Genomic DNA, 144,179 nt, shown 5'->3' on the forward strand with positions numbered 1-144,179 from the left:
GAAGAACTAGAAGGAGCAAGAAGGTTCTATAAGCTTGGAGAAAATTTTGGAAGAATCTAGAAGTTTCTAGAAAGTTGAAGAAGGTTCTAGAAGAACTAGAAGGAACAGGAAGGTTCTAGAAGATTCTAACCTCCTCAAGAAGAACCTAGAAAATTCTAACCTCCTCGAGTAACCTCCTCAAGCACTAGTATAATCAGGGGTCTTGGGCCACAAGCCCCTCTATCTTGCCAACACCAGTTGTGAGGCTCCTATGAGGAAAGCCCTCTTATAGTTCTTGTCTTATGTTCAAGACTTGTCCTTGCAATCAAACCTTGTCTTGTAATCAAAGTCTTGTATCTAGCTCTCTTAATAAAGTATTAAGTCTTGTAATCAAGACTAAGCTTATCATCAAGTCCCAAGTTCTTGTACATTGTGAGCACCTCCTCTTGCTCTCTTCGAGCTCTATACGTCCTCATAACACCTTTAGTAGTGGATCCTAGACCCTAAGTTCAATGAGCTGGATTTGATCGCAATTGGCATGCACTGCATGATCACTGAAAACATCCACTTGAAAATCGGTGTGGAAAATGGTGCAATGATGCGATAACACAAAACACAAAAGGTGAAAATACATGTATCACTTTTCTCATTCATTGTACCGGGAATAGCTACAAAAGAAGAAAGGTAAAACTTTAATAAATACAAAAGAAGAAAGACAAAACACTGGCACTCGATATCCACCTTCAAAAATGTGAGCCAATGTTCTACGCTACCAATCATTCAATTAAAAATTTCTTTTTAAAATACTTTCCGTTTGCGAGAATTTATACTAGACCAAACATTCATCATTAGACATAGTGGTGCAACCTCGCTTGGATATAATCTCAATTGTAACCATCCCTATAATCTCTAATAGTTGATGCACTAAACTTTGTCTCCTCCCATAAACATTATAGAATTTTTCAAATGTATAGCCCTTTCACGCAGTGCTGCCCTTTCCAAAATTAGTCATTCTCTTGTTCCCTTCACTGCTAGATGCTAAATGTCAATTTTAATGTCTTGTTATATTCTATAGATACTATATAGAAACACTCACAAAGCAAGACTAGTTTTTTCGACCGGTAGACTATTCGCTACAAAAATGTCTAAAATTTGAGCTACTACTTTTCCATTGTTTGTGAGATATGAAGGGCATATTCATAATTTTTTGTTGTCCATGAGTTTGTGCAAATATGGCATCCATTTCTCAAAACAAATAGTGTTCTTTTCTTAAACACTAGACATGAGAACACTTTTACCGCCTAGGTTAGTGGCTACCTAGACTATCTCGTTGAGCTACATGTGCTTAATATACTTTCTCATTGTCATCAGAAGGCTCCCATACTTGGCATGTTGGTTCCCTTTTAGGCTTAGATCTCTCTTTTGCATGGAGAGATCATTAATGTTGTTGTGTTGGGTGATGGAAATGAAAGAGAATGCAGAGTATTGTGCTACTTCAAAGGGTGCTTGTCCCACATTGAGCACAATGCTGCATAGCATGGGTCCCATACATTGCTACCATATTGATTCTCTAGCTCAAACATCCACACACTTCTAATAGGCACTTATGAAATGGAAAAAACATGCAAAACAAAAAACCTAGTGTTAAAAAAAAGTCGTTTCTAAAGTGGTTATTGGGTCCACCTTAAAATATGTAGCTATAGCACCTGGACTCATCAAGAGGGTTTTAAAAAAAAGTAATAGGTTTACATCAACATAAGAGGTTTTAAAAATAACCTTTCATTGGAAAATAATCTACAGGTTTTAAAAGAATAAGGTCATTTATTTCATAAAATATGCATGTGAAGAGGGATCACTTAAATGCTCGTTGAATGCATGTGCAATAGAGGGTTTTCTAATAGTGGAGGCCACGAGATCAAGTAAATGCAATTTCTACCTCTGTTTTTGGTAAAGAAAAATTTCAAATACTACTCCACTTTTCTCTATTCTTGTGGTCACTATCTACTATCAAGAACATTGCTTTGCCTTTTTGTGTGTTCTTAACTAGTGTATGTGGAAGTAAGAAACCGTCCTGATCTTAAAACGATAAAAGTTTTATAGCTAAGGAAAACACATATTCTCAACATGTTAACTGGTTTTAATGATATATCCAAATTACCTCTTTCTTGGTTGTGTAAAACTCAATGGCATTCCTTTAGTCTTCAACCTAAACTTGAGCCACATTTGCAGGTTCTTAAGTCCCTTGCAATATACATTGAGATTTCACCAGATGTGTAAGATTGTCAATTCCAAAGTTTGACACACTTTTGAGAGTGTTTAACACACTTTTACTGGTCCAAACTCAATTTTCAAAGTGCAAATGAGTTTCTTATCATTAGCGCAATCTATGGTATGGACCTTGAGCTAATTGGACGTAAAGCATGGATCTCACGATGTAGCTTTGGTCGCTAATGATGCATATAACCTTCATTATTGGGTTGATAAAAATATTTTGCATCATGCCTGAATTTGTGATATTTGTATCATTTTTTGGTCTTCTTCCCTTGTTGATGAGGATTCCAAGGTTGTTGAGGATTATGTGTCTTCTTTTCAAAGTTTTTTTGATGCTTTCTAGTTGCAAAATAAGACCCATGGACTCTTGAGAATCAATGGTGTATTCTCTAGTTTCCTATTGCTTAATCTTAGCCACGAGATTTTGCAGCTTCAAATTTTCAACTATTTCTCGAGTAGTTATAAATGTTCTCCAAGGTGCAAGGAGAGATGCTAATAAAAGAATAGGTTGCATCTGCTTTGAGCTAGTTAGTCCAAATATAAGAACTTCATCAAGTAAGTTTCCTAGAACTTGAAGGATGACTGACCTTCTGACATACTAGTGCTAACTAGCCTCTCAATAAGGGTAATGTGGCAAACAAGGTCAATATTCTTATAGCATTTCTCAAAGAATATCCAAATAGCATGAGCAGTAGGAAGGGTTCTTACCATTTGAACCTCTCAATCTCACTTTTCTAATATACAAGTGTGTTGAAATGGAGGGAGAGAGAGAGAGATGACTCCATAATCTGCAAGCCCCAAAGTGTGTGTAGAGCACACACTAAGTACACATATATAGTGGGGACACCTAGCTATATATAGAATAGGGGTTGGTATATATAGCTCCAACACCCCCACTCAAATAGGAGTCCCTAACTATGGATGAAAAAACCCTTGGGGGTAACAAGGGAAGAGCCCACAACACCATATACATGCACTGTTATATTAACAATTCAATGTTTTCAAAATTTATTTTTCAGGAGCTACATCACTCCATAATATACAATGTGTGCTTTCAAGAATCTTTGGAAGTTCAATAACCCTATATATACAATTGATTTGAAGCAAATTCTTCAAGATCTTTGAGCCGCTACAATATCTTTGAGCCCATATACACACTTCTTGACGTGCCTTTCATCCTGTAAACAACATCAACTCAAGAAACATATCAAGACGTGAAGGTTAGAAATAACTACATCACATTGTCCTTAGAGATGCTTAACGACACCGCTCTAGAGACGACATAGAAACAAACATAATACCAATGCAATCACATATGAAGATGACATAAAAACAAACGTAACATCAATGTAATGACATGTGCACACATATATACAAATCTAGCATGTAATAAAAACATTGGGGCCCCCAAGATGTCAACTGACAATTTTCATCATCACGGCTTTACATGCCATGAAATTAGAGACCGCTCATAAAAAATTTTGAAATAGGAATGATCATCATGGGTTTACGTAGCAATGCATCAGAGACACTTTCAACAAATAAAACATTTGAATAACAATAATTATCATGGATTTACGTACCATGGAATCATGGTTCTCACCATGGCATTTAAGACATTTTCAACAAATCAAAGAAAGGCAATCATCATCATAGATTTACGTCCCACAGCATCGTGGTACTCACCATGGTAGTCACAAAGTCATTCTACCATTTGCTAGACATCTTCGACCACTACGAGAATTAGAAGCCTGTCACATAATAATCAATTATAAATAGATGACTCCATGGAACAATTGATTCATAAGGAAAACCTCTTAGACAAATAAACAATCATCTTCACTTGGCTAATATAGACATTCACAACCTCTTACAAGATAAATATACGGTCACTTACGATTGGCTCCTATCCATAGCTGGTGAAAATAAGAAAAACTTGAGATTCTCTCGGTTTTTAGGTCAAAATTTGAAGCTTTTGCACTAAAACTTGTGAAAAACTATTGAAGCGAAGAGCAAAGTGTGAACGACTGCACAATATGTGCTAATCAAAAATTTGGGGTATTATTTTTGGGCTATGATTTATCGTAGTGCTTATAGAACATCCGAGATAATAATATCTAGATAGCACTTCTCTATTTTGTGCTCAGGCAAATCTTTCAACTTTGTGCAAACCCCAACCTTCTGTGTAACTTCCTCCACCCACATGCGCCCAAGGTCAATCTATCTTCCACCCATAGTACTACTAGCCACTCAAATTTATAGGTAAACATATAAAGTACACACTCATAGGTTGATGTTGTCTCATCGACACACACAGTTCTTGTAACTCTATCACAAATTAGTTGAAGGGATAGGTTCTCTCCACAGCCTCCTGGTGCGACCCATAAGGGTATTCCTATGATATGGCTACTCTCTAGAACCCAAAAATACCTGCGATATGGCTATGCTATCCAAAACCAAAAGCCACTAGCCTCTTTGCTTAACCATAAACAAGTTTCCATGGATTGTGTGTGCATGTGAGTCGTGTGGTTTCCAAAACACTGATTGTGTTTCTTTCATGTTGATACTAACACAACAAGAAATAAACACAAAAACAAAGCTTCTTTGATCAACTTAACAAAAGAAAATCACAAGAAAACTTATCTTTCATGTCTATGCTCTCCATAGCTCTAATACCATGTTGAAACGGAGGGAGAGAGTGCAAGTAGACAAAAAGAGAGAGAGAGAAGACTCCACAATCTACAAGCCCAAAGTCTCTGTAGGGACACACTGAGTACACATATATAATGGGGACTCCTAGCTATATATAGCATAGGGGTTGGTATATATAGCTCCAACAGAGTGAACCCATCCTCCATTATTTTGGCGATGGGTAGACTATTGACATCATTGGTCCAACAATACTAAACTACACAAACGTCTAAAAATTGAGCTACTACTTTCCCATTGTTTGTGTGATATCGAGGGCGTACTCATATTTTTTGTTAGACACGACTTTGTGCAAATACGGCATGGATTTTCTAAAACGAATAATTTCTTTTGCTAAAACACTAGACATGAGAACACTTCTACCGCCTGGGTTAGTGGCTACCTAGACCATCTCATTGAGCTACATGTGCTTGGTGTGCTTCTCAATGTCATTATAAGGCTCCCATACTTGGCATGTTGGTTCCCTTTTAGGCTTAGATCTCTCTTGTGCATGGAGATCATTAACATTGTTGTGTTGGGCGATGGCAATGAAAGAGAATGCAAAGTATTGTGCTACTTAAAAGGGTGCTTGTCCCATAATCAACACATTGCTGCATAGCATGGGTCCCATACATTGCTACCATATTGATTTGCTAGTTCAAACATCCACAAACTTCTAGTAGGAACCTATGAAATGGAAAAAACATGCAAAATCAAATACCTAGTGTTGAAAAAAACTCAATTTCTAAAGTTCTCATTGGGTGCACCTTTGCTAGAAAAAACTCGGTTTGTAATGTACTCATTGGATAAGTCTTAAAATATATAACTATAGCACCTCGTTTCATCAACATGAATTTTTAATTTTAGGAAAGTAAGAGGTTTACATCGACATAAGATGTTTTAAGAATCACCGTTGGTAACAAGTATACAAGTTTTGAAGGAATAAGGTCATTTATTTGATAAAAATAGAAGGTTTTCTAATCTAAGTGAATTCCATAAGCTTAAGTAAATGCATTTTCTACCTATGTGTTTTGCAAATAAAATTTTCCAATACTACTCTACATTTCTCTATTTTCATGGTCATTGTCTACTATCAAGAACATTGCTTTGCCTTTTTGTGTGTTCTTAACCAATGTCTGTAGAAGGAACTGTCTTGACCTTAAAATGATGAAAGTTCTACAATTAAAGACATCACATAAACTCAACATGTTAACTAGTTTTGGTGATTCAATTTTCCTCCTTCATGGTTGTGTAAAATTCAATGGCACTCCTTGAGTCTTTAACTTGAAACTCAACCACACTTGCATGCTCAAGTCCCTTGCTATTTTCATTGAAATTTCACCAGAGTGTAAGTTTATCGATTCCAAAATTTGACACACTTTTGAGACTATTTAAATACTGAAGTGGCTAAGAAGAAGCTAATTCTAGAATCTAATCAAAAGGGTGTGAAAAACACCATGGATTTAGAGACTAAGGCACAAAGTAAACCAAGAAAATCAAGTATCAGCAATTTCAAGAAGAAAAAAAGCTTCATGAGGTGTACCTATCACACGTTGGTACAACTAAATTATGTCGGTCCAGAATAATGGCTATAGCCTCGCTATGGAATCATGGAGATACAAGTCGAAGCGGTGGAGTTGGTGCCAGATGCCGATAGCGGCAAGCTTGATCATGATGTGTATGCCAACCATGGTAGTTAGCAGGTCAAAGATTGGGTTTTAATCTCTAATGATTGGTATGTTTGCAGATGCATAAAACATGCTATCCGATTGCTCTATGGTCCAATTGTTTGGCCACAGGGTTCTTTTTGGAGGACTGTTTCAAGGATTAAAGATTGAACGAGGCTATTTGTCATGATTGCGGCAAGTTTGGGGTGGTCCACAATCGGAGTGACCGCCACTATCAGCAAATGACAAAGTAATTGAAGTGAGACTCAAAAGGGGTAGCTAGGGCTACTTGAAGCCGGGAGTATTTGAACGCGGCTACTACGACCTTGAGTTATACCCGTTTGGCGGTGCTTTGGATTGCGGTCGTCCTCGGGTGGGAATAGCATGCTAAGTAAGTAAAAAGCTTGAATGCTAAAATAACTCCATGCTTAAAACAAAAAAACCAAAACGGGCTGCAGTTCAAGCTGGCGGGCTGCATGACAGAGAAAAGAAGCACGAGCGCCATCTGTCTGGAAAGCATGGCGGCCAGGAGGAAAGTGGTGCCAATGGGGGGTTGCCAAGGGCGTGGACACAGGAAGAGAAAAACGGCCATGCAAGGGCAATTCCAGGGGGAAGAGAGGATTGGGAGGAGCCTGTGAAGCAAGGACTGAGGGGCCGCCAAGGTCGATCAACAACAAGGACCAGGAGGGGCCATATGCAGTGCTGAACAGAGGAGCTGCTATCAAAGTCCTGGTTTCTTGCAGAAGGAGGCGACTTGAGGCCTTGTGCAGCTGACGAGGGAAGCCAGGGATCAAGTTGGCGGGTTGCAAAAGCCGCAAAGGGCTGCCATAGAGGAGATGGGCCGCCAGAGGGGGGCCAACAATAGTGGTGTCGAACTCAGCCCGAGAGTGCTCGATTGTTTGCAGATGGTCGTATGATCTTGAGGGCCATCAGCTCTACAAGAAGGAAAACAATCCTTATCATAAAGCCTTGAGGTTCATGACATCACTGCAAAAGGACAAGCCAAGGCTATTGAGAGCATCCCATGTTTATAGCTTATTCTCAAAATTGCTTTGTAAGTTTGAAGAAAATTGGCATCGACTGAGTTTGTATATGTTGCTTTGAAAGCAATCATAGCCCTATCTAAAGCTCATTGCTCTGCTTGCCTCATCTATTTTGTATTGGTGTCTTCTCTTGTGCTCAAATCCTGATTCCGTGTGTGTTTTCCGAGGAGTAGGTAGAGCAAAGAGAGAGAGAGAGAGAGAGAGAGAGAGAGAGAGAGAGAGAGAGAGAGAGAGATAGATTGTGTGTGTACAAGAGGGAGCAAGAGAAGAGTTGAATGATTGTGGCTATGTCATCTTTCTTGGAAAGTGTGCTATGTGTTGAGCTATTGACGAGTTTGTGTTGCTAAGATGTATATGGCTAGGCGGGTGTAGTCGTGAATTGTGCAAATTAGGAGCTTACTAATAAAGCCATACAGAAAATACAGGGTGTGTGAGTCTATCCGAGTGGCTTGGGGTGTTGGATATCTGATGGGCTATAGAGAGGCATCTAGTTTGTGTACTATGTGTGTTCCCATTTCCCCCATTCCAAGGTTCTCAGTAGAAGGATATTATGTGACTTCAAGAATTGTCACAGTTTTATCTATACAGGGTTATCATTTAAGGAATGTCAATAGAATATGTACAAACTAAAAGAAAAAATTTCTCTATCATTGCAAAAAACTCACGAGGTAGGGATTTAAATACCCCTAGAATGCATGGAGTATAGCAATTTAAGATATTTAAGTTTTCATCGTATGGCATATTAAAATGTGGGTGTTCCCAAACAAAATTGAATGATTAAGACCGGAGTGGGAATCTATGGAGGATTCCTACAACTTCTTAGATAGGCTCTTTGTCTATAAACAAGAGTGAAGTGTGGTGCAACCACACTTTTGTGGCTTATGCGTGTCTTTGTTTTAAGCTACATCACAAGCATGTAGACCACTTGTAGGCTAAAGAAGTTATCTAATGTCATGTATATAGAATTTCACATTGCACATGCCAAAACCGCACCTACTCCAAAGCAAAACCAAATTAGCAGAAAGGATTTCACATAGAGGACTAATTTCATGACAGACTTTCTCAAATGTGACATGGTCAAATGTGCATCAAATCACCCCACCAGTAGCATTGCACTATGTTGGAATGCCACTAAACAATAGAATAGAAGACCTCGTAGTTGGCATGCATTTTTTAAAATTTTATTTATATTCCATTTTTTACCCACATAGTATAAAGCTAAATCACTCCGCAAATGGGATTTAATTCATCAAGGCATAAATGAAGTTGTCCATGACTACACTAATCGTTTTTGTTGATGTCTCATCCATCTTACAAGAAATTGACCATGTTAGCCGCAAGAAACAAAATCGTAAGTACATATCTATGCTTTAGAATAGTTTTCCTTTCACTTGTGCAATGTGATTTTGTGAATTCAAGGTGATTTGTATCTTCAAGTTGTGTGAATTAAGATTGTTTGTGAAAGCGGTTTAATATGTCTTTCATTGCCAAGTTCTTGTTCATTGTAAGAGGGTATGGTGGTGAGAGGTGCCCCGCCACAACCCTTAGATAACATGTGTGATATGGAAATGGTTAGAATTCACTAAATATTGCTTTAGTTTTGAGAAATCTTTGTAATAGCGTTGTATCAAACAACCTCCATTTGCAAGTTTCAAACTAGGTATTGCATAAACTTCGTTCCTTTCTCCCTCCCTTTTCTCTGCCATTCTTGGTCCACTTGTTGTGCATCTTTGTGTGAATCACTTGTTTGTGATTTTTTGTGCCTTCCTTAGGCATGGAAAAACTCTCTTGCGTCCTAATTCACGTCCATAACCTGGTGGTGCCCCTTTTCTTGTCTGGGTTTTGTTGTTGTTTTGTTATTTTCTTGTGTGCTTATGGTTGCTCCGGCCCCAATTGAACATCATGGGAGCCTTAAGGAGTGCTTAGTGCTTCTCTTGTTGCCCGCTCCAAACCGCCTCAATTTTGGTGCCCCCACTAAGAAGGGCTTTGTGTAAGTTATTGTTTCATGTTGCATGAATACTTATCCTTTAGCGTTCAAGTAGCTTTTAGCGTAATCAAGTAGGTTGCATGAATCACAAATGATGCATTCATTCCTATTGCAAGGCAAAAGGTACACTTAATTGTTAGCACAAAGCTACAATTCCAACATGTAATTCATAGAATTTTAGGTCCTCATAGGCTAGCTGAAATAACGTGTCAGTGAATCCTTTTATCTAGGTGAAATATCAATTTAATGTGTATATCTTTGTTCTATTTTAAGGATTAGGTCATGCATAGATCTGGATAATGGGCCAAAAATAGAGATTTACCCTTTTCATTTTACACCACAGATTAGTATAAACATTGTAATTAATAGGAAGATCCATTTTCAACAATGTAAAGATTTTCAAAACTAGAAAATGCATGTAGATCCTTATCGTTCATATCATGCCTCTAAAGTAGTACAACATCCACTTCCTATTACCCTAAACATCCTCTGGTGTGTGCAAACTTCAACAAATTTTCAAGCATAAATTTGTAAACACATAATCACTGTCCCACTATAACCATACCATCTACAATCTCCCAATCTGCATTTGAAGATAGAAAACTCACAAAGAGTTTTAAAATATCAAAGTCAGTAATGGAAAAAAGGGTATTTGAAGAGTAAAAAGGCTAAAAGAGAGAGATGTTCAGCAATTACCTCTTGAAAATGCCAAATGCTCAGTGTTTTATAACCCGAGTATTTTTTATGGCCACGATATTTGGAGTGCTACAAAGAGGATCTAGAGCTACATGGAGTACCAAAAGAGAAAAAGGTTATCAAGTTTGATAGGTTCGATCCCAGATTTTTTGAGAAAGTTCAAGAGCTTCAATAAGACAAAATCCATAGCTGTAGCAAGTTTCAAGCTAATGTTATTTCAGAAGGATGGGATCCAAGTATTTACAAAGATGATCTGGATTGCGTTGATGTGCCTAACTATAAAGAGGGTTGCAAGAAAATTCAGGGTAAGCTTGAAACCTTTGTAGATGTGTGCTGCCTTGAGAATGACAGGCTATTATAGCTTAAAGACGATGAAGAACTTGTCAGAGCTATCTATGAAAATGTTGGAATTGTGGATCATTTGCCAATGGATAACGCTAAAGACTTACATGGTCTAAAAATGCATGACATTTTAAAGAGTTTGGACACACATGAGGACTTATAGGGTTGGAAAAGGCACGAATAGTTTTAGGGTATGTACACACATGAGGATTTAGAGGGTGTGGATCTACATGAGAATTTACAACGCTTGATTATATTAGATTTAAAAGGCTTGTACATGCAACAGTATGGGTATGAAGATCTGCAATGTGATGAATTAGAGGGGGTGCAAACTCCTTCTTTAGCTAGGTTTTGTGATGCAAGGGTCACAATGTAGAAAACTGTTGGAATTAGGGTTGTAGAGACACATACACAGCTTGGAGAAGATGAGGGAAGCTCAAGGCACACAATAGAGAGTGTGTTACTTAGTGTGCAATGGAAAGATAGATAGCCCTAGAGTGATGGGCGTCTATACAATACACGAGGGAAAAAACCTCCTAAAGAGGAAAAAATGCCCCAACAGTCCTAGTGTGTTCACACACATCACTACCACATGTATATGGTAGAAAATCCCCCCTGGCATGATGCAGTGAACGAGAGCTGGCACATGAGTAAAGCGAAGTGCCATGCCTGAGGACATGATGAGTCGACAAAGGGGAGTAAGCCCAAAGCTTTGCGGAAAGCTTCAAGCTTCTCACGAGACAATGCCTTTGTGGAAAGATCTGCAAGGTTGTCCTGTGTTGGCACATAAGCCAAGCTGATCTCTCCTCCTGAGAGCCTGTCCCTGACATAGTGGTAATGCACCCCAATGTCCTACCAATGCACCTCCCTGGGTTTCTCGCAATTGCCAATGCGCTCTGACTGTTAGTGTAGATAGTGTTGGCAGTGTCCTGTCCAACACCCAAATCAGCCATAAGGCGTCTAAGCCATACACACCTAACCGTAGCTGTGAAGACAGCCCTATACTCAGCCTCACAACTCGAAGTGGCCATAGTAGGTTGCTTCTTGCTCAACCATGATATACATGAACTGCCAAACATGAAACAAAAACCGCTTGTGGACACTCGCGTGTCAAAACAACCAGCCCAATCTGAGTCCAAAAAAGCATGTAAGCCTGGCAGCAATGATCCCCCCTTGGGATAAAACAAGCCAAGATTTAAAATGCCACTAAGGTAGTGGAAAATCCTCTTGACAGCTTGACAATGCTTAGACACTGGGCTATGCATAAATCTGCTGACCTCTGAAACTGCAAACTGAATATCTGATCTTGTGTTGCATACATAAATAAGGCATCCAACAGTAGTTTGGTAAAGAGTGACATCATCAGGATCACCAACATCATGTAGACTCAACTTCAAACCAGTTTCCATGGAGGTGGCAATAGGTTTTTAATCCTCAAGTCCAAAATTACATAGCAATACCACCATCACACTGCTTAAACTGTATACTCAAGTAATGATGCAACAGCCCCAAATCTTTCATCTTGAAAGTAGCATTCAAATCAGCCTTAAATTCAGCAATATGTCTCTCATTTGGTCCAATGATCAGCAAATCATCTACATAAAGAACCACAATGAGAAGTACATCACCCTCACTTTTTACATACAATGTGCTTTCTGTTGGACTGTTACGAAAGACTTGTTTGACCAAATGAGTGTCAGCTTTCTCATACCAAGCACGATGAGATTGCTTCAACCGATACAAAGCCTTCTTACATCTGCACACTTTGTCCTCTTGTCCTTTCTCGACAAAACCACGAGGCTGCGTTACATAAACTTCCTCAAATATGTCACCATTCAAGAAAGCAGTAACAATGTCTGATTGGTGTACATCCCAACCAATGAGCTACCAATGCACATAGAAAATGCACAGTAGTCATACAACAAGTGGGAGAAAAAGTCTCTTCATAATCTATGCCTTTTTGTTGTGCATAACCCTTTGCAACAATTCGAGCCTTGTGGCGATTAATCTCACCATCCGGCTTGTGTTTCAACTTGTAAACCCACTTCATACCAATGGCCTTTTTGCCAGGAGGCAAATCACATAAAGTCCATGTGTCATTTTCTATAAGTGTATCATATTTTGATTGCATGGCAGCCATCCAATTTTTTGAATTTTGTGCTTCATCAAAAGACAGAGGTTCCTCAACATCATGTAAGCTAGACACATCCAAAGCATAACAATCTGATGCATAAGATGCATGGCAAGAGCCTAAACGAGTACGACTAGACAAAGGTGCATCCAATTTATTGTCACGCAAAGTGCGCACCATCCAATTTATTGTCACGCAAAGTGCGCACCATCCAATTTATTGTCACGCAAAGTGCGCACCATCCATTTTGGCATACCTCTAGCCTACTCATTTTTATCCCTTTCCTCATCAAGTACATCATGTATATCTCCATCAATAATAGGCTGATCTATAACATTTTCAAAAAACCCCATAGGATATATATTTGCCTCATTGGAATTTACATTCGTATTTCCACCATTGAAAAGAGGCAACAAAGTGTCATAAATGTCTTGTGAGCTTACATTACTGTCTCTAGTACATGAGAACAAGGGCTGAACACAATCTTCCACAAACACTACATCTCATGAAACCAGAATACGCTTTGTTTGCGGATGATACAACCTGTAACCTTTTCTTTCAACACTATAACCAACAAAAATACATTTGACAGCCTTATCATCCAATTTTATACGCTTTGTTTGTGGCACCAAAGCATATTCCAAACAGCCAAAAACATGCATGTGCTCAATAGAAAGCTTTCTGTCATGCCATGCTTCATATGGAGTAATAGACTGCAAAGCTTTCGTAGGACACCTGCTAAGTACATAAGTGGCACACATGATGGCCTCAAGCCAAAAAGAATGTGGTAAAGATTGAATTTTGACCATACATCATGCCATTTCTGTAAGTGACCTCTTTTTCCTCTCAGCAACACCATTTTTTCGAGGCATATAAGGCATTGTACATTGGTGTTTTATCCCACGACTTGCCAAAAATGCATTAGATTCATGAGACATATACTCCCCCCCTTGATCGGAACGGAGGCTGCCCATAGTACATTTCGAGACATTTTCAGCCATAGCCAAAAATTGTTTGAAGCACATAAAAACTTCTGACTTAGCTTTAAGCAAAAATACTCATGCATGCCTAGAGTAATCATCAATGAAAATCACAAAGTACACGTAATTGCCCAAGGACAGAGTTTGCATGGGCCCACAAACATCACTATGCACAAGCTGCAACTTGCATGTGGCCCTAACTGAACCATCCTTTGGAAACTTAGAACACTGCATCTTACCCAAAATACAGCCTTCCAAAACATGTTTGACAGGTGCTTCAAGAGGCACCAAAGAAGCAACCATATCAGATTTCTACAAACGCAGCAAACTGACAAAATTCAGATGACCAAAACGTGCATGCCAAAGTTTTTCATTTGAAATAGCCCTTGAATTTGCAACTGCAGTTGCAAAATTTTGTCCACACTTGTCATACAAAGTGAGCTTATACAGGCCATGGCACAACAGCCCAAATGCAACAATTTCATCACCAAAATTGAGATCATGAACTGTACATCTGTCATCCACAAATTTGACTACAAGTCCAAGTCTAACAAGTGCAGATACAGACAAAAGATTCTTCTTGATCCCAGGTACATAAAGTGCATCAACAAATGTGAAAGAACTGCCATTTGCAGCAGTAAGCACAATCTTTCCAACTCCCTGAACCAGATAAGAGGCATTGTTGGCACAAGTGACTGAATTCTCATTAGGGACAGACTCAAGAGAGGTGAAGAATTCATGATGTGAGGTGATGTGCTTTGTAGCACCACTATCGAAATACCACACATGTGAATTTTCATCAATTGACAAGCATGCATCATGGACAACAGGATTGTAAGTGCACTCTGCGCTAAAAGCCCATTCAGCATCAACATCAGCAACATAGTCTCCTTTCATAGAAGACTCGACAATGACTGCATTTTTAGTGGAACCAGCATTTGCAGTGGAACCACCCTCTTTCTTCTTAGCCTCTTTGGCCTTCAACTTGAGACACTGCTTGATCAAGTGATCATTAGCTTTACAATAATGGCAACTTATCTTCTTTTTTTCCTTATCACCAAAATTGCCAGACGAAGTGCTATCAGCAGAAGCATTGGGAACAAAAGTTTTGCCACTCGTAGCAGAACCATAAGAGGTGGTTTGATTGCTATTACCACACATGTGAATTTGGAGCAGGTAACAAGCATGCATCATGGACAGAAAGATTGTAAATACACTCTGCGCTAAAATCCCATTCAGCATCAACATCAGCAACACAGTCTCCTTTCATAGAAGACTCGACAATGGCTGCATTTGTAGTGGAACCATCATTTGGAGTGGAACCACCCTCTTTCTTCTTAGCCTCTTTGGCCTTCAACTTAGGACACTGCTTGATCAAGGGATCATTAGCTTTACAATAATGGCAACACATCTTCTTTTTTCCCTTATCACCAGAATTACCAGAGGAAGTGCTGCCAGCAGAAGCATTGGGAACATAAGTTTTGCCACTCGCAACAGAACCATAAGAGGTGGCTGCATTGGTGTTACCACCCTTTCTTTGAGAAGCAATAAAAGCCTATTCAACTGCATGCTGTCTAGTCCTATTTTTTTTGGAAAGTGACTCTTGCAACAGCAATGTGCATAATGCATCAAACTTGACAACTTCAGGATTTCCTTGGGTCATAAGTCTCCAAGTACTAGAAAAAGTCTGGTAAGAATCCGATAAGGCATTAAGAACAGCCTGCACAAGGGAACTGTCTGAAATGACTTCACTTGCAGAAATAAGTTGCTCATTGATATCCTTTACACCAGCAAGGAAAGTGTCCATATCATCTTCCTCATGCATAATCTTTGAATTCCAGCTCTTTACGCAGCAAAACAATTTTAGCCTCATTGCGGAATGCATAAAGACTAGCCAAAATATCCCAAACCTATTTTGCAGATTTTGTTGAATGAATGTGAGAAACAATGGTGTGCTTCACAGACAACACAATCAATGCATGAGCCTGCACATCCTTTACATCCCAACGAGATTGTTCTGTCATAGGAAAAACAACTCTAATAGCAGCAATCCTTGTAGCAAGACCTGCAACATCCTCAGCATCGCCTGCATTCTTAGAACCATGATGTACATCAATGCCCTGCACAATATTCCAGATGCCTTTTGACACAAGAACATGTTGCATCATGTTAGCCCACATAGGGCAATTGTCCCCATCCAACCTGTCCTCAGTAGCAAACATGTTGAACACATCTGTGTTGTTGTCAATCATGGTAAATGTTGCACCTGATGTGAAAATTGTCCGAAAAGAGGAGAAACTAAGCGGGAACAACCGGTGCTATATAGCACAAACCGTAGAGGACTGTAAGGAACCTATTATGCAAAAAGAGACACTTACAAAAATTCTGCACAAAATGACGGAATAGTTTGTGCAGTACCGTCTGTAGTGGAAACAGAGGCGACCTGCGACGAACGCTCACCAAAGCTCACTACAATTGGAGAAAGTGAGCAGGCGTATGCTGGAGCAGCTAGCGACTAAGCCCGAGAGGATGCAACCTGCTCTAATACCAATGGTTGGAATTAGGGTTGCAAAGAAATGTACACAGCTTGGAGAAGACAACATGGCTAGTATGCATGTCGTATGTGGAAAGCCTAGTTTGCATCTTGAGATGTGCAAGATAGAAGAATATTTTAAGGCAATAGACCCAGAGCTCATGTGATTATTGCCCAAAGATTTGGAAGGATTCTCAATTACAGATGCTAAGGGTACCAAGCAATATGGTTTCATGCATGAGGTAGTTTATCCGGATGCGGATGATGTTGAGCTTATGCAATTGCTCGATCATATGCAAAATAGACAATTTGGTTTTTATTATTCTTGGGAGTCAAATGAGGAGGGTTTTTCCAGACAACTGATGTATTCAGATATGCATGACCACAATTCCAATGCTTGAGGGGGTGAAGTTGCATTACCAATGTTGTTACGTGTAATAGAATTCTACAAATTGAGCAAGTTGCATAGGGAATATGGCAATATCCAATGTTACTTGATGTTGTAACATTTAATGGTCTAGTAACTTGTGTGTAGTAGAAAATAGCATGATCATAGTGAGCATTTCATTAGAATAGATTCCTAATGATAATAACAAGAGTGCTTGTGTGGAGAGAGAGCAACAAAAGTATAACACCCAGTTAGATAGCATGAACAATACTTCAAAAGAGAGAGAAATTAAGCAATTGACAACAATTGAGGACCAGAATTTCATGGAGCCGGTCCCCCCTCCAAAAGGCTTTGTATTATGGTTTCTCCCATGAACAGAGACATTTTACAATACAATTCTTTGTGTTCCAGATGGAAGCTTCAAGCACTAAGCAAAACACTTATAAAATACAACATCAATTCCTCACGATCTTAGACCCAATACCTCACACACCTTCGAAGATGGTGAGAGCTAGCGGGGTATGAGAGTAGATCGAGAGGAAGAAGGAGTAGTCTTACGAGAAAGATGTACATCTCGTCACATAATCACTCATATTAGCATAGCTTAGCTTAGTAATTATCATGGTAGAGGAGATGAGCATGAATTGAAGCTTGGCTCTTGGTTGGATTTGCATCACAAAGCCAAGAGTTATTGGTGTAGGCCTCCCTTTCACAAGCTTGGAGTAGGTGGTAAGATTTCCATTAAAGCTTGAGAAGGAGAGAGAGAGTCATCTTGCTTCACACATTGATTTTGTGAGTGTGTAAGTGAATAATGCCTTGAGAAAATCAGCCCCCTCTCTCTCTTGGTCGACCCCCCTTCCTAACGCTCATGCTACAGCCCTATTGGACCTCCCTAGGCCTAGCCAATGGAAATTAAGTAGCATAAGTGATAGCCTTCTGACATGTGTCCACCTTTCCCCTTTTGTGAGAGCTTTAGGTAATTAATTAATTCAACTAAACTCTCATTGGACACCTTTGCCTCTTGGCCAATCGGAATCATGCAAGCCATTGGGTTGTTGAATGCTCATTGGACCCCTTGGGAGACTATCCAATAGTCTTCAAGAGAGCTCAATTCTCATTGGCTCTTTTATTAGGTGTTTTTAAATTAATTAAACTAGATTTACTCTAGCCTAATTCTCATTGGTCCACCTCCAAGGACATCCAATAGGATTTGAGTTTACCTTGTGGGCATCTAGGCTAGAGAGCTGACATGTGGCCCTCTTTCCCCTTGTGTACAAAGAGAGCTTGTGTGTGTGTGTGTGTGTGTGATTTTCTCTCTCATCCCCTACTTCTTGGGCTTTCCCCCTCCTTTGTAGGCCTTGAGAAAGACTTTTGGGACACACACAAAGCATCCAATTTCCCTAGGCTTTTGACCTTTGGACACAACCTTTGAATTTTGGAACCTTAGCATTTTGGAGGTCTTAATGGGTTGAACCTTAGGGTCTTTTAAGCCCATTGTTTCACATTTCTCTTTTGCAGATGGCCCCCCCTTTGGATCCCTACTATGGCCAGTCTGCTAGCTTAACCAATATTCTAGCTTTTTCTCCCATAGCACTTCCCCATATTAAATGATCAGTTTAACATGAGAAAATAATTTAGTAGAATTAGATATTGATTATAATGACATGATGCTATAGGGGATTTGATGATTTTGATGCTATATGGAATTTGATGTTACTTGATATTATAGGGGAACTAGTGCTATTGCTTGATCTGAGAGGATATGGTGGTGCTTATGATTTATGCCATTTGTTTTGGGAGGAGATAGATATGAACATGGTCTGGGGTGGTTGATTTATATGCCATATGATCTAGGTGGTGTTCATGATGGTTTATGGTTTAATGGATGCTTATGTTGTACTAATGGAATTTTTTGGTGTTTTTCCTATGATCCTAGAGGAGGGTATGCTCACATGAAGTTGCAGATGGGAGATTGTAGATGGTATGCTTATAGTAGGGCAGTGATTATGTGTTTACAAATTCATGCTTTAAAATTTGTTGAAGTTTTCACATACTAGAGGGTGTGCAGGTTTAGAGGGACTGGATATCGTACCTCTTTACAGGCACAAGATGAACGATAAGAATCTATGTGTATTTTTGGGTTTTGAAAATCTTAACGTTGTTGAAAATGGATCTTTCTATTAATTACAATGTTTATACTAATATGTGGTGTAAAATAAAAAGTATTAATCTCTATTTTTGGCCCAGTAACCATGGTCTATGCATGACATAATGCTTTAAATAGAACAAAGATATACACATCCAAATTGATATTGTACCTAGATAAAAGGACTCATTCACGCGCTATTTCAATTAACCTATGAGGACCTAAAATTTTATGAATAACACGTTGGAATTGTAGCTTTGTGCTAATAATTAAGTGCACCTTTTGCCTTGCAATTAGAATGAGGGGATGATTTGTGATTCATGCAACCTACTTGATTACGCTAAAGTCTACTTGAACGCTAAAGGATATGTATTCATGCAATAAGAAACAATAACTTACAAAAAGCCCTTCATAGTGGGGGCACCAAAATTGAGGCAATCCGGGGTGGGCAACAAGAGAAGCACTAAGCACTCCTCGAGGCTCCCATGATGCTCAATTAGGGATGGAGAAATCATAAAAACAACAAACCCAAACAAGAAAAGAGGCACCACCTAGTTATGGGTGCGAAGTAGGACGCAAGAGAGTTTTTTCATGACCAAGAAACAAAAAATCACACACAAGTGATTTTCACAAAGATGCACAAAAAGTGGACCAAGAATGACGTAGAGCAAAAGTAGGGAGAAAGGAATGAAGTTTATGCAATACCTAGTTTGCAACTTGCAAATGGAGGTTGTTTGATACAATGCTATCACAAAGATTGCTCAAAACTAAATCAATATTTAGTGAATTCTAACCATTTCCATATCACACATATTATGTTAGGGTTGTAGCAGGCACCTCTCAACACCATACTGTCAGATGCTGGACACACCCTACGGAAAATGACTGCTCGACGGATTATTATTTTTTGTAATTATTCATTGATTGAGAAAACCCGACATTTCCCCTTTGTAAAAATTGGGGTTTACAAAAGTTTCCAGATTGTATCCCAGTTTTGATATTTAGATTGTGTAGATGGTTAAATTGGAACATTAGGGTTTGAGATTGTAAGGTATTTATACCACTTTTGGACCTTAATGAAAAACCTTTGTCAATCTAAAAAAGAGTAATGTCTGTGAGTGAGCGTACTGTGTACGAGAGAGAGTGAGAGCTTCATCTGGTGATTCGATGAGCATACGTTGTCCGTTTTCGCATTTTAGCATATCCACGCGTTCGCATTGAGTAGAGCTACACATTAGGAACTTTAGTTTTTGAAAACGACGACCTGTAAATTTCGGCCCGACACCCTAAGTGATTTTGCACCAGGTATTTAGGGTTGGGATTTTGGTTCATGGACCTTAGGGAGAGCGACCTATTGGTATTAGTAGGGTCTCCTTCAAGTTCTATGGCGTTTCGAGACCGTTTGATGGGTATTTGGCTCTAGAAAGCGTTGTAGAAAATCTCCTCTTATGCATTCCTGAAGGTTGTAGCTTGGACATTGGGTAGAGACCTCTGTAGGAATTAGTCAAGAGCCGGTCGAGTGTAGATTGACACCTTATGCTTGCTTCCACGCTCCTGGGGGTCAAGCTTCGTCCTTAGCTGACAAATCTTGTTAGGTGAGTTCTCGCTGTGCTGACGTCTGCCGTGGCGTATCCGCCAACATTGGCGCCGCTGCCGGGGACGAAAACCCTAGGTAGGTGAACGAGACTAGTCCTTGAGGATAGGGATTCTCTGGCTTGCCAGAGTCTCGTTTTACATTTAGATAGGATTAGAGGGTGGAGGACTCTCTAGGTCTTAGAGGGAGTCTAAGGAGCGTGTGTCTGGCCTAGATCCTTCGACTTAGGTAGACTTAGATAGTTTTAGGTATTAGTTGAGTGTAGAGAGTAGGAGTTTGAGTGGTAGAAGCGGTGAAAGGAGAGCTTGAGAGTACGAAGAGGCCAAGAAGCAACCAAGACACCATTATCACCATTTCACATGATGAGTAGGAGTAGGGTAAGTAGAACATCATGATTCATGATCTAGAGCACTTCATGCATGTTATACTTGCTGTTAGGTTCATCACAAGGTTGTAAAAGATGCAAAAGAGTGTTTGAAAGCTGAAGTGAAGTTCAAAAGTTGTTGTGAGTGTTTTTGATAGAGCTGCAGAGCATCAGGAGCATTTCTGTCAGGAAAAAAATTAAATTTTAAGCCAGGAGACATCCTACGCGTAGGATGTCTACAGACTGATCTGGTGGGAATTTTGAAATTTTGAGTTGACTAGTGTGTTCAGAAGGTAGGTTTTACCCTATTCTCACCTAGAAAGTGGAAATTTGACCATATCTTGACAGGATAAGGCCAGATAGACAGATTGCCAAACATCCTACCCAAATTGTGCAAAGGTATTATTTTAAGACCAAAACCATAGGATGGTTGCATGAGCATGATCTGCATGATATATTGAGTGACTGAGAAAGGTTTCATCTCAATTGGGTGAGAAAATTGAGTTCTAAGCAGACTTTAGCATCTTTAACTGAAAAAGGCTAGAATAGCTAAAATTGGGGTCTTTTGAAATCCAAACAAAAATCTAAGCATAGCACTGAGTTGCTGACATCAAGGGGAAGCTGTGGCACAAGTCTGGGGTCAAACAGGCCAAATATACATCCTACGCGTAGGATGTGTTTTGGGTGATCTGGCACTCCAAACTCTGATTTGAGCATACCAAAGTGATCAGCACCCTAAGGGGAGTCTATTCTTTGAAATTGAAGTCATTTTGATCAGTTAGGCATGCTACGCGTAGAATGTCTAATGCATGAAATTGAAGCCAGAAGCTGAGTGTAGGCATAGCAGGGTGTTGTATAGCCAAAGGCAAGCCTCGTAGTCACTTTTCATCCAAATTGGAGTTGATTTGACTGGTCAGACCAACATCAGGCTGTTGGAACAGATGTCTGATCCATTGACCAGCTTATAGGTGTCCAAACAAAAAAGTAAAAACAACTGTGGACTTAGCACATCAAGGGGAGTTTATAGTGCAAAAATCCAGGCAAAACAGAGCAGGAGACATCCTACGTGTAGGATGTCTACTGGGGCTTAGGGAAGTGAAAAACTGACTGAGGACATACAATGATGTTCCATTTGACTTGGGGGTTCCAAAACTTCTTTTAGAAGTGAATTTGGACCTTGTTTGGCCTTCTGACGGAGCAAAGGCTGTTAAGTATGGAGCCTGATTTACCCTTGTAATTTTCTGTGGTAAAAGCGCACATTTGTAAGGCCCCCATTATGAGGAGAAGCCATCGTGCGTGAAGGAAAATCACTCACTAGAAACCAAAATTTTCACGGAAAACAACCGGTCAGTTGGCTAGTGGCCGGTAGTCAATGGCCGATGGTCCGAAGTCAGGTCGGAAGTCAATGGCCGGTGGCCGGTGACCGAATTCAAAAGCAGACTTGTCTTCTCAAGGGCGGCCACACCTGGGCGGATTGGAGGGTCCGATTTGGACTTATTCGCACAAGGGCGGCTACACATGGCTGTCTCTCATAAGAGAGGGCATCCCTTTTGGCCTATAAAAGGAGGCCATTTCTACACACATTTCATAGTGTGAAGTTGATGCAACAAGGTGAGTGTGAAGCAAGGCGGGAGCTCCATTAAGGGTATAATCTCTTTGTAAACTACTTCTTGTTTTGAAGTACTAAAGCCATTGAGTGGCTTCTTTCCCGTGGACGTAGCCCACATTGGGTGAACCACGTATATCGTGTGTACTCTCTCTCTCTCTCTCTCTCTCTCTCTCTCTCTCTACTCTATAATCTCGTGTATATAAATCTGTCTCTCTCCATTAAGTAATCTACTCAATTATCTATTTAGCTACGTCTTATTTCCTAACAACTGGTATCAGAGCAAGGTTTGCTCGTAGATAAATTATCTCAAGGAAAGGATTCCTTGAATTGAGTGGGAGTTATGGCGGAGGAAGGGAAGCTCAAGATTGAGAAGTTCAACGGCAAAAACTACCAACATTGGAAGATGCAGATTGAAGACTATCTCTACAAGAAGGACCTCTATTTGCCAATAGGCGGTCTTGCAAAGAAGCCCGCAACAATGGCAGATGAAGCATGGATTGTCCTTGATCGAAAGGCACTGGGAACAATCTGGTTAAGCTTGGCGTCAATGGTGGCCTTCAATGTTTCGGAGATGAAGACCACGGAGGACTTGATGAAGTCACTTGACGACTTCTACGAGAAACCATCGGCATCCAATAAGGTATTTCTTATGAAGCGCTTGTTCAATCTAAAGATGGCAGAGAATGGTTCATTTGAAGAACACCTAAATGAATTTAACACAAACATAAGTCAATTTCGATTAGTGAAAATCAATTTCGATGACGAAGTGAGAGCTCTCCTTATACTATCATCTCTACCGGATAGTTGGGACAGCCTTGTGATGGTTGTAAGTAATTCTATCTCTGGCACAAATACTCTTAAGTTTGATGATGTTGTGGGTGTTCTCCTAAGCGAGGAAATGCGAAGGAGAAGCACAGGAGAATCATCAAGTGCTGCACTATCAGTGGAAACAAGAGGAAGGCTTAAGGAGAGGTTCAAAAACCAAAAGGGTCGTGATCGCTCAAGGCGGACCAAGTCACACACAAAGTCAGTTCTTGAATAATGGAACTGCGGCAAGAAGGGCCACTTCAAGAAGGATTGCTGGTCCAAGAAGAAGAAGGAGACAGAGTCTCAAGACAACAAGCCAACATCGGAGGCCAATGTGGCAGGTAAAGTAGAGCAAGATGCTCTAATTCTCTCATTAGACAATGTGTCTAATTCCTGGATAGTAGATTCCGGGGCTTCATTCCATGCGACACCACACAAGCAACATTTCCAAGACTACACCAAAGGTAATTTTGGGTATGTATACTTGGGAGATGATGAAGCTTGTGAGATTGTCGGCAAAGGTACAGTTTCTGTCAAAACTGCTAACGGTAATGAATGGAAGCTTAAAGATGTTAGGCATGTTCCTTCTCTTCGCAAAAATTTGATCTCTACAGGACAATTGGACGATGAAGGTCACAACATTGCATTCGGAAACAAATGGTGGAAGATCTCAAAGGGATCTTTGGTGGTTGCCAAGGGTGAAAAAGTCGGTACACTTTACTTGTGTACTGTTAGCACGCAACCTTCAGCTTGTGCAGCAACTACAGAAGTTGACAGTGCAGTGTGGCACTACCGACTTGGGCATATGAGTGCCAAAGGAATGCAAATCCTTCAAACAAAGAAGCTTCTACCAGGTTTGAAAGAAGTGGACTTAGAGTTCTGTGAAGATTGTGTTTATGGTAAACAAAAGAGGGTAAAATTTCAAAAATCAGGAAATGAAAGAAAAAATAAAAAACTTGAGTTGGTTCATTCTGATGTTTGGGGTCCTGCAAGTACACCATCACTTGGTGGCTCATTGTACTATGAAACATTCATAGACGATGCGACTAGAAAAACATGGGTTTATGTCATGAAGAATAAATCCGATGTATTTTCCATATTTCAAAGGTGGAAAGACTTTGTGGAAAATGAAACAGGTAGCAAGGTTAAATGCCTCAGATCCTACAATGGAGGCGAATATTGCAGCCAAGCTTTTGAAAGCTTTTGTGCTAGCAATGGCATTCGGAGGCAAAGGACAACCCCAAGGACACCTCAACAAAATGGGATTTCGGAAAGGATGAATAGGGCAATCATGGAACGAGCACGAAGCATGCGGCTACATGCAGGCCTACCACTTGAGCTTTGGGCGGAAGCTGTAAGTACATTTGTGTACTTAATCAATCGGTCACCCTCAACGGCATTGGATGGGGGAATTCCAGAAGAGGCATGGACAGGTAAACCGGTGAATTATGCATTTCTCAAAGTGTTTGGGTGTGAGGCTTTCATGCACATAGATAGAAGCCTAAGATCAAAGTTAGATGCAAAGTCGAAAAAGTGTTTCTTCATTGGCTATGGAGAAGGAGACTTTGGGTATCGCCTATGGAATCCTGAAGATGGTAAAATCTTAAGGAGTAGGGATGTAATTTTTAACGAACAAAATATGTACAAAGATTACTTAGAAAGAAAACAGACAAAAGAAACAGGTGATGAGTACATGGAGCTTGAGGATGGTGAAGACTCAAGGACTGCAAACGGTGACAATGTGCAACAACGTCAACCAAATGAGGAGCCTCAACCTATTCCCCGAAGATCTACAAGAGCAAGTAGACCTCCAAAAAGGTTTGTTCCTTCCTTCAACCATCTCTTGATCTCAGATTCTGGAGAGCCGGAATCATATGAAGAAGCTATGCAACATGAATCCAAAGAAGAATGGACGAAGAGCATGCAAGTGGAGATGGACTCACTACATCACAACCAAACATGGGAGTTGGTTGAGTTGCCTAAAGGTAAGCGGGCACTTCAAAACAAATGGGTGTACAAGCTAAAGGAAGAAGAAGGTGGGAAGAAAAGGTACAAGTCTAGGCTTGTGGTAAAAGGTTTTTCTCAAAAGAAAGGTATTGACTTCAATGAAATATTTTCTCTTGTTGTAAAAATGAACTCAATTAGGCTTGTCTTAAGCCTTGTGGCTGCTCATGATCTAAATCTCGAGCAAATAGATGTAAATACGGCATTTCCTCACGGTGACTTAGAGGAAGAAATCTACATGCTTCAACCAAAGGGGTATGAAGTAAAAGGTAAGGAGAAAATGGTTTGCAGATTAAAGAAGAGCTTGTATGGTTTAAAGCAAGCATCAAGACAATGGTACTTGAAGTTTTATCGATGGATGTTGGATCATGGATTCACAAGATGTAACTCGGATCACTGCGTCTACACGGAGAATTTGGGAGATGGGAAATTCATCATCCTAATGTTGTATGTTGATGACATGTTGATTGCAAGTGCTAACATGCAGGACATCAAAGACCTAAAAGAGGAGCTGTCCAAATCTTTTTCAATGAAAGATTTAGGTGCTGCAAAGAGGATACGTGGTATGAAAATATCAAGGGACGGGACGAAGATTACATCAAGAAGGTACTAGAAAGGTTTGCAATGCAAAATGCAAAACCAGTTTCTACACCTTTGGCTGGTCATTTTAAACCAACGAAAGATATGTGCCCAAAGACACAAGAGGAGATAGCCTATATATCTAAAGTTCCATATGTTGCAGCGGTAGGTTCTCTAATGTATGCTATGGTCTGGACAAGGCCAGACATTGCACATGCAGTGGGAGTTGTGAGTAGGTTCATGGACAACTCAGGTAAAGAGCATTGGCAAACTGTGAAGTGGATACTTAGTTATCTAAAAGGGACAACAACAAATGCTTTGTATTTTGGAGGAACTGATATTTTTCTAGAAGGGTATGCTGATGCAGATATGGCAGGTGACAAAGATACTCGAAGGAGCACTACTGGCTATGTGTTCACGGTTGGAGGCACAGCAATAAGCTGGGCTTCAAAGCTGCAGAAAGTGGTTTCACTTTCTACCACGGAAGCAGAGTATGTAGCAATGACGGAGGCAAGCAAAGAAATTTTGTGGCTTCACAGATTCTTAGAAGAGCTTGGACTCAAACAAGACAATTGTGTCTTGTACAGTGATAGCCAAAGCGCTATCCATCTTGCAAAGAACTCAGCCTTTCATTCAAGGACAAAGCACATTGAGGTGAGATATAACTTCATACGCACTCTTTTGGAAGAGGGAAAGCTCAAGCTAGGAAAGGTGCATACAAGTGAAAATCCTGCAGACATGTTTACAAAGGTGGTCAACAAGGAGAAGTTGAGCTTTTGCTCATCTTCAATCGGCATTCAAGGATAAGAAGCCAGAATGGAAAGTAGTCACAGGTTTGGTTTGGAGATCAGTCTCCAAGTGGGAGATTGTTAAGTATGGAGCCTGATTTACCCTTGTAATTTTCTGTGGTAAAAGCGCACATTTGCAAGGCCCCCATTATGAGGAGAAGCCATCGTGCGTGAAGGAAAATCACTCACCGGAAACCAAAATTTTCACGGAAAACAACCGGTCGATTGGCAGGTAGCCGGTAGTCAATGGCCGATGGCCGGTGGTCGGAAGTCAATGGCCGGTGGCCAGTGGCCGGAAGTCAATGGACGGTGGCCGGTGGCCGAATTCAAAAGCGGACTTGTCTTCTTAAGGGCGGCCACACATGGGCGGATTGGAGGGTCCAATTTGGACTTATTCGCACAAGGGCGGCTACACATGGCTGTCTCTCATAAGAGAGGGCATCCCTTTTGGCCTATAAAAGGAGGCCATTTCTACACACATTTCATAGTGTGAAGTTGATGCAACAAAGTGAGTGTGAGGTGGTGAGAGTGAAGCAAGGCCGGAGCTCCATTAAGGGTATAATCCCTTTGTAAACTACTTGTTTTGAAGTACTAAATCCATTGAGTGGCTGCTTTCCCGTGGACGTAGCCCACATTGGGTGAACCACGTATATCGTGTGTACTCTCTCTCTCTCTCTACTCTATAATCTCGTGTATATAAATCTGTCTCTCTCCATTAAGTAATATACTCAATTATCTATTTAGCTACGTCATATTTCCTAACAAAGGCTGAATTAAGACTTTTCAGGTAAATTGACCAACATCCGAGGGAAGTACAGTTCCAGATTAGCAGACCTAATCCAAAACATCAGAAGTGTATAAAATACAGTAGTGGTTGAGGTTAACTCTTCAGTTATACCAATCATTACTAAGACCACCTCTAGCGGTTAAATGCTTTGATTCAATTGCCAAAATTAAACGCTTGTCTACAGATATATTCAGCGGGGCAAAGCAAGAAGTTGAGCGGAAACTGATCCTTTACCAGGTGAGTGGTTGGATTTGTGTTAAGTTGCATTGATAAGTTTAATGAATTTAAGATCAGGAAGATACATTTTTAGAGACCAAAAGGTGGCAGGTGATCAGGGTAGCTTAGTATCCACCGAGGAGAGTGTAACTCAGGCAAGGATAGATCCACTAGCACCGATTATTGAGGAGGGTAGTGATACTGATACTTCATCAAATAAGTCCTTCTTCATGATGGGTAGTCAACAGCTAGGAGGTTTCACCTATGAAGGACCAATGCCAGGAGAAAGCACCTCCCTAAATCCTTTGAATGATTCCAAGTTCACTATAATCTTCTTAGAAGGAACAAAATCGAGGGGAGCTCTAGTTTATTCTGACAATCGAGGACACAAGTGTATTTGTATTGAAGAAAGACTGGCTCAGAGACTGGAAATAATTCAAGTCTACGATGATGGAGATAGATTCCGAGACGAAAAGGGAAACCACTATCTGATAGTTAGTAACCCTGAGGATTACAAAAGTATGGAGATAACGTGGCAAAAGAAAAACTGGTTTCAGAAACTCAAGAACCACCTCCGAACATTGATAGACCTGGAGCGCTTTTTATGTATGAAAAGAAAACAACCAGGGTCTCAACTTATAATGAGAATGTGGGGATTTACAAGCATGAGAGTGAGGGAATAGTCTCTTACTTTCAGTGCAAAGAACCCTACCCAAACGAATTAAGCAAAGACAAGGTTCTTTACTTATTCTCTTATGAAATTGCTATGGGGAAGGATATTGTTTTTGTTGATAGGTACGGGCGAGAATACAAACGTATTCTTCCAGAGGAGGTAGGGAAGGCAACAATTCCAGAAGCATCAACATATGCCCCCGAAGAAGTGCCAAGAGCCACCTACACCCCTAGCAAGTCGACAAATCCCTTTTCAAAAGATTATGATGCAACCTTACATTCTACTTGACAGCAGACATTCAGCTACGCAAACCAACCAGCAACCCAACCATCATTGCAGGCATGGCTTCGGTAGAGTGCAACATTAGAACAAGACCAAAACCGAGATGGGTATCAAGTTGCACGAGGGCTAAGGGATTTACAAGAACCACCACTCTATTCATGGTATCAGGGTGAGGGTAAGACAAAAACTCAAGGGTCAACAGAGCCTGGAAGACCACCCATAGAGCGAGTTCGGAGAGATGAACCATCTCTTGCAAGAACTGTTAGAAATTTTGACTTAGGAGCACCACTGGGAGAGGAACGCGCCCACTACCAGAGGCCAGAGGAGGTATATAGATTGGGACGAGGAGATCCAATGATGAGATTTGTAGACCATCGTAGAATTAGACCTTCTCAAGTGCAAAAATGGGTAAACAAGAAATACACGGGAAACAGAGATCCTAGAGATCATGTAGCAGCCTTGTGCGTGTAATTAGACCTGAAGAGGTGTTAGACTTCCCTACCTAATTTACAGGGTTTGGACTAACCCTAGAGGAGGATGCTGCTACTTGGTTTGACTCTGTGGAGCGTAGAGACTTTGAGTCTATGGAGGAGGTGTTTGACGAGTTTATTGAGGAATTCTCACAAAGGGAGATAGCTCATAATACAATCTCACAAATCCATAAATTCAAACAGAAAGACGCGGAGTGTGTTCGAGACAACCCTAAGGCTAAGAAGATATGTTAAGTTTTTCCCTGTGGAAGAACTGTCAATTTAGTCCAGACTCATGCTTATATTTATTCAAGGACTAAGAATGCAGATCTCTAGAAGGACTTACATATGAAGAGGAGAACGACGTTAAATGAGTTAACTAAGGAGGCTCTTTATCTTGTAGACAATTGTGCGGTCTACAAGGAGGGTGAGTTCAAGGATCTTGATGATGATTCATCCTCACAACAAAGTGGAAGCAAGTCCGCTAAGACAACACCGAAAGGAGAATTAGCTTTAAGCCAGGAGTAGCTTGTAGAGGAAGTGCTAAAAAAGATTAACTTGTACGCCAAACCTCAGGGTAAACACCCAAAATGGTGTCCTATTGAGAAAAAATGGACAAACCATGGGACGGAGGAATGTTATTATAACAAGGGGTATGTGAGAGAACGACCTTATGCTCCCCAGGCTCAGGTAGCATCTCCTCAACTTCCACCGATGCCTAGATATCAAGCAGGCAACCTACAAGGACCTGTAGGTGTAGAAAGACCACAACCAGTGTTGGGGCAACAACCACCCCTACCAGGATTACGACCAATCTCGGCATAAGATACACACCAACAATAACCGAACCAGAAGAGAAGTCTTTGGTGCCTATGCATGCATATTATGAAGATCCCAATGGATATGCTACAAATCCTGACTATTATCCATCGGAAGAACCCTCGATGCCAGAACCATGGAGCATGATGGGAGGTATAGGACCACCAACAGCTGCAAAGGCAGCAGGAGAAGGAAGATATAGCTTGGATGAACGAACATTGTTGTTCATAGCCAACGGAGGAATGGGCGGACAGAGACATGCATACCAACAAAGAGGATCTCAAGGAGCACCTCAACAGCCTAACGGACACTGCTACAAGTGTGGTGGAGACCATTGGCTAAGAGATTGTCCTCATGATGAAATCATTAGAGTCAACGCATATTGCACCGAGTGTGGAGTTACTCATTTGATTCCTGATTGCCCTAAGAGCCTGAGCAAAGGTGCAAAAACTACCTTGAACATGCTGGAAGCAGTGCCTTCCACTGGAGGGTCAGAAAACGAGACAATAATACTTATTCAAGCAGTGACACGAGCCCAAGCTCAAAGAATGATGAACAAACCCATAATTGAAGAGCCAAAAACCGATGCTCCAAGTTTAGAAATGAAAAATCAGAGAAGCACTTGGAAAGCTAGAAAGGCACGTATGAAAGCCTGAAGAGAACGAGAGCAAACGGCTCTATCCGAGGAGTTAAAACACACCAAGGATAGATTAGAGCGGTTAGAGGATGTAGCTAGCCTAAGCGCACACACTGCGGCAACCATAGCACCCAAGGTAATAGCACAACCCAAAAGTGCAGGATCAGAAGGGTCAATGCTGGCAGAAAAGGTAAATGAGCAGTTAGATGTACTTTTAAAAGCTTACGAAGCCAGACTCAAGAACAACCAAACCCAAGAGCAAAGATGGATGAATTATCCATATGTTGAGATAGAAAAATAGAGGCTGGAAATGTGTCGAAAGATGATTGAAACAGATCAAGCCTTGATAGAAAATCCGATTGGTAAACCTGCAAGTTGGCATGAAGTACCAGCTCCAACCCCTATCAAACCAACTTTAGAGAAACAAGTAGAAATGAAGGAAAGACTCACGAATGCCTCTGAGTCTAGGGGAGAGCCTATCATAGTTCCAAATACAACAAATGAGACAAGTGAAGGGTTCCAACCTAAAACAGTGATAGAAATGGGTAAGGATTGTAACGGTCTAGATGACCTATGGAAGCAAATCCATAATGCCAACGAAGCTAACCGGGTGAGCTACCAAATGAATAGCACGAGAAATGAGAAAAATGATATCTTACCTCCTATTGAAGAATTTGAGGCAAGATCACAAATGAACTTTGATATATATTCGCAAGGGGGAGACCAGGGATCAATTAGTTCGGGGCACAGCCAACCAGACTCACTAAAAACTCTACCCTCTTACCTAGGAGAGTATGAATCCAAGTCTCAGGTGAGAGCAATCCCATCTCAAATACTTTCTTCTAGCAGAGTGATGGATTCAGAAGGGTTAATTGAGTTGTTGTCCACCCCTGTGGCATGTACAATCACATTAGCCAAACTTCTGAGGTTACGACCAAACATGTAGACCACAGTAGGCAAATGCTTAGAAAAATTTGGAGTGAAAGACCCCACCTCGAAGCTTCAAGAAGGGATCAAAGAATTGGACAAGCCTCAACTAAACACTAGGCCAGTACCTTTAAACGAGGTTGGAAAATATTGCGAGGGAGAAGATGGAAACACCACGCTACCAGTAGAATTCCAAGGAGTAGTTTCCAAAGCTATTCTTGACAGTGGAGCAGGAGTCGCTATTGCCACTAAGGAAATCTAGAAAAAATGGGGAAAACCGGCTTTGAGAGCTACCAGAATGAAATTGCAATTTGCAGATGGGTTCATGGAAAAGCCTCTAGGACTCTTAGAAAAAGTAATTGTCACCTCGTGCGGAATCGAGTATGAGCATACATTTGCAATAGTCGATTCGACAAAAAGAACAATTACGAGATCATCTTGGGAATAACATTCATGAGACAATTAAAGATGGTCCAGGATTGGGGTTACGACCACATATACCTCAGACATGGTGAGACTACAACTAAAATACACTTAAAAGACCATAGTTACAAAGATGTGAACCAGACACCAGTGGTAGAGTTTGTTTCAGCTACATTGGCGGGGTCAGAACTCCCAGCATGGTTAGGGAAAAAAAGAGAGCTATGGATGTGCAGAGCTTCACATTGTGGGAGCTTAAAAAGAGAGGAATGCGTCTTAGAAAGAGCTATTGAGGACAAGGATTATATTCCAAAACCTTTTCCTGAAGATGCCTTGGAACCTTTGGAATGGGAACACATACTAGCAACATTGGATGTCAGTACCATTACAGACAGCCCAACGACAAAATTTTGCGATAAGGATGGCTATGATGTGCTACCCTATTACATGGTAAGCCTTATACGAGGAGGAGATGAGATTGTAGAACCATCGGAACAAGAAGAGTTTTATAACTCCTCTGAGCATCTGGAGGTAAATAACGATGCAAATAACGAGTGTTAGGACAGCTCAAGCGAGCGTGGGGAGAAAACAGACAATATCAAGTTTTATGATTTTTCCTATCAGCACCCTAGACGCCAGGAATGCTATAGGAGAAAACGAACAGAAAACAAAATGAGAGAGAACCTGATGCCCAGGATAAAATATAAAACTCACTATCTAATGCTTGTCAAAGCAGAGGATTGTATAAAAGACCGGATATCAGGGAGATTCTCGAGAGTGCGAAGGGAAAGAACGCAAGAGGAAACAAAACAAGTACGGAAAGCTAAAACAAAAACAAAATCACAAAAATCAAAACAAGAAACAACAAAAGACCTAGAGTGGACCAAATTGGAGCGTAAAAAGAAATACCAAGAACTAAAACGGTCTTGACGAGAGGTATGGACTACTGAGGGAGAAAGTGATGGTAAGGAGGGGTCAGATAAAGGAAACATGAATGTACCATCACACTATCGGAAATTCACCATCCACGACAAAAAATCATAATGACACCACCAGTCAGGGAAAGAATAAACTAGGAATCTTACGATGGGCTAGAAAATGCAAAACAAATAGACCTCGCTGAACCAGGTGAAAAGCCTCAGCCGGTCTATATTGCAGCCGATTTAGAGCCTGAAGAAGAAGAACAGCTAACACAACTTCTCAAGAAGTATAAAGATGTGTTTGCATGTTCCTTCAAGACCTCAAAGGAGTCAATCCATCGATATGCTAACATACAGTTCCTTTGAAATCAGATGCCAAACCTAGCAAACAGCGTCCTTATACATATAATGACACATTTGCTAAATGAATCAAAGAGGAGATTGACAAGCTGATGGATGTTGAATTCATCTATGAAATCGAGCATACAGATTGGGTGTCACCCATTTTGGTTGTCCCCAAAAAGAACCGAAAGCTTCAAGTGTGTGTGAACCTCAAAAAGGTAAATGCAGCCACCATAAGGGATCATTATCCCTTGCCGATCATAAAACATGTACTTGAGAGGGTGGCCGAGAAACGGGATTATTCCTTTCTAGATGGGTTTTCAGGATATAACCAACTGGCAATTGCAATAGAGGATCAACACAAAACAATGTTTGCCACAGAATGGGAAATCTATGCGTATAGAGTTATGCCTTTCGGCTTAACTAATGTCCCAATTACCTTTCAAAGGTTAATGACGCATGCGTTCAAAGAATACATGAGAATATTCTTAGAAATATACATGGATGATCTTTGTGTACACTCTCTTTTACGTGAGGAACATATTGACCATTTACAAAAGGTACAGAAGTCTTCTTTTTGCAATGCGTTCTTTTGCTTCTGCTTGAGCTTCTTCCCGTATCCTCTGTTTCTCCTTCATTCGTTGTTTCTCTTGATGGATTTGTTGAAGCATATCCCGTGTTAGTGGTAAATGATATTTCTTCAATCGACACCCACTAATCCAATTTGGCATTTCTTCACCTGCTAATGTAGCAAGCTTGACAGATCCGTTTTGTGATAGATCACTAATCACAAAGGGTCCCATCCCTCACTTTTTAAGTTTCTTGGCATGTTGCTTCAAGGTATAAAAAAGTACATAATCACCTGTTTTGTACTCTTTCTTGCGCACATGCTTGTCAAAAAACTCCTTTTGTCGTCTCTTTTTAGCATAGATCAAAGCTATAGCTCTTAAGCTAAGTTCGTCTAGCTTTTCAAGATGATCTATTCTTGAAGAGATCTCATGCCCTGTCCATTCTAAGTGTTTCTCTACTCATAGACTTGGGATTAAAAACTCTATGCGTAATATAGCATTTAGGCCAAACACCATGTTGTACGGTGTCGTTCCTATCGATGTTTTGTAAGCTACCCTATATGCCCATAGTGTTGAGTGTAGTTGTTGATCCCAGCCTGTTCTTGACTCTGAAACAGTTTTAGTGAGAACCGTCCATTGTGTTTTATGTGTGGCCTTAGCTTGTCCATTTTCCTGTGGATGGTATGGAGTAGATTTTCTATGTATGACCATGAATTCCTCTAGCAGATATTCAATGACTTCATTAAGAAAATGCGTTCCTTGATCACTGACTAATTCTATTGGTAGCCCGTATCGTACAAAGACATTCTCATGCAAAAATTGTGCAGTGGTTCATGCATCTACTTTTTGTGTTGCCTTGGCTTCTGCCCATTTTGTGAGATATTTCGTATTAGCCACAATGATATATTGGGTATGGGTGTGATATGTAGGGGGTGAAATAGGCCCCACAAAATCAATGCCCCATTTTGCAAATGCCCTTGGTCCCATCATTGGCTGTAGTGGCATCTCATCTCTCTTTATCGGCACCTTGGTGCGCTGACAAGAGTCACAACGCTTTACAAACTCTTCAGCATCCATATGCAATGTAGGCCACCATATTCCTGTGGTTAAGATAATTTTTTTCATCTTATCGCCTAAAAAATGGCCTCCACTTATTCCGCTATGTGTGTGTTCTAGAATCAGTAGGTATTCACTTTCACTTGCACAAATTCTAAGTTGATTGTCCTTTCCTCGCTTATAGAGTTGGTTCCCAATTAGCTGAAACTCACGAGCGTCCAACTGTATAGCCCTTTCCGTGCTCTTGTTATGTTTTCAGGAAATGTCCTTGTGGTTAAGAAATCAATGATATATTGACTCCATGCAAGTGCAATGCTTACCTGAAACAACGTCACGTGATCCACTGTTCGTTTTCCACTACATATAGTACAATGGGCAACATAAGCATGTATGTCTCCATACATAGTTGGCCAATAAACCCCTAACTATTTTAGTCTCTGGTGTGTTTTCATTGTTGAACAAGAAAATGCACAATCCTGGACATGCGCTTCTTCTAGGTAACACTCGAATTCCTCCGGATTCATACATAGTCGTAGAATTTGGTCTAATCCTAGATGATAGAGCCGTCCTGCAACAATCAACTGGAAGTTTTCTGTTTGTCGAATTGTTTGTTGTTTGGATCTGTCTTCCGTGTTATCAAACCTAACTCCAAAGGAAAGAATGCTAAAAAAATTTTGAGACCATTTGGGTATCATTCACATATTGAAAAGATAAGCATCCGGTATGTCATCATCTACTCCTTCAAGAGCTTCCCCGTTGTGTAGCCTTGAAAGATGATCAGCCTGCAAATGAGTTTTACCCTTTTTGACCACCACTGTGAAATCAAACTCTAGCAATATAATAACCAGCGTACAATCCTCCCTGTATTGCATGGTTTATTCACTAGATACAAAAGAGCTTGATGATCTGTGAAGAACACAAATTTGTTTGCGATCAAATAATGCCGAAATTTCTTTATAGCATAAATCATTCCTAACCCCTCTCTTTCGGTGGTTGTGTAGTTTTTTTCCACACTATTTAACTGTCGGCTTGCGTAACAAACTGGAAAATCCATTGTTCCGTCTCCAGGTTGAGCTAGAATACTCCCAATTGCATATTCAGATGCATCAATGTGGACATGGAATATCTTTTCCCAATCTGGTGCTTTAAGTACAGGTGCTGATACAAGGTTTTCCTTTAGCTTTTGGAATGAAGTTTCACACTCCTTAGTCCAATCGAAATTGACTAGCAAACGATACAGAGGTTGTGTGATGATTGCATACATATATGTGAATCTCCGATAATACCCGTAGTGTCCCATGAAGGATTGCACTTGTTTCGCATTAGTAGGCCTGGGCAGGTCTACTATGAGCTTGAATTTGTCTAGGTCAGTGGTTATGCCATTTCTTCAAACAATGTGTCCTAAGATGCGGCCTTGCCTAACCATAAAAATGCACTTTTCCAGGTTAAGACATATTCGATATGTTCTGCACTTCTCAAATACCTTTTGCAAATGGTAAATATGTTCCTCTCATAGAAGAGAGTGTACACAAAGATCATCCATGCATATTTCTAAGAATATTCTTAGGTATTCTTTGAAGGCGTGCGTCATTAACCTTTGAAAGGTAGCTAGGGCATTAGTTAAGCCAAAAGGCATAACACGATACGCATATATTCCCGATTATGTGGCAAACACTGTTTTGTGTTGATCCTCTATTGCAATTGTCAGTTGGTTATATCCTAAAAACCCATCTAAAAAAGAATAAGCCCATTTCGTGGCCACCCTCTCTAGTACATGTTCTGTGATTGGCAAGGGATAATTATCCCTTATGGTGGCTGCATTTACCTTTTTGAGGTTTATACACACTCGCAATTTTCTGTTCTTTTTGGGGACAACCACAATGGGTGACACCCAATCTGTATGTTCGATTTCATATATGAATTCAACATCCATCATCTTGTCAATCTCTTCTTTGATTCGTTTAACAAACGTGTGATTATATGTATAAGGACGCTATTTGCTAGGTTTTCCATCTGATTTCAAAGGAATTGTATGTTGGCATATCGATGGATCAACTGCTTTGAGGTCTTTGTAGGACCATGTGAACACATCTTTATACTTCTTGAGAAGTTGTGTTAGCCATTCTTCTTTTTCACGCTCTAAATCAGTTGCTATATAGACCGGTTGAGGCTTCTCACCTGGTTCCGCAAGGTCTATCCTTTTTGCATTTTCTGGCCCATCATAAGATTCTTGGTTTGTTTTTTCCTTGACTGGTGGTGTCATTATGATTTTTTTGTCTTGGATGGTAAATTTCCGATAGTGTGATGGTACATTCATGTTTCCTTTTTCTGACTTCCCCTTACCATCACTATCTTCCTGAGTAGTCCATTCCTCTCGTAAAGACCGTTTCAATTCAGTTCTTGGTATTTCTGTTTACGCTCCAGTTTGGTCCACTCTTGGTCTTTCGTTGTTTTTGTTTTTTATTTTTGAGATTTTTATGATTTTGTTTCTATTTTAGCTTTCCGTACTTGTCTTATTTCCTCTCGCGTTCTTTCCCTTCGAACTTTTGAGAATCTTCCTGATATTTGATCTTTTACACAATCCTCTGCTTTTATAAGCATCAGATAGTGAGTTTTACCTTTTATCATGGGCATCAGGTTCTCTCTCACTTTGTTTACTACTCATTTTCTCCTATAGCGTTTTTGGCATCTAGGGTGTTGATTAGCAAAATCATAAAACGTGATATTCTCTGTTTTCTCCCCGCGCTCACTTGAGTTTTCTGAACACTCATTATCTACATCGTTATTGATCTCCAGATGCTCAGAGGAGTTATAAGACTCTTCTTGTTCTGGTGGTTCTACCATCTTATCTTCTCCTGGTATAAGGCTTACCATGTAATAGGGTAGCACATCATAGCCATCCTTATCGCAAAATTTTGTTGTTGGACTATCTGTAATGGTACAGACATCCAATGTTGCTAATATGTGTTCCCATTCCAGAGGTTCCAAGGCATCTTCAAGAAAAGGTTCCGGAATATAGTCCTTGTCCTCAATCGCTCTTTCTAAGACGCGTTCCTCTCTTTTTAAGCTCCCACAATGTGGAGCTCCACACATCCATAGCTCTTTTTGTTTCCCTAATCATGCTGGGATTTCCGACCCCGCTAATGTAGCTGAATCAAACTCTTCCACTGGTGTTTGGTTCACATCCTTGTAACTATGGTCTTTCAAATGTATTTTGGTTGTTGTCTCACCATGTCTGAGGTATATGTGGTCATAACACCAATCCTGGACCATCTTCAATTGTTGCATGAATGGTCTTCCCAAGATGATCTCGTAATTGTTCTTTTTATCAAAATCGACTATTGCAAATGTATGCTCATACTCGATTCCACATGAAGTGACAATCACTTTTTCTAAGATTCCTAGAGGCTTCTCCATTGCAATTTCATTCTCATAGCTCTTAAAGCTGGTTTTCCCCATTTTTTCTAGATTTCCTTGGTGGCAATAGCAACTCCCGCTCCACTATCAAGAATAGCTTTGGGAACTACTCCTTGGAATTCTACTGGTAGCGTGGTGTTTCCATCTTCTCCCTCGCAGTACTCTCTAACCTTGTTTAAAGGTATTGGCCTAGTGTTTAGTTGAGGCCTATCTAATTCTATGATCCCTTCCTGAAGCTTCGATGTGGGGTCTTTCACTCCAAATTTTTCTAGGCATTTTCCTATTGTGGTCCACATGTTTGGTCGTAACCTCAGGAGTTCAGCTAATGTGATTGTGCATGCCACCGGGGTGGACAAAAACTCAATCAACCCTTGTAAATCCATCACTTTGTTGGAAGAAAGTCTTTGAGATAGGATTGCTCTCACCTTAGACTTGGCTTCATACTCTCTTAGGTAAGAGGGTAGAGTTTTTAGCGAGTCTGGGTGGCTGTGCTCCGAACTAATTGATCCTTGGTCTCCCCCTTGTGAATGTATATCAAAGTTCATTTGTGATCTTGCCTCAAATTCTTCAATAGGAGGTAAGATCTCCTTTTTCTCTTCTCATGCTGTTCATGTGAAAACTCTCCCTGTTAGCTTCGTTGGCTTCATGGATTTGCTTCCACAGATCATCTAGACCGTTACAATCCTTACCCCTTTCTGCCAATGTTTTAGGCTGGAACCCGTCACTTGCTCTATTTGTAGTATTTGGCAATATAATAGGTTCTCCCCTAGACTCATAGACATTCGTGATTCTTTCCTTCGTTTCTACTTGTTCCTCTAAAGCTGGTTGGATAGGGGTTGGAGTTGGTACTTCATGCCAATTTGCAGGTTTACCAAGCGGATTTTCTATCAAGGATTGAGTTGTTTCAATCATCTTTCTACACATTTCCAACCTCTGTTTTTCTATTTCAGCATATGGATAAGTCATCCATCTTTGCTCTTGGGTTTGGTTCTTTTTGAGTCTGGCTTCATAAGCTTTTAGAAGTGCATCTAATTGCTCATTTACCTTGTCTGCCAGAACTGATCCTCCTGATCCTGCACTTTTGGGTTCTACTATTTCCTTGGGTGCTATGGTTGCCATAGTGTGTGATCTTAGGCTAGCTAGATCCTCTAACCGCTCTAATCTATCCTTTGTGTGTTTTTAACTCCTTGGATAGAGCAGTTTGCTCTCGTACTTTCTTGGATTTCATACGCGCCTTTCTAGCCTTCCATGTGCTTCTCTGATTTTTCATTTCTGAACTTGGGGCATTGGTTTTTGGCTCTTCAATTATGGGTTCGTTCGTCATTTTTTGAGCTTGGGCTCGTGTCATTGCCTGAATAAGTATGATCATCTCGTTCTCTCACCCTCCACTAGAAGGCACTGCTTCCAGCATGTTCAAGGTAGTTTTTGCTCATTTGCTCCGGTTCTTAGGGCAATCAGGAATCAAATGAGTAAATCCACACTCGGTGCAATATGCGTTGACTCTAATGATTTCATCATGAGGATAGTCTCCTAGCCAATGGTCTCCACCACACTTGTAGCAGGGTCCTTTAGGTTGTTGAGGTGCTCCTTGAGCTCCTCTTTGTTGGTATGCATGTCTCTGTCCGCCCATGCCTCCGTTGGATATGAACAAGAATGTTCGTTCATCCAAGTTATATCTTCCTTCTCCTGCTGCCTGTGCAGCTGTTGGTGGTCCTACACCTCCCATCATGCTTCATGGTTCTAGTGTTGAGGGTTCTTCTGGTGGATAGTAGATAGGATTTGCCACATATCCACTGGGATCTTCATAATATGCATGCATAGGCACCAAAGCCTTCTCTTCTGATTCGGTTACTGTTGGTGTGTATCTTATGCCAACTAGTCGTAATCTTGGTAAGGGTGGTTGTTGCCCCAACACTGATTGTGGTCTTTCTACACCTACAGGTCCTGGTAGGTTGCCTGCTTGATACCTAGGCATCAGTGAAACTTGAGGAGAAGCTACCTGAGCTTGGGGAGCGTAAGGTCTCTCTCTCACATATCCCTTGTTATAATAACATTCCTTCGTCCCATGGTTTGTCCATTTTTGTTCAATAGCACACCACTTGGGTTGTTTGGCCTGGGGTTTGGCCTGGGGTTTTGGCATACAAGTTAATCTTTTTTAGCACTTCCTCTACAAGCTGCTCTTGGTTTACATCTACTTCCCCTTTCGGTGTTGTCTTAGAAGACTTAATTCCACTTTGTTCTGAGGATGAATCGTAGTCAAGATCCTTGAACTCACCCTCTTTGTAGACCGCACAATTGTCTACAAGTTAAAGAGCCTCCTTGGTTAACTCATTCAACGTTGTGCTCCTCTTCATATGTAAGTCCTTCTGGAGATCTGCATTCCTTAGTCCTTGGATAAATATAAGCATAAGTATGGACTGAATTCGCAGTTCTTCCACCGAGCAGAACTTAACATATGTTTTCAGTCGTAGGGCTGCCTTTCGCACATATTCCCCATCTTTCTATTTAAATTTATGGATTTGTGAGACCGTATTATGAGCTATTCCCCTTTGTGAGAATTCCTCGATAAACTTGTCAAACACTTCCTCCATAGACTCAAAGTCTCTACGCTCCACACAGTCAAACCAAGTAGCAGCGTCAACCTCTAAGGTTAGTCCAAATCCTGCAAATTGGGTAGTGAAGTCTAACACCTCTTCCGCTCTAATTACACGCACAAAGGCAGCTACATGATCTCTTGGATCTCTGTTTCCCATGTATTTCTTGTTTACCCATTTTTGCACTTGAGAAGGTCTAATTCTACAATGGTCTACAAATCTCATCATTGGATCTCCTCGTCCCAGCCGATATACCTCCTCTGGTCTTCTGTAGTAGGTTGGTTCCTCTCTTAGTGGTGCTCCTAAGCCATAATTTCTAACAGTTCTTTTTAGAGATGGTTCATTTCTCCGAACTCGTTGTATGGGTGGTCTTCCAGGCTCTGTTGACCCTTGAGTTTTTGTCTTACTCTCTCCTTGATACCTTCAATAGAGTGGTGGTTCTTGTAAATCTCTTAGCCCTACGACGGGCTTGATAACCATCTTGGTTTTGGTCTTGTTCCAATGTTGCACTCTGTTGAAGCCATGCATGTAATGATGACTGAGTTGCTGGTTGGTTTTGGTTGTGGAATTTCTACGATCGGGTAGAATGTGAGGTCGCTTCATACTCCTCTGAGAAGGGATTTGTCTACTTGCTAGGGGTGTAGGTGGCTCTTGGCACTTCATCAGGGGCATATGTTGATGCTCCTGGAACTGTTACCTTTTCTACCTCCTCTGGGAGAATAGTTAGTATTCTCGCCCGTACCTATCAACAAAAACAATATCCTTCCCCATAGCAGTTTCATAAGAGAATAAGTAAAGAACCTTATCTTTGCTTAACTCGGTTGGGTATGGTTCTTTGCAGCGAAAGTAAGAGACTATTCCCTCACTCTCATGCTTGTAAATTCCCACGTTCTCATTATAAGTTGAAACCTTGGTTGTTTTCTTATCATGCATAAAAATTGCTCTAGGTCGATCAATGTCTGGAGGCGGTTCTTGAGTTTCTGAAACCATTTTCCCCTTTGACACGTTGTCTCCAAACTTGTTGTAATCTTCATGGTTACTAACTATCAGATAGTGGTTCCCCTTTTCACCTTGGAATCTATCTCCATCATCATAGACTCAAATTATCTCCAGTCTCTGAGCCGGCCTTTCCTCAATACAAATACATTTGCGTCCTCGATAGTTAGAACAAACTAAGGCTCCCCTTGAGTTTGTTCCTTCTAAGAAGATCACAGTGAACTTCGAATCATTCAAAGGATTTAGGGAGGGGCTACCTCCTGGCATTGGTCCGTCATAGGTGAAACCTACTGGCTGTTGACTACCCATCATGAAGAAGGATTTGTCTGATGAAGTGTCAGTATCACTACCCTCCTCAACCTCCTCAATAATCGGTGCTAGTGGATCTAGCCTTGCCTGAGTTACACTGTCCTCGGTGGACACTAAGCTACCTTGGTCACCTGCCACCTTTTGGTCTCTAAAAATGTATCTTCCTGACCTTAAATTCATCAAACTTATCAATGCAATTTATTACAAATCTAACCACTCACCTGGCAAAGGATCAGTCTCCGCACAACTTCTTGCTTTGCTACTGAATATACCTGTAAACAAGCGTTTAATTTCGGCAATCGAATCAAAACATTTAACCGATAGAGGTGATCTTAGTAATGATTGGTATAACTGGAGAGTTAACCTCAACCACTAGTGTATTTCATACACTATTGATGTTCTAGATTAGGTATGATAATCTCGAATTGTACTTCCCTCTGATGTTGGTCAATTTACGTGAAAAAGTTTGAATTCAGTCTTTCATCCGTCAAATGGCCAAACAAGGTCCAAATTCACTTCTGAAAGAAGTTCTGGAACCCTTAAGCCAAATGGAACCTCACTGTCTAAGCTCTATCAAATTTTCTCTTCACTAAGCCCCAGTAGACATCCTATGCATAGGATGTCTCCTGCTCTGTTTTGCCTGGATTCTTGCACTATGGATTCCCCTTGATGTGTGGAGTCCACAGTTGTTTCTAGTTTTTGATTTGGACACCTATAAGTTGGTCAATGGATCAGAAATCTGTTTCGACAGCCTGCTGCTAGTCTTGATCAATCTAGTCAACTCCAATTTGGACCAAAATTGACTAGGAGCCTTGCCTCAGGCTATACAACACCCTGCTAGGCCCACAATCAGTATTTGTCTTCAATTTCTTGCTTTAGACATCCTACGTGTAGGATGTCTTTTTGCTCAGAATGGCTTCAAATGAAAAGCACAGGCTCCCCTTGATGTGCTGATCACTTTGGTATGCTCAAAATTAGGTTTGGAGTGCAAAATCACACAGATAACATCCTACGCGTAAGATGTCTTTTTGGCCTGTTTGACCCCAGACTTGACCCACAGCTTCCCCTTGATGTCAGCAACCCATTGGTATTCTTAGATTTCGGTTTGGATTTCAAAAGTCCCCACTTTTAGCTGTTCTAGCCTTTTTCAGTCAAAAGTGCTAAAGTATGCTTAGAACCCAATTTTTCTCACCCAAATGAGATGAAACCTCTCTCAGTCACTCAATATAGCATGCAAATCATGCCCATGCAGTCATCCTATGGTCTTAAAATAATGCCTTGGCACAATTTGGGTAGGATGTCTGGCAATTTCAGTCCATCTGGCCTTATCCTGTCAAGATGTGGTCAAATTTCCACTTTTCAGGTGAAAATAGGGTAAACCCCACCTTCTGAACACACTAGTCAACTCAAAATTCCAAAATTCCCACCAGATTAGCCTGTAGACATCCTTCACATAGGATGTCTCCTGGATTAAAATTAATTTTTTTCCTGACAGGAATGATCCTGATGCTCTGCAGCTCTATTAGAAACACTCACAGTAACTTTTGGACTTCACTTCAGCTTTCAAACACACTTTTGCGTCTTTTACAACCTTGTGATGAATCTAACAAGCAAGTATACATGCATGAAATGCTCTAGATCCTGAATCATGATGTCCTACTTACTCTACTCCTATTCATCATATGAAATGGTGATAATGGTGTTTTTGTTGCTTTCTGACCTCTCCGGACTCTCAAGCTCTCCTCTCACCGCTTCTACCACTCCAACTCCTACTCAAGAACTCAACTAATATCCAAAACTATCTCAGTCTACCTAAATCTACCTAAGTCAAAGGATCTAAGCCACACACACGCTCCCTAGACTCCCTCTAAGACCTAGAGAGTCCTCCACACTCTGATCCTATCTAAATGTAAAACGAGACTCTTGGCAAGCCAAAGAATCCATATCCTCAAGGACTAGTCTCGGTCACCTACCTAAGGTTTTCGTCCCCAAGAGCGGCGCCAATGTTGGACTGATACGCCGCGACGGACGTCAACACATTGAGAACTCACCTAACAAGATTTGTCAGCTAAGGATGAAGCTCTACCCACAGGCACATGGAAGCAAGCATAGGGTGTCAACCTACACTCGACCAGCTCCTAACTAATTCCTACAGAGGTCACTACCCAATGTCTAAGTCACAGCCTTCAAGAGTGCATAAGAGAAAACTTCCTACAACGCTTTCTAAAGCCGAACACCCATCAAAAAATCTCGAAACACCACAGAACTTGAAGGAGACCCTACTAACACCAATAGGTCGCTCTCCCTAAGGACTATGAACCAAAACCCCAACCCAAAACACCCGGTGCAAAATCACGTAGGATGTCTGAACGAAATTTGCAGGTCTTCGTTTCTGAAATCTAAAGTGCCAGCTCTACTCAATGTGAATGCGTGGATATGCTGCAATGAAAAATCGGACAACGTATGCTCACCAAATCACTAGATGAAGCTCGTGGATGGAGCTCGCAAAACCGGACCGTACGCGCGCAATGTAGGTATCGGCGTGTAGCTCTCGTCAGGGGCAACACGCTCCACTTCTCCACACTCGATTTTGATCATATTTTCGTAGGGTGTGTCCAGCTTCTAATAGTGCACAAGCTCTAAGGGTTTTTTTTCTTTGTCAAAAGAATGTGTACAATGTGTCCGTGTTTGCTTTCCATATTGATAGTTCTCACAAGATGAAAAATCAAAAAAGGACAAAGACAGTACGTAGCCAAAATGAGAGAGTGTCTCCATTCCCTTCTTTGACATATGTCATAGCTGGCTATACCACAAAGCAACGGTTGGCAGCTCGGTTACGAAAAGAACACTGTTTTTATCAGATACATAAAGATGATAAAGTGAACCAACTTTAGAACCATGGGCTATAATAAGATGAAGCTTTGCAACACGCCAAGACTGTTGATGAAAAGGGACTTTGTAACCCAAGTTATCAAGACGTCCAACCAAAATTAGATTGCGTGTCAAGGTTGGAATAGGACGCACGTTATGGATGATAAGCTTCACGCCATTTTCCATAACCATGGCAATATCACCTACGCCAACAATGTCATAAGAGTAATTGTCACCAAGTGTGATAGAGGCAATGGTTTCCTCGTATCTAGTAAACCAATGCCTATGAGGTGTGACATGCAACGAAGCACTCGAATCAAGAATCCATATATAGGATACTTCACCACTAACAAGGAATCTAGCTGGCATAGAACTCTGCAAAGATAGAGTTTCCAGTGCATCATAAAAGACATCATTATTTTCAGTCAACATATTAATGTCTTGTGCGTCATTGTCATCCTGAACTATGTTCAGTTCTTCAATTTTAAAATAACTCTTTGGGTTCTCCTCTTTATCATTATGATCTTTGCTTTTACCTTGCCCTTCTCTTTGTTATGCTTCCAAGTATAACTATCCTTCTTTATATGACCAAACTTATCACAATAATGGCATTGAACATTGCGGTGACCACGAGAATTTGATCTACCCTTTGATGCATCTCTATTGCCCTCTTTATTGGACTCACATTGAGAAGAACGACCCTTACGTTTCTTCTCATCCCTTTGCACATAATGAGCTTCGCCATGATGCGAGCTAGTTGTGATCTTCCGACGCATCTCCTGTGACAAAAGTACACTAGTAACATCATCATGCTTTAGCGTACCATTAGGAGAGGAGTTACTAGCATATGTGTAAAAGATATCCCAAGAGGGTGGCAACAAAAAAAGAAAAAAGATTGCTTTCATCCCATCATCAATGGTCATGATTTGTGCACAAATTTGGGCAAGAAGAGAATCAGAATCATTGATATGACTGGCAACATTAGCTGACTCCTTCATACAAAGGTTGAAAAGTTTTCACAGTAGGAAAACCTTACTGCTAGCCGTATCCTTTTCGTAAGTGTCACATAATTTTTTCCATAAAGCATGAGCAATCTCTCATTATAACACAGAAAAGTACACCAACTCACCAAGGTGCAATCTAATCATAGACTTGCATAGCTCATCAAGCTCCTCCCACTGAAACTGAGTCATGTGGATATCTTCAGTTCTAACCACATAGGCAATAGGCAATTTTTCCTTCTTTTGGGCAAGCACATCATGTATTTGCAATGGGCTTCAAAGACCTAAGGTTCATCCCATTAAGATTTTCAAAGTGCTAAGGTTCCAAATTTCAAGGGGTAAGTCCAAATGGTCAAGCTTATGGAAATTGAATGCTTTGTAATTGTACACAAAGTCTTCCTAGATCCCTACAAGGGAGGGGGCGAGCCCTAAAGGTAGGGGAAGAGAGAGAAAGAGGTGAGATAACACACACACACTCAAAGGATCCCCTTTACACAAAGGGCATAGTGGACACATGGCAGGTCTCTAGCTCAGTTGCCCCGAATGTGTATTCAAATCCTATTGGATGACCATAGAGGTGGACCAATGAGAATTAGGCTAGAGTACATTTAGTCTAATTAATTTAAAAACACTTTATAAAAATAACTAATGGAAATTAAGTCTCCTCATTGATTATTGGACAGCCTGCCAAGGGGTCCAATAGGCATTAAGTAGCCCAATGGCTTGCTTAATTCCTATTGGCCAGAAGGGTAAAAGGTCCAATGGGTATTTAAATGAATTAAGTTATTTACCTAAGCTCTCTCTAAATGGGAAACAGGGACACTTGTCAGAAGTCTTTATATTTGACCACTTAATTCCTATTAGCTAAGCTTGGGAAGGTCCAATGGGAAGCCATCAAGAGGAATTAGCAAGAGCGGTAGACCAAGATGAGAGAGGGGGCTGATTTGTGAAGGAATTCTTCCACACACATTCACACTAGCTCATGTGTGAAGTCAAGGAAGTCTATCTCCGTCTCAAGCTTTAATGGAAAGCTCATCATCTACTCCAAGCTTGTGAGAAGGGAGGTCTATACCAACAACTCTTGGCTTTGTGATACAAATCCAACCAAGATCCAAGCTCCAATGCATGCTCATCTCCTCTACCATGCTAATTACTAAGATATGCTAAGATTTCATGAGTGATTATGTCAGGAGATATACTTCTTTCTCCTCAGAATACTCCTTTCCCTCAATCTACTCTCATACCCCCGCTAGCTCTCACCATCTTTGAAGGTGTGTGAGGTCTTGGGTCTGAGACCATGATGGAATTGATGTTGTGTTTTACAAGTTTTATATTGGTGCTTGAAGCTTCCATCTTCATTGCACGAGAAAATTATTAAAGGGACACAAAGTATTGTATTGTAAAATGTCTCCCTTGATGGGGGAAACCTATAATACAAAACCTTCTGGAGGGGGGACCGGCTCCATAAAAATTCGGTCCTCAACTGTTGTCAATAGCTTAATATCTCTCTCTTTTTGAAGTATTGCTCATTCCTATCTAACTAGGTGTTATGATTTATGTTCCTCTCTCTCCATCTAAGGACTCTTGCTATGCTCATTAGGAATCTATTCTAATGAAATGCTCATTATGGCAATGTTATTTTCTGCTACACACACGTTACTAGACCATAAAATGTTACAGTCTTTGCTAGTAGACATGGTGGAAAACTACCAAAATATTCTACAAAATATTCGGTAGAGTCTCCTTTGTTTTTGGGACTATAGCAATCAAAATACGAAACAAAATGACAAAGTATATCACTCATAGAGCATAAAAGAGGGAAATGCCTCTCAAAAGCACAATGTATAGAGACCAACTGAGGCATATAAATTGTCAAAATGAGCATAGAACACCAAATTGGTGTCAAAAGCATCTATACCACTCTATACATGTCGTATGGCAAGGCCTCGTAGGGGAAGCTCCAGCTACCTATATCACTGAAGGTATCTCCACATTTGAGAATACCCCAGCTCAATGAAAACCTCATGCTATCGACCCTCAACACCATAGGTTATGCAGCAAAACGTATAGCCAAGTCTTAGAAATGGTTATCATCTGGACCAAGTCTTAGAAATGGCCGGGACTGCCATACTTGCCAAAAGATGGCTCCACAAAAGCGTACAATGGTATTATCCACAAAGACGTACATGTATGTCACGATGCTCAAAAAAGCACCAAAAGCATGTGCATGCAAAGAAATATCCGTGCGGTGTCGTGCTGTGACACGTACATAGTGGGAACGAATGCTACAACATATATCTTATGACTTTTTAGATACATAAGTATATTTCCTATAATGTACATATACATATTTAAGTATAATAATAAGCTTTCTATCTCTTCCTACTATTTATCTCAAGGGTAGCATATTCTTACTTTACCGTCAGAAAATACTATGGGAAAAGCGTCAATAGCTATGCCTCTTTAACTTGGGGCAAAAAGCAATGATTTTTTATTTCTACTATCTCATTATCATCTCACACACTATCTAGATCCTATATCTAGGGTAACTTACAATAAATATATATTGTATGGATTTTTTATATTTTTCTTATATTTTTTTTAAATAGCTACTAGGAAGGAATCAAATGCTAGTGGGACACTAGCTTCCATGATTCTCAAAGATACCCCTATTTTAATTCATTATTGCAAGCATAATTACAAAACTTTGTCAAGGATCAATGTCACGATTTCATATGGCATGAGGTGTCAAATAAAAGTTTAGGCTAAGGGGACCACAAGAAGACTTTTGATGCCAAAACTATACCCTATTTTGATGATTTTTTTACACAAGGTTCCAATTCGCATTGAAAAAAGTATATAAACTAGGAGTCATAGAGAATGAGCTGAATTTTCTAGCCCATATTTTTACTTTTTTATTTTGAGCCACGGTTAAGGAGATATGATCAACATACTGGATCCCAGTGTGCCCACATCATACAAGGACACGTCATTTCCAACTTTTCCAGTTTCTGTTCACATTGGCTCTTCTCTTCTTGTGTAAACCCTTGGGGGGTTACCTTAACCTATAAAAGGGGACCTCTTCTTCCTTGAAAACCATTCAAGCCATTGATGAGAGGAATTCATGAGGGAGTGAGTGTAGTAATGCCTAATTGTACTTAGCCATAAACATAAGCCTAAGCCTACAGTTAATCCTAGAGAAAGACTAGCAATTCTTGTAAGCTATCCTTGGAAGATAAGCTATAACCAAAGAAGGTCTTGAACTTGGTGCATCGATCAAAGCTGAAGTCTCCCCTCTTGTTCTCTCTCCATCATAATGGTGAACAACTCCCGAACAGTTTGTCAAGTAAGATGTGTTTTACTTTGATATTTTGTTGTTTTCCTTTTCATCTCTAATCCAAACTTATATCTATAATTCAACATATATCTCTAATTTCATCTCCCTCTCTAACCAAACCTATCTCTCTCACTCTAGAAATTCATTCTCTCTACAAATTATAGGTTCTCCTTGCTACAGGTACATCTCTCCTTGCAGTATCCTTATTACCTATGAGCAAGAATAAGGCTTGGGAGGGAAATTTCTCATTTGTACACTTCTCTCATATCTACATTCCTCACATACTATTGTAGATGAATAATACACATGATGAGAATTTCTATCGCTTCCACTCTGTGCGATCTATTAGAATTAACGTATGGATTAACCGTAAAGTACACTTTCAACAATGTATATTGTTTCTCTTTGGCCCAGAAAGACTCAATGAAATACTTCTTTCACCGGATCCCATCATACTACCTTTTATAGACTATAACTTTTCTTTTGACGCAAGTGTAGTTATCTTGCTATGAACCAAGAGGATTTGTACACATAATTAATCCCCATCACTAGACAAAACATATATATTATGGTAAGCACAAAACTACAATTCTAAAGAACAATTTGTAGCATGTTTGGTTGGAAAATATTGAACGCCATTAACTCATCTATTAATCGTTTCATATTACCCATGATACGATATGACCATAGCCTTGATGTTTTGATCTTTGTGTTGTTTTGATATCTCTTCTGTGTTCTTTCTTTGAGTCTGTAAGTGCAAGGGAGAAAGAGTGGGGCTTCTTTGTTTGCACTTCCTTTCAAACCCTAGACTTCATGGCATCCATGGTTTAACTCCTTCATATAGTTTTTAGAGTTCTCTAACAAACTCTCACAGCCAAAAGCCCGGTGCTTTCCTGGCGAGACCGCAAATTTCTCGACAACGGGGAGTCAAATTGCTCTCAAAGTTGGAAACTTGTTTTCACTCTTGAAAGTGCACGCGCACGTGGAAGCGATTTCGGGAATGAAATCACTCTGATACCATATGAAGGAGAGGATCTAGGAGCATAGCGGAAGAGGAATATGAATCGCACACACACACACACAAACACACCACCATAGCCTCAGTCACATGTTGGAGGGGTTGAGCCAACATACACTGTGTGTCCCCTTTCTTTCTTCTCTGTCTTATGCACTAAGGCACAATACACATTGTGATAAGTGTTAGTAGCTCACACAAGTGTATATCTGTACAGTTAGGGTTAGTAGCAGTTAGTGATGGGCGGTCGGCCACATGGCCATTAAACCTAACACTTTGTCAAGGACGCAATTATCCACCTCAAGGTCATAGTAGATTCAATTTGATGTGACCTCCACATGCAAGGGACTCTCACACTTCTTTAAGACATGGTAAGATCTTGTTTGTTTTGAATGATGTTTATTGATTATTATCCTATTCATGTTGTTGCAGGAGTTACTCATAGCTGTAACCCTTCTACTCAATAGCATTTGAGGTTCGTATCTTTGCTTGTGTTTGCTACATCTCAATGCATCTACATGGATTGTATATCATTGGCTATATGAAAAAGGTGCATGCACACAGCACAAGGATTTTTGTCTATAATAGACAGCATGGCATTTCTATCAAGCAACTAGTTCATGTGATAACATGACTCTACTGATAGGGACTCAAGGTAGGAAATTGTTTCAATGATCGAGTTGTGAATAAGATTCCAACTTGAGAGGATCTCCTACTTAGTCTATAGCATTGATTGTTCCTATAAGACTGGTACTTTCAAGGGTATGACCCAACTGATATAACATTGATTGTGTCTATAGGAGTGGTATTTTTAGGGGTATGACCCAGTTAATGACAAATCACTATGGAAGTGTTGATGGTCACTGATTAACCTCTTCACACTTGTACTTTCAAGGAAAGAAATTCTAAACTGCCAAGGGGTAGTAGCTAAGTTCACTTTACCAAGTTGCTTACAATCACTACTGGCATCACCATAGTCTATATTGGTCTCAACTATGTGATAGTTTAGGCATTTTCTTTACGCAATTTGACCAAGGTTTTCATATTGCCAATGTAGCATCGAGGGTCCTCATTTACATATTAGTTTATCTTCACTTATCTCTACTTTTAGTGGTTACTAGGTCCAAAGACATACTCGGCCTTTTGCGGGTAGAATTTTGGTAATGTACCTTTGAGATTTTGATCTCTCTATAGAGAAAACTCTGTCATATTTTTTCCACAAGTTGTCTAGTTTTCTTACACCACTCTTTTGCATTCATATTGTAGGGAACTTGTTGAGTTACTAGTTGAGATTTTGATCTCCATGTAGAGAAACTGTCAAAATTTCTTATCTAGAAAATTTGCCATATGTTCTTATTGTTACTCTCCTGCAGTTAGCTCTTGTCAGTATGCTGGATCTTCTAAGAAATAAGATTGTTGCATTAAATAATTTGATGGCACCAAATTCACTATATGGAAGTAGCAAATGCTTAGTGTGCTAGTCAGCAAATGACTTGTAGTGTCATTGTGATAGATCGTAGAGAGGGTTTGTACATTGATTATTAGTGGGAGGATCTTGATGCATGTGCCATGGAAACTATTATGTTATGTCTTGATGAGGCCATATTCTTCACCTTTATGTACAAGACCAATGCTTAAGAGCTGTGGAAGTCTTGATGGTCACCATTGGATGGTAAGAGTGTATCGAACAAAGAGTTTTTTTATAAGGAAGCTTATGCGTCCTAACATGAAAGAGGGTAGCAGTTTCAGTTCACACTTGAAGGAGTTTAACAATGTTTACTCAATTGACATCAAAGGGGCTTATTTTCAATGTGATGAAATGAAAGCCATTTTCTTGCTATGCTCTTTGCATGCATCATGGCACACATTTAACGTTACCATTAGTAAATTTTCCCTTAAAGACAAGCTTGTTTTTAGTGATGTTACTAGTGCTTTGCTCATGGAAGAGTTTCGATCTTAGCCTCTTGACACTAGTGGGCATGATGATGCATATATGGCAAGTGGAAGTAGCTAGAGGACCAATCAAGTGTAGAGGGTCATATTCATAGTTGCAGTCATTCTTAAGATCACAAGAATGAACATGGCAAGAGTCGTGGATATGACACAAGGAACATTGAATGCTACCATTGTCATAAGAAAGGACACATGAAGCAAGGTTGTTATTTGCTGCAAAGAGAGAAGGGTAAAGTCTTTGTCGTACCTCTTAAGAGTAGTGTGAAGATAGAAAAGCTAAATTTTTCTGATTCTCCACATGTTCATATTTGCTAGCCAGATGTCAAGCCTCACCATATCGATGCTAGCAAACAGAGAACCATAGACATAAAATGTCAATCTGCCGAACATAGCTAATCCGACCAGTGCATGGATGCTATAAGAGATAGCTAATCTCTTGAAAACCCAAGTCTAGTGTGCTTTCACCTAGATTGGTCTCAAGTGTGCATCAAACACAAAAATTTAACCTTCCTACCACAAGCCTAATACAATAAATTTGTAGGCCTATAGTGCTCCAAATGCAATGAAACTTGCTACCTAGAATGTGAAGAGTATCCTCACCATCCTCATGTGCTCAAAATTAATTTCTAACACTTGTGCAAGATTGTACCGAAGATAAAAAACCTATTTTGGAAAGATTGATTTTGGTCTCCAAAGCACTCTATAGCTTCCTTAGGACGTGCTCTATCTATTCCTATGGTTGAAAACCAATTTGGATGCATGTATGGTGCGTAAGGAATGAAAACAACATGTAGAGAAACACGAGTAAACCCACAACTTCATTGTGAGAAACTTACGTAGAATGGAAAAGATTTCACCTATGAGCATGTTAATATTATTGTATTTGCAATGCCACTTTGCACTAGAGAGACAAAAAGAGATTAAACAATAAGGAGCTTATAGAACAGTACTGCAGCGTACACTCACTTTCATTATCCAAAACTTAAGTCAAAAGTTACAAAAATTGTCTTTTCTACCTTAGCTAAGGTTTAAGAAATGGATCCTTAGATAATTTGGCTTAATAATAAGGCTAGGAGCTACAAATAATTACAACTTTGGAGGCCCCTAGCCCTTTACACTCTTTGGCAATCAATTGTGATACAAAATGTTTGGACTTCTACAGGATCTCAAATCAATGAATAAGGATTTGATACAATAAATGGGGATAAAAAATGATGATGATGCTCCTTTGATGTTCTTGTTAGAGCTGAGCAGCTAACATTCCCCCCCTCCTTGACTCTCTCATTTTCTTCACAGCTACTGAGGGTGCTAAGTAGTGGCCGGGCTTACATGCTTCAGTGTGCTTTACATGGTGCTCCAGTCCTCGTCAATACTTGAGCCATAGTTCTTTATCTTCTGTAGACATAAACTACATAGTAATCCTATTTTTGTGCTCAATGGTTGAGTAACTTACAAAGCGAGCTCTTAAGTGGGGCGATGATCGGGATGAATATTGTGCTTCTATAAGTGAACACGTCCGTATAGAATGCCTCTTCAAATGTCTGCATGTAGTATGAGTATAAGAACATTACCCTAGCATAGAAGCCGTGGAGCACCTCCTCTGATGGTTTTTCTATGACAAATAATAGCATCGGCCTTGATTTCCTTCAACGAATGACATCCAGGTGGCATTTGTGTGCTCAAATTAATGGACGGTCTATAGAAAAGTAAGAAGCATCTTTGAAATCTAGACCAACAAAATGAAACTCAACTATGATATCCCACAAAAAGCTTTATCGTTGATAAAAGTTGCTCCACCATATAATCTTCATTTGAGAGCCATTCATGCCATCAAAAACCTCATTCGACCTATGATTTCGGAGCTGAATTTTTCAGCCCTCCTTTGGTAGTTTGTGCTCCAGAGATTCCATAGCCATTATAGGTACCATTGTTGTAGTCTCTTCCATCTACAAGAGCCCCCAGATCATTTGAGAGTGTGTAGCCTCTTTCGGAGTGGCCTCATGCACACACATAGAGTGGAAGTTTGACGACATTGTCTTCTTTGACTACAGGTACAGATACAGGCAGGTACATGTACATGTACATAGAGCGGCTTGGTTAGCTTTCCCTGTGCTTCTTGGCCTTGATTTCAGCTTCGGTTATAGCATCACCATCGACTCACAGGCTACAAGCTTAAGTGATTTCTATATTTTGGTTCTTGTGGGAGCAATTTTTTATGCGTAGATGCATATGTTGGTACCTTTGATAGTGTTTGAGCTCTTTTGAGATTAGTTTGACCCCCCGCAGGGATATTTCTTTACATGCACATGCTTTTGGTGCATGTTTGAGCATCATGACATACTTTTACATCTTTGTGGATACTGCCATTGTACACTTTTGTGGAACCATCTTTTGGCTAGTACGGCAATCCCGGCCATTTCTGAGACTTGGTCCAGATGATAGCCATTTCAAAGACTTGGCTCTATGTTGTCGTGCTGTGACACGTACATAGTGGGAACGAATGCTACAAGATACATCTTATGAATTTTTAGATACATAAGTATATTTCCTATAATGTACATATACATATTTAATTATAATAATAAGCTTTCTATCCCATCTTACTATTTATCTCAAGGGTAGCATATTCTTACTTTACCGCCGTCAGAAAATACTATGGGAAAAGCGTCAATAGCTACGCCTCTTTAACTTGGGGCAAAAAGCATTGATTCTTTATTTCTACTATCTCATTATCATCTCACACCCTATCTAGATCCTATATCTATGGTAACTTCCAATATATATATATTCTATGTATTTTTAATATTTTTCTTATATTTCTTTTAAATAGCTACTAGGAAGGAATCAAATGCTAGTGGGACATTAGCTTCCATGATTCTCAAAGATACCCCTATTTTAATGCATTATTCAAAGCATGATTACAAGAAAATTTAAAGGATAAATGTCATGCTTTCATATGGCATGAGGTGTCCATTGGAATCAAATAAAAGTCTACGCTAAGGAGACCACAAGAAGACTTTTGCTACCAAAAATGTATCCTATTTTGATGATTTTTTTACACAAGGTTCTAGTCCGAATTGGAACAAGTATATAAAATGGGAATCATAGCTAATGAGCTGAATTTTCTACCCATATTTTTTCTTTTTTATTTGGAACCATGGTTGAGGAGATATGATCATAATACTGGACCCCATTCTGCCCACATCATGGAGGGACAACTCATTTCCAACTTTTCCAGTTTTTGTTCACACTGGCTCTTCTCTTCTTGTGTAAACCCTTGGGGGTTCCCTTCACCTATAAAAGGGGACCTCTTCTTCCTTGAAAACCATTCAAGCCATTGATGAGAGAAACTCATGAGGGAGTGAAAGTAGTAATGCCTAATTGTACTTAGCCATAAACATAAGCCTAAGCCTACACTTACTCTTAGACCAAGACTGTCTATTCTTGTAAGCTATTTGGAAGATAAGCTATAACCAAAGAAGGTCTTGGACTTGGTGCATCAATCAAAGATAAAGTCTCCCCTCTTCTTCTCTCTCCATCATGATGGTGAACAACTCTTGTAGAGTTTTTCAAGTAAGATGTGTTTTACTTTGATATTTTGTTGTTTTCTTGTTGTTTTCTTTTTCATCTCTAATCCAACATTATATCTCTAATCCAACATATGTCTCTAATTTTATCTCCCTCTCTAACAAAACCTATCTCTCTCACTCTAGAAATTATAGGTTCTCCTTGATATAGGTACATCTCTCCCCACAGTATCCTTATTGCCTACAAGCAAGAATAGGGCTTGGGAGGGAAACTTCTCATCTCTTCACTTCTCTCATATATACATTTCTCACATACTATCCTAGATGAATAATTCATATGATGAGAATTTCTATCGCTTTCACTCTGTGCGATCTATTACAATTAATGTATGGATTAGTCGTAAAATACACTTTCAACAACATATAGTGTTTCTCTTTGGCCCAGAAAGGTTCAATGAAATACTTCTTTCACAAGATACCATTATACTACCTCTTATAGACTATAAATTTTCTTTTGACTTAAGTGTAGTTATCTTGCTATGAACCAAAAGGATTTGTACACACAATTAATCCCAATCACTAGACAAAACATATATATTATGGTAAGCACAAGGCTACAGTTCCAAAGAACAATTCGTAGCCTGTTTGGTCGCAAATATTGAACGCCATTAACTCATATATTAACCCTTTCATATTACCCATGATACGATATGACCATAGCCTTGATTTTTTCATCTTTGTGTTGTTTTGATTCTCTTCTGTGTTCTTTCTTTGAGTCTTTAAGTGCAAGGGAGGAAGAGTGGGGCTTCTTTGATTGCACTTCCTTCCAAACCCTAGACTTCATGGAATCTATGGTTTAACTCATTCATATAATTTTTAGAGTTATCTCACAAACTCTCACAGCCAAAAGCCCGGTGCTTTCCTAGCAAGACCGCAAATTTCCTAGCCAAAGCAAGGACTATCAATAACAGAGCTACTTAGGGAATTTGAGCGGCACTATGCACAACTCACGAGGACAGAAAGGGCCACACTAGATGCAGAGAAGACATATCTTTTCTTACGAGCTGCAGGTAAAGAGTTTCAAGAAAATTTTGAGCTTCTTCTTGAAGATAAAGATGCTGAGCAAGGACTAAAGACCGACTGGAATGAATGCCAAATGACAAAGAAGAAGGAACAAGATGGTAGTAAACACTACAAGTCCTTCAACCTCAACTTTTGACAAAATGATCAAGCCTACTTTTATATATCCTAAGTTTGATGAATATATGCTAGATGAGCTTGTGAAGGGAATGCGTGACTTGAAGGTGAAGATTGCAAAGCTTGAAGAAAAAGGCCAACCATCAGGGCCACTTCCTAGGCAAAGACAACAACCCAAAGAAGGGTTTGTTAATAGATGTATTTGGTGTGATAGTACATACCATGTAAGAAGGGATTGTATTGGACGATGGTTCAACATATGCTAGGATACACAAAAAAGATGGTAAATGAGCTGTCCAATTTCTCACAATTTGTGTAAACCATGAAAGAAATCATGACAACCTCAGAGAACATCCTCTACCAAAGGTGAGCAAATAGTTTCATGATCATAGGGAAATTATGGGTTTTGGACAAGTACCATTGTAAAGAGGAATTGCAGTGGTACAGAAAGAGAAGGGGTCTCGCCTGATCCAAAAATAGGTGAAACTTTCTCAACGGGCTCCTTGGTAACAAGGAATGGATCAATATGTTTTACAAAACATGAAGATTTGAAGAGATGTGAAAGGCAATATGTACATAATGTACAAATAGGCATTAAAAAGAGTGGGTTGCTAGAGCCTACTGAGAATTTTTTGGGTTTGTGTAAAAAAGTTTCTTTTGTAGATACTATGGGTGAGATTGATGCTATAATGGACTCTAGTTTGCATCTTGAAAATGAAGTTGTGAAAGTTTGCTCTATGGAAATGTATCAAGTAATAGAAGCCTTTAAAGAAAACCAAACAGATGGCTTGGAAGTCCATGTTGAAACTAAATACAAGAGTGTAGCGAAGAAGGTGAAACTAGTAGCTTCACCCTTACCACTCAACAATAGGGAAAAGACTGAGCAAGCTTTTTTGCAACCAAGTTTAAGGAATCCTAAAAACATCGGGCATACCTTCACAAAGGAGTCTTTTCAAGAATTTCAAATTGGTTGCGAGGACTTTCTAACACAGGAGGAGACAAAGTGATTCACAGAAATGCTTTCAAAGCATTTCTTTGAAAGCATGGTAAGGCTTTTAGATTTGAGCCACATGAGATAGGATGTGTTGATCTTTCTATTGTATCTTCTATGGTAATTTTCACAATAGCTCATGTGCCTTGGAATTTGCGGCCTACTCCGGTTCCAAATGCTCATTTGCCAAAGTTAGTAGAGCTACTGAATGAGAAAACCAAAATGGGAATCTTGGAGCCTTCTTGTGCTCCATACTCAAAGAGGTGGTTCATAGTTCCAAAGAAGAATGGTGCTATGCGCTTCATCCAAGATATGCAACTAGTGACAAGGTGACAATTAGAAATGTAGGTAGAGGACCAATCGTGGATGAGTTGCAGAGGCGTTTGCAGGGAGGGCAATCTACTCAATGGGGGATCTCTACTCAGGGTATGATCAATTTCATCTTGCAATCAAAAGCAGAGACTTGACAACCATCAGGACACCTTTGGGCTTGGTAAGGATGTGTACCTTGCCGTAGAGAGCAACCAACTCGGTTGCACATATGATGAATGGGATGAATAAGGTCTTACGTGACTTTATTCCTCAAATCACAATGCCTTTCATTGATGATTTTCCTATCAAAAGGATGTGAAGAAATGACAAAGATGAGCTTTGGATCTCAGGGGATGTTGCAGGTTTGTGGTAAATCACATAAATGATTGTGATAAAATTCTATCTAGGTTGGAGGAAGTGAATCTTACTTTGTCACGGAAAAAGTCTATGTTTGGGGTCAATGAAGTGCTCATTGCGGGGCACATGTGCGGGCCATATGATAGGAAACCTTGTTCAACAAAGGTATATGCCATCCAAAGAATGAAAGAAACATGCACTAGCATCACTGAGGTTAGAAGGTTTTTGTCATTTATGTTATTTGGATTCCACATTATGCACATATAGCTGATCCTCTTTATCAATTACTTAGAAAGAATCAAAAGTTTAAATGAAAAGAAGCACATGTAAAAGCCATGAAAAAGATAAAGGAGTTGCTCCAGTCAGCACCAACTTTGAAAAAGGTAGACTATGGGTGTCAAAGGCCAGTAATTGTGACAGTTGACACCATTCCTACAAGGATTGGTTGGGCAATAGGGCAAGATGATGAAGAAGGACACATATATGTGGTGAGATTTTGAGCAAAGGTGCTAAGTGCTTGCCAAAGAAACTACCCACAGATAAAGAGAGAGTTATGGGGTATGGTTACAGCCTTGAAAAATGGAAAAGAGTACTAATTGGTGCATGTGTGGCTGTAGAAACTAATTGTCTACCACTTCTTGGGATGATTACAAGCTGCTCAATGCCAAACATTGCTATGTTGCAATGGATTGCCTACATTAAGTCCTTAAATCCTGAGTTTAAGCACATTGCAGATAAAGACAATATAGTGGTAGATATGCTATCAAGGGCAAGGTATGAAGATGAATCACATATGATTGACAAGGGAGATGATGTGGGCACAAAGTTATATTCCATCTCTCATGTCAAAGGTAACAATGTCTACATGATTAATCCACTTGAATTGTTCTTGAAATATCTTTATGAAGGTGATTGGCTTCTTATTAGAAGCTACTTGAGTAGTCTAACAAAACAGGATGATTGGTCTGAACAATAATTCAAGAGGATACATAGGAAAGCATATGGGTACTTTTTGAGGGATGGTTACTTGTGGAAGCATCCTAAACAAAAGGGTGCTACACCACAAAGGGTTATATATAAAAAAGAGACTCAAGTAAAGCTCATGCAAGAGTTTCATGAGACTCTATGGGCTAGACACAGGGCTATTTGGGCAACCTTTTCCAAGCTGAACGAAAAATAATGGTGGAAGGGTATGTCTAAATATGTATCTCAATTTATAGAGTCATGTGTAACTTTTCAAATGTTTGACATCATGATGGATTGCACCCTACATATCCACTAGCCATGCACTATAAATGGGTTGTGGACCTAGTCCCAATGCCCTTAGAACTTTGGAAAATGAGATACTTAGTTCTTGCACGAGAGGACCTTACTAACCAGGTTGAAGGGCGAGCATTAAGAGCTAAAACCATGGAATCTGTGTTCAAATTCCTTCTTGATGAGGTGATTTTCCATTATGGTTGTGTGGGAAAGATCACTACAGACAGAGGTGAGTTGGATGCCGAGGAAGCAAGGGATTTATTTTCCAGATTAGGAATCAAGCTTTCTCCTACTACAACCTGCAACCTTGATGGCAATGGAAAGAGTGAAAGAGGGCATCCTCCTATCATCAAAGCTTTACCCAAAGCTTGCAAAGGAAAAGCTAGTGAGTGGCCAGAACTATCGCCATATGCTTTATGGGATGATTGTACAGCACATAGCTCAGTAACTGGCTATATGCTTGCGGAGCTAATGTATGGTCAAAAGCCAGTGATGCCGATTGAAGATACAGTTCCCACATGGAATGTACTACCTTAGAAAGAGGGACTTAGCAGGGAAGGTCTCCTTGCATTGCGCATAAGGAAACTAGAGAGAAGACCTACAGACATTGAGGCTCCAAAAGAAAGACTAAAAAATGCAAAGTTGAAAAACAAGGACTACTTTGATAAGTGACATCGGCTCAGGAGAAAAGCAATTGACAAAGGTGACTGGGTTTTAGTGTATAATAGTAGCCTTGATAACTAGCACATAGTCATGCATAAGTTCTCAAAAAGATGGTTTGGATCGTATGTTATAAAATATGTGCATGAAAATGCTACTTACAGCTTGTCTGAACTAGATGGTATAGTAGTAAAGATTCCCATTGCAGGAAAAAGGATCAAAATGTATAAGAGAAGAGGAGACAATGATCCAGAAGATGTTGAGGAGGAGGAAGAGCAAAACACAGGTGAAGATCAAAGTGAAGAAGAAGCTTTGGAATCATCCAGTGAAGAAGAAAGCAAGGAAGATGTACAAGAGGACTGATATTTCAAAGACAAAATATGGAACATACCGGAGGATGTGCGGGTTTAGAGGGGATGGATGTCCTGCTATGACACGTACATAGTGGGAACGAATGCTACAAGATATATCGTATGACTTTTTAGATACATAAGTATATTTCCTATAATGTACATATACATATTAAGTATAATAATAAGCTTTCTATCTCATCCTACTATTTATCTCAAGGGTAGCATATTCTTACTTTACCGTCAAAAAATACTATGGGAAAAGCGTCAATAGCTATGCCTCTTTAACTTGGGGCAAAAAGCAATGATTCTTTATTTTTACTATCTCATTATCATCTCACACCCTATCTAGATCCTATATCTAGGGTAAATTTCAATATATATATATATATATATTCTATGTATTTTTTATATTTTTCTTATATTTCTTTTAAATAGCTACTAGGAAGGAATCAAATACTAGTGGGACACTAGCTTCCATGATTCTCAAAGATACCCCTATTTTAATGCATTATTGCAAGCATGATGACAAAACTTTGTCAAGGAGCAATGTCATTCTTTCATATGGCATGAGGTGTCCATTGGAATCAAATAAAAGTCTACGCTAATGGGACCACAAAAAGACTTTTGTTGCCAAAAGTGTATTCTATTTTTATGATTTTTTTATACAAGGTTCCAATCCGAATTGGGAAAAGTATATAAAATGGGAGTTGTAGCTAATGAGCTGAATTTTTTGCCCAAATTTTTTCTTTTTTATTTCGAGCCATGGTTGCAGTCTACCCACATCATGCAGGGATAGCTCATTTCCAACTTTTCTAGTTTCTGTTCACACTGGCTCTTCTCTTCTTGTGTAAACCCTTGGGGGGTCCCTTCACCTATAAAAGTGGACCTCTTCTTCCTTGAAAAACATTCAAGCCATTGATGAGAGGAATTCATGAGCGAGTGAGTGTAGTAATGCCTAATTGTACTTAGCCATAAACATAAGCCTAAGCCTACACTTACTCCTAGAGAAAGACTAGCCATTCTTGTAAGCTATCCTTGGAAGATAAGCTATAACCAAAGAAGGACATGAACTTGGTGCATCAATCAAAGCTAATCTCCCCTCTTCTTCTCTCTCCATCATAATAGTGAACAACTCCCGAAGAGTTTGTCAAGAATGATGTGTTTTACTTTGATATTTTGTTGGTTTCTTGTTGTTTTCTTTCTCAGATCTAATCCAACCTCATATCTTTAATCCAACATATATCTCTAATTTCATCTCGCTCTCAAACCAAACCTATCTCTCTCACTTTGGAAATTAATTCGCTCTACAAATTATAGGTTCTCCTTGCGACAGGTACATCTCTCCCCGCAGTATCCTTATTGCCTACGGACAAGAATAGGGCTTGGGAGGGAAACTTCTCATCTCTTCACTTCTCTCATATCTACATTTATCACATACTATCTTAGATGAATAATTCACATGATGAGAATTTCTATCGCTTCCACTCTGTGCAATCTATTAGAATTAAGGTATGGATTAGCCGTAAAATACACCTTCAACAACGTATTGTGTTTCTCTTTGGCCACCTCTTAGAGACTATAAATTTTCTTTTGACCTAAGTGTAGTTATTTTTCTATGAACCAAGAGGATTTGTACACACAATTAATCTCAATCACTAGACAAAACATATATATTATGGTAAGCACAAAACTACAATTCCAAAGAACAATTCGTAGCCTCTTTGGTTGGCAAAGATTGAACGCCATTAACTCATCTATTAACCCTTTCATATTACTCATGATACGATATGACCATAGCCTTGATGTTTTCATCTTTCTGTTGTTTTGAAATTCTCTTCAGTGTTGTTTCTTTGAGTGTGTAAGTGAAAGGGATAAAGAGTAGGGCTTCTTTGATTGCACTTCCTTCGAAACCCTAGACTTCATGGCATCTATGGTCTAACTTATTCCTATAGTTTTTAGAGTTCTCTTATAAACTCTCACATCCAAAATCCCGGTGCATTCCTCACAAGACCACAAATTTCTCGACAACATTTTGCTGCATAACCTACGTTGTTGAGGGTTGATAGCATGAGGTTTTCATTGAGCTGGGGTATTCTCAAATGTGGAGATACCGTTGGTGATACATGTAGCTGGGGCATCCCTTGCGAGGCCTTGCCATAGGACATGTATAGAGTGGTATAGATGCTTTGACGCCGAGTTGGTGATCTATGCTCATTTTGACAGTTTATGCACCTCATTTGGTCTCCATACATTGTGCTTTTGAGAGGCATTGCCCTCTTTTATGATTTACAAGGGACATACTTGGTCATTTTGTTTCGGACTGCTGAATTTGTCGATGCCAAAGTCGAAACCCTAATTGCACTCTTGAAAATGCACACGTGTGCGGAAGCAATTTTGGGAATGAAACTACTCTGATACCAAATGAAGGAGAGGATCCGGGGCACAATGGATTAGGAAGATGAAACACACACACACACACTCACACACACACCACCATAGCCTCACTCACAGGTTGGAGGGGGAGAGCCAACATACATTATGTGCCCCCTTTCTTTCTTCTCTATCTTATGCACTAAGGCACAAAACACATTGTACTTAGTGTTAGTGGCTCACACAAGTGTATATCTGTACACTTAGGGTTAGTAGAAATAAGTGATGGGCGGTCAACCACATGGCCATTAAACCTAACACTTTTTCAAGGACACCATTATCCACCTCAAGGTCATAGTAGATTCTATTTGGTATGATCTCCACATGCAATGGACTTGCACACTTCTGACCGGTAAGATCTTCTTTGTTTTGAATGATTTTTATTGATGATTATCCTATTGATTTTTTTGTAGGAGTTACTCATAGTTGTAACCCTTCTACTCAATAGCAATTGAGGCTCGTATCTTTCCTTGTGTTTGTTACATCTCAATGCATTTACATGGATTGTATATCATTGGTTATATGCAAAAGGTGCATACACACGAGATAATGATTTTTGTCTATAGTAGATAGGAATGGCTCTTGTATCAAGAAACTAGTTCATGTGATAACATGACTCTACTAAGAGGGCCTCAAGGTAGGCGATTGTTTCAATGATCGAGTTGTGAATAAGATTCCAACTTGAGAGGATCTCTTGCTTTGTCTATAGCATTGATTTTTTTTATAAGACTGGTACTTTTGAGAGTATGACCCAACTGATATAACATGGATTGTGTCTGTAGGAGTGGTATTTTTAGGGGTATGACCCAGTTAATGACAAATCACTATGGAAGTGTTGATGGTCACTGATTGACCTCTTCACACTTGTACTTTCAAGGAAAGAAATTCCAAACTGCCAAGGGGTAGTAGCTAAGTTCACTTTACCAAGTTTCTTACAATTACTACTGGTATCACCATAGTCTATATTGGTCTCAACTACCTGATAGTTTAGGAAATTTCTTTACACAATTTGACCAAGGTGTTCATATTGCCAATGCAGCATCGAGGGTCCTCAGTTACATATTTGTTTATCTTCACTAATCTCGACTTTGGAAAAGAGAAACAAGGATATCGAGCTAGAGCCAGAGCTAGAGAAATCACAAAGACGAGATCTTGCCTTGATGCACGTCCAAAGAGAAGAGCGATTTCTTAAGGAGATAATTGAATTAAAAAGATTGAATCAGTTGCTAAGAGGGGGACAACCAAAACATCAAGCAGAAGCAGGTACCTCTGAGCAACCAACTATTGACATTCCCTCAGTCTCTTTTGCTGAGATGGAAACACAGCGAATAGAAGGGCTAGAAGAAGAAGCGGATTTCTAGGTACCACTCACTGAAGCTAAGCAAGTGCCCATGGTCCAACTTTCTAAATCTAAGGAAGATGCACTCAAACAAAAGATTGCCTAGGAAATAGATGATGGATGGAAATCAGTGATGGATTGGGAGTTGATAATTCTTCACGAAGTCAATGTAACTCAACTCACTCCCAACCAAATCAATGGACAGTGGCATCAACAATCATTGCCATACCCCTTGATCAAAGTGGAGCTATTATAGTAAAAGAAAGATTATTGAAGGATATGCAGGCAGAAGGCTCAAAGGATATCCATTCCAAGTGGAGAAAGAGTTGGTTGAAGAAAAACTCAAGATATATGATTCTGTTCACAAGAGCACCTGCAGTCCTTTAGAAAGACCCAACACTCTATAGTGTTCCAAGGGTAAGGACATGGAAGGCATACGAGGCACTAAAAAAGAAGAGGCCTAAATGGCTGAACTATCCATGCCTACCTGCTCCAGAGCAGGGACCGGCAACAGAGGAATACATGGTGAAAACCCTAACGGGTGTCATGACTTTCTTCAAGACCCTTCCTCACCTCTCATGTGCCATGTTGTATAAGATTTGCAGAATGCTGCTCACATTTTCGGGAGCCAGAGCAAGCCAGAGCACCATGGATGTTTTTCCTCGAAGACAATAAGGGTCTCTGCTCTATGACTCAAGTGGGCAGCCTTTCGAAGAAGTCCTTTACAGCTTCTATGCCCGATGCATGTTTTTGCCTCTAACAATATGTTGGCATTTGAGGAAGCATTCTATACATGTTTCTTCACTTGGCGAACAAAGATATTTGGGCCAATGATTAGTAACCTTACATCCATATTTGTTGTCTATTCACCCATTGAGCTTAAAAACAGAGTCACCATGCAATTCTTGCAAGTTCTTGACAAAGAGAGGAGACTCAGATATGAGAAAGCATTACACGTGCTTAAAGACCACCTCACCAACCAACAACCCAAAGAATACTTTAGCCCATGAAGCTATGTCAAGGGACGACACGGTGGAGGAGGGGGGGAATGTTAGCAGCAAGCTAGCTCGGAAAGCTCGGATAACATATTTTGGAGATTTTATTGTAAAACACTTATTATTTTGATGAATTGTGAACATTGTAACTCTTACTTTCTGTTGAGAGAGAGAGAGAGAGAGCACAGAATAGAACCCCAAAGTGTGTAGAATACACACATAGATGATGTATATATAGAGAGGACTTGGGTGCCATATATAGAGAAGCCATATATTGAGTAGCTTCACATATAAGCTCAACACCCCCGCTCAAATAAGGGTCCCTAATTGTGGATGAAAAACCCTTGGGGGATCAAGGGAAAAACCCACAGATCTATATACACCCAACGTTATATTATAAAAATCATTGAATGTACAAATATTCATCACTCCTTTTAAAATGAATATTTTATGAGGAGCTACATCACTCCTTTTACGATGAATGTTTTATGAGGAGTTACAGTACTCCTATCCTATCAAATACAATAATGAATACAAAGGTTCAATAAAGAGGTGTAAAGGCTATCGATTAGCTCGTAATTAGAAGTGTCTCCGTGAATCTTTGTGTAGCTTGTCATCAATATGGCATCACCAAACATGTCTTCATAAATAGTTTATTGTCACCAAGTTTGTCTTCATGAAATCAATTCTTTGATCAATCCTACATAGATCATAGACTCAAAAAACATAGTCATGAAAATTATTAGCATCGTTAGTGAAATAATTACATTCACAATGCCATAAAAGATGGTTCGCGATGCCACTCTTTTGACGACATATATAGACATGACAACATATAAGTATGAACGTAAAAGTACAAGATGCGTGATTACGTGATGCAAATGACATGTGTATATACTACATAAAAGGACATTTGTCAACATACTGATATCAATGAGTATCATCAAAGTATTAACAAAATATCGTCATTGTATCAACAAGAATGAATAAATCATCATGGGATCAACGAGAAGCATCATAGAATAATCATTGTATCAAAGAAATAACGTCATGGTATCACCGAGAATAACCATGGTATCAATGAAACAACATCATGATATCACCGAGAATAATCATTGTACCAACGAGACAACATCATGGTATCATCAAGAATAACCATGGTATCAACAAAACAACATCATGGTATCACCGAGAATAACCATGGTATCAATGAAACAACATCATGATATCACCGAGAATAATCATTGTATCAACGAAACAACATCATGGTATCACCGAGAATAACCATGGTATCAACGAAACAACATCATGGTATCACCCAGAATAACCATGGTATCAATGAAACAACAGCATGGTATCAGTGAGAATAACCATGGAATCAACAAAATATCATCATGGCATCACCTAGAATAACCATGGTATCAACGAAAATCACCATGACCAAAGTACTAACAAAACATCTTATTGGTACCATCAAAATCACTATGGTATCAACGAGAGATTATCAATAAAACTATGTAAACTATATCTCTAGAAAAATAATTATACGAGAATCAATGAAGGAGTATATCATATAACAAAAGATCATGTACCAACATTAGCTCTTTAGAATTTGGACGATCATCAATGGCTCGACTGAATCGAAACGATATGTAGCTGGCTTCTACGGCAAAGTTATGTCAGTAACAAATATATGATTGATGAAGAGAAAATATAATTGAGAAGTTTTCAATTATGACGAAAATTGAAAGCAAAAAGTAAAATTTACTTTTCAAACATATTCGCAGTACGAGAACGATAACCCAAAATCGGTGCAGAATTTAGAGAAAGTTTCTTCTGGAAAGTTGTACACCACATCGATTCCGATGGCTCAAGCGAACAGTTTTTGCAAGATCGTTTTCAATTAGCACAAAAAACAAAAATCAAAAAAGGAAAGTTGCTTTTCAGGCATGTACGCAGTCCGCAAACGATAACTCAAAATCAATGTAGAATTTGAAAAAACTTTCTTCTGCAAAGTTATAGACCACATCGATTTCAGTGCCTTCGCGAATAGTTTCTGCAAAATCGTTTTGAATCAGGAGAAAAATCAAAAATAAAAAGAAAATTTGCTTTTTAGCATGTACGCAGTCCGCAAACAATAACTCAAAATCGGTGCAGTATTTGAAAAAACTTTGTTCTGCAAAGGTATAGACCACATCGATTCCGGCATGTCGCATTAGTAGTTTTATCCAAAAAAAATTCAATCAGTAGAAAAATCGAAAACAAAAACGTCCTGCTCTGATACCATGTAGAGAGAGAGAGAGAGAGAGAGAGAGAGAGAGAGAGAGAGAGAGAGAGAGAGAGAGAGAGAGAGAGAGAGAGAGCACATAATAGAACCCCAGAGTGTGTATAATACACACATGAGATGATGTATATATAGAGGGGGCCTAGGTGCCATATATAGAGAAGCCATATATTGAATAGCTTCACATATAAGCTCAACACTTTCCAGATAAACAATGTAATTGATGAGCCGGGGCTACAAGGTTCTAAATTGTATCAACCTAGACCTCCCAGATTATTAGTTTTGACCACAAAAACCTTGGCTAAGGTATAAACGTCAATTTTTGTAAGTATTTTATAAGTTTTTGGATAATAGAAACACAGTAAGAGCTAACAACACTCACTTCTCTCCTTCTCACGCTTCTTACTCCCCCCCCGATTGTCACATTTCAGTGTCATTCTCAGTTGCATTGCAACCGCAGGTAAGAGCTCTACACATTGACATAAGCATTTCAAGTAATCCGTAGCGTTTGGCGTCGTCGACCTACGGCCTAATTTCATCATAATTAGGAATTTAAGCTTCAAAATTATAAACTAAGTATAGGCGGGGTATTGGGGCATCATTGCTAAGCATTTAGATGCATTTTGGGTCGAGAACGACTAGGTCAAAAACTCACTGCCGGTAATAATCATGATTTTTGCACTTGACCTAAAGTGAGAATTGAGACCATAAGCATGTGTGCTTAGGTCTTATAAACATGGCCTAGAAGTTTCATATTGTTTGATTGTCGTTTGATGCTGTAACGGTTATGATTTGTTTACTGATTAGCGATTAGCTTTTGGTGATTTCTATCATTTGAGTGTAGCTTGAGTTAGATGCGAGTTGTCTATTGTTTTTTAAGAGATTGAAAACCTCTTGTAGCCTCTATGTACTAGTCAATCAGCTTTGTCCCATGGATTGACAATTATATTCGTGGTCCTCGCTATGTTTGTAATAAGATAGGAGTGAGGTTAGACACCCGTCCCACATTTGGCGCCCCTACCGGGGATCGAAGAGACCTAAAGAGGTAGCTTGGAAGTAGTTTGTACTTGCTAAATACGTTTTAGGATTGTAGGATTGTATTAGGATTTTGAGAATGATTGATGGATGAGACAAGTCTTAAGATCAAGGCTTAGAAAACCATAAAAAACAAATAAAACAAGTGTTTGTGGAAACTTTCCACAACCCCATTGTAGTAGAACCTAGGAGTAGGTTAACTAGAATCCAAGGTGGGATCTGAGAACATTGCTCCATCCAAAAGAATCAATTGTGAGTTGTTTATGTGAAGTTGAGGAATTTTAGGTCTACGGCTAGAAATAACACCAGAAGACTGTCCACCATTGAATCCGTCTAGAGATTATGCTTTAAAAGTTTTATGAACCAGTGGGTAAGCTTAAGGATGCAGGTAAAATTTCAAGAGTTTGCAAAAACTCATATTATTTACTTTTTCTTGACATTTTAGGCCAAATTAAGTTTTGACTTGACTCAGAGGCTTAAAATAGTTCATAAAAAGACTGTCCACTAGAAAAAATGAAAAAATTACTCATTTTAGGCCTAAAGTAAATAAGCGTGATTATTTACTTTCAGCTCAAAACTGCCTGACCAAGGTTGATACCAGAGACTCTAGGCATGTGTGCAAACATCTTTTGTAAAGGCCAAAGAGTTTGGATCACCAAACTAACCAAAAACTTGGTAGAAACTAAAATCTATACTGACGGTCGAGAAATTGAGTGTAAATTAGAAAAATTTAGTTCAAACTCAGTGAAACTTGATTGATAGGCTTATATTGAAGTGTTAAACAAGTGTACATGCTCAGTCAACCAAAAAGATGCAAAAAATTGCCAAAAGTAAATAATCACGATTATTTAATTTTGTCCCATTTTGCAACTTTTTTTACCAACCCAGCATACCACTAGTTTTATCATGTTATATTAAGCCCACAAATCAAATTTGCTAAGATTTGGATCATTGGAGTGAAAATTGTGGCCAAATTTGCAAAGTCACTCTACAGACACAAAATTGTTGACCCTTTGAACATAAATTATCCAAACTTGATGAAACAGGGCTAGGGAGCTTAAGTTAAGCTGATTAACAAATCTGTGTCAAGATTGTGGCAAAAAATTACATAAAAAGAGCAGGAGTAAATAATCGCGATTATTTACATCAACTACAAAATTACACATTTTTGTACATTTGAGCATAGCACAAGGTCAAGCATATCAAGTAGACCACACAAATCAAATTTGGTGAAATTTGGATCACAAAAGGGGGACTTAAGCCAGATTCTTGAAAACTGAGTCTACGAAAATGAAACAGTTGATAACTTGGACAAATTTTGTTCAAACTCAGTGAAACTTGTCCAGAGACCTTAACACTAGAATGTAAACCTAACAAGACATAAAAGTGTCCTTTCAGGGTTTTGGGAAAAAATTCCAAAACCATAGCAGATCCACTCATTTTGAAAAATCCTTTCATGAGCTTATAGTTCAATAACTACTACATATGGAAAAAATGAGAAACTTGTAATTTTTCTCATCCCTTGGTCACTACAAGCCTCAAAAGTTGATGGACCAGTGTATTTTTCCCAAAACAACAATTTCTTACGGTTGATTGCATATAAATAAGAGTGGGGATTTTTGTAGGACCTGAGATAAAATGCCCCGTTAACTTCAATGGGTTGGTGACCAAAACATATGGTTGCTTTTACCTCACTAATTTTCTTTTGGGAAAAAAAATAGGTACAAAAAAGTTACAGTTTTGCCATTCTGCGGACCTATCATCAAAGTTTCTATAGTCACGCTCAATACAGATACTAGATACATGTTTTCTTAGTTCCCTTTGGGCCTTTGGATTCAAAAGGAGCCATGGAGCATGTCAAAAGGATAATGGATATCTTACAATTGGAACCTTGGGGGCAATGATAAAGTGCTAAATACAACAAACATGAAAAAACTGGGTTTAGCATTATGACCTCTAGAAACCCATAGAAACTACTCAATATCTAGCCAAGTTTGTAGTCTATGATTAGATATGGTTACTACCTACAAAATACACACAATTAGCCTAAGAAACTAGAAATATTGAGAAAGTTATACTTGCTACTCTAAAATGTATCGTATTCTTCAGCAATCAAAAAACTCAACCATCATCATATACTATGCTATATAGCATATTAGGTCCCCCAAAACTCAAGGAAGATTAGCTTTATGTTATACATTACACTTACACAATCAAAATTGAATTTGGATATCAAGAAAGCCACCAAAAAAATCATAAAAGTGCTAATTTTGGCCAAAAAACGGATTATGCAATTCTTGTAAATTGGTTATAACTTTCAATTTTAACACTTAGCTCTCCCTATAAGCATCAAAACATGTTTAGAACTATGAAGGCATAACCTCTAGCCATCTAAACCTCACAAACATGAAGTTTAGAGTGGTATAGTTGCCAAAAATTGAAAAAAAGCCAAAAACAGGACTCGTTTTTTCACACAGTTTAGGTTCAAAAATGTTGTGCAAGAGTAAGGTTAATGGTGAGATCGATACTCCAAAAAAAATGCTAAGTTTTTTTCAGCTCATAAGGCAACTTTGTGGATATATAGCACCTAGAAATTCATTTTCATACTCTTCAAATAATTCAAGCAAAATGGTCACTTAACAGGACACAAAACTGTACAAGGACATAAAAGCGTCATGTTACCATTCTAGTGTTAACAAGTTGCATACTTGGCAAAGCAAGCCAAAAAGTGCAAAAAATTGAGAAAAGTAAATAATCCCGATTATTTACTATTGATACACAGAGAAAGACTTTTTGACTTTTGAGCTTGTACAGTGTTAGACCAACATAATACAAGGTCACCGGGTAATTTTGGGTTCAATCGGATCCAAATTAGTACATGTTCACTCAGTTTCCAGGTTGCATATTAGTCCTTTGGCTTTTTGCAAAAGTAGAATCTGAAGGTCTTAATTACTGACTCACTTAGCTCAAATTGAAGAGATACACATAGACATGTCACAATAGTTAGCAAAAATTGTACAGTCTTGGTGAAAAGATTAGCTAACTTGATTAAAATTGATGCAACAATTAGGTTGCAGATAAGAAATGAAAGCTTGATAGGAGTTGCAATCAAGTCAAGTGGAAGGAACTGATAACAAGTCAATTCGACGATAAGTACTCTATCCAGGGCTTCACAAGTCTCTATGAACCTTAGATCTGGTCGTATACTAGTAAACCAAGGCATATTTGGAGAGATCGCTAATAGAGTATCCACCGAAGAGAGTGTGAATCAAGGCGATCACTTGGAAACTATCTTTGAAGAAGTCTCGGACACTTTTTCAGAATCAACATCTAAAATGTATTCCTATTCGACTCATTCAAAAATTGGAACAACAGTGCATTATAAGCACATACTCACTTTTCATAAGACTAATCGCCATGGAGCTCAAGTTTACTTGGATCCTAATGAAGAGTATGCTATTCACATTGATGACCATGGTATAGAGTTTGAAGAGGAAATCAAAGGAAACAAACAAAGAAAAATGTACATAGATAAAAAAAGAACTCAGTATTTACAAGTTGAAAACCCTGATGTGATAGACAAATGGGGGTTATAGGTAAATACCATAATTCGAGATATGGAAGCAAAAGAAGGACCACCGACTTTAGAATTTGAGGGATACGATCAAGTTGATTTGAAGTCTTTGAAACGGTTTAGCATGGATAATCCTAGGATCGGAGTCTATTGTTGGGAGGATAGAAACGTCAAAGATCTTCTATGGCCTTCATATGCCAAATCAAGACAGTTAACACCCATGAAGATCATCTATATCTTCAAAATCAAAGACAAGGGTTCAATAAATCTACCAAGCTACTTATTTAGGGATTGTTATAACAATAATTTTGTTATGATGAGTCCTGAGGAGGTGGAACAAACCAAATACCAAGGGTACTCCATAAGAGATTGGATATTGGGCCAAGGACCAAAAACTATTCCAAGAGCTGAACTCCGCGGGAGATCTTTTGAGAAGAATGTTAAAAAACCAGAAACTACCTCATCACAAAGAAAACCGGGTGACACTAAAGCCAGTCCAGGGCTACATGAGTCACTATTTCCAACAGACTGGTTTGAAGGACTCGGAACAGGACCAACTACCAGGAGACTGGGAGTTGAAGCAAATAGACGTCTCAAACCAGCTAAAAATAGGTTAGAAAATACAGTGGATCTAGGGATCTATATGACCACTTAGCAAGCTTTAAGCAAGTGCTAAGAGCAAAACGCATATTTGATTTCCATACTCAATTCGAGGGATTTGAAATGACATTAGAAGGAAAATCATTGACATGGTTCCAAAACATTCCACCAAGGTCAATTAAGGACTTAAATACATCAGCTCAAGGATTTTTAGGTGCATGTTCCCAAACGGAGATATATTGTAGCACAAATCTATAGCTTCAAATAGAAACAAGGTGAGTCTATTAGGGATTGTGTAACTAGAACGAAGCAGTACATTGCAAGATGCCCAGAACTAGAGATACCTACAGAAGAAAGAGTAGTATCATTGTTCCTAGAGGGATTGCTAAACAAGAACTTCATGAGACCAGTGAGTGCTATTACCGATCAAAGTATGATGGGAGTGTTCAATATGTGCCTATGAGGCCACAAGGACAACCCATGTACACATATCAGCCTAATATGGGCCCATCTCAAAGACCACCGATGGGTATGGAAAGACCTCAACCCGTGTTGGGTCAATGACCTCCATATCTTGGACATAATGTAGTGCCTGTAAAATACATGCATTCAAAGGGAGTCATAGATGAACAAGCACTGGTGCCTGCTACACCCTATGCTGAACCTAGTCCATCTATAGTAATGGTAGAAGGAGATTGGTATAAATCACATCCACCACCGATGAAAGAACCTGTGACTTATACTACACCAGAGCTTGCACCGATGTACTATGTAGCAAATCAAGGTGTTAGACCTCCGATTGTAAGACCCATGATTAAGCCAAGGAATGGAAACTGTCATAATTGTGGTGTAGATGATCATTGGAAAAATAAATGCCTAGATCTTGACAAGAACATTAAGCCAGTTGAATATTTTTGTATATAATGTTGCAAAAAGGGAGGACACTTCCCCGAAGATTATCCACAAAATCCTTTAAACAAGGGTCCAAGAGTAGTGAATGTAGTCCAAGTGATACCTAACAGCTCATCTGAGAGTGAACATATTGTTCCAATCAAGGTAATCACCAGAGCCCAGGCTAAGAAAAAGAAACATAACTCCTTTGATGATTCAGAGAATACTAAAATTTCCTCTCAAAAGACCAAGAGAAGTAGAATCAAAAGCTATGAGATGAGAAAACGGAAACTAAGGATGGAAATCCCGGAGAAGGCCAAGAAACTATTGCACGAAAAAGTGAAAGAAATTGGAAGTGAAATCAAGGAAACCAGAGATCTGGAGGATCAATTTTGGTAGACAAAATTTTTGAGCCAATTAATGTAGCCTTGGAAGCTTACCAAGTGAAACTTAAAGCACGCCAACACATGGAAAACGATTGGAAAAACTATCCTTCTCTGAATATGTAAGCAGCCAAGCTTGAAGCTTATCAAAATTTGGTGAGAATTACTCAAGATATGTTGGAAAAACAAAAACCCAAGCTCAAGAGTATGGCAAAACCTGAGGAGCTTGTGGTAGGAACCAATAATGAGAAATCCGAAGTGGTGGTAGAGCCCCACCTTGAAACTAAAGAGCTAGAACTCATAGTGTCTGACAGTGAAGATGCCTTAGATGGAATTCCATTCGTAGAAGAAGACTGGCTAGGACACTTATGGAAAAACCTGAGAGAAATTAATGATGGGAGCCAAACTCTCAATTCAGCTCCTATAGAGGAATTTTGGTTAGCCAATCTACCTCCTGATATGGACATGGATGTACACTCCTGGGTTGCGGATTTGAAGCTTCAGGAATGTCTAAACCAATGACTTTGAAAACACTACCCTCTTACTTGGGAAAAAACGAAGATGAATCCATAGTGTGTAAAACCACTCAGATAAAAGGAGCAGAACACACCCTAGAGGTAGATGAAATCCATTCAATCATGTCTACACCCATTCAATTCACTCTTACTTTAGGAGAGCTGTAAAAAATCAAACCATATTTATGGAATGATCTACGAAAAACTCTAGAGAAGGTGGGGATAACAATGCTAATCGTGAAGAAACTGGAAAAATTGAAACATGAATTGGATAACAAAGAGGTTCGGTCCGTTCCAATGAACAAAGTCGGAGAATACTACGAAGGGAAAGAAGGAAACATAAGCCTTCGAGTGAGATATAATGATATAGAAACCATGGAACTACTTGATAGCGGTGCAGGCATAGCCATAGCCATGAAAGCAGTATGGGAATCATGGGGACAATCAGCCATTAGACAAACTCCAATGAAATTACAATTGGCTGATGGACACATCAAAAGACCCTTACGACTGCTTGAAAAAGTGATAGTTAGTTCCTGTGGAATTGATTATCGACACACTTTTGCAATAGTGGACTTTGAAAAGAAACTCAATTACAAAAAGACCATTCATGGGACAAGTACAACTTATCCAAGATTGGGGAAACAATTATCTATACTTGAAGCAAGTGGGATCAATAATAATAGTTAATCTAAAAGATCACACTTATAGAGATGTCATGAAAACACCCATACAAGAATTTGACTCAGTCTCTTTGTTTGAAACTAAGGTTCCATCTTTTTTGAACAAAGACACACACCTATTTGGACGTGTGGAGCTTCAGAAAATGGGAGATTAAAACGGAAAGAATGTATCTTAGAAAGGGATTGCACCGATGCAGCCTATGAACGTGAACCCTTTCTAGAGCATTTGTTTGAGCCATTTGAGTGGACTCAAATTTTAGCAACAACGGATGGGTTTGTAAATACGTCTATCCCTACACAAGTTTGCAATGAGGATGGCTATGACATAATTCCCATACAAATGACGTCAACCCTTCACATTGAAGACAAAATTCTACAATCCAAGGACTTGATGAAGGCTCAACAAGTCTTTTGTAGCCTCTACTATGATGCAACAGATGAGTTAGAAGAACATTCATCTACCTCAGATGATTCAAGGTCAGAAAAAGAACATGTGAGAGCTAAACTACTCATGAAAGGAGAGAAGGAAAAGTTTTTTTACTTTCCAAACCAGAAATGGAGAAGAAAGAAATGGTATAGAAGAAACAGAGACACGAGAAACTTGAAAGCTAGACCTATGCCATGATTCTCTAGTAGAACACATTTTTTGATGCAGATAGATGCACATGATTGTGTCAAAGACAAAATCATTGGTAGATATTCTTTACATGAAAAGTAGGAAATATAAGAAACATTGAGAAAAACGAGAAAGTAAACTCAAGCAAAACCTAAATACCAGGACAAGGATTCAACCATGACACGAGTTGAACGAAGAAATAAGTATCAAGAGTTGAAGAAAACTCTAAAGGAGATTTATACAACTGAAATGGAAACCACTGAGGAGGAAGGTAAAGATGTAATGAGTGTTCCATCCCATTACAAGAAATATACTCTCCAAGACCAAAAAATAATAATTGAACAACCTGTCAAGGAACTACAAAAACATGGCAAATCATACGAAGGACCTAAAAACGCAAAAGAGATAGATCTGGCTGAACTAGGAGAAGAGCCTAGACATGCTACATTGAAAAAAACCTTACGGAAGAAGAAGAAGAGCTTTTGTTAAGCTTATTGAAAGAATACCGAGACATCTTTGCTTGGTCTTATAAGGATCTCAAGGGTCTATAAGAGATGATGCAAAACCAAGCAGACGAAGGGTATACACTTCTAATGAGACATTTTCCAGAAAGATCAAAGAAGAGATAGAAAAGCTAAAGGAAGCCGAATTCATTTTTGAAATTGAACACACAGATTGGGTTTCTTCGATTGTGGTAGTACCCAAGAAAAATGGAAAATTAAGAGCATGTGTCAATCTCAAGAAGGTGAATGCAACTACCATTAGAGACAACTTTCCTCTTCCAATCACTGAGCATGTTTTAGAACGAGTTGCAGGAAAAGAAACTTACAACTTTTTAAATGGCTTTTTGGGATACAATCAACTTTTGGTTGACCCCAAAGATCAACATAAAACTACCTTTGCAACTGAATGGGGTATTTTTTCCTATTGGGTTATGACTTTTGGGTAAACTAATGCTCGTGCCACCTTTCAAAGATTGATGAGCCATGCTTTTAAAGAATATCTTTGAAATTTCTTGGAAGTATATATGGATGATCTATGTGTGCATTCACAATCTGGGCTGATCATTTTGAACACCTCAAAAAGGTATTTGAAAAATGTAGACTCTATAGGATTTGCTTAAATCTTAAAAAGTGCACATTTATGTGTAGACAAGGAAAAGTTCCTGGACATAAAGTGTCTAAAAATAGCATAGCTACTGATATGGATAAAATTCATGTGATTGTTGATTTGCCTAGACCGACAACAGTCAAAGGGGTTCAAGATTTCATGGGACATTGTGGATATTACAGATGATTCATTTACATATATGCTATAATTGCAAAACCCATGTACAACTTGATTACACTCTTTGAATGGACTGACCAGTGTGAATAATCCTTCATGAAGCTTAAGCAAGCTCTCACTTTAGCCCCAATATTGAAAGCACCAGATTGGAATAAGATATTCCACATACATGTAGATGCTTCCAAATTTACCATTGGGTGTATACTAGCCCAACTAGGAGACATAAAATTTGATTTTCCTATTTCTTATGCTAGTACACAGTTGAATATGGCAGAGAAAAAATATACAAACGCCAAAAGGGAAGGATTAAGAATGATCTATGCCATAAAAAAGTATATACATTACCTATTAGCTAACAAATTTGTGTTCTTTGTGGACCACCAAGCCTTATTGTACTTGGTCAACAAGCCATGCCACACATGAAGAATGGTGAGATGGTTCATCATTCTTTTGGAATTTGATTTCATTGTAGATGTGAAAAATGGCACCACTCATCAAAGAGCATATCATTTGTCACGAACTGTTTCAGGAGAACCACCAAAGGGAGTAGATGATCTACCAGATGCATATCTGTTCTCCATGGAAATGATACCTCAATGGTCAAAAAATATGGTATCGTTGATGACCATACCTCAAGTGGATTCATGAATTACCACTTCCTATTACAATCAAATTAATTGAGCAATTAGCTATGTATCAATTACTAGCTGGAAGGCTATACAAAAGAAATCAAGATGAAATATTTCTTTTGTGTATTAATCCTAAAGAAAAAACCCAATACCTAAGTCAAGCACATATTACCATAGTAGGACTTCACTTTGCAGAAGACCAAACTATGTAACGGATCTTGAGACTTGGAATATTTTGGCCAACTATGAGGAGTGATGTTCACTCATTTGTAAAAAAATGTACTCAATGCCAGAAACAAGTACCCATACCTCATGTGACATTGTTCCGAATGTCATTTGTTCCTAAGTGGAGTAACTATCTAGTTACTTACTTATCAAGCCGAACATTCCCTGAGGATATGAGAAAATGCCGCAAAAGAGCAATTGAAATTGAAGTAAGAGACTATGCTCTTATTGGAAATCAATTATATCAAAGAGGAAAGGATCAACACTTGCATCTTTGTGCAAGTGAAGATAAATATATTCCCATTATAGAACAAGCACATGCTGGATTAGCTGGAGGTCACTTTTTTTGGTGAGAACACCGCAAAAGAAATCTTAATGGCACTCAATATGGTGGCCAACACTTTTTGTAGATGCTAAGGAATATATTCAAATGTGTGATGCATGTTAACAAGCAAAAATACCAACCTGTGTAGATAGCATGCCTTTAAGACCGATGATGGGGGCTAGATCTTTTGCAAAATGGGGTATAGACTTTGTTGGGCCAATACAGCCACCTGCTTATAGAATCCAAGCTCGATATATCATTGTAGCTACATATTATTTGACCAAGTGGACAGAGGTACAAGAAACTCAAAAGAATGATGCCAGAACCACAGCCACATTCTTATATGAGTATGTGTTCACAAGATATGGACTACCAATAGAAGTTGTCAATGATACTGGAACTCATTTCCTCAATGAGGTAATTGAGTATGTGCTGGGTTGCATTATACGTTATTCGGGAGACGTATAATACGCGAATAATGGGCGTATTATTCGTTTATTTAAATTATACGTCCGTATTATACGGTGCCACATCAGCATACACGGCCAAATGTATAACTTCTTGATTTTTCAATCAAAAAACTTTTCGAACGAAATTATTTTCGATCTAAAATTATAATGATCGAATATGTTAGTATACATAGCAACACGCGACAGCCCTCACACTATCTTTCACCGTCAGTGTTTTTTCATGTGAGTATTCTCACCAACGATCAAAAGAGAAATATGTAAAAAAATAAAACAATTTGAATTAAGTTTTGTGATTCAAATTTATGAATTTGTTTTTAAAAAATTAGTAAATAGTTGAAAGTTTGTATTTTGTGAAGAGTTTAATCTCTTACTTGATACAAAATGTAATTATAAAAATCACTTGTCAATGTGTTCAATTCATTGACACTTGAAAGTGACTAATTAAAAAAATTAGGATATTATCGTTGTGTGTAGAGTGTACTCTCACATGAGATAATTAGTTTAAAAATATAATTACATAAAAATTAATTTTATGTAATTTAAAGTTTGGTTTTGATGTGTAGAGATTTTCTGTCACTTCAAAATGAATATACTGAAACAAAATTATATTTTTACATTTTGTGTAGAGCTATTTACACTGCTATGCTCTCACTAGAGTAAACATTTAGGAAAAACATGTCCAAAAATATTGATATTCTCTTATCTTTATTTGGACTGCAAAATCTACCGTACTGTGTGAGAGCATACACATGCTTGCATTGTAGATAGATAATCGCTTAAAAATCTATGGTAAAATGTAAGAACTTTTTTTTCGCACTTTACATAGATACAATAATTATCAAGTATTGTAAGTGATTATCGTTTTGACATTTAAAAATGTCACTTATAGCTCTTGTATGTATAACAATTTATAATGATAATCATTTTAATACTTGATTTAATTGTAATTATTGATTATCGTAATGTGTTAAAGTTACAAGCTTGCACTTTAGATAAATCGATGCAATTTATATGTAATCCAATGGTATTGTTTTTTATTATTGTATTTTTGTTCAATCATTGTTTTTAATTATTTTAATTTCGTTCAATTGTTAGTTAAATTAATTTAATGTCTAAATTGATTTTGATTATGAAAATGATCATTGACTTTGTTTTTCTAGCAAATTACTTTTGTGCATCATGGTGAAAGGACAATAGTGGAGTTATGTGCATGAGTTGAAAGCTGGGAGAAATACATCTCGACTTAAATGTAAATCTTGTGGCCACGAGTTCAGTGGTAATGCAACCAAAATTAAAGAGCATTTATTTAAAGTCCCTGGCAATGTTGAAAAGTGCGGGGCACCACCAAAAGATATTCATGAAAAATTTTCATGTATTCTCGCAAAGTAAAGTTGATTCTTGCAACTAAACATAAAGGTGATGTTTCTAAAGATATTCATGCAAATATTGAACCATCTGTATGCAATGAGGCAACAGAAGAGGTGTGTACCACTCAAGTAAACAATCAAAGTTCTCAATTGAACCCTCTTCATGGACATGCTTCTACATCAGGAGGAGTTCCTAGCACAAGCAAATCCGGCAGAGCGTCATCCAATGGACAGACAATGCCTGAAGCATTAGGTAAACAATGGTTGCTTGAGTTGCATTTAAAATGGACACAAGAATTTGTTGCGTGTGTCATATCGTTCAATGCTATGCGCAATCCAATATTTCAAGATGCTTTGATGAGTACAGTCAAAAAAGGATTTGTGCTTCCTGACTATAACAAGATGCGAACTGAATATCTTGATAAAGTCAAAGACAGTACCGAAGCCATTCTCAAACACACATTTCTAGAGTTTGTTCCAGCATATGGATGCACCATAGCATTGGATGGATGGACTAACTGTCAGAAAAAACCTTTAATCAATGTAATGCTTATTAACCCTAGAGGAGCTATGTTCGTGGAAGCAATTGACAGCTCATTGAAAGAGAAGACTATCACCTACCTAGCAAGGGTGTATGAGTGTGCAATTGCAAAGGCAGGTGGACCAAAGAATGTGACTGCTATTGTCACAGATAATGCGGCCAACTACAAAGGAGCAGGAAGAGCTATTCAAGTCAAGTATCCGGAGATTTCTTGGTACCATCTGCAGCTCACACTTTAAATTTTCTTTTAAAAGATATTGGTAAAATGGCATGTGTGAAGCAAACTTTATTGGATGCAAATCATGTGGTGAAATTCATTAGAGAGCATCAATTTTCGTATGATCTTTTTCGAACCAAGTGACCAAATAAATCTTTGCAAATATTTTGCGCGACAAGGTTTGCTACGGCATACTATGTTCTTGTTGCTTTGCAAGAGTTGAAGCCTGCATTGATGGAAACCTTAGCAGACAGAAGATGGGATGGATGGCTCAGCAAGTATCCAAGCTATCAGGAAGCAGTTGGTTGATGTGCGCAAATAGTAAACTCGCCAGTCTTTTGGCGTAATGTAGAAAGAATAGTAACTGTGTCAAAGCCATTTCTAGATCTTTTGAGAGTAGTTGACACAGATTCTTTTATTTTTGGTCGGTTCTACTGGTATATGTCAGAGGCTATACGCAAGCTAAGAGAAAATGTCAGTTTTGGTGAAAAGGATAAAGCTACCATGATTATAATTGTTAGCAAGCGTTGGGTGTAGTTGCATACGCCATTGCATGGTGCGGCTTTTGTATTGGATCCTAAGTTTCAAATGCATCAGCAGTCTTCCAACAAAGAAGTTATGTCCGACTTCAAAACAGTGTGCTCCCAACTCTTAGGGCACAAAGATGGAAAAATAACTTTTCATTAACGAGTAGATTATGCCAACAGAACTGGTATGTTTCAGGATCCGCAGCATATAGATGCCATTGGCAAAACAAGTTCACCTTTATGGTGGAAGGAGTATGGTGGAGAGAAAGTGGAGTTGCAACACATTGCAGTTAGAGTTTTATCAGTAGCTGCATCAAGTGGAAGTTGTGAGCGAAACTGGTCAGCATTCGACTTTGTGCACACTAAAAAGCGAAACAGACTTCATACTAAACGGGCTGCTGATTTGGTGTATGTTTTTTGCAATATGAGACTTATTTATAAACATCAAAACATTGCAACTAGAGCCGCTCAAAAGAAATATAGAGTTTTCCAAACGCATGAAGCTATTTCTGCAGAAGTTGATGATGATGATGATATGGAATGGGAGATAGTTTCAGAATTCTCAGATATGGACGAAGTAGATGATATGGTTGCAGTTTTTGAAGATGGAGATGATTTATGGGAGTACCATTGTAATACTTACTCAAAAAGTTTTTGTATATGATGAAAGAAAGTGTTATCTCGTTGTCATTCACATCAAAATCTCTCTCTCTTTCTCTCTCTCTCTCTCTCTCTCTCTCTCTCTCTCTCTCTCTCTCTCTCTCTCAGACACACATATTCACTCACACTCAAATATAAACTGCCAATAATATCTTGTTGAATAAAAATTACATAAAGTTGATGTAGGTTTGAAATTACAACAAGGTTCTGGGAAATTACTCAATCGAAAAGAGTTTGATATAATTTTGAGATTACAAAAAGCTTCTGAGTGACTTATGAGTTTGATAGATTTGCTATAAGGTCGTCTATGGTAAAATCTATAATTTCTAGCTCAGGGGATGGTTGAGCAACATCTTTCTATGAAGTGGTAGCATCATCTGGCAAAGGTCCATACAATGATTCATATCGTTGAAGCTTTGATTCTGGATCACTTAACTCTATTTCAAGCTCAAGAATCCGGCCACGAAGCATGTCCAGTGTTTCTCCTTGGCTGGCAAGGTCTTGTCCTTGGCTAGCTAATTCACTCAGTGTTTCTGAATCTTTAGGAAGTAAAACAATAGGACGCTTGCAAGGAGGCATTGGATTATTTGCATCGCGTGCTGCCACATTTTCTGCAACGCCAGCGGTGCCTGGACGATCTGACCAATCCACTCTCTTCAACAAAACATATCGAACATAGCATTGCTAGATAAAGTAAATTTCTACTTGGTTGTTGTTTGGTAGGCATCTCTCTTGTCGTATAAACCTTTGTAGCAATACACATGCCAGTCCTTTATGATGCAAATCAGAGAGATTTAACGGAGCTGTATCTTTTGCATTGCCACTTATTTGAAATAGTTGATGGCGTACAAAGTGATTAGGGAAAATATTTTTGTACTCTTTAAGGGTTAATGGTTCTCCCTACAGCTCAGATTCATCTTCTTCAATGTTGGCAATAGTAGAAAGATCTGCTTGTCTACATCTAACTTGTTCTTCTTTAAAAATTGCCTGAGCTTCAACGTGGTTGAGTTCTTCTTCCATATCTGCATATCAGGTGAACATGTCATTACTTTTAAATACCCATTCAATTAATTTGACATTGGACAATATATCGAATGACAAACATAGAATTTTTGCTCAATAAAACATACAATTAAATCTGACACCAAAAGTAAAACAATGATGAAATCATGAGACTGCGTTTTCATTAATCATCAGCTGTTCGTAAGCCAGATGTCATTACAATGTTGTAACCCACTCTATGGGAACCATTTAAACATAAGGAGATATCAAAAGCATTAGGCCAGGTTTTGGGGTGAACGCGCTTGCCGCTTTCAAGATGAGCAAGTACATTACTCAAAAAATGTCTCTTGCTTTGTTCTTGGGGCTCTGGTAAGCACTTTAAAATGCGTTTACATGTATGACACATGGAAAATATATCCATAGCTTTGGTCCAAGAGGGAGGATTACTAGATATACATTCGGGGGCTACCCATGGATAATCTCTCTCATATTGTTTTCTAGTTTCTATTTGCATATCGCGTAGAGGAGGAAAACCGCCTGTTGTATTTGTTTTGGTGCATGAACCCCAATCCACAATGCTGGCATAAACACCTTTTTCGCCAAAATGCAGCATCATATTGTGAGAGTGTAGATCATTGTGGAGGTAGTTATGCGTATGTATATACTTCAGAGTTTGGAGGAGAGCATTGATGATCTGCAAAATATTCTCCTGAAATAGCTCTACCTGTTCCTACAGTGAGTACGTAATCGCGAATGACAGGCTGGCTGCCGTCTGCAGTGCATTCTTTGATCCATTGCTCCACATGGCCGCCATTCCAAAATCGTGAAATGAGCATAGGTCGCTCCACGTGGCGCACCATGGCAAGAGGGTAGATAATACCACGATGTGAAATATCCAAAATTGTTGCTTCGTCTTTGACCTATTGCTCCATGGTGGGTCCATGTAAGTGTACTTTGAACACTTTTGCATCATACACTTGATCTTTGAAAGTGGGATGTGTCACACCCACACGCTTCACATGTGCCCATCTTCCCTCTCCCAGTTGTGGAGCTTGGATATTGAAAACGGTTGTGTTGGGTAAAAGGTGTAAAATAGGTGGTAGTTGAGAGAGGTCTAATGCAGCAACGGATGACGTTGCAGGCTCTGTTCTAAGAAGGATTTCTGGTTCAACAGCAGCTTCAGAAGAGTTGGCTTCCACTCTTGCACGCTTTGCTGCTCTTTCTAACTTTTCCTTGCTCTTGAACTCCGTATAAAGCTGTTGCACAAGATGTATGCACTCAGCTATGTTTGGCAAGGAAGTAATTGCAGGATTTTTTAGTTCTTGAAAGGTTTTCATGATCTGTCCAATGGTTTGTTTGACCATGTTTACTAAAGCACCTGATGTCAGGAGGGCTATGTCAAAAATAGCTGGTGCAAACTCTGATTGGAGCTGCTCAAACACAGACTTGGTCAGAGTCTCTGTAAGCTGATAAAAATGCTCCGGAGCGACGGGGTTTAAACAACGCCTAATCTCTGCATCTGACGTGTAATGAAAGTGTCTCACAATCACTTCGGAGACGAACTTTTGTTGATGTTTCGCTAGCTTCGTGTCTGCCATATCTGTATGATAAAGTTTAAAAATTAAGATTCAAGAATCTTACGAAAAGATTGTACACCATAGTGACATAGTTATTATATAATGAGTGTGAACCCTATATATATTAAATGACGATACAAATTTATTAAACAATATTAAATTATTGCAAATTAAAGAGAAAATCTTATGATTACAAACCACATTGTGCGAATCGACGATGAAAATTAAATTAGTGACATTTTGCACTGTCTTGCAAAATATTGACCAATTTGACCTCAAATCTTAGGGGGACACTCTAACAAACTATATTAGATAACTTACACTTACTCCTTGTAGGTCAACAACCACAAGTTGGTAGCCTCAAATCAAACTCTACTTAGGTGGGAGAAACCAACTTCATTAGAATCAACACCAAGTGCAAAATACATAGCCTGGGCCACATTCACCTTAACTAAGCTAGTAGAAGCTATATGTGGCAAGTTGGGGGTAAAAATAGCTAGATCATGCAAAATTTATCTTCTATGCACCTAAGATAAAGTTTCACACATGAAGCACTTTTTGCACCTCTTTTCACACAAGCATGATCCCCATAGCCTTTACACACCTTGTCTTAGCACGATACACTCACATCATCATGCACACACTTCTCTATATTACACTTTACCACCAAAGATACGCACACAAAGGAATTATTAATTACAACTTGAGCTCAAACTTTTCCTTAGAGCTTAGTCACCACCCAAAACAAATACCCAAGAAGCAGGAAGCCAAAAAATATTCAATTCAATGTACATCTATCTTTTGCATGCTGAAAATAGATTTGTGACTTGTGGGACATTTTCTTGACAAGTTTTATCACTAATGTGTTTATATGGTCTATATGAAGCTCCATGTCAGGTTTCACAAGATTGATAGAGCCTAACTCCTAAAAGCAAGCACAAGCTCTAATTGAAAAAAAAGCGGACACATAATTGCCTATAAATCTTACCACAATGCTCAAAAATCCATCCAGCTTCATGCACATCACCCACATCCCATACACAGCCTATACATTCACTTTGGCACCAATTTGTAACCATATGTACATACTTGCATCTTCGGCACGCCAAAGATAAATTTTGCTAGAATGTGTGTTTTTTGCACTTTAGATATTGTATTAGCTCTTCTACTTGATAGTAAGGGGTGGCACAAGTCTGACAACCATTTCTGATGATTTCTTGTCAGGATCTCTCTCATCTAGATTGGGGGCTCCAAAAAAGAAACACATGAAGCCTAAAGTAGTAGAGCTACCATTGTCCTAGCTAGAAGAACAATCTCTCAAGGAGGCTAGTGTTACATGGCTAACCAAAACTAGCTAGAGCACCAATATGTCACTGTCTACCATGAGATTTTCAAGAATGCTCAAGGGGAAAAGGTAGAAGTGAAAATGTTACCAAAATAAGCCAAAGACCTAGCACAACAAGATACAGTTAGACCACTATGGGAAAAAATGGGTCATCGACTTCCAAAGAGCTTACAAGCTGATGCATAGAATCAACTAAGAGGGTCAAGACACCATTTTGGATCCAGTGGAGATAAACATCACTTAGGAGCAAATAGGTTACACCTTGAAGCTTCACAAGGGAGGAAGCATACCATGCTATCAACCAAGCAGATTAGCTACCACCAGCCCTCGATAAAAAATTTATGGCTGGGGGACAAGATGGATGCAAATGAAGAAGATGAACCACCCAAAACACCACCAATTGCTACAAGACTGAAACAACAAAGACTTGTCAAATTCCCTCAAGAAAAACCAAAAGAGGAAACGGAAACGGCATTAGAGACACTTGAAAGTGACAAGAGCCCCCTAGAGAAAAGGGCAAGGCCAAAATCAAAGACAATTACCAAGAAGGGGCCATGCCCCATAGTACATTTTAAAGAGTTGGCACAAACAACGGCCATGGTCGAGAGAGAAGTAGTAGCTTTTGAGCTTGAACAAGGGCTAAAAGGAGATTTTGAGGAAAAGAGGCAACCAGATCCAAAGTGCTTCAAGATTCGCATAGAAAAACAACTATATTGTCATAACTATGACCCATTGGCAGGAATGGATGCCCTTTATGAGAAATAAGAGAATTAAGGGGAGGAAGCCAAGGTACATCAAGCTAAAAAAACACAACCAGTAGAGGCAAAAGTGGAAGAAATGCAACAACTATACTGTCATAACTATGACCCATTGGAAGGAATGGATGCCCTTTATGAGAAAGAAGAGAATTAAGGGGAGGAATCCAAGGCACATCAAGCTAAAAAAACACAACCACTAGAGGCAAAAGTGGAAGAAATGCCTACAGGGAAGCAGGAAGATAAAGCATTTTGTGGGATATCAGATTTGGCTTGCATTATGTTGGTCAAGTGGAAGAAATGCCTACAGGGAAGCAGGAAGATAAATATTTTTGTGGGATATCAGATTTGGCTTGCATTATGTTGTTCAAGATTGTAAATATGCTTCTTACTTTTCTATAGACCTTCCATTAAGTCGAGCACACAAATGCCACCTGGATGTCATTCCTTGAAGGAAATCATGGCTGATGCTATGATTTGTCAAAGCAACCATCAAAGAAGGTGCTCCACGGCTTCTATGCTAGGGTAATGTTCTTACGCACATACTACATGTAGACATTTGAAGAGGAATTATATACGGGCTTCTTCACTTATAGAAGCAAAATATTCATCTTGGTCGTTGCCAACTTAAGAGCTCGCTTTGTAGGCTACTCAACCATTAAGCACAAAAATAGGATTACTATGCAATTTATGTCTACAGAAGATAAAGAACTATGGCTCAAGTATTGGCAAGGATTGGAGCACCACATAAATCACACTGAAGCACGTAAGCCCACCGACTATGGCTCAAGTATTGGCAAGGATTGGAGCACCACATAAAGCACACTGAAGCACGTAAGCCCACCGGCCACTACTTAGCACCCTAAGTAGCTATGTCACAAATGGCACAGTCAAGGACGGGGGTAATGTTAGCTGCTTAGCTAGCAAGAACATCAAAGGAGCATCATCATCATTTTCCCCCCCATTTATTGTATCAAAACCTTATTCATTGATTTGAAATCCTGTAGAAGTCCAAAAATATTGTATCGCAATTGATTGCCAAAGAGTATAAAGGGCCAAGGGCCTCCAAAGTTGTAATTATTTGCAGTTCCTATCCTTATTATTACGCCAAATTAGCTAAGGATTCATTTCTTAAACCTTAGCTAAGGTATAAAAACCAATTTTTGTAATTTTTGACCTAAGTTTTGGATAATGAAAGTGAGTGTACGTTGCATTACTATTCTATAAGCTCCTTAATATTTAATCTCTTTGTGTCTCCCATGTGAAAAGTGGCATTGCAAATACAATAATATTAACGTGCTCGTAGGTGAAACCTCTTCCATTCTACGTAAGTTTCTCGTGATGAAGTTATGGTTCTACTCGTGTTTGTCTACAAGTTGCTTTCATTTCTTATGCACCATACATGCATCCAAATTGTTTTTCAACCATAGGAATAGATAGAGGACGCCCTAAGGAAGCTATAGAGTGATTTGGAGGCCAAAACAAATCTTCCCAAAATAGGCTATTTATCTTTGGCACAATCTTGCACAAGTGCTAAAATTTACTTTTAAGCACATGAGGATGGTGAGGATATTCTGCACATTCTAGGTAGCAAGTTTCATTGCATATGGAGCACTATAGGCCTAAAAATTTATTGTATTAGGCTTGCGGTAGGAAGGTTAGCTTTTGGCGTTTGATGCATACTTGAGACCAATCTAGGTGAAAGCACACTAGACTTGGGTTTTTCAAGAGGTTAGCTATCTCTTGTAGCCTCCATGCACTAGAGTCGGATCAGTTATTTCCCATGGATTGACATTTTATGTTTATGGTTCTCGCTGCACTAGCATCGATATGGTGAGGCTTGACATCTGGCCAACAAATATGAACGTGGAGACTCATCAAAATATGGCTCCTCTATCTTCACACTATTCTTAAGAGATACAACAAAGAATTTACCCTTCTCTCTTTGCAACAAACAATAATCTTGCCTCATGTGTCCTTTATTATGACAATGGTATCATTCAATGTTCCTTGTGTCATATCCACGACTCTTGCTGTGGGACGGGTGTCTAACCTCACTCCTATCTTATTGCAGACACAGCTAGAACCACGAATATAATTGTCAATCTATGGGACAAACCTGACTTGACTAGTGCATAGAGGATACAAGAGGTTGTCAATCTCTAGGAAAACAACAAACAACTGGCATCTATCTCAAGCTACACTCAAATGACAGAATTCACCAAAAGCTAATCGCATATCGACAAACAAATCACAACCTTTACAGCATCAAACAACATCCAAACATTATGAAACTTTTAGAACATGTTTATAAGACGTAAGCACACATGCTTATGATCTCACATCTCACTTTAGGTCAAGTGCAAAAATCACGATTATTAACAGCAGCAGTGAGCTTTTGACCTAATCGTTTTCGGCCCAAAAGGAATCTAAATGCTTAGCAATGATGTCCCAATACCCCGCCTATACTTAGTTTATGATTTTGAAGCTTAAATTCCTACTTATGATGAAATTAGGCCATGGATTGGTGACGCCAAAAGCTACGGAGTACCATGAAATGCTTACATCAATGTGTAGAGCTCTTACCTGTGGTTGCGACACAACAAATGGCATTGCAATGTGACAACCAGGGAGGGAGTAGGGAGCGCGAGAAGGAGAGAAGTGAGCGATGTTAGCTCCCGTTGTGTTTCTATTATCCAAAAACTTATAAAATACTTACAAAAATTGGCTTCTTAAGCTACACTCAAATGATAGAAATCACCACAAGCTAATCGCTCATTGGCAAACAAATCACAACCGTTCCGATATTAAACAACATCCAAACGTTACAAAACTTCTAGGACATGTTGATAAGACCTAAGCACACATGCTTATGGTCTCATATCTCACTTTAGGTCAAGTGTAAAAATCACAATTTTTAACAACAATGAGTTTTTGGCCTAGTTGTTTTGGACCTAGAATGCATCTAAATGCTTAGCAATGATGCCCCAATACCCCACCTATACTTAGTTTATGATTTTGAAGCTTAAATTCCTACTTATGATGAAATTAGGTAGTGGGTCGACGACGCCAAACACTACAGATTACCATGAAATGCTTACGTCAATGCGTAGAGCTCTTAATTGCGGTTGTCATGCAATAGGTGGCACTTCAATGTGAAAACCGGGGAGGGAGTAGGAAGCACGAGAAGCAGAGAAGTGAGTGTTGTTAGCTCCCGCTGTGTTTCTATTATCCAAAAACTTATCAAATACTTACAAAAACTGGCTTTGATACCTTAGCCAAGGTTTTTGTGGTCAAAACTAAAAATCTGGGAGCTCTAACTAAAGACAGGTTGATACAATCTGGAAGCTTGTAGCCCCGGCTCATCAATTACACTGTTTATCTGAAAAGTAGGAGTTACAACATTCCCGATTCATCAAAATAATAAGTGTTTTATAATAAAAACTCCTAAAAATATTATCCGAGTTATCCGAGCTAGATTGCTTCTAACATCCCCCCCCTCCTCGATTGTGTCATGCCTTGACATAGCTTCATGGACTGAAGTAGTCTTTGGGTTGACGGCTGGCGAGGCGCTGAGTCTTCTCTCTTTGTCAGGAACTTGCCAAAATTGCATGGTGACTCTGTTTTTAAGCTCAATGACTGAATACCCAACAAATTTGGATGTAAGGTTACTAATCACTAGCCCAAATATATTCATTTTCCAAGTGAAGAAACCTATATAGAATGCTTCCTCAAACGCCAACATATTGCTAGAGGGGAAAAACATGCATCGGGCGTAGAAATCGTAAAGGACTTCTTCGGAAGACTGGCCACTTAAGTCGTAATAGAGACCCTTATTGCCCTCGAGGAAAGACATCCATGGTGCTCTGGCTTTCTCTTTCTCGTGAAAAGCTTGAATACATGTGAGCAGCATTCTGCAAATCTTATACAACATGGCACATGAGAGGTCAGGAAGGCTCTTGAAGAAAGTCACGGCACCTGTTAGGGTTTTCACCATGTATTCCTCTCTTGCCGGTTCTCGATCTAGAGCTGGTAGGCGTGGATAATTCAACCATGTAGGCCTCTTCTTTTTCAGTGCCTCACATGCCTGCCATTTTCTTACCCTTGGTACAGGATAGAATGTTGAGTCTTTCTGAAGGGTTGTAGGTGCTCTTGTGAATAGAATCACATATCTTGAGTTCTTGTTTAACCAACTCTTTCTCCACTTGGGGTGGATACCATCTGAGCCTTCTGCCTACATATCCTTGTATAATCTTTCTTTTACCTGTAATAGCTCCACTTTGATCAAGGGGTATGGCAATGATTGTTGATTCCACTCTGCATTGATTTGGTTGGGAGTGAGTTGAGTTACATTGACTGAGTGAAGAATTCTCAACTCCCAATCCATCGCTGCTTTCCATTCAACATCTGTTTCCTAGGCAATCTTCTATTTGAGTTCATCTTCCTCAGCTTTATAAAGCTAGACCATGGGCACTTGCTCAGCTTCAGTGAGCGGTACCTGGAAATCCGCTTCTCCTTTTAGCCCTTCTGTCAACTGTGTTTCCATCTCATCAAAAGAGACTGAGGGAATGTCAATACTTGGTTGCTCAGAGGTACCCGCTTCTTTTGGATGTTCTGGTTGTCCCTCTGCCAGCAGCTGATTAACTCTTTTTTATTGAGCTATCTCCTTGAGCAGCTGCTCTTCTCTTTGGAAGCGCATCAAGGCAAGGTCTTGTATTTATGATTTCTCTAGCTCAAGATCCTTGTTTCTCTTTTCCAAAGTATTATAGACTTTATATATTCCATTTCTTTTAGCTGCTTCTCTTTGGCAAGCTGGTGTTGTTCCGATTCGTCCTTCAACTCTTTGATCTATCTTTGCAGATCTAAAATTAATTTCATCCTAGCATCTAGCTCTGCTTGTAGAGCCGATGAGTAGCTCAAGTTCCCTAGCTTTAGCACTACAGCTAAGTGCTGTTGTTCCTATTTTTTCGATCATCAGTTGCATCTGCTTTCTATATTCATTGACCTACACGATGACTTCGTCGTTCATTTCCCATTCTTTAGGTTCTGTAGGCTGTCTAGACGTTTCAGCCATTTTAGGTTGTGGCTCTTTGGTTGCTATTGCTTCTGCTTATGGTTGTGGCAAGGGTTCTACTTCTCCTTGAGGCATTGTGGCTGCTTCGACTACTTCTGCATCTTGAGGCTTAGTAGATGCCTTAGTTGTTTCTGGTTGGGTGGTCGTAGCAGGTTTTTCCTCAGTTTGTTTGGTTGGTTTTGGTTGTTCAAAACTTTTTACTGCCTGCTGTTTCGGCTCTGTTCCCTTGGCTTCCTTGCCCTCATTGGGTTTAGCTGTTGGTGAAGGCCTCGGGATGGCATTGGGTGGTCTCCTTGCTCTGTAGCAGGTGAAGTGGGTTTTGGAGACACATCCCCCTGGTCGTGATGTGATTCACCCTGTTCAGTAGCCTCTGCCTGTCTTTGTTGTTCAATTGCTTCCTCTTTTACTTTCTTTTCAGCTTCTTGATCTTCTTTCAACTTTAAGGCTTCTGCCTCTGCATACATGCCTTCAAGAAAGTCTGTGGAATTCTCTGCTCCTTTCCTTGCAGGTTTTTGGTTCTAGGTCCCCTTATATCTCTTGCAACCCATCTTTCAGGGTCCTCACCTACAGCTTGGCAGCTCCTTTCATAAGTCTGCTTTTCTCTTTCAAACCTCACCTTCTTTTGCTGAGGTTCTTCCTGGTGTGCGGCGATTTCTTTTTCTTCATCTCTTCAATTCTTCCCCTCCTTTCCTCGTTGTTCGAGCTCTCACTACTATGAGCTTCGTGGGAGCTTTCGGCAGATTCTTCATCTGACTTATATACTCTCTTTGATGAACGCGTGGTTCTTGGAGAAGGTTGAGCAGATACAATCCATGTGTTATGATATGGGGCTGGTGGAAAATTATCGGCCATGCCAATAGCAAGATATGCTTTTCTCGTCAGCACTTCAGGCACTCCCAGATATGCGATTTTACCTTCTTTCTCCGTGCCTTTCAATGTTGTCAGCACATACTGAGCATGATCAATTGGCTGCCTGGTTGTTAACTTCAACACCTGAGTGAAGGTGGTCGCAACCGCATGGTTTGGGGTGGTGTACTATGGCGGTCTCTTTGATAAGAAATGAAAGTGCTTATGGTATAGTCGAGCTGGCTCTTCCACTTGCCTTTGGATGAGGTTGGAAAAAGTGGTAGCAGTAGTCTCTTTGGTGAATGTGCCTGCTGTCTTTCTATCTCGGGTCCACATTGTCATACCTTCAGTCGGCAACTTCAGTGCCTCGGCCACAATCTCTTTTGTGATTACTACTTCTACTTTCTGCCCTTGTTTGGTTGGTGATTTGGGCTGACCCATCTTATTTGATTGTAGCCAGTAGTTCGTACACTTTTTGTAAATCTACGCCACATGGTTCCTGGTCGTAGAAGTCCCTTGGGCCTAGCCTTCGGTTGGCTTCTTTGGTGTCTGGCTTGGCAGATATATCATGTATCTCTTTTGGTAGCATTTGCAGTTCCACTTGGTGTCCTTCTTCGCTCTTGAACCTTCCAGTGAAAACTGTGGTGTTGTTTTCTTCCAATTGTTCTTTTGATAAGTACATTGATAAGTACATTGCCTTGAACGTCTTTACTGAACTTGGGTCCAATTGGTAGGGTGGCAGCTATTGCAACTTTTCTTTCTGAGACACCCTTTTCTTGGCCTTCTCAACAGCTTGCATTGCTCCTATTAAGTGAATACAATGCCAAAATTAGTAAATTTTGCAAATTCCACTTTGAAATGACTTGAGACTAAATTGTTGACAAATGATGTCCATTTGGCTTCAAATCAATTTCGGAGCATGCATACATGCATAAAAACATGTAAAGATCAAAATTATATAGTTCAGGCAAAAATTGCAACCAAAGTAAATAATCACGATTATTTACAACTGAGGATTTTTTCCAATTTTTTGTATTTTTGACATCATAGGCTTGAAATATGTGGCATTTAGGTGTTGTGAGTGAAGTGTGGGCTCATTTGAGTGCACTAGGCAGAAAGGGTGTTAGATTTAGACTTCCAGACTTTGAAAACAGTAGATATATTGAGATTTTTTGAGATCCAAACTTGCTCAAACTTGGTCAGTGGACTTGGGACATGATGTTCTTTGGTCCCATAAGGTCAAAGTTGTAATTTTCATCCACTTTGGCAAGAAAGTAAATAATTGCGAGATTATTAACTTTTCATCAAAATATACATTTTTTGGTGCAACTTGGTTCTAGGCATGATGTTGACTCTATGTAGGAGATATGGGGTGATTTGGATCAAAAAATGTGACAAATAACTCAAAATTTGGAATGGAAAGACCTTGGTGCGTGTTTTGATAATTTGCAAGTTTTTTCTTGATCATTTTGGCTCATACTTGAAATGTGGCATGTAATAGATGTGTACAAGTGATAGGTGAAGTGAAGGGGTCATTTTCAAGCCAAAAAAGCATAAAAGTAAATAATCGTGATTATTTATAGCAGTCATGTTTTTTGCAAAACTTGACAATTTGATGACTTATACATATTCAATGCATCTAGAACAAGTCCTAAATTGAAGCTGGTGAAGTTTTGTCGTGTTGGCATCACTTTGTGCTTTGTCGACTCTGAAATCACCGATTTTGGTGACTAGATGGCATGTGGAGTTGGTTACTCACTTTTGAAGCTATGGACCTGTCCGCTACATAGTCTTGATGCTACCTATCCAGTTTTGGCCCATTTGGAGTCAGTTTGACTTCATAAGTGATATTTGATGCTTTGTAGCCTTTGAGTTGTTTTTTGATGTTCGAGAGCTTTCCTTGACTGTTTTCATGAAACAATCCATGTACATTGTGTATAGACCTAGTCTATAAGCTATCTGTGGAGTCAGAATCCAATTCTGACATCTAGCAAAAACCTAGATTTTCTACTTGGGACCCCTCCTCAACCCTTGCCGCATGGTCATATGGTGATATAAAAGTGTTCTATTATATAGGGGCATGCTACAATTCAAGTCTTGTCCAATTTGGTTGAGCTCACAGGTTGCTATGGTCCATTTTGGGTCGTAGGACTTCGTGCACTTCTGGATTTCTAGGGTTTTTTCATGAGCCTAGACTCGCTATCCGGCCATATAGAATAGATCATTGATAAGATTAGAACTTACCCCTCATGTCTCATTTGAGACAGTGTTGTAAATAGGTGATTGTGGACTCGAAAATTACGCGCGAAGAAGGTCGAGAGCTCTTTTCTCCAAGAGTGACTAGTAGAAATGAGGTGATTTTGAGCTACCTTGGATATCTATACTCAGACTCCCAAACTATTTTTCCCCAAATTCCCCTGTTAGTTCTACTAAGCCGTGAAATCTATATTAGACTCAAAAATTTCTTCAATTGGACTCCTGTAGCTCATTCTGCAAGAGTTTGCGAAAGAAAATAATAAAATGCGCTAAAAAAACAAAGAAAAAAATCAATAATAAGAAAAATCCATTGATAAACACAGCTTTATTGTATTTTGGTGGATTTCTCCATTTTTAAGTCCCAATATCAAGAAAAACGATAAATATAACAAAAAAAGATCACATTTTGATGATTTTTTGATAGTATATACACTATTTATACTCATCGGGAAGATGGTATCAGTTAAATTTCCCTTGTTGATGACTTGTTAAGGGAATTATTAGGTAATTTTGTAAAAAATCACAAGCTAACATCAAACTTTTCCCTCTCTTTTCAAACATTGCCCTTAATTACTTAGTTCCCTTCCACCCCTCCTAGATGGCGTACTCCGAGACGATTTTGTGCATGTATTGACAATCCTGTCTATGCATAGCCATGGTTGTCTCTACCATGCTTTGAAGATCAATGCATTTCAAACCATTATGTTGTGAAAGAGTTGAGTCTTGGGTAATTAACTCAAGGGTTTCTGATGTCGAGGTTTTCTTTGTCGTTTCCCAAAGAGAAAATCTTGTAGCTTGTGTGCTCTTTGCTTTATTGTACCGTCAGGATGCTTTGGTACACTAATTTCCTGAGTTGTTGGTATCAATAATGATGGTTGTTGAGCTTTAACTCACCATTGGTATCTTGATTTTTCTCCAATGAAATGTTGTGGTCAAGTATTTTGAGACTTAACTCTCCATTGCTTCAATGGTTTTACAGTTTGCGTAGAAGTTAAGTGCTTCTATTTCTTCCAAATCCATTATGTTTTAGGTTCCTTGCTGGAAGATGCTCTATTTTGTGTTTTGAACCTTGGAACCTTCTTTGGTACAATAGATGATGTTTTGGCACCCAAATTTGAATCGGCTTGTCCTTGAGCTATGCTTTTGGTACCCAAATTTTCCTGACTCCTTGCATGCTACTTGTAGCATTTTCTTGTCTATAGGATGGAGAAGATTGATTGCTTCATGGTTTGCTCTTCTTGTAACCTTCTTTCCATTCCTCTTTGCTTGGTGCAATTGGAACAATGAGTTGTCTGACTTTAGGTGATAGCTTGAGCTGATTGGTATCCCAATCTGGTACTACCTTGTACGTCCGCACATCCATGAGATTCCAAGAATCATTATTTCATTCATGTGTTCATTTGGTAAGCATAAAAATTGATGAGGACATGAACATCCATGTACTATCACATTTAAGTTGACTACTCCCAGTGTCATTGTTGGGTTCTTGATGCATTTTTTAATAGCCGCTATTCCTACTGTCAAAGACTAACTCATTGCTTTCTTGTACGTGGAATAACTGATTGCATTTACTCGAGATCCTATATCAACCAATGCATTTGTGCTATGATTGTTTAGTTGTACTTTGATGCAAAAGTCCATTCCATCTAACCATTTATCATCTGTTGATACTCCATCTTTCTGTAATTCCGATAGTCAGTCATCTAGTTTCACAATGTTGATGGGAATAGATATTTGTTGATTTTTGAGGGCATCTTTCCGTTTGAGTACTCGAAGCCGAGCTTACTCTTGGGCTTCATCAATGACCTGATGTCATTTTATCTTTCTTTGCTTTACTGCATGCATATTTTATAGCAAATCATTGGTTAGTGGCAAATTGTACTTCCTCAAACGACATCCACTAATCCAATTAGCCATTGGTTCACCATCTAGGGCGGACAACGTAACTGCTCCACTTGGAGATACATCTTCAATGATAAACAGTCCGTCTTCCTTTTTCTTAAACTTGGAAATGTGTTGCTTAAGGGAATAGACTAAAAATAAGTCCCCTTTTTTGAAGATTTTTGTAACTAGATGGGAATCAAAAAACTGCTTTTGTTTCCGTTTTTGTGCATAGATGTGAGCTACATCTGTTAGCCTTTGCTCATCAAGCTTTTCTAAATCTTCAAATCTTGACAATTCATGTCTAGTCCACTCAAGATCTTTAGCTACCCTTAGTGTCAGCAATAGAAATTCTATCGGTAGTATAGCATCACGACCATAAACAAGGTTAAAGGGTGTAGCATTTAAAGCTGTCTTGACTGAAACTCTATAAGCCCACAGAGCGACATGGAGATTCATTTCCCACTCTGTCCATCCTAAACTAACCACTTTAGTCAATACCGGCTAAGAATTCTATTTGTATGCTCAGCTTGTCCATTTGCTTGTGGGTGATAGGGATCCAATTTGCTATGGATGACCATAAATTCATTAAGCACATACTCTGGTTGCATTTATACGCCCGTATAAGAAAAAATATACGTATAAAACGTCAATATACTCCGTATTTTTGAATATTTTCCGAATAACCGTATAAAATAGTTTTTGATCGAGATATTTTTCGATCAAAAACAATTTCGATTGAAAAATTCTATATATATACAATCTTCGCCGTATTCGATCAAAAAGCATTTTGGACTTTTTGGGAGTTTGTAGAGCTTGGAGCTTTTGAGAGATTAGCAGATAGCGACAGCCTCTTCTGTTTACAGCGCTTTTCAGGTATATTTTTTAAATTTTCAATAAATACTAACTTTTTTTTTGTGTTGTGCCAGACTTGTGTGGTGCAGTAGTTTTGATTCTCACCACAAAGTTGGCTTGCAAGTCGTAGGCCACTTTGTGGTGTGTAGCCATATAGCTCACTCCATAGGTGTGTTGTGCCAGACTTGTGTGGTGCACTAGTTTTGACTCTCACCACAAAGTTGGCTTGCAAGTCGTAGGCCACTTTGTGGTGTGTAGCCATATATTTTTTAAATTTTCAATAAATACTAACTTTTTTTTTGTGTTGTGCCAGACTTGTGTGGTGCAGTAGTTTTGACTCTCACCACAAAGTTGGCTTGCAAGTCGTAGGCCACTTTGTGGTGTGTAGCCATATAGCTCACTCCATAGGTGTGTAGAATATAGTTTCCTTTCCATGGTGTGTAGTTATATGACTCACTCCAGGGAAGGCTTAGGGTAAATTTAGATTCTCACTTGTATGATGTAGTAGTATACCTCTCACCATAGAGATGAGTTAGGATTAGAGGTCGACTCGTAATCTTAAAGTAAATCATTGTTGATTATTCTACATAGAAGCACAAAGATTAACGTTCGTCATTTTAAGAGTGCAGAGATGCATACTTTATGCCCTGTTCATCTTAATGTGACTTTCGTTATTTTTTTGCTTCTATTTCTGTAGTAACATTATTGTTCATCAGCAGATGACTTGGTGTTACTCTGAATGTAGATATATACAACAATTGATTTACATTTGAGATTGTTGAGCTGTTTGCTGATGGTTGTGTTGTGCGTTCCACACACTCCATTAGAAATAGCTTATAAAATTTACAATTTTAGATGAAGTTTTTCTGTCATATGTGTTACATAGAAACACAATCGTTACCACTCCTTATATTAAGAGTGAAGAGATGCATATTTTCATGCCCTCTTCATCTTAATGTGACATACTGGTTACTCGTGTGTTTCATATTCCAAAAGAACATCATTTTTCATCGTTAAATGACTTGGTGTTGTTGGACGTAAACACATACGATAGGTAACTTACATCCGCAATTGTTAATTTATCCGCTGATAGTTGTGTTGTGAGTTCCACACACTTTATCAGGGATTAGATTGATAAAAACTATCAATCTATTTTACAACAACATCCAGGACTTGTGCTGAGAATATCTCACACTAGCTGAGTTGTTCACATGTACGATTTTCCAACCCTTTAGATGTAATTTCTTTCATCATCTCACACTTCTGCACATAGCAGGGTCCAGTTCTTGTGCTGAGAGAATCTCACCTATTTCTCTCTCTCTCTCTCTCTCTCTCTCTCTCTCTCTCTCTCTCTCTCTCTCTCTCTCTCTCTCTCTCTCTCTCTCTCTCAAGCCCACCCATGTGTTCAATTACTTTATATGAGCCCATGGTTCAAGTTTGGTGTCATTTGGAAGCTTGGTGTGCCCAGTGCACATGTTGTCTCTCCCAAAACTTCCTAGACTGCTCTATGTTGCCATGCCTCCTAGGACCTTGGTGGTGGACAAAATGGTAATCAAAATGCTTCTTGATATAGTTAGGAACTTACCCCTCATGGCTAGACTGAGTGAGAGTCAACAAATCATACATGGAAGCTCGCAAAAGAGTGCCAAAAACCAATAGTTGGAGCTCTCTCAGAAAGGACTAGAATGCAAATGAGGGTAGAAATGGTCTAATGGGCTATACATACCTGAACTTTTTGGACAACCCCGTCCTTTCCCTGACCATTGAGTCAAGTATACCTCACAATGTATCCCCCTATCAATTTTTTTTAAATTGACACCTGGAGACCTTACTGCCAAAAGTTGTCAAGAGTGGTTAGTAAGTCGAGGTGGCCCACCAAGCAATTTGATCAAAATTGCCCCAAATTTTTTTGGATTGCTCCGTTGAACTTCAAGATGATTTATTTATCTATTTTGGAATTCTATTAACTTTTAATAACAAAATCAAACAAAATCGTCTAAAAAAAAAACTTCATTTTAAACCCAAAAATAAAAAAACATACTTGATTTTAATGTTTGGTCCTATTTTTGTGGATTGCTCCATTTTGATCACTTTCTAGGCCAAACACATACAAAAAGAGCAAAAATTGCAATATTTTGGCTTTTTGGTGATATTTACACTGTACACACATACACACACCTAGGGATTATCATAGAGCATGTTCACCGTTCTGCTTATTTATAAGGGCATTTTAATCTTAAGTTGCAAAAATAGACACATTAACATTCAAGCACTTTAAAACATTGCCCTTTTCCTAATTATTGTTGATATCTTTCTCCACATTAAGAATGTCTCTCTCCCTCTTTGCCTGAGTCCTCTACGTAGCAGAATGTATCATGGTTTGCATAGTGCATGGGTGATGAAGTTGTGTTTATGAATATCCACGGTTGGATCTAGCATGCTATTGAAGTCAATGCAATTAAAACACTATGATGTTCAAGATATTGGTCTTGAGTGTATACTCAAGGGTTCTCGATGGCGAGGTATCCTATTGGGAAACTCTTTTAAATAATAGATCTTGAAGCAGATGTGCTCGTCCCTTGATAGTGCTATGCACAGCTTTGCGATGGCATACATTCAATTCTTGTTGGCATCTTTTCTCGTTGACAGGAGTCACATTGTCAAATAAATTCATTTGCATCAAGAAATAGAGCTAGCCACCAGATGTCAGCCATCAATATAGCTCTAGTTGTAGTTTCATGGGAGAAATGACCTCATTCCAAACTAGCATGTGCTTGTTCCAAGATTGGAAGGTATTCATCTTCATTGGTACATAGTCTAAGCTGTTGGTCCTTTCTTCGTCGATAGAGTTCACATCCAATGACTAGGTAGTTGGATGCTTTTGTCTTGATTGTTTTATGTCTTTGTTTTCCCATTTCTTCAGAGAATGTCCTATTGGTCACATATTCTACCAAATATCTACTCCATTGTGGTTTCACCAAGATCTGCGATAAGGTGGCATGGGGTATGGATTCCTTTTCCTTACGTTGAGAACAATTCTTCACATAATCATGAACGTCTCTTCTCATAGTAGGCCAATAGACCCCTAACCAGATTAATCCTTGTAAGGTTTGATCTTCCCCAAACTAGAGTCCTACAACTGTCATATGAGCTTTGACTCAAATAGTTGCATGTTCCTCAGGGCCAATATATAAGAGTAGAATCCTATCCTTGTTTTTTCAATACAGCCTTTTAGCCAACAATTGATATAAGGTAGTTTGCAGTGTTATTTGCAAATCTGCTTGAGATATGGTCATTAGAGATACAAGGTCTTCTGACCATCCAGGAACCATTTCCACAAAGAACAGATAAGCATCTTGTAAATCATCGTCTACCCAATTCGATGCTTCCCCCAAGGTGATCCTTGACAGCGATCTACCCTTTGGTGCATGGCACCCTTCTTAACTACCACTGTGAAATCAAACTCAAGTAGGATGATAAACCATCTTACTATTCTTCTAGTATTGCATGGCTTATTCACCAAATTATGTAAGGCTTGATGATCCACAAAAAAGACAAATTTGTTAGCCAACAAGTAGCGTCAAAATTTTTAGCCGCATACACCATTCTGAGGCCTTCCCTTTCAGTGGTGGTATATTTCTTTTCCACTTAGTTTAACTATCTATTGGCATAGGAGATAGGAAAATCCATTGTCCCCTCTCTGGGATGAGCTATTATGCATCAAAAGTTGAAGCATCAACATGCACATGGAAAACTTTGTTCCAGTCTGGAGTCTTCAATATTGGTGTTGATGTCAAGTCTTGTTTAAGCTTTTGGAATGACTCCTCACATTCATCCATCCATTCAAAAGGAGTGACAAGGCCATAAATGGATTTTTCAATGACTACGTACATATAGATAAATCTATAGTAATAGCCACATTGCCCCATAAATGCCTAAACCTCCTTGAAATTGCTCAATTTTTACATTTGAACAATTATTGGTACTTTTTTCATATTTGTGGAAATACCATTTCTCAATACAATGTGTCCAAGAATTTTGCCATGTCTAACCATAAATACACATTTCTCCAGATTTAAACAAATTTTGTATAGACGACATTTCTCAAAGATGCACCGTAAGTGTTTGAAATGTCTCTCAGTTTTTGTAGAATGCACACAAATATCATTGTTAACCCTCACGGCACATGGACACCCTATGATCTATAAACGTTGTATTGTCTAGAGTCAGGTACCGGGCTTGTCGGACCAATAGGAATAGGGTAAGGATGATCGCCGATGACAGGTGCACTCTAACTGGAATATTCAAGGAGTTAGTTGGCTAAGTATGGGCGCCCAAGTGTGAATGGGGTGAGCTCATATAAAAGCCACTAAACCTAATTTTTACTCATTCTCTCATTGTGCAATAGAAGCCGCTCTTGCTCCATCTCCACCTTCTCCTTCACCATCTCCTTGTGTGTGTGTGTGTGTGTGTATGTGTGAGAGAGAGTGTGAGAGTGTGTGTGTGATCGAGCGTTGCGGCGGCACGACGGCGGCGAGGCGGTTGAACGCGGCGTAGCAGCGTCTCCCTCTTCTTCGCGGCACGGGAATCCTTCATTCGCAACTACGCAGGAAGGTGAGTGACACACCATTCTTCCTTGTGAGCTTGTCTGCTGTATGACTGTGTGCTAGGAGCCTTTGTGGCTGGCACACGGCGCGTAGCAAGTCCCTAGCCGTGACATTTTTGGCGCCGTTGCCGAGGAGCTGCTGCGCGTGAAGCTCCAATGGCGACCTGTAAATTGTATTGAAGCTATTTTTTATGTAGTAAAGGCGCGGCTTAAGTTTGATTATTGTTGTTATGAAAAAACAGTAGAGAAAGACACAATGTTGTTGACTGCATTCAAGTTTTTTGTGTTCTGTTAAGCTCTGTTTTGCTAGTTCTATTAAGCTCAGATTTCAGCTTACACAGTTAGCATTTCTTGCGTTTCTGCGTTTTCTGCGTTTTCTGGTTTGCACTGCACAGTTCTGTCAAGTTTCAATTTTCCGCATTTTCTGGTTTGTGCACAGTTAGGCGCACAGTTAGTTAATTAAGTAGGTTAGTAATTAGGTGAACCACTGATTAGCAGGTCAGTAGGTAGGTGAGATAGTAAATAGTTAGGTGAGGTCAACACGCACCAAATCCGAGCGCGATCGTCGCCCAAATATATATATATATATATATATATATATATATATATATATATATATATATATATATATATATATAAATTTTAAAAAAATAAAAAAAGGAAAATATTTAAGCCTGAGTGACTGGGGGGATCACTAAAATTTTGATCAGGATCGGGATCATTTCCCCAAGCCCAAGCCCAAGCCCAAGCCCAGGCCTCAGTCTTATGATATATACCAGACTCACTCTTATATATATACCCTACCCCCTCAAGAGGGAATGAGAGCATGTGGGGCAAGTCCTCCACTCTCCTCCCTTCTCTTCCCACTTGCACCCTTAGACTTGCTAATTGGGCCTAGTTCCCCAACTAGGAAAAGACTGTTTCGGGCTTTTCTGGAGCAAAATAGAACCAAACGGTGGGCTGTAAAGCACAGCGCATCCCTCCTAGAGATACGCTCGTTTCGAGCTATCACATGGCCCATTCCACGACACGCTCTAAAAAATCTAGCAAAAAAACAAACAAAAAACACGCAAAAAACTAGTCACAAGGCCTCCTAGAGCAGCTTTTTGACACATGAGGGTATCAAAAGCACATGCACTTACGCTCTGGGAGGGTGCTAGAACACGAGCATATTGAGGGTGCCTCTGTTTATACGGACACCCATTACCCATCCACGATAGCCTCTAGACCCTCAGCGGGGACACAAGGTAGCACCACCCAAGACCCTAAAATAGCCGCTAGTGATTCCTCCTCCGACTCAGAAATCATGGAAGCATACCCTACCCAAAACACTGAGGGAGAAGGCCATGCACCTCCCGAAGCTCCACAGCCTAGTACTAGTATGTTTAGCCGTTTCATGGAAACATTAGGTAGAGCTACTCGCTCGGAACCTGATGCAAATGAAGCACACGAAGGGGGTGGGGAAGTGGACTCTCCTTTCACATCGCACGTGGACCCCACACCCCCAAAGAGTGTCCATGTGGATATCCTGCCAACTTCTTACCAAGAAGGCCCTGTTGAGCTGCCTCCTTCAGAAGTTCCCTCTAGAGTACCTTTGGTGACAAGTAAAACCATGGGGAGCAACATTGCTTCTACCTCACAAGAAACCGTTAACACGTCGACTCTAGAAGGATTGTTCATTAATGATCATTGGACATACGACCTCCACACTGAGGTGTTGACGGATCTACACTCTGGCCACGCCTACCATGTAGGATGGATAGAGATTGTACAATCCACCTCTAGTGCCACGAGCATCGAAGATCAACAGAAAATGATATGTAATGTTATCCATGGCATTATTCAATCAGAAAGGCAAAACCGAGGGGTAAATATACTCTCAACTGGCCCCATGAGATTTCTGGATACGAGCAAGGCTCAACAGCCTACTCTATCACAAATGGAGACTCCTCTAATGAGTCCCATGGACCCATCTTACGTCATTTCACCTAGGGTCTCTATGCAATCTGAGCCTCCGAGCGACAACTTTAGCTTCCCTAACTTGGCTCAACCCTCTATTAAGGAAAACACAGTGCTCACTCCAGGGATAGGCCTGACAAAGAATGTACCGATGACATCTACGGTTAGCGCAGTGCCACTACCTAGTGTCGTAGTACCTAATATGGGGCCTCGACCGTATGTGCCTCTAGCCCCTTATACACACATGGCCCCCAAACCTCCAATTGTACCACTTGTTTATGCTCCTCGAGTGCCGCTCCCTAGCCCTTATCCGAGTGGACCTATGCCCGGTTATGTTCCATATTCTGCATCATACACACATATGCCAAGACCGGTACCCGTCCCTCTCCCACATATGATTCCAAGAGTACCTCCACCGGCCCTGCCTCCTCACATAGGTGACTTGGCAGCATTTGCTCAAACCATAGGTGGATCTATCACGAAAAATATGCGTCATGCATCTGATAGAGAGCCTAGAAGTAAGGCAGTACAAATTTCCAAACTCACGCAAAAATTCAATGGGGACGAAGATGCTAGAAAACACATTGAAGTGTCTGAACAAGTATGTGATTCCTTAGGGGAACGCAACGAACTACATAAGTGCAATGCCTTAAGCTTGACATTAAGTGGGAAGGCTGGAGATTGGTATAGAACCCTAAGGGTGGACGAGAAAACAATCTACCCTACCCTTCGAAGGTTGTTTCTAAAGGAGTACATACAAGAAGGTGTGCTTTGGGGTGTAGCATCTCAGCTACAGAAGGCCGAACGTAAGGAAGGAGAGTCAGTAAGGGACTTCATTAGTCGTCTAAAGCACTTAAACTCTCAATGCCCTGTAAATGAGCGCTTCAACAATAACCAACTGCTTGATCGATTCATTCGAGGGTTGAGGAATGAAGGAATCTATAATGGACTAATGATTAGAGGTATCACAACCTGGGAAGATGTCACTGCCAATGCAATCCAATTAGAGGACAACTTGATGATAGCAGGCATGAGGGTGTCTACTGACACGAGATCCACTAGCTCAGAAGCCATTGAGTATGAACCCATGACTGCAAAGTCCATTTCCAATGAGCCAAAGGTATTTGAGACATTCTTGACAGACCTCACCAAGGCAATCCAAGAGTCTCTTAAGGATAATCGACCCCCTCAAAATAGTCACATGTATCCAAGAAGGGAGCAACAATGGTGTTCCATTTGCTTAGGTCCACATAGCACTAGTGAGTGCCCTACATTTAGAGTAAAATTTAATGGAACTTGCAACGCATGTGGTAGGTATGGTCACCAAGCTAAGGATTGTTTAATGATCAAACACATGATGGAAAATAGACCACTTGTAGCCTGGACGGATGCGCCTCGAGCTCCTGTATTGATGCCTGCTCCACTTGTTGAGCAACTACCGCAACACATGGTCCCTAGATCTCAAAATGTTGTACAAGCTACACCGCTACCACCTCCTGTGCTAGGACCGCAGCCCCCGCATCCAAGAGTCGCCCCTATGAACCAAGTGGGTTGCGATCCATCTAATGCTTATGCAGATGGCTGTGAGGAGTAAATAGACACTAGTATTGCCTACGGACTTGATACATTGGAAGAGTGTCCTATATACTAAATGGAAGATTGTTGGGGGCAAGTCAAGCCGGTTTATCAAGCTGCTGCTCTCGCATCCAGAGGTCAAAATATCAACACCCAGGCTAGGAGGACACCTCTTCAATGCTACGAGTGTGGTGGACCACATCGGGCAGTAGAGTGCCCTATTAGGCTGCAAAAGAATGCTGCACAGATGCAAATGAATCAAGGGAGCACGTCTGCAATGCCAATACTCACATGTAATCGTTGTGGCATAGATCACTTGATTGCCCAATACCCCTATAACCCAAATGCGCCTAAAATCACACCCCTAAATTTGGTCGAAATTGCTAGTGTGACATCGCCAATACCACCCATCGCACCAAGGGTCCATGCTTCAAGGGCCAGGCCATATCCTCGAAGAGAGAGATACCGCGTCAGTTATCCAAGCAAAGAAAAAGAAGACAAGTTCCAAAACAAACATAGGAACAGGAGATGACCCCGTGTATATGAATGACCTCGAGGATGATTCAGATTCAATCGAGACAATGGAGACTAGAACCAATACCACAAAGGGAAAGACCAACAAAGAAAACCGTAACATGGAACCAAATGAAAACCGAATAAGAGAAAACCATATAGAGCCTCTGAAAACACCACAAGTGTTTCCAAATCCAATCCAAGACCCCCAAGATAAACCGCAGGGGCAAAAAGGGAGGAATCGTAAAAAGAAGATTGGGACGTACCCAAACCCAGTAGACGAGATTGAGCAGGTGAAACATCTAAGAGGTTTAGTGGAGGAGACTCAAAGGAAACTAGAACCAGAACCCATGCATGTCAAAATTCATGAAACAGTGTTTCCCACGCAAGCCTCATCCACCCCACATGAACCATAGACCGTTAGCCATATCTAGTATCATCCAAGAAGGGAGTGAGGACGGGACATCAGAAAGTGAGCATACACCTTTCTTGTTGGAAAGGATGTTTAACGAAGGAATACTTGATCCCATTGAGGAATATGAGATTCCATCCTCACTAGTTCCTAGTCAAGGACCTACACCCTGCAAAATTCCAATGAATGTTGCCAAACTAGTGGACTTCATGTCTTCTGAGGTCCGAACCATGATCATAGCAAAGTTGTATGGAGATCGTGAGTTATTCCTTGCACTTCGAGCATTCCTTAACGGAGAGCTACAAACGGGATTACCGCAGTTTGCGCAACCAAGTAGGCCTGACTCGATTATGATTGATGAGGAGAATCATGTGCAATCACTTGACTTAGATGGACACGAGTCTGTGATCGAGGTACCCATTAACGAATTAGGGCAGTATTTTGAAGGCGACGAGTCTAATGCGACCCTACCCATCACTACCAAGGGATTAACTATAAAGGGAATTCTTGATGGTGGTGTGGGAGTTAGCATCGTTACAAAAGATTGTTGGGAATCCATGGGAAAACCCCGCCTCAGTGTTACTAACATTGTGGTAAAGATGGCAAATGGTACCATAGCCAAACCTATGGGGATGCTCAAGGATCTTAAGATCAAAGTTCTAGGACACAAGGTACGACATACGTTCATTGTAATGGATTTTGCTAAACACCTTATGTCATATGAAATGATTTTAGGACGACCATTCATGAGGGAAGCACAAATGGTTCATGATTGGTCTAAAAATCATGTCTATTTGCAATTCCAAGACTCTGTCCTTAGAGTGGATTTGGTGACTGGTAAGGTACACCCCTTAGGGAGTAAAACCATTATTGATCATCGCTCTGACACCACAGTTCACTCGGCCCCACTACAATATTGTTACACTTGTAAGAAGGATACAGACATTGGCCAAGATTCTCCTTACATGGGTGTGTTACCGGGTATGACGGAATCAGACAACGTAGACTGGGTACATCTAGCTGCAACCATAGATACCTGAGGAAATAGAGGAACCACTTGGGTCACACCAGAGGGGGAAGAGGTACCACAAATTGCACCTCTGAACATGATAAGTGCCATACATGCATCTTCTAAGGGCAAGGCAATTGTAGACCAATCTGATAGTGACACCGATAGCTCAAAAGAAGACTTTGACCAACACAACTCAGACACGGACTCCCAAAGTGAAACGGATTTTGAATCTCATGAATTAGAGAGTGGAGCAAGTTCGGAGTCAAAACATTCGGAAGGACCGAGCACATCAACCGATGATAGCTCCTCCGAGAGTGAAGAGGACACCAACGAGGACTCCTTTAGTGAGCCAGATCTAAATGCAAATCAAAAGTAGGTCTCAAATAAGAAAAAGAAAAACTTTAAGAGGCGTCGATATCGAGCCAATGTACGTGCTAGGATAAAAAAGAAGAGATCCTCAGCAGAATGGATCAGTTATATAGGAGCATGTGATGCTCATCAAAAATTGGTAGACGATTGGGGTGAATATCTCCAAAATGTTATGTGGTGTAGACCACGACCCCATGACATAGCCCAATTAGAGATCATAGACAAGCCAAAGTTGAGCTGCACTGCAAGGAGGCGTCAAAACCAAGAGTGAGCTCGACAACACAAGAAAGCAGAAATAGAAGCACAGACCAAAGCACAACCAGAATCCACAGACTTGCATCCTGCACCATAACATTTCAAATCCTACACCACAGGGGAAGCAAAGGTTGTGTACACAAAAGCCCAAAGAATACCTATCGATCGGAATAATGGAATCTATGATGGTCCGGCAATAGTTAAAGAAATAGAATTAGCCGACCCCTGTGAAGAATCAAAACCTATTTTTATTGCCCAAGACCTCACAGAAGTTGAAGAGGCGGTCCTCAAAGAGATTCTCAAGGAATTCAAGGACATATTCTCTTGAACATACCATGATATGAAAGGTGTTCCACCTTCTGTGGTCCAACATATGATCCCTATGATTAGCACTGCGAAGCCCGTACAACAAAGACCCTACCCGATGAATCCTAAGTACGCAAAGATCATTCAAGAAGAACTAGAAAATCTTATCAAATGTGGGTTCATATATCCTATTGAACACTCTGAATGGGTGTCTCCAATAGTTATCGTGCCAAAAAAGAATGGGAAACTCAAGGTGTGCGTGGACCTCAAAAAAGTTAATGCAGCTACTAGAAGAGACCATTACCCCCTACCATATTCCGAACATGTACTTGAAAGAGTTGCAGGCAAGGAAGCTTATAGCTTTCTAGATGGGTACTCAGGCTACAACCAAATCACAATAGCACTAGAGGACCAAGCTAAAACTGCCTTCATCACAGAATATGGCGTGTTTGCATTTCGTGTGATGGCTTTTGGCTTAACAAATGCCCCTGCTACATTCCAACGATTAATAAACACTGCTTTTAAAGAATATTTGAGAGAGTTTCGTGAATCTTTCTTAGACGACCTTTGTGTTTACTCTTCTTGGAAAGAACATCTATCATGTTTACGGAAGGTGTTTGAAAAGTGTAGGTTATATCGTATCTCATTGAACCCGTTCAAATGCCAATTTTGGGTCAAGCATGGAGTTATTTTAGGGCATATAGAATCTAAGAATGGTATCTCAACCGATGAGAGCAAAATTAAAGTGATTCTAGAGTTACCACCACCAACCAATTACAAGGGAGTTCAAAGGCTCATGGGACACGTGGGTTATTATCGACGGTTTATTTTATTTTTCGCTGAGATAGCACGTCCTTTGTACAAGCTTCTCATTGAATTTAAATGGACTGAAGAGTGTGACCATGCCTATGAACAATTGAAGAAAACACTATCAAGTGCTCCGATTTTAAGGACACCTAACTGGGATGTCATTTTCCATGTGCATATTGATCAATCAAACTTTGCTATTGGGTGTGTTCTCACTCAACCAGGAGAACATAAATTGGACTATCACATTAGCTTTGCAAGCCGTCAATTGAACGATGCTGAAAGGAGCTACACCACTACAGAGCGAGAAGGTTTAGAAATGGTTTATGCAGTACAGAAATTTCGCTACTACCTTCTGGCAAACAAGTTTGTATTTTATGTGGATCATCAAGCGTTGCTGTATGTGGTAAACAAGCCATGCTCCACAGGAAGAATCACACGATGGTTGTTAATTCTTCTGGAGTTTGATTTCACGATTGTAGTGAGACCCGGTAAAAGGCACATCATGGCTGATCATTTGTCTCGCATACCCAATGGTGAAGCCCCTACAGGAGTTGATGATGAATTACCCGATACTTCCCTATTCATAGTTGAGACTATGCCTGAATGGAGTGAGAACATTGTTAACTTTTTAGTTAATGGTTTTCCACCCAAGGAACTTCGTAAGGATATCGCTCGAAGGCTAGTAAAAGAATGTGAACCCTATTGTTTGATTGCCGGAACTCTGTATAGACTAGGCAAGGACGATATTCTTAGGCGTTGTGCCCGCGAGGATGAATATTTGTATATCTTGCAAGAAGCACATATGGGCATAGCAGGAGGACATTTTTCAGGAGACCTGACTGCTAGAAAGGTGCTGCAATCAGGCTATTGGTGGCCAGCTTTATTTAAGGATGCATCACTTTTTACAAAAGGGTGTGATGAGTGCCAACGTTACAAGACCACACAGCGCAAAGACATAATGCCCTTACATCCTATTAAAGTAACCCAAACATTTGAAAAATGGGGCTTAGACTTTGTAGGTCCAATTAGTCCCGCAGCTCGCAACACTCAATCTCGATATATTCTAGTTGCTACGGACTATGTAACAAAGTGGGATGAAGCTAAGGCTTCACAAAAAGCTGACGCGAGGACAACAGCTAAGTTTCTTTTTGAGAACATTATCACAAGATTTGGTTGCCCTTTTGAAATTGTTAGTGATAATGGTACCCATTTTATAAATGAGGTAATAAGAGAGCTTACCACGACCTTTATGATATCCCACCATAAGTCTACACCTTATTACCCGCAAGCTAATGGACAAGCTGAGAGCACCAACAAGACTCTAATCTCTATTTTAACCAAGACGGTAGAAGCTCATCGCACTGATTGGGATTTGAAGTTGACATCTGCTCTATGGGCTTATCGTACTGCTTATAAAGTGGCTATTAATTGTACGCCATTCAAAATGGTATACGGCCAAGAAGCGGTTATGCCTTGGGAGTTTGTCATTCCTAGTCTTAGGGTAGCTTCGCAAGAAGGATGGAATGGTAACCCCTTAACCGAGCGTTTGTATATCTTAGAAAAACTAGACGAAGAGAGACAGTTGACTGTGCAAAATGCTCTTGTGGAAAAGGATAGGAGAAAGAAGTGGTTTGATCGCCATGTGAAGGACAAGGACATCAAACTTGGTGATAAAGTCCTTATGTATGGAGTACGTAAAGAGAAGAAAAAGTTGAAATATGCTGGTAAAGGACCATATAGAGTATGTGAAATTACCCCACAAGGTACCCTTTGTGTGGAAACTCTTGATGGAGTTGAAACCATTGGATTCCTCAATGGGAGTAAATTCAAAAGATATTATGATCCTTTAAGCCAAGAAGAACTACGGGCCATTCATCAAAAGAAGGCCGCCAAAGCACAAACCGAGTTAAAGAAGATACAAGCTCAAGTTGAGGCTAAGGAGCGACAACAACGTATAAGACAAAAACGAGAGGCTAATCTTGGAGTCACAAATGCATTCCACGTGGAAATCGAAGAGGATTGGTTGGACTCTGACACACCTCTACGATACCCTATTGAGTTAAATAGTGCCTATGGAAAAGTGCTATATAACGCCTTATTGGACAAGGGTGCTAAATATAATCTGCTATCCTATGGGGTGTGGTGTCAGTTAGGGAAGCCACCTCTATCTGAGAGTATTATCCAAGTCAAGCGTGTCAACAAGAAAAAAACTACGGTTTTTGGAATCTGGCACACTTCTGTCAGTTATGACAATGGAATTGTAGCTCAAGACTTTTTGGTCATGCCTACTGGAACTATGGAGGGTAATATAAACCTAGGACGCACGTGGATGATAGCCACCAAATGCACTATTGATTGGGGGACTGGGGGTGTCACAATGCAAAAACCAACTCTTATCCCTACCACTCAAGCCATAGTCCTTGAGATATTGCCTAAGGAAATAAAACTCAAGACATTGCATGTCTAGGAGGTTGAACCATACGTCCCCATAGCCCAACTCTCTAGATCTTCAACTGATGTAGTTGAAAGAAAGCTTGAGACACAGAACCATCCTAATATAGCAAAGAAAGCATACAAGTGGGTCCCTAAAGCTTCTTTAGTAACCATGGCTGATGCTAAAAAATGGAACCCTCGTAAGAAACGTCCCACTCGCTCCAAGAAATGTAAGAAAACGTGGCGCTCGATTCCTAAATGACTATTAGAAGCCCAAGGATACTATAAAGGAAATGATCAAATCTGGGTGCCCAAACGTAAATTGTTCTCTTACCTGTCACCTGGCCCATGTAAACCCAATCCTGTGGCTCCAAAACAAATTGAAAATCGTGAAAAGGAAAAAATCACGGAATGCGACACACCTGCTCCAGAGCTAGTTTGGGTACCAAAGAAAGAACGATTTGTTCCACCTAGCTCAGGAACAGGAAAAGAAAATGAAGCTTCTTGCTCTTCATGCAGTTCCTATACGGAAATAGAAGCTTCGACACAACCTCCACCTACCATTGTACATATCCATACAAGCAAGAAAGAGTTTGCACCTCCCGTTGTAGATTCACCACCTCCAACAATGTTGCAAATAAAATCATGGGAGAGTACCTTACCACCCTTGCAACTAGATGAAACACATAGGGTGATCGAAAACTATTGGTTAAAGCCTTTACCCATAACAACTTGGAACAATTGGTTTCGAAAGGTGACGACATCATTCCAAAAAGTATGATCTACCCAAGGAAGGGGGGAGTGTTTGCTGACATCCGTCATTCACTTGCTTCCCTCTCAACCTTCCTTCCTGACCTCTCAATCTCCAATCTTAGGGAATGTATATATAAAGCCTTATACTCACAAAAACAAGATAAAAAAGTAAAAGAGCAAGAGCCATAACACAAAATAAGAAAAACAAATTATGCACAAGAACACGACCCTTGTAATATTTGCACTCTAACCATCATCTATTTGCGTGTACTAATATGGCTAGTATGCTAGAGTCATCCACTCCTACCTTGGGTGAGAGGTACCCTCGTTACTTTTCACAAATGTTTCACATGGTCTTTCCAGTGCTTGCATGTGAATGGGATTTGATAGGCACGCTAGCATGTGAGAGGAATTTTGAGGAGTTAGAATGGCTGATACGTCTCTTGACCACGTCTGATCCATACTTAGTAGAGAGCGTTTCTCCCATTGCACAAGCCTACCCTTTTGACCAAGATGATTATAGGCGTCTAGTGACCTTCTTAGTAAACATGGGCACCTATGATGAAGAAGAATATTTACATGACTACACGGATGGCACATATGGTCTCATGGATGATGACTTTGTTTATCTCGACGACAAGGATACGGGTTTAGCCTTAGGGTTTCTCCCCAACCTCTACAATATCCTATTCCCTTGACTCTTTAGGGGGAGTGCAAATAATTAGGTTAGGGTTCCTTATGTTTTTTGTTGTGTTCAATAAGTGTCGGTACCTTTTTCCACTAATGTGCCTCCTGGAGGTATTCCTTTTGTTTCCTAGCGTGTACAGGAGCGTGTTGATGTTGATAGGATTTGGACCTCCATGGAACCTTTCTCTCGTTCACACTTCAAATAAAGCGCGACCATCAACACAAACAGGTGTTTTATGTCCATTAGCATTGCCCTTATCTTTTTGAATCCATGTTTGTCTGCTTTGATTGTGATTGGTAGCATAATATTCAGCCCATTTTCTTAGTATCAAACATTTAATTCAATGTAATATTTTGTCATAATCACTTGTCTAGGTTTAAAAATCAAGCAGTCCGACTAAGCTAGTTTGACCAAGCTAGGTATTAGAAATCTTCTCTTAATACCATGGGGAATGCCTTCCTAATAAGCAATGGTTACTTAGGTTCTTAATCCGATTTAGGCAGCATTATGTGAAATGTACTAGGGCTTTCTAGTGGGCTTAACCCTATTGACCTTTAGCTTAAGTATTATAAAGGGAGTTTACTAATGTGATGAGCCTGGGGAGGGTAACATTGTTATATGACCCCCCAAAGTTACAAAATTAATATGCTGAAAATGAACAAACAAAAAATCAAAGTGCCACAATGTAAAATTTTAAGCTGGAAGAGAAATCCCTGCTTAAATTGGTACTTCACTCACATATATCGCCTATGGTACTAGAGCCCTAGAGGTTCCCAGTGTGGGCGCTTTTCCTTGAAAAGCAAAAAACCCAAGGCATACAAAATAAGCACACACATCAAAATTGAATCAATGTGAAAAGACTTTGGGGGGTCAAAGAAAAGGTAATCAGTCAGGCGATGATTTCATGAGAAATTCCTTTTATCGTAGCTTAACTACAAGGTCTTCTAGGTATAGCCTCTAGTCAGCCCTCGAACATCAAATACTTGGCTCTCGCGATTAAACAACTTAATTGACCAATTTTTTTTTTTTTGAGAAGTTACCCATGGTATTAATAGTCGAGCACTAGTGCCTTTTGACCGTTAAATTAGCGACCCCGGACTTGTTTAATTTTTTACCTTTACATCTGTTTATGCATTTGATTATATTGCAATTTAATGTTTATTGCTGACAAATTGTCTAAAATTCTATTACCAATCAATTTGTCTGTCTAAAATTGCATATGATTTTTAATTGTATATGAGAATGCAATTACTGTGGCAATGTTGTTTGATTTTGCAGTGATTGAAGAAGGCTACGCACATCCATGTCGACTGCTCTTCCATCTCGACGAAGGAGCTTCAACTGGATAGCTTCTGAGGACGGAATCTACATCAGGAAGGGGGGCATGTTAACCCTCACGGCACACGGACACCCTATGATCTATAAACGTTGTATTGTTTAGAGTCACGTACCGGGCTTGTCGGACCAATAGGAATAGGGTAAGGGTGATCGCCGATGATAGGCGCACTCTAACTGGAATATTCAAGGAGTTAGTTGGCTAAGTATGGGCGCCCAAGTGTGAATGGGGTGAGCTCATATAAAAGCCACTAAACCTAATTTTTACTCATTCTCTCATTGTGCAATAGAAGCCTCTCTTGCTTCATCTCCACCTTCTCCTTCGCCATCTCCTTGTGTGTGTGTGTGTGTGTGTGTGTGTATGTGTGTGAGAGAGTGTGAGAGTGTGTGTGTGATCGAGCGTTGTGGCGGCACGATCGCGGCGAGGCGGTTGAGCACGGCGTAGCGGCGTCTCCCTCTTCTTCGCGGCACGGGAATCCTTCATTCGCAACTACGCAGGAAGGTGAGTGACACACCATTCTTCCTTGTGAGCTTGTCTATTGTATGACTGTGTGCTAGGAGCCTTTGTGGCTCGCACACGGCGCGTAGCAAGTCCCTAGCTATGACAATCATCCATGTAAACTTCTAGGAAATTTCATAGATATTCCTTGAAAACATGGCTCATTATTCAATGGAACGTTGCTAGTGCATTGGTCAGCTCAAAAGGCATGACCATGTAAGCAAAATTTCCCCATTCCGTGGCAGAACATGTTTTGTATTCATCTTTGGGATGTGTAGATAGCTAATTGTAACCCAAGAATCCATCAAAGAAGCTATAAGATTCTTTCCTATCTACTCGTTCTAGAACATGATTTGTAATAGGAAGAGAAGTTATATCGTATGGTAGCTGCATTCACCTTTTGAGGTTCACACACACTCTGAGTTTTCCATTCTTTTTTGGCACTACCACAATAGGTGATACCCAATCAGTGTGTCCTATTTCATAGATGAATTCTGCTTCCTTGAGCTTCTTGATCTCTTCCTTGATCTTCTTAGCAAATGTCTCATAATAGGTGTATGGTCGTTTTCTACTCGACTTAGCATCATCTCTCATAGGGATAGTATGCTGACATATTTCAAAATACACTCCCTTGATATCTTTATAAGACCAAGCAAAAACATCCCTATACTTCTTTAATGTACGAATGAGTATTTCTTCCTCCTCTAGAGAAAAATATGTACCTATGTATGCTAGCTTTGAGTCCTCTCCTAGCTCTGCGAGGATAATGCATTTGGCGTTTTCAGGTCCTTCATAGGATTTTGTTGGTTCTTTTGACTCGCGCAATGATTGCTCCACTATGATTCATCGATCTTGCAAAGTGTATTTTTTGTAGTACAAACGAACATTGATTGCCCCTGATTTTTTATCTTCTGACTCCATTTAAGTTGTCCAAACCTCTTTCAAGGTTTGTTTGAGCTCTTTGTACTTCACTTTGCACTCAATTTTAGTCATTGGAGGTTCTCTTCCCTTACCATCAGGTTTGCTTGATTTGTGTTTTGTTTTGGTCCATTGTTTTGCGTTTTTCCTAGCTAGATACGTCTTCGTTATTTTGTCTTTGATGTAATCCGACGCATCTATCATTATCAAGGATTGAGTTTTGTTCTCCATTGCTGGTTTTGACTGTTTCCTTTTCATATTATTTTCTCATTTTTTGTGATACCTTTGTTGGCATCTACGATGCTGATTTGAATATTCAACAAAAGGCTTTTCTTCTCCTCCCTGAGTAGAAGTTTATCTCTTACATGTTCTTTTTCAAAATCTATTTCCTCCGTTGTGAGTGTCTTCTCCTCTAATTCATTCATGGAATCATAATAATGATAATAGAAAAAGTGCTGGTCCTCAAACAATTCAATAGTTACCATTTGAATAGAAATTATGGTGTAACCCTCCTCATCACAAAAGTGGGTGGGCGTGGACTCCTTAACACATACATCCATAGTAGCTAGAATTTAAGTCGACTCAAATGGGTCACACAGATGTTCAAGAAAGGGCTCATGTCTGTATTTGACATTGTTTACCTCTCACTGGTCTAATATGCAATCCTTCCTTAGTAAACTACCACACTCAGAAGCTCCACACATCCAAATTGGAGTGTCGTTACATATCCATGTTGGTAGTTTATTTTTCACTACGGTTTTCGAATCCAACTCCTAGATTGGTGTCCTCAAAACATCCTTGTAAATATGATCTTTCAAATTTACCTAGGTAATTGATCCAACTTGTTTCAGATAAAGATAATCATTTCCCCAATCTTGGATCAATTGTATTTATCTCATGAAAGGTCTTCCAAGGATGATTTCATCATTGAGTTTTTTTCCAAAATCTACAATGGAAAAAGTGTGATGGTAGTCAATTCCATAGGGAGTTGACTATTACATTTTCCAATAAGTTTATTGGTTTCTCAATATGTTCATCTACTAATTGCAATTTCATTCGTGTTTGTCTAATTGCTAGTTTTCCACAGGCTTCCCTGATAGTTTTCATTGCTATGGCAATGCTTGCTCCACTATCCAAATTAGCCATGGTCATTATATCATTGTACTGTACCTCAACTATGGGAACTCCATCTAGCCCCTCCTCACTATTTGGAACTATTAGTTTAGGGGTATCAATGTCTACTATATTTTTTCTCAACTCCTTGTCATCTTGCATTTTCTCTTTATTTGATTTGATCTCAATTTTTGTTGGTTTTCCTATGATTTGTAACTGTGGCTTTTGTTTCTCCAGCATGGATTGCGTAATTTGCACTAATTTTTTGTATGCTTCAAGTTTAGCGGCTTTCATGTCAGGTGCTGGGTAGTTTTTTCATTTTGTTTCTAATGTGTGACCCACTTCATCCCGCTTGGAAAGCTTCCAAGGATGTGTTAATTGGTTCATTTATTTTGTCTACCAATACAGATCCTACCGATCTTGGTTTTGATTCTTTAAGTTTCGATGAAAATTTTTGCATCATTTTCTCTTTTTTCTTTTGAAAATTTTGTTCAATTTCCTTCGTTGTTTTTGTCTTCTATGATCGTACCATTTGCAATGTTCTTTTTTGGAGTCTTTTGATGGTTGGCTAGGTGCATCTGACCTTCTTGCATTTTTTTGTCTATTCCCCTTAGTTTAATCCCTAGTAGCTACTTGAATTAGAATTGTGGGTTCCCCTTGGCATGACTTGAACTAAATTTATGGTTTCCTTCCCTTTGTTCGATGGATTCCTATGACAATCTTATGGAAAATACCCGCCCTTGTGACCACACTCCATATGCCTCTATTGGTTTTACATTCTTATCTGACTTCAGACAATCATTTTTCCAATGGTCTTCTGCCCCACAGTTATGGAAATTCTTGATTCTTGGCTTAAGCATTGGTTTTATCATAGGTGGTTTAGTCCCCTGGTTTGCAATAAAGTAAACCGGTGCAACATTTGGAGGTGTCTGATACACTTGCTCTTTTGGGATGGGAGTTGCTGAGTGTACCACTTGTCCTCTATTTCCATAGTTTTGTAGAGCTTTCTTCACGATATGGAGTGATTGGTACTAGAGCTTGCTCATCCACTTGCCTTTCAAGGAGCATGTACTTGACCGATACAACATTATTTCCTGGTAGTGTTGGCTATTAGTCTAATACGGATTGTGGTCTCTCCATATCTATAGGTGGTTTCTAAACGTGTGCCATGTTTGGTGGATATCTATACATGGGTTTTCCTTGTTTCTCATTGGTACATACTCGACATATAGCACTCATTTGTTTCATGGCATGGTTTGTCTATTTCCCTTCGATGGCACACCATTTCAACGGTCTGGGATGTCTCATAGGTTGTCTTTGTGGTGGACCCTATCATGGCCCTCTCATAGGCACCCTTTTCATGTTATTCATCAAGTCATTAATGCTCTTCAATGTGTCCTCTATATAATTCACAGGAGCTACCACATTTGGTCCTACTTGTGCAGGCATGGTAGATTTGTTCCTCTCGCTCTATGCATCCTTAACAGTGCTTTCCTCATTGAAAATCTTGCAATCATCACCCAAGTTGATTGCATCCCATCTACATGCCAAAATTGTAGGCCTTTTACTCTATAAAATAGCATGCAAATCCTTGTTAATTAATCCTTCTAGGAACAATGAGACAAGGCTCTCCTTGATTGGAATTTCCAACTCAGGACATCTATCGATGCATTGCCTCATCCAAATCACACAATCTCTTATGATTTCTCCTTTTTTTTGTTTAAAGCTATAGATTTCTGACACAATGTTATGCTTGATTCCCATTTTCGAGCAAGCAAAAACAAATCTCATGGACAAAGTCTGTAGATCAATTATTGATCCATGAGGTATGGTCTAAAACCCAAGTCAAAGATTTTCCTTCTAAAGCAATCCCAAACCCCTAGAGTTGCATGTGGAAGTTTGTTATACATTTAGCTCTCATAAGTTTTTTGAAGCTTGCTAAATGGTCATATGGATCCCTGACCCACTGTATTTTTTGACCCATTTTAAAAAATTGGCTAGTCTGATTCTACGGTGATGTTCCACACGTGCTCTCTTGGCTAGAATTTCTCCCATTAATCCTTTAAACCAGTAGCTTGGTAGGTGTAACTCCTGTGGACCTCTTCTTGTCCTTGTGTCACTAATTTTTCTCGTGTTAAAGGTGGGTTCTGCTTCTCTACCCCCATTTCTATCATTGAGGTGACTGCTCAAAAGACCAAAAAAATAGCCATCACAACTTGGAAAAATTTTGGCAGAGTTTCCCTTGAAGTAGAGCAGTAAGAATCCAAAATATAGATTGTATATGTATGCATAACCTGCCAACAATGGAACCAAAGCATCAAGTAGGAATCACTAGTACATATGATGAGGTCACGAAAAGGGTTCTCTAGCCACTTGTATCACCAAAAGTATCTCACATTTGAGAATCCCCCAGCTCAATAAAACTTCACGATATCGACCCTCAACAATATAGGTTATGCAGAAAAACGTATAGCCAAGTCTCAAAAATGACTATCTTCTAGACCAAGTCTCAGAAATGGTTGGGGATGCCATATAAAACCATGTATGGCTCCACAAAGGCATACAATGGTAGTATCCGCAAGTAACATAAAATAACAGACAATGCGCTCAAAGAGGCAGCAAATGATGTATACCCACGGCAACTACAAGTGACTTCCACTTGCCAGTGTATCACTCTACTCCAGCTACATGTACCTATGTGAATCACCTATACCTATACCTGTAACCTGTAATCTGTGATCTCTAATCTGCAACCCGAAGCTGAAGGTACTCAAAGAAGATCCTTCGTGGGGGCGCCAAAAGAATGTGAGCGGGATGGAAACACACATAATGCCTCTATAATCACCCGACACACACTATTGGGATAATACACACGCACACTATGGGGCAGCACTCGGCTTACACAACCCACCTGGCCGAGACAGGAAACACACCAATGGAGTGAGAGGAGAGAGACTATCCATTTGTCCACTCAACACAAAGAGACACACACACCCACCCACAAAAAACTCAGCTCAAAAGAGGAATATTTTTTATGTTTAGATACAATTGATCTTGGGCCAACACCAATGGGGCAAATAACTCACACAATATGGATGAAATATGCCAGATACAATCACAAATTGGAGCGGAGGCTTCGTTCACAGGAGAAAATTACACAACCAAAACAAAAGAAAAATAGTGAGGAACCATTGCGCCCGGAATGGCCAAAAACCCTAATCTACAATATCAAATTGCTCAAATCCGACCTCGGATGAGCAGTTTATGGCCGAAACGGACTCCAAAAATAGCAAAAACTAAGTTGCAACTGTTCCTCCTCTTCTCTCCACGTTTTTTCTGAGGTTTTTTAGTGTCCCACTTCACTTTATCCCTTGGGAACCTTTGGATTTTTGATTGACCTCAAACGGACCCCGAACAGGCCAACAAATGGATACGCATTACACTTTTGTCAGCCTTTTACATCCATCCGTACACCAGGCACTCAACTTTTTTCAATAATGCATCCCGCAATCACATGAAGTGTCCCCTAAAAACAGTTCTCATGATGACCTTTTTGCATAATCATCACAAGAAAACATTCTCGTTGTGTCTCCGCTTACCCACATGCAAGTATTGACCCCATTCGACCTCATGATGCCACTAGATGCCACTTTATGCACTTGCTTACCTCATGTTGTCGACCTGCTCATAGCTTCCACGAGAATTTTTACGATCTATCAACTCCTCATTATTATAGAAAAAACACACTGGTACTGGTGATAATGAAAATCGATGTTCTATGTACACGCTGTCCTACGTGTTCACATGTGGGGCCCACATAACCAAAATGGGAAATTATTTATTAGATGCACCATAAGTGTGTATGTACATATGCGTAATCACTTCTTCCAAAAAAATTATAACAATGGCATGGATTTCCCAAAACGAACGATTTCTTTTGCTCAAACACTAGACATGAGAACACTTTTACCGCCTAGGTCAGTGGCTACCCAGACCATCTCATTGAGCTACATGTGCTTGGTGTGCTTTCTCAATGTCATTATAAGGCTCCCATACTTGGCATGTTGGTTCCCTTTTAGGCTTAGATCTCTATTGTGCATGGAGAGATCATTAACGTTGTTGTGTTGGGCGATGGCAATGAAAGAGAATGCAAAGTATTAAGCTACTTAATAGTCCCATAATCAACACATTGCTGCATAGCATGGGTCCCATACATTGCTATCATATTGATTTGCTAGTTCAAACATCCACAAACTTCTAGTAGGCACTTATGAAATGGAAAAAACATGCAAAATCAAATACCTAGTGTTGAAAAAAACTCAATTTCTAAAGTGCTCATTGGGTGCACCTTTCCTAGAAAAAAACTCGATTTCTAATGTACTCATTGGATCGGTCTTAAAATATATAGCTATAGAACCTCAGTTCATCAACATGAATTTTTAATTTTAGGAAAGTAAGAGGTTTACATCAACATAAGATGTTTTAAGAATCACCTTTGGCAAAAAGTCTACAAGTTTTGAAGGAATAAGGTCATTTATTTCATAAATATAGAAGGTTTTCTAATCAAAGTGAATGCCATGAGCTTAAGTAAATGCATTTTCTACCTATGTGTTTTGCAAATAAAATTTTCAATACTACTCTACATTTCTCTATTTTCATGGTCATTGTCTACTATCAAGAACATTGCTTTGCCTTTTTGTGTGTTCTTAACCAATGTATGTAGAAGGAACTGTCTTGACCTTAAAATGATGAAAGTTCTATAATTAAAGACATCACATAAACTCAACATGTTAACTAGTTTTGGTGATTCAAATTTCCTCCTTCATGGTCGTGTAAAATTCAATGGCACTCCTTGCTCGTCTTTAACCTGAAACTCAACCACACTTGCACGCTCAAGTCCCTTGCTATTTAGGTTGAAATTTCACCAGAGTGTAAGTTTATCGATTCCAATGTTTGACACACTTTTAAGAGTGTTTAAATATTGAAGTGGCTAAGAAGAAGCTAACTCTAGAATCTAATCAAAAGGGTGTGAAAAAGACAAAGGATTTAGAGACTAAGGCACAAACTAAACCAATAAAATCAAGTATCAACAATTTCAAGAAGGAAAAAAGCTTCATGATGCCACCCATAAGAGGTGTACCTATCACACATTCTCAATAGAAGGATACTTTGTGACTTCAAGAATTGTCACATTTTTATCTGTACAGGGTTATCATTTAAGGAATGTCACTAGAATATGTACAAACTAAAAAAAAGGTTCTCTATCACACTGCAAAAACCTCACAAGGTAGGGATTTAAATACCCCTAGAATGCATGGGGTATAGCAATTTAAGATATTGAAAGTTTCCATTGTATAGCATATTAAAGATGGGGTCTCTAAAAATGTGGGTGTTCCCAAACAAAATTGAATGATTAAGATCGGAGTGGGAATCTAAAGCAATTCAATGTTGGCACAATTAGAGTTATCTTCCCATCAGCAATTGTGTGCTATAGAGAGAAGCTATGAAGGAAACCTACAACTTCTTAGATAGGTTCTTTGGCTATAAACAAGAGTGAAGCGTAATGCAACCATACTTTGGTGGCTTATACATGTCTTTGTTTTAAGCTACATCAGAAGCATGTAGACCACTTGTAGGCTAAAGAAGTTATCTAATGTCATGTATATAGAATTTCACATTGCACATGCCAAAACCGCACCTACTCCAAAGCAAAACCAAATTAGCAGAAAGGCTTTCACTTAGAGGACTAATTTCATGACAAAGACTTTCTTGAATGTGACATGGTCAAATGTGCATCAAATATCCCCACCAGTAGCATTGCACTATGTTGGAATGCCACCAAACAGTACAATAGAGGACCTCGTAGTTGGCATGCATTTTTTAAAAATTTATTTCCATTCCATTTTTTACCCACATAGGATAAAGCTAAATCACTCCGTAAATGGGATTTAATTCATCAAGGTATAATTGAAGTTGTACATGCCTACACTAATTGTTTTTGTTAATGTCTCATCCATCTTACAAGCAATTGACCATGTTAGCCACAAGAAACAAAAGTGTAAGTACATATCTAGGCTTTAGAATATTTGTCCTTTCACTTGTGCAATGTGATTTTGTGAATTCAAGGTTATTTGTATCTTCAAGTGGTGTGAATTAAACTTGTTTGTGAAAGCGGTTTAATGTGTCTTTCATTGCCAAAGTTCTTGTTTGTTGTAAGAGGGTATGGTGGTGAGAGGTGTCCCTCCACAACCCTTAGATAAAATGTGTGATATGGAAATGGTTAGAATTCACTAAATATTGCTTCAGTTTTGAGCAAGCTCTGTAATACTATTGTATCAAAAAACCTCCATTTGCAAGTTGCAAACTAGGTATTGCATAAACTTCATTCCTTTCTCCCTCCCTTTTCTCTACATCATTCTTGGTCCACTTGTTGTTCATCTTTGTGTGAATCACTTGTCTGTGATTTTGTGTGCCTTTCTTAGTCATGAAAAAACTCTGTTGCGTTCTAATTCACATCCATAACCTGGTGGTGCCCCTTTTCTTGTTTGGGTTTTGTTATTGTTTTGTTATTCTCTTTTGTGCTTATGTTTTCTCCAGCACCAATTGAACATCATCGGAACCTTGAGGGGTGCTTAGTGCTTCTCTTGTTGCCCACCCCAAACCCCCTCAATTTTGGTGCCCCCACTAAGAAGGGCTTTGTGTAAGCTATTGTTTTATATTGCATGAATACTTATCCTTTAGCATTGAAGTAGCCTTTAGCTTAATCAAGTAGGTTGCATGAATCACAAATAATGCCTTCATTCCTACTGCAAGGAAAAAGGTACACTCAATTGTTAGCACAAAGCTACAATTCCAACATGTAATTCATAGAATTTTAGGTCCTCATAGGCTAGCTGAAATAACGTATCAGTGAATCCTTTTATCTAGGTACAATCTCAATTTGATGTCTATATCTTTGTTCTATTTTAAGGACTAGGTCATGCATAGACCATGGATAATGGGCTAGAAATAGAGATTTATCCTTTTCATTTTACACCACAGATTAGTACAAACATTGTAATTAATAGGAAGATCCATTTTCAACAACGTTAAGATTTTCAAAATTAAAAAATGGACATAGATCCTTATTGTTCATATCGTGCCTTTAAATATTTATAAACACATAATCATTGTCCCACTATAACCATACCATCTACAATCTCCCAATCTGCATTTAAAGATAAAAAAACTCACAAAGAGTTTTAAAGTATCAAAGTCAGTAATGAGAAAAAGGGTATTTGTAGAGTCAAAAAGCTAAAAGAGAGAGATGTTGCAGCAATTAGCTCTTCAAAATGCCAAATGCGCAGTTTTTTATAACCGTAGTATTTTTTATGGCAACAATATTTGGAGTGCTACAAAGAGGATGTAGAGTTACAAGGAGTACCAAAAGAGAAAAAGATTATAAAATTTGATAGGTTTGATCCCAGATTTTTTAAGAAAGTTCAAGAGCTTCAACAAGAAAATATCCATAGCTGGATCAAGTTTCAAGCTACTGTTATTTGAGAACGATAGGATCCAAGTATTTACAAAGATGATCTGGATTGCATTGATGTGCCTAACTATAAAGAGGGTTGCAAGGAAATCAGGCTAAGCTTGAAACTTTTGTAGAGGAGTGTTGCCTTGAGAATGACAGGCTATTGTAGGTTAAAGATGATGAAGAAGTTGTCAAAGTTGTCTATGCAAATGTTGGAATTGTGGATCATTTGCCGATGGCTGAAGTTCAAGACTTACAAGGTCTAAAAATGCATGACGATTTAAAGAGTTTGGACACACATGACGACTTATAGGCTGGAAAAAGCACAAATATTTATAGGGTCTGTACACACACGAGGATTTAGAGGGTGTGGATCTACATGAGCATTTACAAAGCTTGATTAGATTATATTTACAAGGCTTAGATGTGCAAGAGTATGGGTTTGAATATTTGCAAGGTGATGAATTAGAGGGGGTGCAAACGCCTTCTTTAGCTAGGTTTTGTGATGCAAGGGTCACCAAACTAGTTCTATACTTGATGATGCCTATTAGAGGGGCTACATGATGAATTGCAATTTTTTGGTGTCACATATGATTGGATTTATTATGCCAATGATATGGATATGGAAGTAGATGTAATTTTCAGTATGCATGCTAAACTTTGCGCTGTAGAATCTCAAAGATATTTTGATGTGGGAGAGGAAATTGAAGAGCAATCTATTACAAACATGGCTACTATGCATGTCGTATGTGGAAAGCCTAGTTCGGAGCTTGAGATGTGCAGGATAGAAGAATATTTTAAGGCAATAGACCCAGAGAGCTCATGTGGTTAATGGACAAAGATTTGGAAAGATTCTCAATTACGGATGCTAAGGGTACCAAGCAATATGGTTTCATGCATGAGCTAGTTTATCCGGATGCGGTTGATGTTGAGCTTATGCAATTGCTTGATGAGGCTATATTATCATATGCAATCTAGAGAAAAAAAAAATGATGCTTCTCGGGAGTCAAATGAGGAGGGTTTTTCCAAACAACTGATGTATCTAGATATGCATGACCACAATTCCAATTGTTTTGGGGGTGAAGTTGCATTACCAATGTTGCTATGTGGTGTAATAGATGACCTACATCAGTTGAGCAAGTTGCATAAGGAATATGGTAGTATCCAATGCTACTTGATTCTATAGGGGATATGGTGATTTTGATGCTATATGGAATTTTTTGTTACTTGATATTATAGGGGAACTAGAGCTATGCTTTGATCCGAGACGATATTGTGGTGCTTATGACTTATACCAATGTTTTGTATGCCATTTGTTTTGGGAGGAGATAGATATGAACATGGACTGGGGTTGTTGATTTATATGCCATATGATCTAGGTGGTGTTCATGATGGTTTATGGGTTAATGGATGCTTATGTTCTAGTAATGGAATTTTTTGGTGTTTTTCCTATGATCCTAAAAGAGGGTATTCTCACATGAAGTTTCCGATTGGGAGATTGTTGATGGTATGCTTATAGTAGGGTAGTGATTATGTGCTTTAAATAGAACAAAGATATACACATCCAAATTGATATTGTACCTAGATAAAAGGATTCACTCACGCGTTATTTCAGTTAACCTATTAGGACCTAAAATTCTATGAATTACACATTGGAACTATATCTTTGTGCTAATAATTAAGTGCACCTTTTGCCTTGCAATTAGAATGAAGGGGTATATAGGATGTGGGTGGAGATCCCAAATCTCACTATATGAGCACTATGTGAGAATGAGTGAGAGCTCCTTGCTCTTTGTATGTATAAAGAATAAGGAGATAAATGTGGGTGGTCGGACGTTGGCTGGCGGACATGGGCAAAGCCAAGTGAGGCACACCACTTCTACCAGACATGGGCAAAGCACGGTGAGACATGCAAGACCCAAAAGCCAACGAAACATGCACTATGTGTGTCAACCTATCCCTATCAGCAACCTTAGTGCCATACGCATTCTCATCAGGAATCGGGGCCTGACTATGCATCACCATGTCAGTATCGTCTGGAAAAGACATATCTCATAAGAATGACTCCAAAACCAAAAAGTCAGCACAACTGTAATCACACACAGCTATCTGAGGACACTGTCGCCCTCAAATGTATCAGACGCATCAAAGAATAATTCATCGATGAGCTAATGTCACCTCAACTGATGACTGACAAAGTTGTGCATCCCCAGATATACCACTGTCTATGTGAATGTCACCACAAGACAAATGCACAAACTGCTCTCCATGTAGCATATCCACAAAAGAGACATGCCTCGTCTCTCGCTCTAAACATGACTGCAAATACACAAAGACTACACCATCTCATGTGTCAAAAATATGCCAATGGTATACCACACCACTCCTATTACCTCTGTCTATAACTAGTGATCCCGTATGCATCTAGAAAGACTTCTCTCTAAGACGTACACAATGCCCACTATGCTTCAACTGATGCACTGAAATGAGACTCTGACTGAGTCCTCATACATAACGTACATCTTGTAGCGTAAGCAATGCACAGGTAGGTAAAGACATGCATACATCTCTAGCACCTCTATGTCATATGGTGAACCGTTAGAAAACTTCACACAACCAAGTCTCCCACTAGAGAAAGAGCAAAACAAATCACGACATGGCGTCACGTGAAAAACTGCATGCTTGTCTAGTAGAAAACGCATAGACAATGTGCTATCCCAAGACACAAAGTAGTATGAAGGCAAGCTAGACTCAAAAGTGACATGGCCGTCACATGTATACTCTCTAGCATCTGTCCTCATAGTAGCACCATGCATTTGCCTCTTCCACTGCCTCATATGCCTGAAGCAATGATGCCTAATATGCCCATCATGGCCGCAATGCCAACATGTCAATCGCGATCGTGGAGCAAGAACCACCTCTAACTTGAAGCGTCTTCATATCCATGTCAAAACTATGGCTAACAATGCTCGAGATCACAAGAATCTCCCACTCGAGAGCAAAGCACTTTCTCAAGCAAAGAAGGATACACACATCCTCACTCCTTGCGAGAGTGGATATAAGGACATCAAACTGTGTCCAAACTCACAAAAGCTGTCAAAGTGAGAGTAAACACTCGATCACTATCAAAGTGGGAATATATCAAAGTGAGAGTAAACACTTCGATCACTATCAAAGTGGGAATATATCAACCACTGTACACGATGGAATAACACTGAAAACTTTTATGGCAAGAAGACAGGGAAAAACGGACAGAATTTCCTTTGCAAAATGAGTCAAAACTCAACACAAACCGCAAGCCAAAAAACTGCGGATAACTGCCAAAGTGGGATTCAACTCAACCACTATACCATCAAAGAGCAAACTGTGAGTACGTGCAAACCATGGCAAGAATCTGGGAAAAATTCGGGATAATTTTCCTTGGAAACTGAGTAAAAACTTGAAAAATCTCACCAAATCGCATGAAAACTAGACACACAATGTCTCAGTAAATAGATCCACAAATGGTCTACATACCCTGCCAAAAGCCAAGCAAACTAGCTCACTCTTGACCGAGTGGCTCTATGGATGTGTACCTATCCAAAAACACATGTAAACCTATAAATCTCCTACCTGCGAGCTATCTCAACTCAAGCTATATCCCTATATGCATACATAGCATGAAACTGCACCAAATTGTGCAAAAAACTGCTCTCTAGTGTTCCACACAAGCTGCTCGCAACCTGTAAGCAAAATCGTTGAAGAACTGGCCACTACTACCTCATCGATCAATAAACAGATTGATCATAAAAACCTCTCAAGAGATGTGTGCGCTCAAGGGAGAAATCCACTCTGGAATGGTCCGTCAGAGCTGTATCTGTCGGTATATACGGTCAAATCCGAAACTAGAGATGACAATCAAAGTCGTAAAGCCCGGGATATTCTTCGAAGCCATATTTCATCGCTAGGCAGAAGTGCCAATGCTATGGTTGTCTGTGCTCGAAGTCGAGGAAATACTCGATGTCGGCTTCCGCCTCCGGACAAAAGCGTGCTAGTGCAATAGTCACAAATCAGTGTCAAAACCGATGCGCCAAGTCGAGCCGTTGTGAGCGGGATGGAAACACACAGAATGCCTCTATAATGACCCGACATACACTCTTGGAAGGATATACACACACACTATGGGGCACCACTCGGCTTACACAACCCACCTGGCCGAGACAGGGAACACACCTATGGAGTGAGAGGAGAGAGACTACCCATTTACCCACTCCACACCGAGAGACATACACACACACACCCATAAAACCCAGCTCAAAAGAGGAGAATTTATGATGTTTAGATACAACTGAGCTTGGGACACCACCAATGGGGCAAATAGCTCACACAATATGGGTAAAATATACCAAATACAATCACAAATTGGAGTAGAAGCTTCGCTCATAGGAGAAACTTACACAGCAAAAATACCAGAAAAATAGTGAGTAATTTGGGAAAATGGACAGTGCCATCGCGTCCGGAACGGCCCAAAACCCTAGTCTACAATGTCAAAGTGTTCAAGTCCGCCGACCTCGGATGAGCAGTTTACGGCCAAAACAGGCTCCAAAAACAGCAAAAACACAATTGCGGCTGTTCCTCCTCTTCTCTCCACGTTTTTTATGGTCTTCTCTCAATTTTTTCAGTTCCCACACTTAGCTTTATCACTTGGGCACCCTTGGCCTTTTAGTTGACCTCAAACGGACCCCGAACAGGCCAAAAACTAACCTCGCAGTGCATAGTTGTCACATTTTTGCATCATCCACACACTTGGCACTCAGCTTTCTCCAATAATTCATCCCGCCACCACGTGAACTGGCCCCAAAATATGGTCCTCATGATGACCTCTCTGCATAATTATCACAAGGAAAAACCCACGTTGTGTCCGTACACATCCGCGTGCAAATATTGACCCCATTCGACGTCCTGACGCCACTAGATGCCATCTGACACACCTACTTACCTGCTGTCCATTGTCATTTTAGCTTAGGCACCATCTCTATAAGCTTCCCAAAAGTAACATCTGCTTTCCTGCTTGTCAAATCCTCCTTCAAGTCATAGCTTAATTGCCCATCCCCTAGTGGAAAATCTGAAACATGAAACTTGCAACGAGCCCTTCTTTTCCTCTTGGCCTTGACATCCTCGCCTTCATGGCTCTTTCCCTTCTTCTTGCTAGGACTTGGGGCACTTCTTCCTTCCTTGTCCGCTATGGTCCTCTTCCCAATAGGCATCACTTATGTATCCTCTAGCTTTGATGCCTTCTCCAAGATGACTACACTTATCACTTTTGTCTTTCCCTTTTCCTCCTAGGTTAATCCACTGGTTCCTTCTTCTCCCTTAATTTTGATGCCATAATCATTTGACCTAGTTAGCACCTGTCTTGGAAATGGATACATGTCTCCCCCCATCCTGGGTGGCTTATCACATTGCGGGCTGATGTGGCCCAACTCTCCACAATTATAACATGTGGGCGTCTGCCTCTAGAATCTACCATTGCTTTGTCCAACACCATTCCTAGGTCTTTTTTCACCTCCTGTGGCTGATTTGCAAACCTCCCTCGACCTCAATTATTTCCCACTTGACCTAGCATGTTTAGGCTAAGATTCTTCATTAAATCTACCACTTGTCTCATGCCTTTCCTTAGGCCATCATCTTGCACTGCTCTCATGACCACTGCTGGCATAACCTGAGGAGTAACAGAAACCACTGGTTCATGATGAACCCCTGTCATGCGACCTTGTAAAGAGTCCATAGGCAGAAATTCAAACCTCATGGGCAAAGACTCCACCCCTAACTGGCTCATTTTCCTCAGCTTCCACTCTTTATTCCTTGCTACCTCTAGTGCATCTGCATATGTTCTAGGCTTCTTTAGCTCCACTCTCCAATGTATATTCTCCCAAAGACCAACCAAGAACCTGTCCTTCTTCATCATGTCAAGCGGGGATACTTGTGGTGCTAAGGCCTTGCACATCCGCTCCCATGCCAATGAAAAATTACGTATGTATGCATCTACTAGCTCACCTTCCTTCTGCACCAAACCTTGTACCTCTTGCCACACTTTGTCAGGATCTTCTATCTTCACAAACTCCACTTCCAATCCATGCCTTCGACTGTCCCAACTCAATCTTACAGGTGGATCAGCCACACGCAACTCCTCTTCTAATGCTTTGGACCAAACTCGTGCATCACTCCTCAAACAAATTTGAAGAAGGCGTAACATCTGCGTCGGGTCATGAATTTGGTTGCTAATGTAGGCAACCTCCATCTTTTCTAAAAAGTCTTCCACATCTTCATCACTTCTTCCATGAAATTCCGGATAAGAGAAATCCATGGTTGCCCAAGTTTCAATGCTTTGAGAACCCCTTCTAACACACTACAAGAACCCAAACTTTTTACTGACCCCAATCCCCATAAACTTCAATGGAGCTCAACTTTAGATGAGGACAACACATGCACATCAAATGACTTTTCATAGTTGATCATCGGAATTACAATAGGAAAAGGACATTCCAGTATCTCTCTTAATCTTCTTGGACCGAACATAAAGACTATGCGCTGCTGGAAAAAAATCTTCCTGGACACGTGAACATTTATCTGGATTCTCTGAGTTAAATGAACAGGAGTGAGTTGAGGGCCATTTTGATCATCCATTAAAGTCAACCATGCAGCTCCCAAGAAAGCACACATGTCTTATCCTCTGATTTTGCCAAAATTTCAGCAGCATAACAGCATAAATGGCTTAAAAGACCAAAAAACCAGCCATCACAACTTGGAAAATTTTTGGCACAGTTTCCCCATAAGTAGAGTAGTGAGAACCCAAAATATAGTTTGTATATATATGCATAAACTGCCAACAATAGGACCCGAGCATCAAGTAGGAATCACTAGTACATAGCCTATGGCGAGGTCACAAAAAGGGTGCTCCAGCTACCTGTATCACCGAAAGGATCTCCACATTTGAGAATCCCTCAGCTCAATAAAACCTCACGCTATCGACCCTCTCACGGAGGCTTATGCAAATCGCGTATAGTCAAGTCTCAGAAATGACTATCTTCTAGACCAAGTCTCATAAATGGCTGGGACTGCCAAATAAAACCAAATATGGCTCCACAAAGGCGTACAATGGCAGTTTCCACAAGTAACGTACAATCCAGCAGAGACAATGCGCTCAAACAGGCACCAAATGATGCATACCCACCACAACTGCAAGTGACACCACTACTAGTATATTATAGTACTCCAGCTACCTGTACATGTACCTGTCCCTGTAACCTGTAACTTGTAGTCTGCAACCTGTAATCTCGAATCTCGAAGCTTGAAGCTCGAAGTAGAAGGTACTCGAAGAAGATCCTCAGTGGGGGCACCCAAAGAATGTGAGTGGGATGGAAACACACAGAACGCCTCTATAATGACCCGACACACACTCTTGGAAGGATATACACACACACTATGGGGCACCACTCGGCTTACACAACCCACCTGGCCGAGAGAGGGAACACACCTATGGAGTGAGAGGAGAGAGACTACCCTTCACCCACTCCACACCGAGACAGACACACACACACACATCCAAAAAACCCAGCTCAAAAGAGGATAATTTTTTATGTTTAGATACAACTAAGCTTGGGCCAACACCAATGGGGCAAATAGCTCACACAATATGGGTAAAATATACCAGATACAATCACAAATTGGAGCAGAAGCTTCGCTCATAGGAGAAACTTACACAGCCAAAATAGAAAAAAAACACAATGAGTAATTTGGAAAAATGGACAGTGCCATCGCGTCCGGAACGGCCCAAAACCCTAGTCTACAATGTCAAAGTGCTCAAATCCGACCTCGGATGAGCAGTTTACGACCAAAACAGACTCCAAAAACAGCAAAAAAAAAGTTGCGGCTGTTCCTCCTCTTCGGTCCACGGTTTTTCTGGTCTTCTCTTAGTTTTTTCAGTTCCCACACTTAGCTTTATGACTTGGGCACCCTTCTTCTTTTAGTTGACCTCAAACGCGGACCCCGAGCAGGCCAAAAACTGACCTCGTAGTGCATAGTTGTCACATTTTTGCATCATCCGCAGACCTAGCACTGAGCTTTTTCCAATAATGCATCCCGCCACCACATGAAGTGGCCCCAAAAGATGGTCCTCATGATGACCTCTCTGCATAATTATCAGAAGGAAACACCCACGTTGTGTTCGTACTCATCCACGTGCAAATATTGAACCCATTCGACGTCCTGATGCCACTAGATGCCATCTGACACACATGCTTACCTCATGTCGTTGGCCCGGGGATAGCTTCCTCGAGAAGTTTTATGCACTACCAACTCCTCATTATTGTAGAAAAAACACACTGGTACTGGTGACGACAAAAATTGATGCACTATGTACATGCTGTCCTACCTTTACACATGTGGGCCCCACGCAACCACCTTGATCTGGAAAATGGGCATTCCTTTATTCGATGCACCATGCATGTGTATGTACATATGCGCAATCACTTGCTCCAAAAAACTCCTGACATTGTCAATGCTCAAGGTCGTGGAAGACCAAACTTGGACCGATTTTGGATAACTCCGGGCTTACTTGCTTGCACGTAGCCAGTGTGTTCTCACACTATTGGCTTTCTCTCAATCTCCTTTCACTCTCTAAGCAATTGTACACCAAACTGTCTTGAAAAACATAGTCTCTGTGTTTTGGATTTTCAACCCACCTGCACTCCGAATCAGAAAACAATTTCTTCTATAAAGTTGTAGATCTTGAAAAGATCTACGTTTAAAAGAAAAAAGTTTGGAAATCAAGGCTTTGTAGCTCCAGTTATGGCAAAAATACTGAACAACTGTCAATCTACCAAACCTGAGCGACTTGCTTCTTATTGTCCCTCACTCAAAAGAAACTTTTTCTCTCTCTCTCCTCTTGCTGGTGGAGTGTAAGCTCCTGTTACCTTGATCTTTGAGATCTACTTTCCGAATCCGTGTCAAACCGCCTCTGATTCGACGCCGCCAAGCACCGAACTCCATCGCCACCAAGAGATCGTCGATGCCGCCTAGCAGTAGCTCTAATACCAATTGTGAGTGCATGAATGCGGTGCGTGTGCGAAGAGTGACAAGGAGAGAGAGAGAGAGTACACATGATGTGGGTGGAGATCCAAAATCTCACTATATGAGCACTATGTGAGAATGAGTGAGAGCTCTTTATTCTTTGTATGTATAAAGAATAAGGAGATAAATGTGGGCGGTCGAACATTGGCCGATGGACATGGACAAAGCACAGTGAGGCACACCGCCTTTACCTAACAGAGACCACCTGATGGTTTTCAAAAGGAGACAAACCGTTTAAAGAAAAGTAGAAGAAGAATCGGCAAATTTCTTTTGTAGAGACAATCCCGAGAGACCTCAAAGACCTAATATTATTGCTTTAATATGAAGCTACATAGGTATAAGAAATAGCCAGAGAGTTCTTTTAGCTTGATAGAGGAGAAATAGAGAACTTTTTTAAGGAAATCCAAACAACCTCAAGAAACCTCAACTAGTATACAAAAACCTGCCACTTAAACGAGAGTTGAGATCTCCAAATTGCACCTAGTTGCAAATGAAATATGAGGATTAACAGAATGGATGTCTCTGCTGGTGAGAGCGACCCTAAGACTTTTGGTAATCACTTACAATAACACAAGGATAATCACTTAGAATAATTCAAGGATACTTAGTAATGTTGTGAGGCTACAATAGTGACAAACGAGTGCCGCTTCTGCAACCCCACGACAGCCATGCAAAGTGGCGGAATTCATTAGGGAAAAAGAATCTCCATGTTTAGATAGCCTACAACAAAGGCTAAGGTTTTTTGATGTGGAGGTGTTGTCAAGCCAAGGGTAGGGTCACGGCACACATGTAGTATGAGGGTCTATGTATCGCTAATGGGCCATAGAGCCAAGGGCCTATATATAGTATGGTTGGGTGGAGATGAGCATGTTGATGTTCCCAGGGTCATTTGTGATTCATGGGAGTTAAATGAGGAGTCAAACTTATGTAGAATGAGAGAGAGAGTACACAGGATGTGGGTGGAGCTTCCAAATCTCACTATATGAGCACTATGTGAGAATAAGTGAGAGTTCCTTATTCTTTGTATGTATAAAGAATAAAGAGATAAATGTGGGCGGTCGGACACTGGCCGACGAGCATGGGCACAACACGGTGAGGCACATCGCCTTTAGCTAACATTCTCCCACTAAAGTGTTGAGAGAGAAAGACAAAGCACAGAAATAGAACCCCAAAGTGTTTGGAATACACACATGAGATGATGTATATATAGAGGGGACCTGTGTGCTATATATAGAGAAGCTTTATATGTAATCCGTATATTGAGTAGCTTCACATATAAGCTCAACACCCTCGCTCAAATAAGGGTCCCTAACTGGGGATGAAAAAATCCTTAGGGGATCAAGGGGAAAATCCACAGCTCTATATACACCCACCGTTATATTATAAAAATCATTGAATGTAAAAATGTTCATGAGAAGCTACATCAGTCCTTATACAATTAATATTTTATGAGGAGCTACATCACTCCTTTTACAATGAATATTTTATGAGGAGTTACATCACTCATATCCTATCAAATACAATAGTGAATACAAAGGTTCAATAAGGAGGTGTAAAGGCTATCGATTAGCTCGTGATCATAAGTGTCTCCATGAATCTGTTGTGTAGCTTGTCATCAATTCAGCATCACCAAATATGTCTTCATGTTGTCATCTATACGGCATCACCAAACATGTCTTCATGTTGTCATCAATATGGCATCACCAAACATGTATTCATAAATCTTTTATTTTCACCAAATTTGTCTTCATGAAATCAATTCTTTGATCAATCCTACATAGATCATAGACTCAAGAAACATAGTCATGAAAATTTTTAGCATCGTTAGTGAAATAATTATGTTCACAATGCCATAAGAGATGGTTCGCGACGCCACTCTTTTGACAACATATATACGCATGACAATATATGTGTACATAAAGTATGAGCATAAAAGTAGTATGAATGTAAAAGTACAAGATGTGTGATTACGTGATACAAATGACATGTGTATATACTACATAAAATGACATTTATCAACGTAGTGGTATCAATGAATATCATCAAAGTATTAACAAAACATCATCATTGTATCAATGAAAATGAATAAATCATCATGGTATCAACGAAAAGCATCATGGTATCACCGAGAATAACCATGGTATCAACGAAAAAACATCATGGTATCATCGAAAATAACCATGGTATCAATGAAACAACATCATGATATCACCGAGAATAACCATGGTATCAACAAAGCAACATCATGATATTACCGAGAATAACCATGGTATCAACGAAACAACATCATGGTATTCAGTGAGAATAGCCATGGTATCAACGAAATATCATCATGGTATCAACGAAAATCACCATGACCAAAGTACTAGAAAAATATCATCATGGTACCATCAAAATCACTATGGTATCAATGAGAGATTATCAATAAAATGATGTAAACTATATCTCTAGAAGAATAATTGTGCTAGAATCAATGAATGAATATACCATATAACAAAAGATCATATACCATTAGTAGTTCGATGGAATTTGGACGATCATCAACGGCTCGACTGAATCAGAACGATATTCATGAAAGATATCCATGAACAGATCTATAGACATTTGATATCTGGAAATATAGGTATCCAAGAACAAATCATCGGTAAATGTCTAAGAACGTACTAGACAACTTGAAATAGTATAGACTTTTGAGAACATATATCTATAACACTGATTTCATTTGTAGCTGTCTTCTATAGCAAAGTTACGTCAGTAAAAAATATATGATTGATGAATAGAAACGAAAAATGAAAAGCAAAAACCAAAAGCTGCTTTTCAGACATGTTCGCAATCTAAAAACGATAACCCAAAATCGGTGCAGAATTTAGAAAAAGATTCTTTTGCAAAGTTGTAGACCACATTGATTCCAGTGGCTTGGATGGACCGTTTCTGCAAAATCGTTTTCAATTAGGAGAAAATCAAAAGGAAAAAGCTAAAGTTGCTTTTTAGACATTTATGCTGTGAACGATAACTCGAAATCGCTGCAGAATTAGAAAAAAAGTTTCTTCCGCAAAGTTTTAGACCACATTGATTCCGGCGGCTCACGCGGGTAGTTTCTGTAAAACCGGTTTCAGTTAGGAGGAAAATTGAAAACAAAAAGTGAAAGTTTCTTTTCAGACATGTACGTAGTCTGCGAATGATAGCTCAAAATCGGTGTAGAATTTGAAAAAAGATTCTTCTGCAAAATTGTAGACCACATTGATTCTAGCAGATAGTCTCTGCAAATTTGTTTTCAATTAGAAGAAAAATTGAAACCAAAAAACGAAAGTTGCTTTTCAAACATGTACGTAGTCTACGAACAATAACTCAAAATCGGTGCAAAATTTGAAGAAAAAAATTTTGCAAAGTTGTAGACCACATTGATTACGGTGGCTTTCGTGGGTAGTTTCTGCAAAATCGTATTGAATTAGGGAAAAAAAATTGAAAACAAAAACTTCATGCTCTGATACAATGTTGAGAGAGAAAGAGAGAGCACAAAAATAGAACCCCAAAGTGTGTGGAATACACACATGAGATGATGTATATATAGAGGGGACCTGGGTGCTATATATAGAGAAGCTTTATATGTAATCCATATATTGAGTAGCTTCACATATCAGCTCAACATAAAGGTTGTGTGTCTATAAGTGGCGATAAGACTATTCTACAACTAGTAAACTAGTATATACAAGAGGTGAGAGAAGACAACTCTCAACCTATGCCCACAAGCTCACTCTGTAACCGCTCTAGTGTAGATGCAACATACATACCACTAGGGATAGAGCTACGATGAGACTCTTGATGTAGGTATCGAGTGACGACCTGCATGGCTCCACAATGCACAATGCCACTATTAGTCATCGCACGACTGACAACTCCCACTGCAAATGGACCAACCACATAAGCAAGATCAGGTCTTGAGACCAAAAGGTCAGACATGAGAGACCCAAAAGCCGACAAAACATGCACTAGTTGTACCAACCTATCCCTATCAGCAACCTTAGTGTCATACGCATCACCATGTCAGCATCGTCTGGCAAAGGCTTATCTACTGAGAATGACTGCAAAACCAAAAAATCAACACCACTGTAATCACACACAGCTGTTTGAAGGACATTGTCATCCTCAAATGTATTAAACACATCATAGAACAATGCATCGATCTCTAGATCAACTAATGTCACCTCAACTGATGACTGACAAAGTTGTGCATCCCTAGAGATACCACTGTCTATGTGAATGTCACGAAAGGACAAATGCACAACCTGCTCTCCATGTAGCATATCCACAAAAGAGACGCACCTCGTCTCTCGCTCTAAACATGACTGCAAATACACAGAGACTACACCACCTCGTGTGTCAAAAATATGTAAAGGGTATACCAGACCACTCCTACCACCTCTGGCTATCACAAGTGATCCCCTATGCATGTGGAAAGACTTCTCTCTAAGCCATACACAATGCCCACTATGCTGCAATTGACACACTGAAATGAGACTTTCAGTGATTCCTAATACATAAAGTACAATATGTAGCATAAGCAATGCACCACTAGGTAAAGACATGAATACATCTCTAGGACCATCTATGTCATATGATGAACCATCAGCAAACAACACACAACTAAGTCTCCCACTAGAGAAAGAGCAAAACAATTCACGACATGGCGTCACATGAAGAACTCCATGCTCGTCTAGTAGAAAACGCATAGACAATGTGCTATCCCAAGACACAAAGTAGTATGAAGGCAAGCTAGACTCAAAAGTGACATGGCCATCACATGCATACTCTCTAGCATTTGTCCTCATAGTACACCATGCATTTTCCTCTTCCACTGCCTCATACGCCTGAAGCAAGGATTCCTAATATGCCCATCATGGCCGTAGTGCCAACATGTCAATCGCAATCATGGAGCAAGAACCGCCTCTAACCTGACGCGTGTTCATATCCATGTCAAAACTATGGCAAACATTTCTCGAGATAACAAGACTCTCCCACCCGAGAGTAAACCACTGTCTCAAGCAAAGAAGCATACACACCTACTCACTGCTTGCGAGAGTGGATACAAGGACACCAAATTGTGTCCAAACTGACAAAATCTATCAAAGTGAGAGTAAACATTCGATCACTATCAAAGTGGGAATATATCGACGAGTGTGCCAGATGGCATAACATTGCAAACTTTTATGGCAAGAAGACGGGGAAAAACGGACATAATTTCCTTTGCAAAATGAGTCCAAACTCAGTGCAAAATGCAAGCCAAAAAACTGCAGATAACTGCAATAGTGGGAGTCAACTCAACCACTACACCATTAGAGAGAAAACTGTGAATACATGCAAACCATGGTGAGAATCTTGGAAAAATCCGAGAGAGTTTCCCTTGGAAAGTGATTAAAAACTCAAAATATCTCATCAAATCGCATGAAAACTAGGCACACAGTGTCTCAGTAAAGAGATCCACAAATGGTCTATATATGCTGCCAAAAGCACGGCAAACTCGCTCACTCTTGACCGAGTGGCTCTATGGAAATGTACGTATCCAAAAACATATGTAAACTTGTGAGATATCTCAACTCAAGTTGTATCCACATATGCATACATAGCATGAAATTGTACCAAATTGTGCAAAAAACTGCTCTCTAGTATTCCACACAAGCTGCTCGCAACCTGTAAGCAAAACCCTTGAAGAATTGGCCACTACTACCTCATCGATTAGTAAACATGTCGATCAAAAAAACCTATCAAGAGATGTGTGCGCTCAAGGGAGAAATCCTCTCTGGAATGGTCCGTCAAAGGTGTATCTGTCGGTATGTACTGTCGAAGCCGAAACTGGAGATGACTGTCAAAGTCGTAAATCGGGGGATGGTCATTGGAGCCATCTTGTGTTGCCAGGCAGAAGTGCCAACACTATGGCTGCTTATGCTCGAAGTCTAGGAAATGCTCGATGTCGGCTTCTGCCTTCGGACAAAAGCATGCTAGTCCAATAGCCGCAAATCGATGTCGAAATCGATGCGCCAAGCCGAGCCGTCAATGCACGAGGTCGTGGAAGACCGAACTTGAACCGATTTCGGATAACTCCAGGCTTACTTGCCTGCATGTAGCCATTGTTTTCTCACATAATTTGCTTTCTCTCAATCTCCTTTCACTCTCTAAGCAGTTGTACACCAAACTGTCTTGAAAAACATAGTCTTTGTGTTTTGGATATTTGACCCACCTGTACTCCGAATCAGACAACAATTTCTTCTATAAAGTTGTAGATCTTGAAGAGATCTACATTTTGATAAAAAAAAGTTTTGAAATCAAGGCTTCCTAGCTCAGGTTATGGCCAAAATACTGAACAACTATCAAGCTGCCAAACATGAGAAACCTGCTTCTGAGTGTCCCTAACTCACAGAGAACTTGATCTCTCTCTCCCCTTTTTTCTGGTGGAGTGTAAGCTCTTGTTACCTTGATCTCTGAGATCTACTTTCCGAATCCGTGTCAAACCGCCTCCGATTCGATGCTGCCAAGCATAGAACTCCGTCGCCACCGAGAGATCACCCACGCCACCTAGGCATAGCTCTGATACCAATTGCGAGTATGCAAATGCAGTGCGTGTGCGGAGAGAGAGAGAGAGAGAGAGAGAGAGAGAGAGAGAGAGAGAGAGAGAGAGAGATAGAGTAGATCTCTTCAAAATGTAGATCTTGAAGAGATCTACATTTTGATAAAAAAAAGTTTTGAAATCAAGGCTTCCTAGCTCAAGTTATGGCCAAAATACTGAACAACTATCAAGCTGCCAAACCTGAGCAACCTGCTTCTTAGTGTCCCTAACTCACAGAGAACTTGATCTCTCTCTCCCCTTTTTTCTGATGGAGTGTAAGCTCTTGTTACCTTGATCTCTGAGATCTACTTTCCGAATCCGTGTCAAACTGCCTCCGATCCGATGCCGCCAAGCATAGAACTCCGTCACCACCGAGAGATCACCCACGCCACCTACGCGTAGCTCTGATACCAATTGTGAGTAAGCAAATGCAGTGCGTGTGTGGAGAGAGAGAGAGAGAGAGAGAGAGAGAGAGAGAGAGAGAGAGAGAGAGAGAGAGAGAGAGAGAGAGAGAGAGAGAGAGAGAGAGAGAGAGTACACATGATGTGGGTGGGGCTCCCAAATCTCACTATATGAGCATTATGTGATAATGAGTGAGAGCTCTTTATTCTTTGTATGTCTAAAGAATAAGGAGATAAATGTGGGCGGCCGGACACTGGCTGACGGACATGGGACAAGCACGGTGAGGCACACCGCCTTTACCTAACAAAGATCACCTAAAGGTTTTGAAAAAGAGACAAACCGTTTAAAGAAAAGTAGAAGAAGAATCAGCAAATTTCTTTTGTAGAGACAATCCCGAGAGACCTCAAAGACCTAATAATATTGCTTTAGTATGAAGCTACATAGGTACAAGAAGAAGCCAAAGAGTTCTTTTAGCTTGATGGAGGAGAAATAGAGAATTTTTTTAAGGCAATCAAAGCAACCTCAAGAAACCTCAACTAGTAGACAAAAACCTGCCACTTAAACGAGAGTTGAGATCTCCAAATTGCACCTAGTTGCAAATGAAATATGAGGATTAATAGAATTGAGGTCTCTACTGGTGAGAACGACCCTCAGAGTTTTGGTAATCAATTAGTATAACTCAAGGATACTCAGTAATGTCACGAGGCTACACAACTGACAAACGAGCTCCACCTCTGCAACCCTATGATAAACATGCAAAGTGGTGGAATTCATAAGGGAAAAAGAATCTCCATGTTTAGGTAGCCTACGCTGAAGGGTGGGGGTTTTCATGTGGAGGTGTTGTCAAGCCAAGGGTAGGGCTAGGACACACATGTAGTATCGGGGTCTATGTATATCTAATGAGCCATAGAGCCAAGGGCCTATATATAGTATGGTTGGGTGGAGATGAGCATGTTGATGTTTCAAGGGTCTTTACATTCGTATCATAGCTCAAGGCAGTAGTGGAGTAGGGGGATAAGAATGGAAGGTTGTGGAGTGTTTTACAGGAGGCATACATGCATGCTCTCTCTCTCTCTCTCTCTCTCTCTCTCTCTCTCTCTCTCTCTCTCTCTCTCTCTCTCTCTCTCTCTCTCTCTCTCTTCCTCAAACAAGGCATGGGAGCGGACTTGCATGAAATTGCATGATGTCTCTCTGTGTAGATGCATGCTCCATTGTGGAGCCAACTTCATCTTTGCACGGTGGCCGACTGACATGCTTGTGTGCTATCTCTTCCTCTCCCCTTTTTCATTGCTGCTTGCAGTTTACCATCATTGCAACTTGTGGTCACACACAAGGTCACTTAGGTGACTTTTTATTTTTTTGGCTTGACAAGGGCAGTCAGAGCCTCATATTGGAGGCATTAAGGGTGTGAGCTCAAATTTTGTTGGTACAACTCTCAAGGATGGTGGAGCCTACAACAATTAAGACAAGCTGAAATTTTGCTTTGACCCTTTGTAATCCTTTCTAAAGGCCTTATTTCCACACAACATGGGATTATAAACAGTAAAGCAATAGTGATTGATCCAAAGTTGAGTCCCAACATGTTTGATTTGCAAAATGCATGTGTGCTTCTACCGCACGTGTCAGAGGCTGGGGACTTGCCGAACACTATGTGTGAGCCACATGAATGTTGCAATCACACAATAAGACTATCTTAGTAAGCTCAAAGGGGAAATGGTGTATCACTCACTGCTCAATGCTTGCTTGCCATTGTGAAGGATTCCGTGCCGCGAAGAAGAGGGAGTTTCCACTGTCGTGCTCAACCGCCTCACCACCGCCAACCTATCCCTGTTAGCAACCTGAGTGTCATATGCATCCTCATCAGGAACCACCTGACTATGCATCACCATGTTAGCATCATCTGGCAAAGGCATATCCATTGAGAATGACTGCAAAACCAAAAAATGACCATCACTACAATCACACACAGCTATCTAAAGAACAATGTCTCCCTCAAACGTATCAAACACATCATAGAACAATGTATCCGTCTTTGGCTAATTGATGTCACCTCAACTGATGACTTACCAAGCTGTGTATCCCCAAAGATACCATTGTCTTTGTGAACATCACCATAAGACAAATGCACAGCTTGCTCTCCATGCAGAACATCTGCAAAAGAGACACGTCTCGTCTCTCACTCCAACCATGGCTGCAAATACATAGAGACTACACCACCTCGTGTGTCACAAATATGAAAAGGGTATACCAAACCACTCCTAGCACCTCTGGCTATCACCAGTGCTCCCCTATGCTTCTGAAGTGATCGCTCTCGAAGCAGTTAACAATGTCCACTACTCTGCACAACTGATGCACTGAAATGCGACTCTAGCTGACTCTTGGTACATAACTTACATCTCATAGCGTAACCAATACACCGCTAGGTAAAGACATGCATACATCTCCAGTACCCTCTGTGTCATATGTTGAACCGTCAGCAAAGTGCACACAACCAAGTCTCCTACTAGAGAAAGAGCAAAACAAATCACAATGTGGCGTCAAATGAAAAACTACATGCTCGTCTAGTAGAAAATGTGTAGACAATGTGCTATCCCAAGACATAAAGTAGTATGAAGGCAAGCTAGACTCAAAAGTGACATGCCCATCACATGCATACTCTCCAGCCTCTGTCCTCATAGTATCACCATCCATCTACCTCTTCCGCTACCTCATACGCCTCAAGCAACGACACCCAATATGCCCATCGTGGCCACAGTGCCAACATGTCAGTCACAATCATGATTGAGAATCCCCTCTAACCTAAAGTGTCTCCATATCCATGCCAAAACTATGGCAAACGCAAAACCTGTCAAAGGTTGATAGCATGTTTAGGTGGTACCAAAAAGGAGTGTCCAACACTCCTTTGAGAGGAGATGAAATTGGTGGTGGGTTATTCGTTTTCATTTCAT

This window comes from Adiantum capillus-veneris, chromosome 24 (genome assembly GCF_014529385.1).
Source record: "Adiantum capillus-veneris isolate H3 chromosome 24, ASM1452938v2, whole genome shotgun sequence".
NCBI classification, from domain to species: Eukaryota; Viridiplantae; Streptophyta; class Polypodiopsida; order Polypodiales; family Pteridaceae; genus Adiantum; species Adiantum capillus-veneris.